Source organism: Phascolarctos cinereus, unplaced genomic scaffold, assembly GCF_003287225.1.
Source record: "Phascolarctos cinereus isolate Bilbo 61053 unplaced genomic scaffold, phaCin_HiC Scaffold_4;HRSCAF=312, whole genome shotgun sequence".
In the NCBI taxonomy this organism is placed as follows: Eukaryota; Metazoa; Chordata; class Mammalia; order Diprotodontia; family Phascolarctidae; genus Phascolarctos; species Phascolarctos cinereus.
Window position 1 is genome coordinate 524072920 of NW_027555847.1, and position 144179 is coordinate 524217098.

Below are 144179 nucleotides of genomic sequence, written 5' to 3' on the forward strand. Positions count from 1 at the left end.
TGCTAGACTTGGAGGCAGGAAGACCCAAATTCAAATTCTACCTCAATCCACCTTAGTCACTAACTAGCTCTGTGACCGTGGGCAAATCACGTAAAATCTCACACTCAGTTTCCTCATATAGATAAGGAGCATAACATCAGAACCTACCTAAGACAATTCTTGTGAGGCTCAAATGAGATAATGTCTAAAGTGCTTTGCAACCCTTTAAGTGCTGTCTAAGCTTCTTTAGCACTTCTGTATTCTGGTTCCTCCTCCTTACCTCTCTGCTCCTTCTCAGTCTCCTTTGCTGGGTCTTCATTTTGGTCACACTTGTTAAAGAAGAGTGCCCCCCCATGGACCTTTCCTATTCTTTCTCTATACTAATCCCCTAAGTAATCTCAGCAGGTTCTGAAATCAATTTTATATCTATGCAGATGATTCTCAGAGCTGTTTGTCCAGCTCTAACCTCTCTCTGAGTATTGGATATCTCAAAGTGGGTATCTCATAGATATCTTAAGATCAACATGTCCAAAACTGAACTCATTATATTTTCCCCTAACTCTCCATGCTATTGAAATTCCCTACTACGGTTGAGGGCACTATCATCTTCCCAGTCATTCAGCCTAGTTGTCAACCCCTATTCCTTGTTCTCTCATCACCCATTCTTTGCCTCCATATCCAATCTCTTGCTATATCCCATAGATTTTACCTTTTTAAACAGCTATTGAATATTCCCCTTTCTCCCCTTCAACAATGCCAGTGCCCTACTGTAGCCCTTTCTTACTTCAAGCCTAGACTATTGCAATAGTCTACTTCAAATCTCTCTACTTCAAATCTTTCCTCATTCCAGTCTATCCTTTATTCAGCTGTGAAATTAATCTTCCTAAAAAGCAGGTCTGAAAATGTCATTCCCCTCTCAATAAACTCTAGCAACTCCCTAACATTTCTATGATTAAATATAAATTCCTCTGATTTTCAAAGCTCTTAACAACCTGACCTCCAACCCTACATTTCCAAATTTCTTCAACCTTACACTCCCCCACATTTTTGGAGATTCAATGAAGTGACTTCTTTATTGTTCCTTCCACAAGACATTCCATCTACTGATTGTTCATTCTCAGAAGCTGAATCCAACTTTGGGAAGCAGAAAGATTGAGCCAAGAAAGGTAGATTTAAGAATCATCAGCACAGAGATGGTATTTAAATTCATGGCAGATGATGAGGTCACCAAGTAAAGTAGTATAGAGGGAGAAGAGGGCCAAACCCTGAGGGACATCTGTAGTTAGAGAGATTGATCAGAAGGAGGATCCAGCAAAGGAGACAGAAAAGGAAAGATCAGAGAGGTAGGAAGAAACCAGGAGGGAGAAGGATCCCACAAACTAGAGAAGAAATTATCAAGGAGATGTTTCAAAGGCGGGAGAAAGGTTAAGGAGGAGAAGTCAAGAGAGGTCCAGTGAACTTGGAAGGGCTTTTAAAGTCAGAGGATATAAAAATGAAATTATATACAGTCCTTATCTTGAAAGAATTAGCATCTATAATCTTGAGAAGCAATTTGTATGAATAACTACTATAAAAATTACAAAATAATAAGTGCCTATGAAAAGTATAAAACAAAAAGTATAAAAAACAGTATAAAAAATGAAAAAAAAGAATGCACAATTAATTAAGCCAAGGAAGTTTCTAAGTGCTGGAGATACAAGTACAAATGCAAAGACAGTCTCTGCAACACTGAGAGCTTACATTCTTTTTTTTTTTTTTTAACTGGGGATTTCTTTTTATTGATGTCTTATCTTTCACCATTACATCATCAGATGATTCAGTCAACAAGAATTTACTAAGCACTTACTATATCCTCTGCTGTGCTGGATATTGGGGACAAAATGCAATAAATGAAACACAGTAATGCTCATAGGAAAATAGATACCATCTTATTGAGAAATAAGGTCTCCTTTTATACTCCAGTTTCATGTCATTTCCCATTACAAACTCTGGATTTAAAAATCTTTGTCCTTTTCCCTCTGACACTCAGGACGGGTGTTCTCTACAGAAGAGGACATTCTCTTCTAGCCCAGGAGGCTAAATATTACCTTAATTGCTCCTCAGTGAGCTCTCATTAAATTACTGTCATGGGAGTTATTTTTTCTTTTGTAAATAGTCTTCTATTTTTTTCCAATTACATGTAAAAATCATTTTCAACATCCATTTTTATAAGATTTTGAGTTCCAAATTTTTCTACTTCCCTTCCTTCCCTTTCTCCTCCCCAAGACAGAAAGCACTCTGATAAAGGTTATACATGTCCAATCATGGAAATATATTTCCACATTAGTCATTTTGTGAAAGAGGGAACAGAACAAAAGGGAAAAGCAAATACAAATAACAAAAAAGTGAAAACAATATGCTTTGATCTGCATTCAGTTCCTTCTCTGGATGTGGATAGCATTTTCTATCATGATTCCTTTGGAAGTATCTTGGATCGTTGTATTGCTGAGAAGAGCCAAGTCTATCATAGTGTGTCATCACACAGTGTTGCTGTTACTGTGTACATTATTCTCTTGATTCTGCTGACTTCATTCAGTACCAGTTCATGTCAGTCTTTTTAGGTTTTTATGAAGTCTGCCTGCTCATCATTTCTTATGGAACAATAGTATTCCATTACATTCATATACCACAACTTGTTCAGCCAGTCATTCCCAATTGATGGGCAACAAATTCCAATTCTTCACCAACACAAAAAGAGCTGCTACAAATATTTTTGTACATGTAGGTTCTCCTCTGCCCTCATCTCTTTGGGATACAGACCTAGTAGTGATAATGCTGGATCAAAGAGTGTGAACGTTTTCATAGCCCTTTGGGCATACTTCCAAATTTCTCTCCAGAATGGTTGGATCGGTTAACAACTCCACCAACAATACATTAGTGCCTAAATTTTTCCAAATCTTCTCCAACATTTATCACTTTCCTTTTCTCTCATGATAGGTGTGTGGTGGTTTGAGAGCTTACATTCTAAGAAGGAAAGAAAACACATATAAGGCAATAGTGACGGAGAAATATTTTGAAGTTAAAATTATAGGAATGATGAGTGGAGTCATACGGGAATAAAATGATGCATGCTTTCTAGGAATAATGACAAGTTTTACAGGCAGTTCTCACTTTATGAAGTGGACCATTCCACAGACCTCTATATAAAACATTTTTGCATAATTCAAATTTGCCCATGGACATGGGGAAGGGAGGGAGGAACCTTATTCCTGTGGAGAAAGGGGAGCAGTACAAGGATCTGACACAGAGAAGGGAGAGTTGAGGGAGGAACATGTGGGGCCAGGGCTGGCTAAGTCAGGACCTGGTGGGAACTGATAGGAAGCATAAGGGGAGGGAGGCTGACACATGGGGCCTATATATAAACACAGACTTGAAAGCAGGTATGACACATGGGTTGGGGACAGATATGCATTTCCTGAGCACATGTGGAAGGAAGATAGATACATAGGGCCACCCAGAGTGGGGTATTAAGTAGGGCAAAGGTCACCTCTCTTCATGGCCTGGAGGTCTCAAGCCAAGCTCTTGTGGCAAATGTTGTGGTGTCAATCTCTCCTTCATTTTTCTAATTTCCCTTGGAAGGTTTTTTTTTAATTTTTAATTTTAGTTTTTGTTGGGGGTGGTGGTGGGAGGCTGGGGAACACTTATTGGAAGGGCAGTGGCAGAGCAAGAAAGCAAAGTACTGTACAGTAAAGTTAACAGAAGTTTTTTTTAATGCAGATTTCTTTCAGAATTCTTTACATAAAGTCTAATTTGCTTAGTGTGAATTTACACAGAGGGAACTGTCTGTATTTGCTTATGGTTGCAGAACTGAAGAAGGAAAGGGGGAGGGGACACCCTAAGATGACCTGGTGGTTGGTAAGGGGATGGGGTAGGAGCGAAGTGAAGCATGACTGAATCCAAACTTAGAGGTAGTTGGTATCTGAGGCAACCACTCAGAACAGCAGGGTCTCAGGGAGGCAAGGAGTTCCAGATATGGAAGATTTGTCTTCCATTGCTTGGTTTCTAGTCCCTGTGGCAAGGGAAATGGGAAGAGGGCAAATGTATACCATCTACCTTCTATGTACACTGCCTTCCTTATTAGAAAAAAAAATAGATGAGGAAATGTGAAAAAAGCTTTTGTAACCATATAGTCTCTAAACAGGTTATCTACTATTAATTTATTATTAATGTGATAATGAAAGATAAAACCCATTGATTTTGCTTTACCTATCACTTGAATATTTATAAGTTAGATGAGTAATCTTTGAGTAAAAATGATCTGATCCAAAGAATATATCTCATGTATTGAAATTTCAATCACTGTGACAAAGTAGTCAAATCACAAATAGCTATAACAATAACAAATAACAAGATAACTATCACTTAGGTAACTGCCACCTCTCCTCATATACAAGGCTGACCTAACTGGTTATACCTAACAGGTGGGAATCCCACAAGGTCACCTATAGATATCAACTCATGTACTCTACCAAAGTCTGAGATGGGGATAGTGCAGGTGCTCACTTTGAAACTGATTGGAATTGGGGAATTTTTCTGGTTTTGGTCTTCATATATCTAAAGCTTTTCTTTTTTTTCCTGTGGGAGGAAATAGCAATGACTCTAGTTAATAGTTGGAGTCTGTCCACTACCTCAAGTTTATATATTTCTTATGTTAAAGTAGCAAAACTGGTGGTTGGTAGCAAATAGGTCTAGGGAAAAAAAAGATATGGTAGGAACGACATATCACCATCTGTCTATTCCTTAAAATCTTCTATCCTTGTCTATTATGCCTCTTTTTTCCACTTTCTGGTAGAAGAAAGCAACAACGTACATAAGAACTCTCAACATGTTCAAAAGCAACAACTGAAATTTAAATAGATTTTTGCTACTTGGAAGAAGACCTAACAGTAAAGTAAGTGAAATGTATCAGGAACTGTACTAGGCACTAGAAATATGAACACACAGATTCCAATATTTCTTTCCTCTAGGAGCTTACATTCTACTTGGGGAAAACAGCATGTACATATATAGTCACACAAACACAAAATATTTGCAAAGTATATTTATAGTAACTTTTTTCATAATGACAAACTAAGGTGGTGCACATAAATTGGAAAATAGTTGAGCAAATTACAATCTCTAAATATAATGGCACTTTATTGGGTCCTAAGAACTGATGAAAAGAATGGTTTCAGAGAAACCTGGCAAGACCTTCATGAACTGATGCAGAACAAGAACAATTTCTATCCTAAAGACAACATTGTAAAGAAACATACTTTGGAACACTTAAGAACTCTTATCAAGACAAAATAATCAAACACATTTCCAGAGAACTGATACACTGTCCACCTCCTGACAGAAAAGTGATAGACTTAAGATGAAGAATGAGGCACAAGTATTAGGACATGGCCAATGAAGGGATTTGTTTTTCTTGATCATGCGTATTTAGTATGAAGTTTTGCCTTTGTTCCTTTCCCCCCCCTCTCTTAAAGGTTATGTATGAAGTGGAATGGAGGTAAAATAAATGTTTATTAATTAAGAAAAAATTTTATTAAACATGAAGTATTAATGGCATGTAAAAATATTTTTTGAGGAGTTTCATAGGCAGCACTAACAATTGAGGGAATACAAAAAGGTACCTTATACTAAATGGGCTTGTAGCCTTATTGGAATTCTATCTAGTAGAAGTGAGGAGTGAAAGCATCCCAGGCTGTCACATCAGAGGATTTTATAATAGTTATATTGATATTTGCTTTTATCTGCTCTTTCCTGGTTCAACTCAGTTCAACATATGCAAGGACTCAAAAGGATGCCTAAGGCATCATGTATTAAAGCAACAGCTCACTCCACCCCCACACCCACCATTAAGAGGCTAATCAGGTCTTACATAACTTTTTTTTTTTTAAGTCATGGATTTAAGTTCCAAGTTGAGAGGTAGGGATCACTCAACATTTCTCCCCATCTTTAATATCTGACTTTAGTTCATCACACCCTTAACTGCAGCCACACTTCTAGAAATATCAATTTTTTCCTATGGTACCAGATCCAATTACTATAAGCTGATAGCTTCCTTCTGTTTGCAATAAGATAGACAGAAGATGTATCTGAGTAAGTCTACGTATTGGGTCAGTATAAGGAGTAATAATAGGTGGGGAATCAGCGCCTTATCACCCTTAAATAGCAATGGTATTAGATGCAAAAGGGAAAATGATGAAACCATCAGAAAAAGGTTACTCTTGTGGTATTGTTCTCACTGGGGATTAAGAGAAAATATCTCATTTTTGACACATGGGCGAAGGTGATGAATAAAATAGCTTTCTTTTTACCTTGTTTCCCAAGATAATGAGCAAGTGAAGTTTTTTTTTTCTTTCTGCTGTCTGTGTGTGAAAATCTAGAGCAGACCTAATAAGACAATATATTAGACTGAAGGTCAACACACCCTCTTGGATGTAGATATTTCCTTAAGGGATTGGCAGCTAAATGACCCACATCCTTTTGAATCAACAACAAACAACTTGTCAGTGTTGCCAATTGTGAGACTGGAACATGCTGATTTAAAAGGCTGACCTTTCCCCAATGCTATTCAATACTGAAAGGAAGGAGGAGAGACAGCTTAAAGTTTTACCTTGTGAATGTGATTTGGCAAATTCTTATTACATCATATTGATTATCTACAGAAGACTGGGAAAAGACTATGAAGAGATTGCTTCAAGTGCCTACACAATGCATTTTCTGACACATGAGTCAACAAATGCAATAATTGCTACTTAAGAAAGAGCACTGAGTAAAACTTTAAATCTGCCTATTTGAAATGACCATTAATTATGCTGGTATTACATGGCTGACTGAACACAATGTTGCACTGTTGCTGAAATATACCCCAATCAGCAGCAGAGCCTAAGTACCTGAAGAGAATAGTTGAAGTTTTTGGTGTATATTTTTTAACACAAGGGTTCTTAGTCTTTGTGTGTGTGTGTGTGTGTGTGTGTGTGTGTGTGTGTGTGTGTGTGTGTATGTGTGTGTGTGTGTGTATGTGTGATGGACCCCTTTGGCACTCTGGTGAAGCTTATGAACCCTTTCTCAGAATGTTTTTACATACCTAATATAAAATACATATGTTCCAAAGGAGAACAATTATATTGCAAATTTATTTATAATCTATTTCGTTATCTATCTTATCTACATATCAAACAAATTTAGGCACCCCAGGTTAAGAACTCTAACTTTAAGGGCCATTTCCTGAAGAGTAATTCTCTTGTTTGTTTGTTTTTAGAAGGCGACTGCTTTAATGGGTTTACTTAGTCCAGTTCAAAATCCAAAGGAACAGAAAACTAGCTTCACATGCCTAAATAGATTCAAATGGCCTCTATGGTTAGGGGAAGCACTGTTTTCATTTGAGGAGGAGAATGAAAGTTGAAGTATTTTTCAAATGCACCAATCTAGACCATATAGACCCCAAGCACCTCTGAATAAATCTACCATGAATACTCTAGATAAGGAGACACATTTACATTCTGAAAATCCCATTGCTTTTAGGTGCTGAACTCAAGGACTTAGTATGAATTCTAAATATTTCTGCTTATTTTTCCATACTCTTCCCAGCCTATCCATACAGTCTCACAAATGATCTATTTTAACATGGCCATTTGGTGTTTTGAGCTATGTCTTCTTCTATCAAACAAGACTGCCATCATAACTTTTAATGAGTGAAGTAATGAAAGTGGTTGTTATGCCTGCTTTTGCATGTCATACTGGTAGTCCTAAGAGGCGCAGGATAACAAAAAGGTTTTTAAAAAGACCTGGCTTGTTTTTCCCTGCCATGCCAGTGAGTAGGATCTGCCATGGGAGCTTTCAGATGTAGACTAAAATTTCTCCAACTGTGCATCAGAGAAAAACTACAGATGAAAAGTTCTTCTAGAGAGGGGACAGAAGTGCCTGGTTAGTCCTATAGTTTAGTGGTTTTCCAACTACTCAATATTCAGATCATTTAGCAATGAGCCCAGAGTCAGTGTATATGATTTTGATGATGATGGTAAAGAAGGAAAAGGGGATAATAAATCAAAGTGCTTTATGTGCATTATTTCATTCATTTAATAAAAAATCATGAGTTGGGATCAGAGTTTTCAAAGACTAAGAAACATTGCCTAAGAGTGAATCAGTAGATTTAGATACCAAGAGAATAAGAAAGCCTTGAATTTCACAAAGATATTGAGATAATTTGTTACACTTAAAATCTCGAAAACTTGTACATCTTTTTCATATGACTGTGTGAATCAAGCCCTGCCTTCCAGACCTCTCAGTTATGTTTAGCTGGTTAGCTCCCCACTGCCACTGGTGAAAGTCTTCTCTTAATAGTAGCAGACAGACCTGTGGCCATTAATACTGGGATAAGATGAAGTTATGTATGATCTATTTTGTAGTTTGTCTATTTTGTATCAGATTCTTTCAATACTTCATTCAAACAAAATTTTCCTTAAATCTCACCTTCTTTATTCATTGTAAAACAGACAAATTTTCTCAGTGTTAAACAGGTATACTCTTAAGCCTCCTTTTCCACAAAATGCCAAGGAAATATGAGTTCATGTGTTTAAATATGATAGAACCCATTCTCCCCTTTACATCAAGGGTATTACTGGCTGTGCTAACACTTTAGCGTTCACCCAGATTAACTTTTTTCTCATTTACATAGCTTTTCTGTTGCACTGTGAACCTAAGCCTATGATGACTGTGCAGCTCTGCCTCACTTAAAACTAATTCATGCCCAAGTCAAGACATTACCCTTGTGATGTGATTGGTCCTGTTGGAGAAGGAAGGATCAACAACAACTGTACCAGATAACCTCTTATCTGAATTGTAGAATTCTGCATTGTAGGAGTTGTCTTTTCATTCCCTAGAAAATCATTGCCCGGCAGGAATTCTCTGCTTCCCAGGTCCAGTGAGGGGTAATGTATAAACACATCCATTTTAAGAACTGAAGAAGTTTGGCTTCTGGTAATTATATATCCTGCCATGTGACTGAAGGTGGTAGGCTCAGTAACAAGGGATAAAGACTTTATCAGTTAGCTTTGTGTTTTAGGTAAAGCTAGTCAATATAACATATTGGCACTGTACACAAAAAAAAGAAATGAGGTAGAAGGAGATGATGATGAGTCTAAGGGTTTAAACTGCCCTTTTATTCCTTGAATAAAGGCATTGAATAACCCTGATGATGACTTTTGTGCATTGACCCAAGGAAACTTTGCTGTATGTTCATTTTGTCATTACTGAGGCATAAGAAATATTGGCCAGGGTCCCCTGTCATGTATATATATATACATATATATACACACACATACATACATATATATGTATGTATGTGTATATATGTATGTATGTGTATATATGTACATTATATGTATATATGTATGTATGTATGTATATGTATATGTATATATGTATATTTTTGTGTATATATATATATATATATATATATATATATATATATATATATATATATTTCCTTAAAAGGTAAGAAAATTATCCTTAAGGCTTGATTGATTCAGGGGCTGCCTAAGACTTAGGCCATTGGCAAAGTTTCTTTGTTACTTTGGTACTAAAAAAACCCCAAAATAAACCCTAACGTTAAAAGTTCCATCTGGGTCCTTAAGTTGGGCTAGCAGACAACCATAGGCAAAATGGAATCAGGGAAACAGAATTCAATTAAATAAATGTCATATGCAAGGCTTTATATATTCTTTTTCTTGTCTGAATGCCATTCTCCTGCTATGATTAAGTCAACTATTGATTAACTATTGGATGGGTATGTGAGTGCCTTATTTTCTTCCAATATCGAAATTCAGCTACTGGCCTGAAGCAGTGAGCTCTAACTTTTGCAGTTACTTTGCATTGCCACATTTATATGCCTTCATACCACTTTCATTGGGTATAGTGTCATTTTAAGTCAACTCATTATACACACATATTAATAGGAGTAAAAGTAGAAAAGCAAAGCTCTGCAAGAACTATCAGTATTAGAGTGAAAGAAAAATTCAGTGGAGAAATAGAAAATGAGATAATGAACTAGGACAGAATGGATAATTATTATTCATTGTAACTTTATGGTTAGTATGACGAACACTATGAGTCAGCCCCATGGAAAGATTTCTTTTTTTCTATCACAGGGGGCGGGGTGGATGGATCATGGTCAGAATAAAACTTATTTATTTATTTTTGGTGTAAGGAAGACAATGCAATTTGAAGGAAGTGGGGAGAGGATACTGCCACTACAGGAGTAGAAATAATTATTCAAACATGATAATAATAGCATTTCTAAATCAGTAACTTTGAAATAAAAATCCAATGATCTTCCTATGATGTCATGAGGCTACTTTAATCTCAGTAGGAATGTATTCTTCATCTCCTTAATTTATATTAGACTAAGGTGACTACACCTTCTTAACCAGAATATATGAAAGAAATTTTTTTTTAAATATGGATAGAAATTTAATTTAAATTATTTCTAGCTAAATTTACAGCAAATCAAGTCAAATCACCTTTTATCCCCTGGAGTCTAGATATTTAGTAATTTCATGAGATAACCAGTAACTGCAAATGTCACATATATACTACAGAAGAGAAATGTAAGATATTTCTATTACATACTTAAAGTAAGTTAATATTGCCTTACAGATTTTGAAAGATCTCAAGAGGCTATTTCAATCCATCAGAAAGCAATTTTCACTATAATATACTTATCAAATAGCTATCCAGCTTCTGCACGAAGACCACCAAGGTTTTCCATCATTCTTTGAGCCACCCCACCACCACCACCACCACTTTTGGATATCGTTAATTAATAGGAAGTATTTTGGATAAAACATTAGCCTACATTTGTTTCTCTGTAATTTCCATCCATTGCTACTAGTTTTGCTTGCTGGGATAAAAAAGAACAAGCTAAATTCTTCTTCCATATGACAGTTGTTCAAAAGCTTAAACACAGATATTATTCATAACAGCTTTTGATTTCAAAGCTAGCTAAATTGGGAGTATTGGGCCTGGAGTTAGGAAGACTTGCATTCAAATCCTGCCTCAGACATTTAACACCTGTGTGACCTTGGGCAAATCACTTAACCTCTAGTTGTCTCAGTTTCCTCATTAGTAAAATTGGGATAATAATAACACCTACATTGCAAGGCTGTCATGAGGATAAAATTAGATAGTATTCATAAAGTGCTTAGCACAGTGCCCGGTACAAAGTCATTATATAAATGCTTATTCCTCTCCCCCCCCCCCCCCCGTCTCTGTCTCTGTCTCTCTCTGTCTCTCTCTCTGTCTCTCTCTCTGTCTCTCTCTCTCTCTCTCTCATTCTTTTCATACAGAAAGAATTCCAATAGACCTCTACATAATTGATGTCTTCTATCACTTAATAGTAACTTTGTCATGCCTACATTTTGCAACAGGGTGTTCATAGTATTAACCTAGGTACCCACAGCCATAATTGTCATCCACACCCATAAGAATATTAGACAAATTATTCCTGCTGTTATGACTTTTATTAAGGACTGGTTCTGAAAACTACCTTGGAATTTTGTTAAATGCTAAAGAACCCTATTTTCCTTCAGAATACAGGGTGGGCACAGCATTTGAGGGTTTATTCTGGTTCATGATACAAAATTAGATTCAGTGGGTCATCAGTCACACTGGTTTTCTAAGAAAGAGTCTGCTTTCTCTGAGAAAATATTTTGGAGCAGTTTGTTAAAATCTATAAATGAACACGGCATGGTTTTCTCTATTTGTGTGTCAGTGAGAATGCCTTCTTCCTATATATAGTTATCTTCTATTCACAGGAAAAAAATGTTCAATGGTAATGTAGGGAAGTAAACAATCATTTTTTTCATTTCTACTTCTTAAGTTACTCAACACTATATTTTCATTTTAAAAGAGAGAAATTATTTTTGACACAATTTAAACTGAGGGAAAAAAAACCTCTTTTCCCTATGAATCTTCTCTTAGCTATGCCTCTGAGATAAATAATCAATTTTATAATCAAGATTTTGGTTACCTGATCCACCTTTATTTCATGAATATTAATCAAAGGCAGAAAGCTATCACCTAGGTCACCACAGTGAACATTTGCCCTTCTAAGCCCAATCTCACAGTGTTATAGGTGTGACTGACACCAGTGACACCAATGATACTATTCTTATCATCTACCTCACATGGGTGACTGAAGAGAATGTGTAAACTTTCCTGAACAGGCAGATTCAAAAGAAAAATCTAGTTCTCACTACTTTCTCTGAAGAAAAAGACAAATAGTTCACCAACTCCTACAAATTACTAAGCAATTTTTGTGGTTTGCCAGGGCCCTAGATTTGTGTAGAAAATGAATCATCTTTGTTGTTGAATATATAATGGAATTTTTTGCTCATTTTCACAGTTCTTTCTCTGTCATGATGGGAAAAATTTTGAGAAAAAAATCTGGTATTAAAAAAGTATTATAGGACATAAAATATCATTATCTATTTATTTTCTTTTTTTGGAAAAGCATAAGCATGTTGTGATTTTATAAATATGCGGTCTCTTGTAAAGAAGCTTAGCTATATATCCCATTTAGTAAAATATATCCTTTTCCTGAAGAAAGAGCTGTTTCATTGCTATAAATAGCGCTACATTTCATACACCACAATTTGGAGTTGGCAGTTATAAATACTGAAGAGAAGTGTTTTGCCATGTGAAAAAATTACAAGAGTTTGAGGAAAGTCACATTTAAATTAATGCTATTTTAAAATACTGAACTTTCCTACTCTGGAATAATGCATGATTTTTGTCATGGTTTATTTTAATGCCTTTTTAATTACTATGATTTTCAAATGAAGATATCATGTTGATTTTGGTACTCTGTGTTATTTATGTTGCTAGGGATAGATGTTTGCAAGGCGGAAATGCAAAGAGTGTATTATTTAAAAAGTGGAAATCTGGCTAGGAGAGTAAGGAGAGAGAGAGGGAGAGAGAGAAGATTAACATCTGATTTGAGAACAATATTTCTTACCATACAATTTCCTTTCATTAAATTCTGGAGGCATTATTCTTTAATTTCACAGAGTGCCCTTGTTCTTATACTGGGACAAGGTGAATAGGATGGACTAATCGCTTTCTTCATATTCTTTAATAATCTTGAATACCTTAATCAAGTGCTGTAAATTCTCTAGGATAAATAATCTCTTATTTAGCAATCTGTCCTCAGGCAGGCCTGAGTATAGAGAATACATATTATTTAAATAACTTCAATTATTTAATGACCCATTTGCATTTTAATACAGATTTAGACTAGAGCACCTGAGACTTCCAATAAGCTTAGGATTTAAATTTTAAGGTAATTAAGTCTTGAGCATATTGTGAAATTTCTCTTTGATCAATTTAATAAACTTGTTTACTGTCATCTACTCAGCTGTTGATGACCCTAACTTGTTCTGTGCTATAAAAGAAAAAGGGAACTTCCCTTTATTTCATCAGCTATTCAAAAATTCATAGTATACCCCTGTTCATGAATATATTTTCATAGACATAATATAAATCTCTCAGATGTGGATCACATGCGAGGGAAAGAAAAAAAGAGGGTGTCAAATCCATTAGTACTGATCCAATTTTATCTTTTTCTATTTTTCAAGGGAAAGAGATTTAGAGAATTTGAGGTAGGAAACAATTGGGTAGAAATCATCACTTCAAAAAAAATAAACACTAGTCTTGAATTTTTCCAGGGCCCCATTATGTATATTTTAGCTTAATATATTGATTTGATTTCCATTAGCTTGGTTATCTGAATCACTACTGTTGCCACACTAACATACTTATAAATGAACATTAGTCAAAACATTTCCAATGTGTCCTATGGCCAGAATCCAATCCCATCCCACTCTCTGGGGATTCCATAAAATGTGAATTAGGGCCAACATTTTGTTTTAGTCAACTTAATATCTGCATTTCACAGCACGAGGTAAAAATGAATGCCTCACATTATAAATTGCTTAATCACAAGGATCCTGACATCAAATTTAACCCCAAATTCAAGACTGTGGAGAATTATTTCCAAATTTATGTAACTGACTCTTTAAAATGGAATTTTAAGAGAGATTGGTTTGCTCTTTCCCTCTAGACAAAAACAAACAAACAATGTAGAGTGTCCAGATTTAGTGATGTAATTTGGGTCCTTTGTGAGAAGTCACATGGTTATGGTCACAGGTGCTTTGGTCTCTGAATTGGCAGATCATCCTTCTCTTGATGGAAAGAATAAACTTTAATACCACCTGAGGCTTAGAATTTGCAGAGATTCATGGTGATTTAGGTGAGTTCTGTTTTCCAGAAGTCAAAAAGGAATAGAAATGTTCCTTTATTTCAGGTGACAAAACCCAAATTTTGACAGAAAGAAGTAATGAAGTAAAAACCTTGTCACCTAAATATGAAAGTGAAAAATAATAAGTAAAAAAAAACCTCATTCAAATTAATACTGTTCTTGAAAGTATAAATTATTTAATCAATAAGTTTATTAAATAGCAACTCTCTTTAGAGCTCTATTTTAGGTGTTGAGGTATATATGGAGTTCCGTGAAGACATGGTCCCTACCTTCATGGGCTATATGACAAATATAGACAACTACAATTCACGATAATCAAAACTAAGTGCTACATGAGCTCTAAGGAGCAACATCATTAATGATAGGAAGATCCAGGAAAGACATTATAGAAATGGAACTTGAACTGGGAATGAAATGTGCAGATGGAAGGGGAAAGCATGTTGTAAACATGAAGAAAAATGCAGAACCTGGGAAATCTGGTCAGTTCAAAGGACACAGCTTTACTAGAATTTAGGTTATAGAGGGTATTGGTGAGACATAAGACTGAAAAGGTTGAGTGTTTCCAAATTATGGGGGATTTTGAATTTGTTCTTTTTCCTCAGATACCTCTATAACTTTTTTTCTGGTGTCCCTTGTCTATTCCCTTTTTAATATTATGACCTCCCTACTCCAAACTATGTGATCTGGGTCATTGTTTAACAATCAATATAAAGTAAACTCATTGAGGTCAGGGCCTCTTTCATTTTGTTCTTTTTATCTCAGAATCCAGAACAATACTTTGTATATTTGGAATATTTAATTTAACTTTTTGTGGTAGTCAATAGAGACAACACTTAAAGCTGTTGAAGATGTTGAACAGAGGAATAAATGATGATGATGAAAACTCCTATTGCACTTATCTTCAGATGATTTAACACTCAGCTGTTCTCTTAATTGTTTCATGGTAATGAATTATTTTCCTTCAACTAGATGATATTAGGGACAAGGACAAATGTCTTTATATGTCTTTGTTTCCATTCTAGCACCTGGCAAGTGGTGAGCTAGGAACATATTCATTATTTGATGAACGCTTATTGATTGCAAGGAAAGAAAGAAATGTAAATTTTTTTAATATTTTGTTTTTTCCAAATACATGTAAAAACAAATTTTACATTAATTAAAAAAAAAGCATTCTGAGTTCTAAATTATCTCCCTCCTTCCCTCCTTCTCTTAGTCCCTCCCTCTTCTTCCCCCTCATTGAGAAGTCAAACAATTTGATATAGCTTCCATAAGTTTAGTTGTAGAAAATGCAATTCCATATTATGTGTACTATAACCAAAATTACCCATTTTATATTCTATAATGCTCTCTTGTTTGGTCATAATTTTTTCCCCTTATCCAAAGATCTGAAAGGTAAACTATTTTGTGCTCCCCTAATTTGCTTATGGTATAACCCATTATGTCTAAATAATGTAGCCTACCTTGGTCCTCACTTCCATTTTATGGGTGAGTTTATCCTGTTCATATCCACAGTTATGATTACTGGGATTTTCCTCCATCCTATGTTTTCCCCCTGTTTATTCATCTCTCTCTTTCCTTTCACTCTGTCCCTCTTCCAATCTGCCTTTCCTTCTTTCATCCCATTCCTTCCCTTATCCCTCTCCCCTTTCACTTCTCTGTAGGATAAGATAGGTTTATAGACCAAACTGAGCATGTGTATTATTCCTTCTTTGAGCCAAATCTCATGAAAGTAATTTTCAAGTGTTGCCCATTACTCCCTTCATCTCCCCCTCTACTTAAAAGCTCTTTTGCATCTCTTTTTATGAGTAATTTACCCCATTCTACCTCTCCCTTTCCCTTTCTTTCAGTGCATTCCTCTTTCTTATCCTTTAGTTTTATTTATTTAATTTGTTTTAGATATCATCCCATTATATTCAACTCACACCTGTACCATCTGGCTGTATATACTCACTTTAACTGTACTAATAATGAGAAAGTTCTTAGGAGTTACAAATATCATTTTCCTATGTAGGAATGTAAACAGTTTAACCTTATTACATCCCTTACTATTTCTCTTTCCTGTTTACCTTTTTATGCTTCTCTTGAGGCATATTTAAAAGTCAAAATTTCTATTTAGCTCTGATTTTTTCATCAGGAACACTTGAAAGCTCTCTATTTCATCATATATCTTTTTTTTTCCTCCTGAAGGATTGTACTCAGTTTTTTGGGATGATATGTGATTCTTAGTTGTAAACCTATTTCCTTTTCCCTCCAGAATATCATATTCTAAGCCCTCTAATTCTTTAATATAGAAGCTTCTAAATCTCGTATTATCATGACTATGGCTTCATGATATTTGAATTGTTTCTTTCAGCTATTTGAAATATTTTCTCCTTGACCTATAAGATCTGGAATTCAGCTATTATGAGAAATAATTCATTTGAACTCCTACTCTATTCCGATCAGTACTGGTCAGTTTTATATGATTCCATAGGGGTAATGATCATATGTTGTGAGCTGCAGATGGAAAGTTTACTTGCTTAATTATAGGAAGCTCAATAGAGGCCCTCCACCCTTGTTTTTCCTTGTTATGGTGACCAAGCCCAACATGGCAGAGGTGACTCAATTACATGGAAAAGTCCCCCAACTTGTTTTTGTATATCCAAACCACTCTCTCATCCAGCATGAGCAAGTGACCATCTTATGACCATTTAGTCAGTGGAGATGCCCCATGCTTCACCCAATTCAACACCCCTCTGTTGATATAGCATTTCTAGCTGATGCATCATTTTTGGCTCATGGAGCAAGGCCTCTCAACAAGGGGATTTTGTATAGCCCTTTAAGATTGTCCAGGTATCAAATCTGATATCAAGCATTATGAAAAATAAGGCCCTGGAAGGAGGGTGCTTCTCATATCATGAGGAAGATCTGAGGTCCACTTCATTAAAGGAGATCATGGATCCTTTAATAAAATGCCACTCACTTAAAGCCCTGCCTTAGTCTCTTTTATTGCAGGTTGGATAATTATAATCCCCACACTATGATATTCCTGGGAGTTTTTATTTTGGAACCTTTTCCAGGAGATGATTGGTAGATTCTTGGAATTTTTATTTTACTCTCTTCTTCTAAGATATCAGGGGAGTTTTCCTTGATAATTTCTTGAAATATGAGGTGTAAGCTGTTTTTGATCTTATTAAGTCAGAGCAATAAACTATTTTTGGTAGCAAGATACTGCAACATTTTTTTCCATTCTGCTTTAGCAGTGTGGTTCAGTGTCTGAATTTTAATTCAACATTAACACTCCTGAACCACAATGAAAATAAATGTAGTTTATCATAGTGTAAATATAATTTGGAGAGTTTTATTTTTGCTTTATTCTTTCTTAATAATTCATTTGTCACTACCTCTACTACCTTTCCCAGTTGTGCTGCCATCCCCTCCAGCCCTCTAAACCTGAAAAATAAAGCCTTCAATCAATAACTGCATTCTCTGGCAAAACAAATCCCCAAATTCACCAGTCTGTAAATATAAGTATCTTTCTGCATGTTAAGTTAAATGTTCCTCTGTCAGGAGGTAATTGTCATGTTTCATCTTTGTTTTTTTGGACTCATGGTTTCTTATTGTGTTGTTCAGAGTTCTGAATCCGTTTAGAGTCTTTTTTTCCTCACCTATAATGTTGTTATCATAGTTTATATTGTTCCCCTAGTCTCGCTCCCTTCACTCTACATCAGGGACTTGAGCCTGTCTAAATCACCCCTGTACTTGAAGACTCACTGGAATCTATATAACCTTTTCCAAAGTATGGCTTTCCCATAAAAAAATATTGACAAGTGGTCATCCAGACTATGCCTTACAACCCCATTTCAGAGGAAATCAGGAGGCAGCCAACTACATTTCCAGATAGTTTAAATTGTTAGACACGTCTTCCTCACACTGAGCCAAAATCTTCCTCCTATTAACTTCTACCTATTGGTTCTTTTTTTTAAAAAATAAGATTTTATTGGTATTTACTGTTTCTTTTATCACCATAGTTATCTTCCCCCCCTCCACAAAACCATCCCATATGACAAATAGTATTTTTAGAGAAAAAAATTAGTACAACTGATTCATGCATTGAAAAAGTCTGAAAACATATGCGAAGTGTAGTAACACCTATATCCAAGGCCACACATCTAACTGATACAGGTAAGACTAAACCTAGATATCTTGCTTCCCTATTCAATGTTCTTTCTGCAGCACCCTAATGAGACTGAATTTCACTAGCTGCATATTTGATGTTAAGCCTGAGGATGCTGGATCTTGATAGTCTCAGAAACAGGAGCTGAATGATGAGTTGTTTCTTATTTGTTCTTCTGAGTGAATGATGGCAAAGAAATCAATTGATATTCCCCAGAAAGATCTGTACCTGACTCTTTTGAAGACTCATTTCTGTATCGTTTTGCTTTGGAGCTTTAATCAACCATTGTGCCTTGGTTTTCTAGAAAGCACTTTAGTCTGGTATGAGATTTCTATGGGTTATTCTTTTTTTTAGATCTTTCTAAAATTTATACTATTTTATTTTTTTCAATTACATGCCAAGAAAGTTTTTAGATTTCATTTTTATAAGAAAGTTATCATGGGAATAAAGAAGACCAAGGTTCATCTTCAGAGGAGGATATTGAAGCAAAGAAACCCTCTTCTACCCCAAAGAGTGACATCAAATGGTCACCCGCCGAAAAATAATTCATAGAAGAGCTTTAAAAATACCTTAAAATCAAATGAGAGAGAGGCAGCTAGGTGACGCAATGGATAGAGCACCGACCCTGAAGTCTGGAGGACCTGGCCTCAGACCAAACACTTGACACTAACTAGATGTGTGACCCTGGGCAGGTTACTTAACCCCAATTGCCTAAAAAAACAAAAACAAAAAGACAAAAAAAAATGAAATGAGAGAGATTGAGGAAAAAAACTAAAAGAAAATAAGAACAATCCACAAAAACCAAGAAGATTATGAAAAGAAAATCAACCAATTAGAAAAGGGAAGGGAAGTGAAGGGAATATGAGGGTGTTGTCTTTTGTTTGTTTTACAAATAGATTCAAAACTTCTTGTCTCCTCATAAAAGCAATTACCCAACATGCCTTATTATATGATATTTAATAAAAAGGTGCTTCTCTTGAAAATAAGAGTCAAGGGACCTATGGCTTGGTAGAAACAATTTCAGCTATTTACAACATACTGCAGTGTCTCTCCCTTTTTTCTGCTGTTGCTGTTGCTATTGCTGCCTGTATGCCTCTTTGGGATGGGCAATTTTAATTTCACAGTTCCCAGAACCAATCTGATGATATCTGTTTTCTAATAATTTCTTTACTGGTTCTTCATCTGTATATGTGATAAAACAAAATCCTCTTCTTTCATTTGTTTTTGTGTCCATAGGAAGTTCAATATTCTCAATCTCTCCAAATGCTCCAAAATATCTTTTGATTTGTTATTCAGCTTTATCAGGGCTTAGTCTACTGACAAATACTTTTTTTTGGGGGGGGTCCTTTCCCTTTAATGTTTTAGTTCTTTAGGGGTCTATCAACTTGCCATCCAGCTTGTGTTCTCTAAGTTCCAAGACCTTATTGACACTGACAGCATCTTAGAAAAGCACAAATACAAATCCCCTCAATATTCCCATAATGGGATCTGTTTTAACTGTGTAATCTACAACCTCTCCAAAATGGGATAAGTATTCAGTCAGATTTTTCTTGCTTGTGTCCCAGCTCAGCCCTCCAATAAACATTTTACTATCATCCTGCTGGTTCTTTCTCATGCTGATTTTGCATCCCCCAGCAAACTCTTCCATGTTGTTTTACTCATTCACATTCTCCATGGAGGTGGGGCTGTCAGACAGGGGCAGGTGGCATGGAGAGGGAGTTGCAGCCACAATTTGAAGGTTTTAAAGAAGCCTTTGTGCATTCTGCATTTCTACCTGCATGCCATACTGCTGCAGATGATAAAAGTGAAGACGAGCAATTGTGATAGTAGTGGTAAAAGCAATTGTAACATTGCTCTGAAAATATTGACAACCAATATGTGGATGCTATTGATAATCCAGGACAATTGTAAGTACAGTTATAAGGATGGAAATAGTTAACAGATGTAATGATAATTATGATGATGGTGATGGCCATGATGACAACACCCAAGAGACTGGTGATGGTAATGGCCAAGATGACAAGAGCCCTAATACTGACAATGATGATCATTATATTGATGAAAGCAGAGATGCTAAGAACAATGATGCCAAAGGTTCCAGGAATCATGACAGGAACGTTGATGATTAGAACCATGATGTTAACCCAACAGTGATGAGGACAGGACTGAAGACAATGGTAAAGACAAAAACAATAATGGTGACAGCCTTTTTGATAAAAGTGATGAAGGTGGATACAGCAATGAGGATAAAGACAATGACAAGTGCAGTAATAGTGATAGCTATGATTTTGATGATGATATTAAAAGTTAGATGACAGTGATAAATATTTGGATGCTGATAATATTGATAGTGATAGCAATGATGGTGCTGGTGATTGTGATAAACCACAATGAAAATGTAATAACACTAATGCTAGTGATAGTGAAAATATTGATAACAATGTTAATGCCACTGACAATGGTGATATCCATGATGTGGATACTGTTGATGATGACAACAGGGAGATGATAGTGATAACATAAATGAAATAAAAACTCAATAAAATATTTTGTATGACATTTTTATTTAGCTATGACCTGATTAGAGACATTTATGTAAATATGGGCATATTTCTTTATCTTGAATTTTGTTGGGAGCACATGCCTAGTGTTGGGGCAACTATTAAACTTTATTTGGCAAGAAAGCACAAATGGGAAGACTGACTTCAATATAATCAAAAATGAATGTAGCACAATAAGAAATAATAAATGTATCTCCAAAGTAGAGAAAAGAGAAGACATCCCAACCTCACTCCTTTGCTGGGAGGTTTATGGGTGGGGTACATTGCATTTGCAGATGTTTACAATGAACTGATCATCCTTGCTGATTTTTTTACCTCTTCTCATTTTTTTTTCCCTGTGTAACAAGTAATACTTGTTGTATAGCATGGCTCTCTTGTAGAAGATAGGGAGGAACACTGGGGGAAATTCTAGGAAAAAAAAAACACCAAAAAATCAAATTAAGTTAAAAAAGAAAAAAATATCACCCCATTGCAGATGCATAACAGACTAGCCATTCTCTCTCTCTCTCTCTCTCTCTCTCTCTCTCTCTCTCTCTCACACACACACACACACACACACACACACACACACACACACACACCCTTCTACTTCAGAGCAGGTATTGATATCATCTGACTGCTTCTTGTTACAAACAAGGACACTTTTAATTGGCTTCTGAGATTTCCATGGATATACTACTACCTAAGTTTGTCTCTCCTTACTGTAGACTTCAAAGTGTAACAAGACTCTGCGGTCAAAAATTAGAAGGTGAGAGGAAATAACTTTCACAACTATGGATAGGACAAGAGTTCTTAACCAAACAGGGGATATACAAATTCACAGGAGGAATGGACAATTTTGACAAAAAAAAAAAACAGTTTTAACAAAACATTATGAATGCAGTTAGAATCAAAAGGAAAATACCAAAAACACATAGAAAATAGATATAAATATATAAGAACAAGAGTCATAACCCAATAGATAAATAGACAAAAGATATGAACAGATAATACTCTAACAAAGAAAGGCAAATTATCCACCACCACATAAAATTCTCTAAATCATACACATAAAAGAATAAAAGTAATGCATATTAAAAGTAGCTCTGTGGTACCACCTCAGGCCCATCAAAGAGACAAAAGATGACAAAGAAGGAAAATTACAATTGTTGGAGGGGCTGTCACAGGACAGGCCAGTAATATATTGTTGTTACAGCTGTGAATTGCTCTAGCCATTCTGTAAATCAATATCTAACTGTAATTAGAGAGTCTCTATATTGTGCTTATCCTTTAACTCAGTGATGCCACTACTATGGGATACCAGTAAGATAAAAAATTTTAAAAATAAGGAAAGGATGCATATGTACAAGGATGTTTGTGTCATCTGCTTTGTTGCAGCAAATAACTACACAAAGTAAGTGCCCATCAATTTATAATGGGAACAAATTATGGTATATGAATATAATGGAAATTTATTGTGTTGTAGGAAATGATAAAAGGGATGGATTCAGAGAAAACTGGAAGGTCTTTTATGAACTGAGTGAAGTATATACAATCAAGAGGAGAAATAATTTATATTATGACTACATTATAAAACAACTGTAAAAGACTTTTAAAAAATCAATGCAATGTTCATGATTCCAAAAAGACTGATGATGAATCATGTTTCCAAGCTCTCTAGCCTAGAGGTGATACATTAGAGAGTCAGACTTCTCAGAGCCAATATATGGATTTGTTTTGCTTGATTATATTCATTTATCACATGGGAGAGGTTCTTTTCCTGGAGAGGGGGAGTTGTAAAGTAGTGGGATGATACAAAAAAAGAGAAAAGATTATAAAGGGGAGATTAAAAATATTTAAAATACACAAAAGTAAGTAGAAGGAAATTTGGCAGGGGTGAAGTTGGTACACAGACCTATGGGCAATATTGAAACTGTGATGTTAAATTTAATATATACTTAATAATTTGTTCTTAATAAAATTTCCTGGTATCATATGCAGTCCTTAATTTTGGTTCCTTTTATGAGGAAAGCTTTGTACATGTTTAGTATTTGTCAAATTCATAGTATTAAAAATTGAAATCAAAATAGTTCATCAGTTTAGCATTTTCCTTTCTCTAATCCAATGCTCCCTCTCCCATTTATTCTGATTTTCCAAATATACATAAAAGAGATTCAATAATTTCAGTCATCAAGTGATTCTGCTCATGAAGATGTAGTTTACTTCACCAGGTAAATTGAATTCATCAAGCAGTTTACCCTCGTGCTTTCCTATTGACACCTTATTTTAATCATGTAAGCCCCATATTAGTCATTTTTTTTCCTCTCATTTTCAATTCAAAGGTCAATCTTCCAGGAAGAAGAAAAAAATAGAACTGTGCAATTTAATCATCTCTTTACTTTCAGTTAACATTATGTCATACTCCATCGAGTCTCTGCTTTTCATGAATACTGCATGTGTCCTTTCTTCTAATCCTTCTCTTCTCCTCCATCAGACTACCTTCAATATCACTCCTTACTTTCCGCCTAATCTTTAACCATACTCTATCTACTGATTCTTTCCCTATTGCCTAAAAAATTCTGATCCTTAAAAGTCCTCATTTGATGCTATTGTACTTGAAAGCTATCATTCCAAAATTTTCTCTATCAACTATACTCCTTGAAAAAGCCAGCTCTACTTGGTGCTTCCATTTCCTCTGCTTTTACTCTCCTCTGCCATCTGGCTTCTGTCTTAATCATTTAATTAAAACTTTTCCCCAGAAAAACTTACTTTTGATTTCTTAGTAGCTAAAATATAATGGTCATATACCACATATTTTTTGAACTCTTCAACATTTGACACTCCTTGTCATTTCTCTTCTTTGATATTCTTTCCTTTCTGGGTTTTTATGACCCTGTTCTCTCTTGGTTCTCCTACCTGTATGATTTTACCTTCTCAGCTCAATTGCTGGATCTTCATGCAAAACTCTTGCTTTAACCCTGAATTCCCCAAGACTCTATTATGAATCCTCTACTCTTTTATTTCTATACTATCTCACTTGATGATCTCATCACCCAGAGATACAATTATTGTCTTTGTCCACCTTGTGCTTGAGCATAGCCGTAGGCAAACAGACAGCTGCCATGAGCCAGATTGGCAAATGCTTCAGTGTAAGACTATAAAAATGTTACACCCCATTCACCTAAGCACACACCAGACACTAGCACTAGGACCCCAGTTCAGCACCAGGTAAGCAGCCAGACTCTTAGGCCCTGCAGCAGTGCACCACCGGGTCCACCGCACTCCCTCAATGAAACACCAGACACTAAGTACCCCCAATGGGCCTCAGGGCAACATCAGCGTAGCACCAGGTAAACAGCCAGGACCTGTAGCCCCCGTACAAGAAGACTGAGACAGTACACCTTCCACCGGAGGAGGAGAGCTCAAATTTAAAAGAAAGGGAAAAGGCCAAAAATGATTAGCAAAAAACAAAACAAAACAACAAAAATAAATAATATGATCATTGAAAATTATAATGGTGACAGGGAAAACAAACTCAGAAGAGGACAACAATGTCAAAACACCTATGGGCTAAACTGCAAAGGAAAATGGGAAGTAGTCTCCAGCCCAGAAAGAACTCATAGAAGAACCCAAAAAGGAGCTAAAAAATCATATAAGAGAGGTAGAAGCAAAATTGGGAAAAGGAATATGAGTGATGCGAGAGAATTATAAAAAAAATCAACAGTTTGGAAAAAGAAAGCAACTGCTTAAAAAGTACAATTGGCCAAATGGAAAAGAAACTATGAAAGCTAAATGAGGATAACAAGTCCTTAATATTTAAATTTAGGTAAGTGGAAGCTAATGACTCTTTGAAATATCAAGAATCAATCAAACAAATTCAAAAGAATGAAAAAAAATGAAGAAAATATAAAATACCTCATTGGAAAAACAACTGACCTAGAAAACAGATCCAAAGAGACAGTGTCAAAACTGTCAAGTGGACCAGAATTGGCTTCTAGTCTGGGGGGTGCCTAGGGCCAAACAAAGGAGGCTAAAGATAGGAGAGTCAGGACACAAGAAAATAAGTTAAACTAATTTCAGAGTGAAGAAGGTGATGTATGCAAGCGGAAGCCCCCTCCCCCCCCAAGTAGAGCTTAACATGCTGAACTAAAGGCAGTCATTATATACATACTGGGCTGGACCATGACATAATAATTTTTAGATCTTGAGTTACTGTTCCTACAAACTCTGTGGGAACAGTATTGTCTCAAGTTTTGGGGGTCATGTCCATTACGTGGGGCACAGAATTAGAGTTCTGTTATGAGAACAGGAGTGCAGTACCTGTGAGTGACAAGGAAGATGGATTATGAATATTTGAGGAATAGCACTGGGAAATAGGGGGATCTAAATCCCTCAGTAAACACATGTTGCTGGTCCAAGCAATACATTTTGCCAGAGGGTGGTATCATCCTGAGCACAAGGATTATTGTTATGCCAAATTTAGGATAAAACCTGTTTGCTGGGCCTTAGCTCTGGGAAACAGGGTATCCCTAAAATATTTTGACAGAATCATTGGACTACCTGATAGCTGTAATCAAAAGGAGGACCTAGACAGCATCTTTCATTTCAAAATTTGATCTCCAATATCAAGACTCAAGAGAAGCCTAAAAAGGTAAGCCCTCCCCCAACTGATAAATGGTCAAAGGATATGAACAGTTTTCAGATGAAGTAATCAAAGCCAGGGAGAAAATTCTGGGAAGATGGGGGAGTAGGTCAGAAAATTCCAAGCTTTCAAGAAGTTCCCCCATAAAAGAGATAAAATACCACCTTGGGGTGAACAAAGTTCAGGTAAAAATAAATAAGAATAGGGGTACAACTGGGGTCCTCTTTGGACAATCCTGGAAGATCTGAAGGAAAATCCCAGCATGAGGTTTGATCCCTGTGAAAAGTAAATACCTCCAGGCTAGGGTCTGCTTAAACAATAGACAAGCCCTGGGGTTAGCTGGGTTGGGAGGCTGCCTCAGTCACAGCCACAGGAATTTTACCCCTGGGACAGTGAGGGGAGTTGGGCTTCTGAGTTTGAGCCAGGGAAGATGAAAAGAACCTTTGCTGATAAGGAAAGGCAGACTCAGCTGTGCTGTGGAGAGTAGCAGGTGTAAGAAGGAACCAGTACACACCAGGTGAGTGCAGAAGCAGTGAGGCAGGATGCCCCTGGCTGTGGGCACTTACAGGAAGCTAGAGGTTTGCTTTGGTTCCAGGCTAGAGGGAGGAATTGAAGTTCTGAGGCCAGAGGCACCATCCCCCATACCCCATACCCCGAGAGTAGAGGTGAGTATAAAAATTAAGCTATTACTAAAAAAATGCATGGGGAAAGAAGAATGAATCCACCCATAGAAAGTCATGGGAATAGAGAAGACTAGAAGTCATCTTCAGAGGAGAATACTGAAGCAAAGAAATCCTCATCTACCTTAAAGAGTAATGTCAAATGGTCACCTGCCCAAAAAGAATTCATTGAAGAACTTAAAAATGACTTGAAAAATCAAATGAAAGAGATTGAGAAAAAAAAAACTTAAAAAAGAACAATCCAAGAAAAACAAGATGATTATGAAAAGAAAGTCAGCCAATTAGAAAAGGAGATCCAGAATCTTAAGGAAGAAAATGACACCTTGAAAATTAGAATTAGGCAAGGTGAAGCCACCAAAGTCATAAGAAATAGAGAAATAATTAAGCAAAATATCAAGAATGAAAAAAATAAAAGAGAAAGTGAAACATCTTATTTAAAAAAACATACTGATCTGGAGAACAGATAAAGAAGAGAAAACATTAGAATAATCAGACTACTTGAAAGCTATGATAAAAAAAGAATCTTGATATAACAATACAATAAATAATTAAAGAAAATTGTTCTGAAGCATTAGAACAAGGGGGAAAGTAGAAATAGAAAAAAAATCCATTGATCACTATTTGAAAGAGATCCTATGAAGAAAACTCATAGGAATATCATAGTCAAATTCCAAAATATGCAGCTCAAGGATACAATATTAAGAACAACAACAACAAAAACAATTTACCTATGACAGTGCCATGAGTATGACCTGCATAGGAGACACTAAAGAACTGTAGGTCTTGGAACACTATATATCAAAGAGCAAAAGAACTGGGGTTTTGGCCAAAAATATTATACCCAGAAACATTAAGCATAATCTTAATTTTAAAAAAATGGATATTTCATCAACTGTCAGACTTCCAGCACTTTGTTTAAAAACAAACAAACAAACAAACTGATCTTGACAGAATGTCTGACATACAAGAGCCCAAAGAGTGTAGTGACTAGCTTTGATAGACTTATCTCTCAGAAATGCAAGGATAAGCCAACTCGAAAAGACTCATGATGGAAAATGCTGTCCACATCCAGGAAAAGAACTATGGAGTCTGAAAGCAGATCAAAGCATTTTATTTTCTCTCTCTCTCTCTCTCTCTGGTTTCTTCTTTCTTGTGGTTTCTCCCATTGGTTCTAATTCTTCTTCACAACATGAATAATGTGAAAATCGGTTTAATATGAATGTAGAAGTTGATCTATATCAATTTAAATTCTGTCTTGGGGTGTGGGGAGGGGAGAGATGGGGAGAATATTTGGAACTCAAAATCTTATGGAAGTGAATATTGAAAACTAAAAAATAAACAAGTAAATAAAAAGTTAAATACTTCAGTGAAGTAATGTCTATATATGTACATATGCATGTATGTGTAAACATGTTTATATATGTGTATCTATACGTCTATGTCTATATCTATATATCTGCACTTAATTGTAACCTTTGGCTGGGGGGGCAGAAAAAGGAGGGAAAAGAGCAAAGTAAAAAGTCCACAGCAGAGAGCAAAAGACTTACAAAGAAGCAAAGATGGACAGCTCTCTACACAATGTGTGGTATTTATCATACAGGCTTTCTTGAAATGAAAATTTGTTGCTATGTGTTTTGAATCTTCTCTTATGTTCTGCCAAGCACATGACATGCTTTTTTCCCCCTCTTCTTGCTTTGTATTTAAGTTGCAATAATTAAGTTCATGATATGTTTCTTTTTCTTTTCTCTATTCCTATATTTGAGTTCTGGTATTTGAGTCTAAAATTTAAAAAAAAGAAGAAAAGTAATCCAAACTATCTATAGGCATATGAAGAAATGCTCTAAATCACTTCTAATGAGAGAAATGCAAATTAAAACAACTCTGAGGTACCACCTCACACCTATCAGATTGGCTAATAAGACAAAAAAGAAAAATGATAAATGGTGGAGAGGATGTGGGAAAATAGGGACACTAATGCACTGTTGGTGGAGTTGTGAACTGATCCAACCATTCTGGAAAGTAATGTGGAACTATGCCCAAAGGGCAACCAAACTCTGCATAGTTTTTTTTTTTTGGCAAGGCAATTAGAGTTAAATGACTTGCCCAGGGTCACACAGCTAGTAAGTGTCAAGTGTTAAGTGTCTAGTCTAAGACCAGATTTGAACTCAGGTCCTCCTGATTCCAGGGCTGGTGCTCTATCTACTGCACTACCTACCTGCCCATCTGCATACCTTTTGATCCAGCAATATTACTACTAGGTCTGTATCCCAAAGAGATCATAAAAAAGGAAACTTACTTGTGCAGAAATATTTACAGCAATCCTTTTTGTGGTGGCAAAATATTAGAAACTATGGGGATGCCCATAAATTGGGGAATGGCTGAACAAGCTATAGTATATGAATATAATTCAATACTATTGTGCAATAAGAAATGATGAAGAGGCAAATTTCAGAAAAAAAACACATGGAAAGACTTGCACAAACTGATACAAAGTGAAATGAACAGAAGCAGGAGAACATTGTACACAGTATAAGCAACATCAGGTGATGATCAAACTATGAATGACTCAACTCTTCTCAGCAATACAAGGTACCAAAACAAATACAAAGGACTCATAAAGGAAAATGCTTTTCACATCCAGTTGCAGAATTGATGGACTCTGAATGCAGATTGAACATACTTTTTTTTTTAAACTTACTTTATTCTTTTATGAGTTTTTTTCCCTTTTGATCTGTTTCTTCTTTCACAACTATAAATAATATGGAAATGTTTTATTAAACACTATATAATAAGGCATAGTTAGTAACTGTGTTTATGAGTTGACAAGATGTTTTGAGTTTATTTGTAAAACAAACAAAAACCAACCCACTCATCTATTATGATTACTTGACACCTGCATTGAATGTAATTCTTGCATATTTCTATATCATTGAAACTGGATCCAAGATCAACATGGGCAAAATTTTCACTATAGAATTGTAAGTAAATGAATTGTACTCTGAAGTAGTGTGTTATGTTATTGCCACTGCCAAACCATAAGTAGTATTTCCTATTGGAATACATACTTGGAAAGCTTTAGTAGAGTTACAGCTTTTGTTGTGGAGGTTTTTAGAAAAAGTTATGATAGTAAATCACATAAACTCATGTATTTTTTGTACTCTAAATAAAGGTTATTTTTCCATTCTTAAATGATATTAAAATAAAATCTTCAAATTGTGCTTGAATAATTTGGGCTGGCAAAGGAAACTTAATTAATTGTTCATCAGTACTACATTGATAGGCACTGTTATCAGTGTTGCTTGAAGATGAGATGGCAAGACCTTGGGCCAGAATGGAGTCTGAAGGCAATTTCCAAAACTTGTTCACTTTTTTCTACAGATATTCTTGGTGTTAGCTGGAATATAGTTTCCAGATTGAGAAAATGGACACAAACACTGAATATTCCCTGCCACCCACCCCAGGAACTGGACTTTGATGTGCTGCTTAGAGGCTTCTCGATAAGGAACACAGCCCAAGCTATAATCTAAATTCTGAGCAGTGACTTCTCAAAGTGATGGGATGGTACATATACTTTTGAGGTCAGGTAGCTGGACCCATAGTTCAGAAGGAGGTTTTTTTTTGTTTTGTTTTGTTTTTTTACTGTGTGGTGGAGCTTAGAAAGACTAAATTAATAGATGTATTTCCTCATACAAATATGGAATACATATTTTCTGGGATAAGAAAGCAAATAAAAGAAAGTAAAATAAAGTTGTTTCTTTTTCCTCTCATTTAAAATTATTAAGGTAACACTTGTTTCTTGCCCTCAATTCTGTGCTATACTTTCTTCAAATATATTTACAAACATGAGCTTGTCAATTCTTTATTATTGATTTGCCAAGCTTTAATTTAGAAAGAGCAGTAAACATCTACTGGCTAAAATCACAGATGAGAAGAATCTTTGTTCCCAATGCTTTGGGTGCATCCCTAGCTTGTCTTGGGGTCTTCAGGTGTTCTCCAGAAGAAAAAAAAAGGAAACAAAACCAAAACAGCAGTTACATTTCAGAAGGACAAGGTTTGAGGTTGTTAGGCAAAGCAAAGCATCAAATCAAACATTTCTTAATCCTGGAAGACAGTCAGAATATTTGCAACTAAGCTCTTGGCTCTCCTCACATCAAAATGGAATAAAGACTTCTTGAGCTGATATTTTGGGTAACGCATTTGTTCTTTCTGCTCCTTTCTTTCTTCTTACCTTCAAAAATTTGACAAAAAAATTTGTGTTTTCTAGGCCAAAGCCTTAATCTATTTTTAAAAGTGTTGCTTGTCAGAATGCAGTTTACTATAGCATTATAAATCTGAGCAGTTGAGAAAGGATAGCATGGATGTGGAGTTTTCTTTTCTTGTATAGATAGTGTTGGCCCTTTGCTCTGGCATGGGCACTGAGGGTTCAGGGATTTGGCTAGAGACTGCTTGATCAATACATAAAACTAGTCTGCAATTTTCAGAAAATAAGTTTTTGGAAAACTTGGGAAAATATATTCTGAGAGCATGACATTTTGGCTGTCGTCTGACGCTACTGATAAACCAAAGCTAAGCTAGCCATTGACTTTCAAGTCTTTCATGGCATCACCATGAGGTCTATACTTGTCTTTAAATTTCTCAAACTCCTTTTTGCCTATGACTTTCCAGAATGGTAGGCAACACAATTATTTGTTCAAAGCACAGTAACTAAAAGTTTCACAACAGAATCACAGAATTTAAGAGTTTTGCAGGGACTTTAGATAGCATTTATTTCTGCCAAAATCTATAACCTCTATCCCATTAAAAAAAATCTTTACTCTAACACCTAATATATGGTCTTCCAAATGTTACATAAAGATAGCTAATGTAAAGAAAGCTATAAAGTCATAGAGATAACATTCAACTTTCTGGTAACTCTGATTGTTAGAAGTTTCTTTTTCTCCTCTGATAATCAAGATTGTATTTATCTCTTTACAACTTCTACCCGTATTTCCTGTTTTTAGGTAAAATAGAACCAGTATGATTTGAGCTTATTTTATAAAAGATATTCCTTCAAATACTCAAAAATGACCTATCCTCACCCCCCCAAAAAAAAATTCTCATCCAGCTTAAAAATTCATCATTTATATCATCAGTTCTTGGCTTCTTGCCATCCTCATTCTTTCCTTCTCTGCAAACTCCAGACTATCATTGAATGTCCTGTAAATCTCAGAAACAAAAAAATGTGATATGACTACAATAGAATATGACAGGGCCATTGTTTCTGCATTCTGGAAATCTACTGCCTTCTTTTATTTCAGTACAAGATGGCTGCTGTATCATACTCTACTCATATCAAGGTTATAGTTTGCTAAAATTTCCAGATAATTTTTAGTAAACAAACAAATTGTCTAAACATGCTATCCTTATCTTGTGAAGTTGACATTTTGAACTCAGACAAAAAATTTTACATTAAATTTCATCTTGTATTTGGTCCAACACTCTAACTCAAGAAGATTATATGAGATTCTGATTGTGTCAACCTGGCCACTAGCTATCTCCAAGATTGCTCACATCTACAAACTTAATAAAAAATATCATACATGCTTTTTATTCATATCATTGCTAGAAATGTTAAGCAACACAAGGCCAAACATAGATGGCTCAGGTCCTCAACTGGAAACCCCCTTTCAAATTGGCCTTGACCTATTAATCATTACCTTTCTTTGTTTCCAGTCATCCAATGAGCTCTAAATCCACCTAATCATCCTATTATCTAGCCCATATATATTTATTTCTTCCATAGGAAAAAAAATCCTTTATCAAATGCTTTATTAAATTAAAAAAACCTGTAATTTTAAGTCTTAGTGAATTGCCTAGAAAAAGTGGTACCAAATTCAAATAGAAACAAAGACGATTAAATCTTATATAAGGATCCCTCAGCATTTTAAATTAACTTATTATTACCTATTAATGTTAATAGATTAATATGTTGACATTTATGTTCTGTTATGTTTTTATTTATTGTATTAAATATTGCCCAATTACAATGTATTCTGGTTCCAGCCACACTGGAGCATGTTCTGGGCTGCATGTTTGATACCTCTGGCCTAGAGCACTATGAAATTAATTGACTTGTCCAAGGTCACAAAGCCAATAAGTAGCAGATGGAATATGTGAACATAGATCTTCTTTGTTTTAAAGGTAACACTCTATCCATTTCACAGTCTTTCCTTCACCAAGCTGATAATCCTAACAAAAAGGAAAATACAATTATTCTGTCATGACCTATTCTTATAGAAACTAGGTTGGTTCTTTATATCCTTTTTCTTTTCTAGGTATGTGTCCACTAACCAACTACTTAAAAACACATTTTGGAATTTTGAACAGTATCAAAATCAAATTCACTTTCTATAGTGTATAGATTTCAATTCTCTTCATTGAAAATGAACATAATATTTGCTCTTCTCTAGTCTCATTGTATGTCTGTTTCTTCTCTATGTTCTTCCTTTTTAAAAAGAATCTTTTAATTCTGAACTCAACAAATCCTTATAAAATAAGCACTTACATAATAATAAATAGAATACTACATATACATAGTAGAATAGGAAAATGACAGTTGTACTTGAAATTGCAAAGCTCTATTATACAGTTTTCCTCTTAATTACATAATAAATGTATAATAAATTCTACATGTTAATTTCAAAGCTGTCTTACATTTCTGCAATACTTTCTGACATTCTATTTTCTAATTTTAAAAATGATTCAGCTACCCTCTTTTTACCATATTAGTCATGTTGTGAATGAGGACACAGACTCAAAGGAGAAAAAACAACAAAACAAAACAAAACAAAACACAGAAAGTGAAAATTTGTGTGCTTAAATGTATATTTAGACACTTTCAGTTCTTTGTCTGGAAATGGACAGCATTTTCATCATGAGTCCTTTGAAATTGTCTTGGATCAACCTATTGCTGAGAATAGCTAAGCGATTCACAGTTGATCATCATACAATTTTGCGACTACTATGTGCTATGTACTATGGTTTTTCTCATTTCACTTTGCATCAATTCATATAAGACTCCAGATTTTTTTCCAAAATCAGCCTGCTCATCATTTCTATAGCACAGTCATATTCCATTACAATCATATACTACAACTTGTTCAACCATTCTCCAATTGATTGATGGGCATCCTCTCAATTTCCAATTCTTTGCCACTACAAAAAGAGCTGCTATAAATATTTTTGTACAGATAGATCCTTTCCCCTTCAGGGTACTTTATTCTTAATATCCCTATCCTATTCATGTACCTCAAAAACTGGAAAAAATGGAAAAAAATAAAACACATAATAAATATGCATTATTAATCAAAACAAATTATCACATTGATTTCTTCGGAAAATAAGTCTTATTTTGTGTCTGCATCTACACAGGTCCACTATTTCTCTTCATCATTGGTTTCCTGTCTTTATCATTTTTCAGATAGCAATGATAGCTGCTCCCCAACTTCTGGATGGACTTCTTGATTCCATTCTATTGTTTTCTTCTCTCTTGATCTTTATCTCCTCCAACATACACATACATATAGACATAGAAAGACTTTTTTCCCCTTACTTTTGCAGCATATTTTTCTTTTGATAAAGCTTATATGACAGGAAATGAATAATCTACTACTCTGAAAAATCAACAATTGAAACACTCTTGGGGACCCTCCAAACCTGTCAACTCTCAACATTGGAGATGTTTATGTATTCACATTTGATGAGACAAACTGTTATTTGCTCAGAGAAAAGAAGATGCCATATGATAGTGGAAGAACCTTTGCAGATTCAGAGAAGCTTTTAGCACAAATGAACTTCTCCAGGGCCAGCTTTGAAAAAAAAGAAGGACAATAGACACCTGGGGAATAAATTACACACCTTTGCACAATTCCACATCTCCTCAACATCCATCACTTTTCTAAATACCTATGTATTTTTAAAACTACATTAAAAGAGTGGATAATTATGACTCTATTCACAAAATAGGAATGACCTGATATCTTAAATAGAACAAACTCAACATCTCTACTTTGAGCCAATTTTTGCAAGAAACTCTCACATTTGAAGGTGTTAGTCTCCTAAAGATTTTTGACAGCAATGAGCTCACACAATATTCCTACTGTATTAGAAATATAGTTTTAAAAACTATATTTGCTTGTAATAGGATTTATCAGCTAATTTTTGAGTCATTTCCTTGTCTTATAAGTGAGACTAGTTCCTAATGCAGGGCAAGACTTTGTTTTTATGACATAATTGGAGCTCCTGGAAAAATATTTCCTCCTCTGGCCAATCAGAGCAGTGTTCTCCTCCCTTCCTTGCTGTTTCTTTTCCCAGTACTAGAAGCACACCTTGAGTCTGCAAAGGCTATTATCTCCAAAAGGCTTCTCTTCAAATTGTAACTATTTAGTCGCAAAGGGAAAGAATGGACCCTGATTTTTTTTTCTCTCCAGTCTTTACTTATTAATTCATTAGTACATATTTCTTAGCTAAATTTCACCTTTATAGGCACAGCTACTCTGCCTTGAGGGGGTGAGATAGAAGACTTAGATGTTTTAAGGTTAAGAAGTGAAGGTATCAAATGAACAACAAGCTCATTTCTATCATGTAAGAGCAGCAATTACAGAGGGTGGAACTGAGTGGACCATCTCTCTATACCCTTTGACTACTTGGGCATGAGTTGCATGAGTAAGAGAAAGTGCCATAAAATCATCTGTGTAGCATGATATATTTGGTTAGGGACATCCTATTAAAGTGCTGTAGTTGGTTCTGGCATGACTTTATTTTGCATGGGATATACATGCCCAGACACAGTTAAAGTATAAGAATAGGTAGGTAGACATAACAAATTTCTTCATTCTTTATTATTTGCTTAAAAGTGGGTTGACCTGGAAGATATACAAGTATTGAAAGTTACATTTGACCCCATTTAAAGCTGGACTGAGTGTTGGACTTGAAGTCAAGGAAGGCATTAGTTTACATCCTACCTAAATCGCTAACTAACTAATTAACTGTATGATCATAGGCAAGTTCTTTATACACTTTATACTTCATTTTTCTCATCTAGAAAATGAGGATAATAATATCTACCTTCCCACCTTACATCGTTGTTGTGATGATCAAATGAGAAAATATATACAAAGTGTTCTGCAAATCTTAAAGCATGCTATAAACATTGAGTACTACTACTATCACTACTACTTCTGTTTCTGCTGCTGCTGTCCTACGGCTACCACCACCACCTCCACCATTACACCACTACTAGCACTACTGTTAATACTACTACTACTACTACTACTACTACTACTACTGCTACTACTACTACAATTGAGTTCTCCTCTTGATGTGTAATTGTGACTTGAATTGAAATTCCAGATTGAAATCAGTTAAAGATAGCACATACAGTAAAATTCATACAGTATTTTAAGATTTGCAAGCAATATGAAATCTTATTTTTTTCTGATTATTCTTTGGTCATACAAAATAATAAGGATGATGCTTATAGAAATCATAGTTACCTCTTTGACAAATCTTGTCTGGTTAGCAGTGAGTTGAACAGTACAGACAACTGATCTTTAGCAGCTTAGAATGAAAATACCACTGCTATAGACTGCTTAAGTATGAACATATTACATTTACCTGTCAGCAATGCCCTTTGCAATTCTGAAAAGCCCTTTTCTATGCTGTGAGCTATCTAGCTTTGACAGTGAAAAAACTGTACTGGATGGAACAAGAGTAGCCGGCACTGTTACTACAGATACCAACCCATCCTTTACCTTTTTATTACTTAAATGCAGAAAGAAAATAATAAAGGAGGAGGAGTTTTGTAAGTAATACTGTAAATTATGTATTAACCTGTGCATTCAATGGTGAGTATGTAATTAATGGGGATTTAAAAATCAACCACACAATTATAAGATACAGGTGGCATATTTTGCCAGTAGCTAATATAGAAAATATTATAATAAAAATAATATGATAAAATAATTACATTCTAATAAGCTATTTGCATAATATTTGCATTTAATCAATATTTACATAAATCATATAAGACTTATAATAACTAACTAAAATGAAATAATAAAAATAATATAGCAAACATCTGGGGATTTTAGTGTAAACAGAGCTCAATATAAGTCAATAGTGTGATTATGGCTGATAAGAAAGCTCATTCAATTTTGGGCTCCATTTATGAGAGACCTGGTATCCAGGAGTAAGGTGGGATAGATCCACGCATGAGCAGCCCTCAAAATGGGCTCAGCAAGCCATCATAACAGAAGTACTAGTATTCCTAAATACCCCATACACTTCAAAAATCCACTGGGGAAAAATGGCAAACCATTCCAGTATCTTTGCCAGGAAAATCCCATAGACAGCATTGGTGTGCTATGGTCCATGGAGTCACAAAGAGTTGGACATGACTGAATGACTGAAGAACAAACAACAATTTAGAAGAAGACAATTAGCATCAGTGAAAGGATTCAAGGACGTACTATGTTTGGGTCATTTAAAAGAACTGAGAAGAGAAGATAAGAGAGTCAGAATAGCTATATTTAAGTATTTAAGGTATGTCAAATGAAAGAGATTTTAAACTTGTTCTGCTTTGTCCCTGTGAAGACAAGGAGTAATAGACAGATGAAAGTTACAAAGAGGAAAAATTTAGGCTTAATGTGAGAAAAAAATTGTCAGCAATTTCAGCTAGATAAAATGAAAATCAGCTGCCTCATGATGTACTTGACTCTCTTCTTTGGGGTCTTCCAAGAAAAGCTGAATGATGACTTGTAGAGAAGATTGTCATTCAGGTATGCGCTAGACAATACTGAGGTCCTTTCTAATTCTGAGATGTTGTGAATGTGTGACCATGAGCTAGAGAACCAAATGGACTGAGAGTGTTTTATTGAGGAGTGTAATATTGAAAGGAAAAGAGAAAAAAATAAACAAAACAGCACAATGGATTTTGAAAACCCAAACTAAAAATTGAGACCGAACAAAGAATCCATCTTGAAGGCTAAATTATCCTGCTTAGTTTTCTACTTCAAAAATTGAGTAACTGGATAATGATCAGAATTCTACTCTGTGCTAGCTCACTCTTAGGACCTTATTTTTATTATGTCTCTTTACGCTCAGGATTTTTTTCCTCTTAAAGAATTTTTTATTTACTCTCTCTGCTCATCTTGTGTAATTGCTATACACAAGAGTTCTGTATCAAAGACAGGCTTAGCATCCAATTCCCTGGATGCATTTCTGTTCATTCCACCAAAAAAGCTAAGAAAAACCTGTTGCCCTTTGATTTTCAGGGTATTGTTACTCATATGCAGAAGTAGTCTCTATTTTCAGAATGAAATTATGGCAAACCTTCACATATCATAGGGTGAGGGACTTCTTTGAACAAAACAAATGGAACAAAAAAAAATAATTGGGAGGTAGTTAAAAAATAAACTTTCAAGAAAAGGACTGTATTTAATATTTCTGAAGTTTGCTGATAAAAGATATTCTTTACCTGACAGCAAGCATTGTTTAAGCTGTCATCAACCAAGTCTGCAATTTCATCACTTCACAGCACATGCACCATGGCAGGGGGTATGGATGTGGGGAACCACAGCTAAAGCCAAAAACCAAAGACAAACTGCACTAAGAAAAACAGTCTGCCAAGGTGCAACCGAGCTTGTGTAATATATTTTAGGATAGCTTTATTTTTGCAAAATATGTGAAGATTTCATTTTAACTTGAGAAATGAACTAAATCCAGATTATTTAATTAATTTTCACCATTTAAAATTGTGGTGTGGAAAACAACTTTCCAATTTCAAAATAAGTATATTATTAATTTATCCAAGGTACTTTCCAAGATGGTCTCCTTGACCTACATTTTTAGCCATTCTTAAGTAATCACAATCTGAAATAGCATAATGATTTCTATTGTACTACTTGCATATGATTTAAAAATGTACCATACTAAGATATTCAAAAGAGGTAGATGATAGATATAGTATAACAAAATAAGTTAGAATGGTAGCTTTGTATTTAGAAAAACCCACATTTAAATCCCATTTCAGATTACCTGTGTGACCCTTGGCAAGCCATTTAACCTAGCTGAGTCTCAGTTTCTTTACTCTAAAGTGAGGATAATAATATTACTTTCCTCAAGGGCTATTATGGACATCCAATGAAGCCCTTAAAATTGCTTTACATATCTTAAAGTCCTATATAAATGTCATTTCTATTGAAGAGAGTCCCAAAAGTTAGACTCATGTTAGTTAATTCACTGTTTAAGAGATCAGAACAAAATGGAATTTGAATATCCATCACTTGGCACAAGATGCAAATTATTAATTTTTTTTTACATTCAGAATGAAGTTCCTTGTAGCAATAAAGACCTTCTGGTGACATCTGGTAAAGAGAAAAATTTCTGCCATCTGTTAATAGCACTTTAAACAAAACAGGATTAGCAAGTTCATTAAAGTAGAGAGTTCTAAGTAACTTGTCTCCGGTCACAAAGTCATTATGTGTCAGAGTTGGAACTTGAAACTAGCTTTTCTTGATTCCTACATTGGTTCTGTCATGCTGTCTCTCAAAGGCACACTCAGACTTTTTATTTTTTCAACAATGACATTAGGATTGAAATCAATGGTTTACCTGGCAAATCACTGAGCACACCTTAAATCCATGTAGCACATATCAACAACAGCAAGGTTGTTCAACAAAAGAATATATCGTTATCTATTTTTTTAAAAAAAGTACTTTTCTAGATAACTGAAGCAAGCGTGGAATTCCTTTTGCTTGAATTAATTTCTTTACTTTTTTAATTTCAAGCTATCTCCACATAACCATAAAATTGAGGCCAATAACCACAAGTTTTTAGAAAGTCATCATGAGAAAGTCAGCTACAAGGTGATTGTATTTTCATGCCACAGATGGTCATGGAACTAACTCCTAAGGTGGGGAGATTTAAATATAATCTATGTGATTGAACAACATGGTACTAGCAAAATAATAATAGAATATCTACTTTAGGCTCAAGGATTCCCATTTGGTTACCTACACTAAACAAATGTATTAGATACAGGTCAAATCTGGACTCTACATTGACTGTGTTAGTTATTTATTCAAGAGGGCAAGGTCTACTTGAGGTCGATATATTGAATAATCACTAGCAAACCTGATAAATGTACTGAAATATTAAAATGAACTTGGCCAAAATGAGACCTCTAGATAAAGAAAATAATGTTATACTCTTAAAAAACACACCAGATAATTTTTAAAAATAAAATTTTACATGGGGCAGCTAGGTGGCGCAGTGGATAGAGCATCGGCCCTGAAGTCAGGAGGACCTGAGTTCAAATCTGGCCTCAGACCAAACACTTGATACTTGCTAGCTGTGTGACCCTGGGCAAGTCACTTAACCCCAATTGCCTAAAAGCAAAATAAAATAAAATAAAATTTTACAACTATATTCATCATATTTTTAAATTTGTTGTTCAGTCATTTCAGATGTGTTTGACTTTATGATCCCATGTGGGCTTTTTTTCTTTTTGGAAAAGAGACTGGAGAAGTTTGTTATTTCCTTCTCCTCGTTTTACAGACGAAGAAGCTGAAGTAAACAGGGTTAAGTGACTTACGCAGGGTCACATGGCTAGTAAGTGTCTAAGGCCAGATTTGAATTCAGGAAGTTGCATCTTCCTGACTCCATGCTGGGTACTCAATACATTGCACCACCTAGCTGTCCCTACTTTTTAATATATGACGTTTAAAAACAGTTATTAAAAATCAAGCTAAATATGATGAGTAGCCTTTTTATGATTGGAAGAAAAAACATTAATTTTATAATTTATTACTATGTAAGGCATTATTTTTATAAATTATAAGAAATACAGGTTTTTTGAAATTAAAAGTGATTTAACATAAAAATTTCATGGATATATGTTTTGATTGCATTTAGAATCTTCCCTAAATCTTAATAGTAGATAATAGTGAAGTTAATAAAATTTTATCCTATAGGTTCATTTCTATTTTAGTGGGAAAGGATTGCAATTGAAAAATGGTAATGAGAATAGTTTCATGTAAGAGACAGTAGATTGTAATGGTAACATTCAACATCCCAATACCATAAAATAAATATTCAACAACAAACTTCTATATCCTCTTCTTTATTTCTTACTGCATTTTTTTTCACTAAGATTCTGTCCTGGACATACCTTTTTTTTTTTCCCTATATTCACTCTCTACCTTGAGATTCTCATTCCCACAGCTTTAACAACCCTCTCTATTCAAATTATATGCTAGGCCACAAGGATGATGACTTTTCCAGTCATGACAACTCTCAAAGTTCACCTACTAAGTAAAGGGACAGGGAAGTGAGGAAGTACTCTTGTCTGAGGAAGAAATATGTCTTTAAAATACTGAGTTAAATGATAAAATCTCACAGTTGGAAGGCACCTGATATCATATCTAGTTCAATCCATAAATGACTAAAATTTATTCTACCCCATAGATTGCCACTCAGCATTTGCATTATGATATCCAGTGAAGGGATATGTTTTCCTTCTTAAGGCAGCTTATTACACATTCAGATAATTTTAATTGTTATTAAGTTGTTCTTATTTCAATATGCCATGGACCTGTATTCTCTTTGGTTTGGGTATTTTTTTCAGTTACTCACATCACAAACCATTCATGACAGTTTTCCACAGTCTCATGTTGGCCATATATCCAACCTAAAAGGGATGATCTTTTCATTTTCTCAATATTCACCAATAACAATAAAGCATGGATAATATCCATTACTTATCCCTCATTCTTGCAACATAAAATGCTATATCAAACTATTTATGATAATGAAGTCAAAGTTCACTAACATTTCCAAATAATTTCCAATTAAACTGCTATATAGATATACTTTCCCTGTCTTTTCATTATAAGAATAGTTTTTAAACCTAAATGTAAGATTTTATGTCTATTCTTATTAAATTTTATTGTATTAGATTCAGACTAATATTCTAATCTGTCAAGATTATTTTTGAATACAAATTTTGTCATCTCACATATTAGCTATCTCTATAATTTTTGTGGTATACACATTCTGGTATCTGGAGATTTAAAGAATATGTCACCATTCCTTTACCCAAGTCAATAATGAATATGTTAAGTAGCAAGTTACCAAGCACATATTGCTGGGACACTCTATTGGAGTACTACTTTTAAACTGACACAGAATCTTAATCAAATTATTGCTTGCTTCTTTCCATCCAATTAAGTAAAAGTATACAAATAACCTACCCACCCATTTCTACTCTCAGCGAACCCACATTAATCCATTGTGTGTGCATTTTGTATGGGTGTGACTGCAGTATGAATGTCTTTGCTAAATTCTAGATAAACTCTATTTTTCTGATTGATCTACTGGTCAACTAACCCTGACAAAAACTAGGAAATTGCATTTGTTTGGCATGTGCTATCTTTGATGATTTCATCAAGGATTGACTCCTTCTGAGCATTCTTCTTTTTCCCATTACCCCACCCTTTCCCAAAACCTAGGGTAGTTCCCTCTAAAGATTTCTTTCATAGTGGACTTAATCAGCATTTGGATGAATGACTGTTTTATAAATGGCTTTCTGTTTTATAAATGGGTGAAAAATATGTCTTATTCTTTCAGCCAATAAGAAGAGGTCTCCTGCTTTTAGCCAACGATCAAAGCACTTTCTTTCTCTCAAATTGATTAAAGCTTTATCTTCATAAGTTTACATATTTTTATTTATTCAGTCAAAATATCTGAGCCTTCTGTGATTAATTGGGATAGGAAGGGTCCCCAGTTATCATTTTGGTAATATTTTCTTGAATTTTGCCAAGGATTCAAGTCCAGCTCACATTTGAATACTTTAATCTCTTCACATTAATAACAAGTAGGACATTTGCTGTTCTCTAGTCCTGATATATTCTTTCTTTATCTCATGCCACTTGAATTAACACTATTTTCGCATCATGTGCCTTTGTGAAGGTTGTCTTTCTTTGCAGAAATACTCTCTGTATCTTTGTATGCTGAATTCCAACACATCACTTAAAGCTCAATTGATTAGCCCACCATTGATCAAATCTCCCTGATTTTCCTGATTGGTCAGCAATTTTCCCTTCTGACTTCACACAGTAATGTGTTCTGTAATTCTCTGATTTATTTATTATGTAATGTTATATTATATGTTACATATGTTCTCTGTGTTAGTTTGACACTGCAATTCTTCTTTGTTCAAAGAGCACAGCATCTTCTCTGATGAGGGTGCCCCATGCTGGCTAGTCTATGTCAGTGTCTCCCATGTCTCACAATCAATTCCAAAGTTTCATGAGAGACCTTGAGAGTGTCCTTGTCATGTCTTCTGAGCTCCATGGAAGTGTTTGCATTGTATGAGTTTTCTGTAAAATAGTCATTTAGACAAATGTACATTTAGAGTACAAAAAATTGTGTCCAGCCCATTGGAGTTATGCTCTGTGCAGTAGGGTTTGAATGCTTGGCAGTTCAACTCAAGAAAGGACTTAAGTGTCCAGTACCTTATCTTGCCATGTGATCTTCAGAATCTTCTTAAGACAATTCAAATAGAAATGATTCAGTTTCCTGACACAGCTATGGTAGACTGTCCAGGTTTCACAGGCACACAATAATAAGGTCAAAACAATGGCTCTGTAGACCTTCAATTTGGTAGGCAATCTAATACTTCTCTCCCACACTTTCCTTTGGATCCTTCCAAGCAGTGAGCTTGTTATGGTGATATGTGTATTCACCTCATCATTTATGTTTACATTCCTGGAAAGTATATTGCCAAGGTAAGTGAAGTTATCCAAAAAATATCCTTTTGCTGTAACCAGTTGTTCTTCATAGGGATGACGTGGTGCTGGCTTCTGGAAAACCTCTATTTTCTTGGTGTGTTCAGGCCAAAATGAGCACAAGTCACAGAGAATCATTCTGTTGCATCTTAGCCTCAGAGGATGCATTGTGTGCATGATCATCTGCAAACAAATAGTTGATTACAAGTAATTAAAAAGTTTTGCACGAAGACAAATGCAGCCAAAATTAGAAGGAAAGCAGGAAACTGATGGAAAAAAAAGATTTCACACCAAGTTTTGCACACCTCGTCAAATTTATAAAAGTAAATCCCATTCCCCAAATGATAAATAATAAAAGGTATGAACAGGACATTTTCAGAAGAAGAAATCAAAGCTATTAATGATCACATGAAAAATACTTAATCATTAATAGAGAAGTACAGATTAAAAGAACTTCATGGTACCATCTCACACTTAACAGATTGGGTAACATGACAAAAAATGGAAATTACGGTGTCAGAGAACTGGAAATTGAGGAGATGCCTATCAATTTGGGGATGACCAAATGAGTTGTGGCATACGATTGTGATGGAATTCTATTGTACCATAAGAAATGATGAGGGAAATAGTTTTGGAAAACATGAGAAGAGTTATATGAACTGATGAAAAGTGCAGTGAGCAGAAAGAGAAGAATGTTATACATGGTAACAACAATTTCATGATAATATCAACCATGAAAAACTTAGCAACTCCAATTAATACAATGATCTAAGACAATTCCAAAGGACTCATAATGAAAAATGCTATCCATTTCCTAAGAGAGAACTGATGGAATCTGAGTGTATGTTGAAACATACTTTTTTCACTTTATTTTTCTTGCTTTTTTAAAAAATATAGTTAATATCTGAATGTTTTACATGACCTGACCTTATATTTCCTGTCTTCTAATTAATGTTGGAGGCACTGGAGAGAGGGAGAGAATTTGGAATTCTAAATTTTAAAAATATAAAAATATTACATATATATATACACATATATATACACATACACATACATACATACATATATACATACACACACACATATATATGTCTATGCACATACATATATACATATATATATATATATATATATATATGTCTATGCACATACATATACGTATATTTATTTATTTTAACAAACAAGAGGTCAAGAAGGATGAGGATCAAGAAAAGACCATTACAGTTATCATTTAGTATATGACTATCTTTGGAAAGGTGTTTGCCATTGTTGTTATTGTTGATGTTGTTTGTCCTTCATTCTTGAAGAGGGCCATGACATCAGAAAGATGATACCATTACTTGCAAGTGAATTGGATTTAAGTGAGGGTGGGCTGTGCAAGGTTACCAACTCATTTTCTCCTCTGGAGCCATCTAAGTCCAGTGGCACAATATAAATCAGGAAAGATTAGTTTTGATTAAATGATAGGATGAGGAGCCAGATTGTAGAGAGATAAGAGAATGAGAGGAAAGGAAAAGGAAGCACATTTGTTATATAGTGTTCTGAGAGAGTTTAGCAACATAAAGGAGGAGTGATATGAAATTATAACTATTGAAGGTGGTTAGAGGAAGTAATCTTTCTGTGATGATAGGGGAGATATGGTCATTTTTTTTTAGGCAGTAGGGAAACAGTAGATAAGGAGAAATTGAAGATAATTGAGATGAGAGAAGGAGCAATCAGCTAAAGAAGACTTAATGGAAATGTGCATGCAGAGAAGTTTACCTTAGCAAAGAGAAGGGCTACCTTATTATATGAAACAGGGGTGAATGCAAAGATACTAGCAAAAACACATTTGGAAGAAGAGAGAAAGAGTAGACATGAGGAAGTTCTCAGTAAACAGCCTATTTCTTTTTTCAGTAAAATATTAAGCGAGGTTCTCAGCTGAGAAATTGTGGGTAGGGGAAGAAGAGCTATGGGAGTTCTGAGGAGGTATGAAAAGTTTCGCCTAAGTTGCTATGGTGAGTGGGATAGTGAATACATTAGGGAAGTATAAAATAATTTGCTTGCTATAGTGATGCCTTGTTGAGATTATATAACAAATTTGTTGTGGGTTTATTCAACATGATTTAATGGACTTATCCACCTTTGTTTTGTGACTTGTGAGAAGTGAAGGCACAGACAATGAGAACAATCCAGGGATAAGGCTTGGATGTGGGAAGGGAAGAAAGTACAACCATTGCAAGAGTGTATTCCCCAGGAAAGAACTAAAAGATGGAAAACTGGAGTTCACAGTGAAGATTAAGAACAATGTTTGGGGTACCAACACACACACACACACACACACACACACACACACACACACAGAGTTACAGTGACAACAGGTTGTGATCAGATAAGTCAGTTTCAGAGTTCTTAAACATAAAAGTGAAAATTTGTGGTTGATGGCAAAATCAAGGTTATGGTCTTCTCTGTAGCTGAGCTGGGGCGGAGGAATATATTGTCAGAAATTAGTAAGATCTGTAACTATTAGGTAAGTGTAGGGAGTATCAATATACATGTTGAAATCACTTTGAAAGACTTTAAGCCAAGCACTGAACTCATTGAGGAAAGAAAGGGGACATCCTAGAGGTCAGTAGACAATACCTACTAAAGTTTTGGTTTTATTGTAGATATAGTTTGACTGAATCTTAAAGGAGTAGAGGTTACGGAATGCTGGACATGGAGTGTGAGCCTCCAACCAGTGTTTGGAGGAATATGTAAAAATACAACACATGTTGGAAAGGGTGGCCAGGTAGGCTATGTCATTAAGATAGATCCAAGTCTCATTGAAAAATGGGAAAACAAAAAGATTTAAGATGAACAACTTTGTTATCTATGGAGAAAGCATTCCAGAGAGCATAGTGGAAGAAGCAGGTAGGTTAAGAGCTGGTATTAGTGGATGAAAAATGGGGTTTGAATAATGACAATTGGGAGTTTACTAGAATTACTGGTGTAACCAGGTGAGAGTTTGTTAATCATGACAAATGCATTAAGGTGGATCACTAAGCATCCATCTTCAAGGTGGACTCCTCTCTTGTTGGTAGACAGTTCAGGAGAGGTGACCAGTGAGGAAAGCTGATGCAATCGTGTTTCTTTTCTATTCTTGCAGTCAGGCCAGGAGAGGAGAAAGATGGAGAGAGGAAAAAGGAATGTTGTCTCTTTCCCTTGCAGGTAGGAATGGTCCCTTGCAAGAAAACCAGAAGTCCCAGAAGACTAGAATGTGATGGAATGGTGTCTCTGGTTCCCTGATCAGAGAGGCCAGTCCAGGAGATTGGAAATTGATGAGATGTCATATTATTGCAAACAAGAAGGGTCCCCTGAAAGCTCAAAGACCATAAAGGAGATTGGCATGCTGTAGTTTGACATTAATAAACAAAATTCCATCTTGTAGCAATCAAGATAGTTTTTTTTTCATTTTTCCTGTTTGTTAGATTATAATTTTACCTTTAAATACTCTTGGGGTCATCTGATTTACTGAGTGGCACACTCAACTTCATGCAAACAAATGTTTTATTCCATTGTTCCTTGATATTCTGAAAGAAAACTAACAATTCTCCATGATCTTCCTCCGCATGATTTTGTAAATGTTTTATTTTGTTGTTGTTATAAATGGATGTTGTATTGGTGCTATGTCTTCCACCTCAGCAAATAAATCAGATATTTTTGAATGAGGTAGCATCTTGGTTCATTTTGGCCTCCTTGTCATGGTGATTTCTTTTCATGTCCTTTTAGAATAAGTTGTCTATATGGTGATAGACCCAGCCAATTTCCATTTCCCATTTTTCAGAGTGAATGACTTTTTTAATCACAGGTAATAATTATTAGAATTGAATGTGATTTTGTCTTATAATCATTATCATAGAATTATAATATGATATACTTAGAGCTATATTGTTCTTTAGTGGTCTTTTAATCCAATCCTTTCATTTTACAGATTGAGGAAACTGAGATTCAGGAACATGAAATGAGATAACTGTAGTCACAAAGTAGTTAGTTGTGAAAGGGGAGATTGGAACCCAAGTCTTCCTGACTTTATATCCAACACTCTACTCATTACATCACTTATGCCTCTAATGTTGGTTTGAACTTTGATCTCACTGCACTGATTAAAAATGATATATATTTTTTTTCTGAAAGCAGTTATCTACTATGTGTTAAGATATAATACTTTAATGTGACAGTGATAATTTGTCACTTCTCAAGGAGAAACTGTGAGACATCTTTTCACTTGCCTTAAATTTATCTATTTGTCTATCTATTTATCTATCTATCCATCCATCCATTTATCTATCTCATCTGGTTTCACTTACAGTAAAAATTAACATGGTCCACTTTCTCCAGAAGTATGTCAAGAATGGCATAAGTAACTAATGCAGTTTAATAATTCAATGAGGTTCTCCAAACCAAATCAACATTTACCTTAAATTTTTGGTGACTTTCTAATAGTGATATTTATTTGATTTCAGTGAATATTCTCAGAATTTTAGGTCTATTAAGGACATTGTCTTCTGGTTGTTCAGTCATTTTTAGTTATGTCCTATCATACATGACCCCAATTGAGGTTTCTTGAAAAAGATACTGGAGTGGCTTGTCATTTCCTCCTCCAGTTCATTTTACTGAAGAGGAAACTGAGGCAAATAGCATTAAGTGACTTGCCCAGGATCACACAGCTGGTAAGTGTCTGAAGCCAGATTTGAACTCAGATTTTCCTTACTCCATGCTCAGCACTTTATCCAATGTGCTAACTAGCTCCCCTAAGAAAGTTACCCATTTAGTATAATCTGACTATTTGAGTAGACAATTTCCTGTGTTCTAAATAGTCATTTGGAATACCAGTTAGCCTTTATTTAAGAGAAGTAATGATTATTTAAGAACTGAGAGCATTAGGTAGGAAAGGTAGGACCTTATTTTGCTTTTATTTCACTATTAATAAATAAATATTCTTTGACTAGCAATATTTTCATAATTTCATACTGAAATAAAATTGTTTATTCTAAAAATGAAAGAAACCTCTGAAATGCTTTCCTTTAATTCATTTCTGGAGTATTGTTTTGATTGGCAAACCAATTTGCCAACTTCCATTGTTGTTGTTGTTGTTGTTTTTCCTTTGTTCTCATGAGATCAGGGAGATGATGCCATGACTTGCAAGTGAACTGGATTTAAGTGAGGATGGGCTGTGCAAGGTCTCCAGCCTCACTTTCTCCTTTGGAGTCATCTGGGTCCAGTGGCAAGATATAGATCAGGATGACTGGAGATGGCCCCCCACAAACTATCAATACTGATAACATCAAAGAGGGTTCTTTGCCTGTAACCCACTAGTATGATCATAGAACAATGAATAGATGTTATTACCTGTGGTTTTTCTCAGTATGTTTTTTTTGCCTTTTACAGATATCTGTAATGTAACATTACGTTTAAATAATGATCTTTTATAGCTTATGCAATCAGAAATATGAATGACAGTTATTTGTCTAATTAGTGTCCTTTCTCTTTCAAATCAATTATGTGTAAGGTTATAATGCTCCTTCCACAGATTTTTCAAATTTGCATATGTTGACCGTTTATTTGAAAATAAATTAAACCTCCAAATCCAGTTTTAAAAAATCCTCTGAAAATCCTTAGTAATTGGCAGGTATGAGGAAAATGCCCTTTCCATTGGCTAAGGTCTTGTTTACAAGTATCCTTCTGGTTGCTGTTATTGGAAGTGAAATATCACTGAGATCAGTAACAACCCCCACAGCGAGTCAAAGGTCATTTATCAAAGAAACTACATCGTTCCAATTGTTAGCTATTTGGGATTAAATAACTCAGAAAACAAAGTTTCATATACCAAAAAGAAAAGAAAACACAAAGAACAGTGCTAAAAACAATGACATTTTGTAACTGACTACTGTGTAGCCTTCAACAAGATTCTTAACTTTTTATTTCTTTTCTGTAAAATAAGAGGATTGAATTACGTGACCTCTAAGTACCTTCTAGTTCTAAAATACTATGTGTAATGTATGCCAGTTACTTCTGGGTACTTTTTCCAGGTAATGGAAGATTGAGTTCAGTTACATTAAGAAGAGCTATGTGACTCTTAGGCCAAATTTCCAGAATATGTCAGACATATTCAGATACACTTCTTGTGGTACTCTAAGGGTTATCTCCAGTAGCATAGGCTACTAAAATGCCTCAGATATAAAAATATATGCAGAGCATAATTCTTGATGGACTTCTTCAAAGGGTCAGAAAAGAAGCAAAGGGTTATTACACAAAGGTAATAGAAAGAAAAGCCTAGACCGCAATGGCAGAGGCCATGAATGCTTACAAAATATTTATCCTGTTGTTTACTCTTGAATCCTACCACATAGTACACTATGATCCTCACAACTCAAGGGTCAATTTGGCAATTGTCCAATAAGCCTGAATGAAGGATAAAACTAGCAATTGAGTAGCTTATCTTTTCTTGAATTGCTTTGATGATATTTTCATCCATCAAAAGTTGGGGAAATCAGGAGGGCAAAGTTTATTTAAGATATTATTCTCATCATCAAAGAGGGATAAATCTCTGGGATGTAAGCTATGGATACAGTGGCCGATAGTGGTTGTATGTGGACAGAGTATTATTGAACTTGGAGTCAGAAAGACTTGCCTAGGTATCCTGCCTCAGACACTTGCTGCATGACTTTAGGCAAGTCACAACTTCTCTAATCCTTAGTTTCCTTAACTGAAATATAAAGATAACAACACTGATATGAATGTTTTTTTTCTTAGGATCAAAGGAGATAAACAGTTTGTAAACTTTAAAGTGATATGGTATCTATTAAAATTATTTTATGAAGATTATGTATTACTTTGGGAGGAAGTTTCTGTTCCATCTAAGTATTTGATTGAGAAGGAAAGGAAACTCAAACATATATTCTTAATTTGGGGAGAATTTCTTCAAAGGGCTTATGAAAAAGGAGTTAAAGATTACATAGAATAAAATGCTACAGGAAAACACAGCCTGGGAAAAATGGGAAGCTCTGGAGAATGAAATTTGAAAGACACAGATAAATAATTCTAATGTGAAGGAAATAGATGAGGTGCTTAAGGATAATGATGTCTATATGCACAAGGAACTAACCAAGTTTGCTGGACTAAAAAAGATAAGTATACTGTACTCTGTCAGTGATCTCTCTATGTTCCATGGATATAGTTATCATCTTTCTCTTTTTTATTACTAAAATGTAATACACAATAAGAGAAAAAGAAACATATTATAAACTTAAATGTTGAAACCTAAATACAAAATAAGAGAAGGAAAAAAAATTGCATGTCATGTGCACAGCAGAATTTGAGAGGATTCAAAAAATATAGCAATAAATTTTCAAGAAAGCCTACATAATAAATGCTACCCATTCTGTTGAGAGCTGTGTATCTTTGCTTACTTGGAAGTTTTCTTTTTTCTCTGCTGTGCACTTTTTGTTTTTTTTTTTTTCCCTTTCCACTGCCCAGAAGGTTACAATTAAGTACAGATATATTTATATATAGATATATACACACACCTATACATATATACACATGCATGCATACATACTTACATACATATATAGACATATAATTCTCCTAACAAATTCTACACCTGATCTCTGTTTTTGTTTGTGCATATCTCTTATTTCCTAATCCTCCTAAGTCTTCTACATTACTTCTACCCATTACCTTTCCCTCCTATTACTTAATCTACCCACCCAAAAATACCTCCCTTATCCTCCCATTCCCACCTCCTTTGACCTATCCCCTCATGCTCCTTCTAAAGATACCTCCCTTATTCTTCCATTCCCATTAATCTAAGTATAATTCTATAATTCCCCCTTAACCTATTTCCTCACCTTCCCCTCTAGAGATCCCTCCCTTATCTTCTCCCTCATCCCTATCACCTTAGCATTTTAATTCTTTCTGAATTCAAAAAACTTTTATATTCTTCTAATGTATATGTATTTCTCCCTCTTGAACCCATTTCTGATTAAAACAGTTTTCCAACACTTACAGCTCTCCTTCCCCATATAATTCCTCTGTGTTGGTTCTTCTTCTCACACCTCATTTGTATAAAATAATTGCTCTTTTTAGCTGTTCCCAAATGGTTTTACTTTTTAGAGTGATATCATATTCAGATCTACTCTTATGAACTACCCAATTGCTAATTACAATCTTAGACATGTTTTACATTTTACATACATAAAAGGTAAACAGTCTGTCCATATTGAGTCCCTTATAATTAGTCTATAGTTATCATCTTTATCTGGATGACTCCCTAAATTATATCTATAATCCTAGTCTTTCCCTTGAGTTTTACTTATGCTTAGCTCTTCATAGACTTCTGCAAAAGGTTAGCAGTTAAAGCCACAAAAATCAAATACTAAAGGAAAAAGTAAGCTGAAACCAAGAATGCTTCTTACAATTTTATCCTACCGTTTGCTCTTGAAATCTATCAGATGCTGCACTGTAAACTTCAAAAATCACAGACCAATTTGACAATTTTACATTAGCATTGAATGAAGTGAAAATCTAGCAATTGAGCAGCTAATAATTTCTGGTCATTGGGTATTTCAAGCTGAATGTCATGTAGACATTTAAAACTCAACATGTCCAATAATAAATTCATTATCTTCCCCACCCCAAATCCCATCCGTTGTCTAAACTATCCTGTTACTATTAGAAGCACCACCATTTTTCCAGTCACTTAGAACCCTAAACTAAATGTTATTCTATATTCTTCACTCTTACTTAACCCTATGTACCCAAAAAGTTGTCAAACTTTCTTGTTTCTCTCGAGACAATATTTTTCCTATCCATGATCTTCTTTATACTCACTTAGTCACTACTCTAGTTTAAGCTGTTATCACGCATCATTTTATTTTAGTAGACTATTTTTTTCAGAAGTTCTGATTCTTATTGTTTTATTTTGGCCTCCTTCCTCTCATTTCTTTTTTTTTAATTAATTCATTTTGAATTATCAACAATCACTTCCATAAGCTTTTGAGTTTTAAATTTTTCTTCCCCTCCTTCCCCATGCAATCTGATATAGGCGATACATATATATTCCTATTAAACATATTTTCTCTTAATGGACTATTTTAATAGCTTACCAATTACTCTCCCCACCCCAAGTGTATCTTTAGAATTCTAATATTTTAAACATTCATAGAGGTAGTGAAATAATATGAACATGGGACTATGGTTTATTATTGTTGTATTTTGTTGGTTTTAGTAAAAAAAAAAGGAATGCACTAAGGAAGAAATGAGGAAGGAGAGAGAAGAACTTATGATTTCTTCTAAATAAGGGTATAGGAAAAAGAGCACATAAACGTGAATGGACAGAGATCTGCATAGTGTGGATTGTACACATTCACACTCACACACACACACACACACACACACACACACACACACACACACACAGAGTTTGCTGTAGAAGTACAGTAAACTCAAGAAGGAACCTGGCAGAGGCAGTGAAAAGCTAGAGGAATATATTATAGTGAATAAAGTTCCGGGGGGGAAAGAGATAGTCACAAGCAAAACAAACTTCAAAACTTCAGGTTCAGAGGATTGATCATAAACTGGGGATAAAGACAGAGAGAGAGAGAGAGACAGAGAGAGAGAGAGAGAGAGAGAGAGAGAGAGAGAGAGAGAGAGAGAGAGAGAGAGAGAGAGAGAGAAAGTATAAGAGCCAAAGATTGAGGTGTGGACTTGAAGAGTGGAGAGGCAAAGGTAGGTATAAAACAATTTGATCAAGTTACTATTTTTTAAAAAAAATCAGATCCATGCTCTTTCTCTACCCTCTTCTTTATTGTTAAAATGGGGGGGGGGATAAGAAGAAATCTAAGGGGAAAGCCACATTTAAAAATTACCACAGTGAAAGATATTAAGTCACCTATAACATGAAAGAACATAGAAGAATGGATTAGAAAACAGAAGACAACCAGAAATTTTTGAGAAGAAACACACATGAAACTTAAAGATTATCACAGAGTTAAACTGAATGGCTAGAACATATTTATTATCCTAAGGCAAATTAATAAGAACAATAGTAGGAAGCATAATCTCAGACAAGGAAATAGTAAAAATAGACATGATTTCAAAAGATAAGCAGGGAAACTATATTATGATTAAAAGACCATAAATAATGAAATATTATCAACATAAATATGAATATCAAATATTGATATATTCATTGAATGGCATATTGCCTAAGAATTTGGAGGAAATGTTAATGGAAATATAGAGATAAATAATTACCAAAATTAGAATAGTTGATGACCTCAGTATGTACATTTCAGATCTAGAAAAAAAATTAGCAAGTAGATAAATAAGAAATTTGTTAAATAAGTATAGAATGTTAGGGAAAAAATAAGATAGCCAGCTCACAACTTCTGAATTCAAGCAGAAAAAAATATACATATCTCTTAGTAGTACATGAAATCTTTACAAAATTTGATCAAATGCTAGGGCATAAAAAAATTCATAAATGAGTGCAGGAACTAGAGATATTAAGCATATCCTTTATTGACCACAATACAATACAAATACAATACAAATTGCAACCTATTAAGGGCTTTTGAAGAAAGGATTCCAATTTAAGTGGCAATTAATTAAGTTTAAAAGGAATTAGTTTAATGGAGTGACCTACCAGAACTTTTGGGATAGAGCCTAAGCAGTCCATAGGGGAAATGCACATCTTTAAGCATTTTCATCAACAAAAATGTAGAAAAGCAACATTTTTTTAAAAATCCCAATACAAAGACAATATTGTAAGGATAATAAGCTGTAAAAGATTTAGCAATTTATATCAATATAATAGTTCACAAGATTCCAAAGAAAAGAAAAATTTCCAAAAACCTCATGATAAAAAAGTGTTATCCACCTAATTAGAACTAATTAGGACTCAGTGTAGATTTGTCTTTTTCCTTCTTTATTTTCCTTTCTTCTTTTTCCTTTCCTTCCTTCCTTCCTTTTTTCCTTTTCTTTCTTTTTCTTTCTCTCTCTCTCTCTTTCTTTTTTTAATACAAATTTATTTATTTGTAGTTTTCAACATTCATTTCCACAAGTTTTTGAGTTTCAAATTTTCACCCCATCTCACCCTCCCCCACCCCAAGATGGCATGCATTCTGAATATCCCTTCCCCTAGTCTGTCCTCTTTTCTTCTCTCCCCCCTTCTCTTATCCCCTTCCCCTTCTATTTTCCTGTAGGCAGGATAGATTCTGTACCCCATTTCCTGTATTTCTTATTTTCCGATAGCACATGAAAACTTTTTTTTTAAACATATGTTTTTAAACTTTAGGTTTCAAATTTCCTCTCTTCCTCCCTCCCCACCCACCCTCATTGAAAAGGCAAGCAACTCAATATAGGTTGTACATGTGCAGTTATGCAAAACACTTCCATAGTAGACATGTTGTGAAAAACTAACTCTATTTCCCTTAATCTATTCTGCCCTCCCATTTATTCTATTCTTTCTTTTGACCCTGTTCCTCCTCAGAAGTATTTACTTCTGATTACACACTTTTCCAATCTGCCCTCCTCTCTATCATCCCCCTCTCTCTTGTCCCCTTCTCCTCCTATTTTCTTGTAGGGTAAGACAAACTTCCATGCCCAATTGAATGTGTATGTTATTCCCTCCTTAAGCCAAATCCTATGAGAATAAGATTTACTCATTCCCTCTCACCTTCCCCTGCTTCCCCTCCACTGTAAGAGACTTTTCTTTTCTGTTTTTTTTGTGAGATAATTTACCCCATTCTACCTCTCCCTTTCTTCTTCTCTGAGTATAATCCTCCCTCATCCCTTAATTTTATTCTCCAGATATGACCCCTTAATCTTCAACTCACCCTGTGCCCTCTATCTATCTATCTATCTATCTATCTATCTATCTATCTATCTATCTATATACATACATATAATTTTTTTCCTCCAACTACCCTAATACTGACAAAGGTCTAATGAGTTATAAATATCATATTTCCATGCAGGAATGTAAACAGTTCAAATCTTAATAAGTCTCTTATGATTTCTCTTTCCTGTTTACCTCTTCATGTTCCACTTGAGTCCTGTATTTGAAAGTCAAATTTTCTATTCAGCTCTGGTCTTTTCATCAGGAATGCTTGAAAGTCCTCTATTTCACTGAATGACCATTTTTTCCCCTGAAGGATTATACTCAGTTTTGCTGGGTAGGTGATTCTTGGTTGTAATCCTATCTCCTTTGCCCTCTGGAATATTATATTCCATGCCCGGTGCTGCTAAATCTTGTGTTATCCTGATTGTGTTTCCACAGTACTTGAATTGTTTCCTTCTGGCAGCTTGTAATATTTTCTCCTTGACCTGGGAACTCTGGAATTTGGCTACAATATTCCTAGGAGTTTTCCTTTGGGGATCTCTTTCAGGAGGAGATCTGGATTCTTTCAATTTCTATTTTGCCCTCTGGTTCTAAATATCAGGGCAGTTTTCCTTGATAATTTCTTGAAAGATGATGTCTAGGCTCTTTTTTTGATCATGGCTTTCAGATAGTCCAATAATTTTTAAATTCTCTCTCCTGGATCTATTTTCCAGGTCAGTTGTTTTTCCAATGAGATATTTCACATTGTTTTCTAATTTTTCATTCTTTTGGATTTGTTTTACAGTGTCTTGATTTCTCATAAAGTCACTAGCTTCCAATTGCTCTATTCTAATTTTTAAGGAAGTATTTTCTTCAGTGTCTTTTGGACTTCCTTTTCCATTTGGCCAATTTTTCTTTTTAGGGCATTTTTCTCCTCATTGGCTTTTTGGACCTCTTTTGCCATTTGGGTTAGGCTATTTTTTAAGGTGTTAATTTCTTCAGTATTTTGGGGGGTCTCCTTTAGCAAGCTGTTGACTTGTTTTTCATGATTTTCTTGCATCACTCTCATTTCTCTTTCCAGTTTTTCCTCTGCTTCCCTTACTTGCTTCTCAAAATCCCTTTTGAGCTCTTCCAAGGCCTGGGACTGATTCATATTTTTCTTGGAGGCTTTGGATGTAGGAGCTTTGACTTTGTTGTCTTCTTCTGGTTGTATATTTTGATCTTTTTTGTCACCAAAGTAAGATAATATAGTCTGACTCTTTTTGTGCTGCTTGCTCATGATCCCAGCCAATTACTTGAGTTTTAAACTCTTTGTTAAGGTAAGAGTCTGCTTCCAATGTGGAGAATGTACTGTCCCAAGCTTCAGGGGTTTGTACAGCTGTTTTCAGAGATACTTGTAGGGACCTGTAAATTTTCAGTTCTTGCAAGGTGGTATGATAAGGGGTGAGGTGTTTACTCCTTCCCTGGCCTGTGACCACAAGTATTCCTTTCTGTCCTGTAACTGTGAGGAGGGGTTTCTCTCCACAGCCACTACAAGCTCCACCAAGCCAGTGTTCCTCCTCACCCCAGCGCCGCCACCCAGAACTGTGACCCAGATCCAAACACGGGGAAAGCAAGAGATTCCTGCCTTAGCACTGACAAAGAGATCCCTGCAGTCCCTCTCTGATCAGCCACTGGATTCCCCCTCAGTCTGTGGGCCGGAAGCAGCTGCCCCCCTCACCACACTCTTGGGGAATGAAGCTGAGACCCCGCCTTCCCTTCTTATCACAGACAGAAACAGACTTTTCCCACTGACCTTCTAAGTTGTCTTTGGCATTAGTGGGTTGAGGAGTCTGGAAACCTCCACAGCTGCCCGAGATTCAGTCCTCTGAGGCCTGCTGCAGGTTCGTTGTGGCCTGTGCTCCCATGCTGAGCTGCGCTGAGTGCCCACGCTGAGCTGTGCTGCGCTCCCAGCCCCTTGCGATACACCTTTCTGATCAATCATCCAGGTTGTCTTGGGCTGGAAATTTGTTTCACTCTGCCTTTTTGTGGGTTCTGCTGCTTCAGAATTTGTTTAAAGCCATTTTTTATGAGTATATGGAGGGGTTTGGGGGAGAGCTAAAGCAAGTCACTGCTTTCACTCCGCCATCTTGGCTCCACCCCCCCTTCTTTCTTTCTTTCTGCCTGCAACTTGTCTGATGTGGAAATATGTTTTGCATTACTTTATATGTACAATGAATATCACATTTTTTGCCTTCTTATGGGGTGGGGGAGGGAGTTGAGGGAGAGAAAGAATTTGGAACTGAAAATAAACAAAAAAATTAAAAAGCCCTTCCAATAAAATATCAGTACAAAAATGATAAATTCTGAAAATCAAATAAAATGCAAGCAAAATCAAAAAGAACTCATTTAATTATGAATGACAATAGGTAGAATTTATAGGGTACTATAAGGTTTAAATTCCTTTATAAATATTATCTTATTTTTAACAACAATTCTGTGAGATATGTGCTATTATTAACTCCATTTTTTAGTTTAAAAATCTAAGACTCAGATTGGTTAAATGACTTGCCCACCTTCACATGGATACTCACACAGTGTTTTGCACTGTGACCACAGTGTCAATCATTGATCTAATTGCACTCATATATACCAAGACTTTATGTCCATCCATCCACTGCTCCAAAAAAGAATTGGTTTTTGAAAGTAAAGACTGGTAAAATAGATGAACCGTTAGTTAAGCTGATTGATGAAACTGTTTATTAAGCTGAAACTCAGTGATACCCTTTTTTCATCTGATTAGAAGGAACAATTAAACTTTCTCATATATTATATTGTACTCCACTAAAACATAATCCTCTACCTCTAAAAATATTCAATATTTTGACATTCAATATTTTCTTATTTTATTTCAACATAATATTAATTACATATCTAGAAATGAAATCTTAATGTTTAAAATTTAACATTATAATGATTACTATATTTTATACTCAATCTTTACCTATCAATGGCCAGTTATTTTCTGAACTCAATGTAGTGGATAATTATTTTTTCCTCCATGGACAGCATAATTTTCTTTTCCCAAAGCTAAAATTATTTAATTGGGTTCTTGTTTGGTCTGTGCTATTAAGTATAGTAGCAGTGTGGCCTTGGTCAAATCTTTAACATATTTAAGTCTTAGTCGTCAAATACAGTGATATAATCTTAGATTTGAAAGATACTTAAGATGTAAATGTAATCTTATTCAACCTATAGTTAGGCAACATCCCTAACATGACATCAGGCATATTCATCACATTTCTATATTTTTGTTGTTATTATTATTCAGTTGTGTTCAGTAGTTTTCGGTCATGTCTGATTCTTCATGACCCAATTGGGGTTTTCTTGGCAGAGATATTAGAGTGCCTTGTCATTTCCTTCTTCAGGTCATTTTGCAGATGTAGAAACTGAGGCAAACAGGGTTAAATGAGTTACCCAGGGTCACACAGCTAGTAATGTCTGAGGCCAGATTTGAACTCAGGAAGACTAGTTTCCTAACTCCAGGCCCCAGACCACTATCCACTGTACCATGTAGCTGCCTTGTTTCTACATAATGATATCCATTTGGAAAAAGATCTCACTACCTCTAAAATGCAACCCCTTGCACTTTTGGAAATCTTTAATTTCTAGGAAGTGTTGGTTTTCCTTAAATCAAACCATAATTAGTTTCTCATAACTTCTATCCCTTTCTTCATTCTATACACCACCTCAATGATGTAGTCAAATAAAAGAAATTGAATTACTTTTTTTACATGAAATTCTTACCAATACTTGAAGCTAGTCAACACGATTCCCTTCAGACTTTATATTTCTAGACTAAATATTCCCAGTGACTTTACCAATCTATCTTTCTTTGGCATGGTTTTGAACTTTTATACCACTTTGGTTACTCTAGATGTACTTTGGTTTGTCATTTAATTTCATATTTATGCAGAGTCAATAAATATTTATTAAACACCTACTATGTGCAAGGCACTGTGCTAAACACTGGGAATACAAAGAAGGACGTAAGACTGTTCTTACCCTCAAAGATCTCATAGTGTAAATGGGGGAAGAAAAATAATAAAAAGTTAAAAGGACTAGGGGAGTCCCTAGAATGGGGGCCTGATGAAGTCTTGTCAATAAGTAGAAAATGTTGAGTTATAGAGTTTATTTAATCTTGCAGAATTATGAGTTTCTGAGGATCATAAAATCCATGATTTCAGCAGATATCATTATACCATGATAGCCCCTTTTCTTGTTCTGGACACTATGAGTGAGTTAATTCTGACCAAGATCATGTCAACTTCTCTGATTGTTTTGTTAAGTTTTAACTTTAAGACCAATGGCATCCCTCTGTTGATTATTTCTAATTTATTTTGCATGTAACTTGGTTGTACACAGTTGTCTGCTTGTCTTACCTGTCCAATTGAGTATGAGTTCCTTGGTGGCAAGGACATTTTTCTGTCTCTTTTTGAATCACCAGTGCTTAGAAGGGACTAGTATATAGTACATACTTAATAAATGCTTTTAGACTGACTCATATTTATCTTAACCTAAGTATGATATTTTATACATTTTTTATTAAATTTCACTAATTAGAATTATCCCTTTGGTCTATCCTATTATGAATTCCTGGATCCTGATTTTATTACATGAAGTATTACCAATACCTACCATTTTGCATGCTCAATTTCTTCACATGTATCATAATTTATTACAAGATAGTCTAGATCTTTTTGTGATCTAAAATTGTATCCAGTTCTTTAAAAAAAGGACAATTAGATAATGAAATTTCAAGAAAACTAGTAAAAAACCCCTTTAAGCAGAATTAATTTCTTTTTGACATTATTCTTATATCCCTGTTGCCTTTCCTTCCTCCATTCCCTCCCCAACCCATCCATTATACTTTCTGTTATTTAGATCTGCTGCTTTTAGGATTTTTGCTATTTCTTTTCATAGTTTTCATACTTAGTGTCCACAAAAGGATGCCATAACTATTTGCATGTGTCTATAGCTTTTACTTAAGACTGTTTTTTCACCCAACTAGTTGGCAATATCAGCTTCTGGAAGATTAAGTCCTAGGTCAGGAAACCTTTCAGGTCAGTGTAGAGGTGGGAATAGCAAAGAAGCTAGAAAATATTGGGGATATGACACGGAAATATCTTTCTGGTTATGTTCATCTAGGCCGTAGCTTGAAACTGGGAATGTAAGAGGGCAGACAGATGTCAGGAATGCAGCAGATCATTATATTTGGAGTGGCCACATTCTTTCCTAGGGGTTGCTCTGCTCAGCTCTTTTCCTGCCCACTCCTGTGATTAGCAGAAGAGCTCTCTTGCTTCCCCATGTTTATTGTACAGTCTTTTCCCACAGGCAGGAGTTAAGAAGGAAACAGTGAGACTCATCCTGGATTCCAAATAGCTTGGCAACCTTTCATAGTCTCACTATATACAATACTGGCACAAATCCACATTGATAAGGAGGCATTTCCTCAGGCTTAGGTGCAAAACCCCATGAGATTTCATATTAAATCAAAGATGATGCTGAAAGCTGCTGTCCTCAGTCACCCTTTGAAGTGTGAACATATCCAAGGCCAGGGGAGTGCTGAAATTTCTCCCCAGAAAACCCTACTCATCTAGTAGCTTTCCTTTCCATGTCCTTGGCATAGTGCTGCCCTGATAATCTGCCTCGGATATAAGAAGAGATAAACAGATAATGCACAAAGAACTTGGAATGCCACAAAGCCACTCTATATACTGAAGACATTGTCATTATATCAAAATGTTGGGGAAGATTTTTACAACATTTTTTCAAAAAAAAATAATAGGACTATCTAACAACTATCACCCAAAATTTTATTACATATCATGATAAGTTGTCTGACTCTGGGAATTGCTTCTATTCCTAAAGCTCTCACGTAAAGCTACTTATTAAAAATAGAGATATCTTGTATATCTGTGGCTATTCCTTTTTTTCCATACTGTTTTTACACTTGTTATGTAATTTTAATCTTACAACCCTGATAAAGAAGGAGGAGTTAGCATCTCCTTTTTTTCAGATGGGGATTTGGAAATACTTGAGGCCTAACAAGCTCTCTTGTTACCTTAATTTCTCAAGGGGCTCAAACAATTTATCTGATTCTTATCACCCAGAAAAATCCTGTACTTACTTCTTCCAAACATTATAAGAAACTACTCTCCTTTGACCACTCTAAATATATGCTTGGTTGTCCAATATTTATCCTATGTAATTACTTTGACTAATTCATTGAAGAAATTAGCAACTTCATTAACATTGGGTAACATGTGGATCAGACTTACTGAGAGAGAAGAATTAATATTATTTGATCTTATTAGCTACTTCAATTACATTTCCACCATGACAAACTGAAAACAAAATCTTGCACTAAATGTTCATCATGCACAGAACTTTCCAGATGTCATTGTTTTGTAAAATTCTGTAGTGAATCCCACCCATATTCTTCATTTTTATACTATTGTTATCTATTCATCTATCAACCAATAAACGAGTCCATTTGTGATCAACAAGAGGTGGGAGTGATGTATGGATTTGGCTCACCCCCCCCATTCTTTTTAAAAGTTAATTATGTAACAAGTAAAATCACTCTTGGCTGGAAAAGCGGCCTTTTCTTCTAGTATGATATTATGCAGCAGAAGAAATAATAGACTTGCAAATGTAAAGTGTCGTCAGGATAACAAGTCCACATACAAAATAGCTTCTAGTTCAAAGGACAAAAAGACAATTAGGAAAGATAATGATGGGGAGTAACTTTAGATGTCTCAGTATTAAAAAAATATCTTGTGAAAATTAACTGCCTCTCTTGAATCCTTTAAAATAGATAGCTAAATGGCATGTGCTTTAATTTCATTCATAGAAATGTATCTCAGAAAGTAGAGATCGTATAATATAGGATTTTTTGTCATATTTATTTCTAACAGATTATAATTTTTGAGCCCGTGCTGTTTCCTTAAGCTTGTAAGAACAAAGATACAACATAAATAAGAGTTGCACCAAAGAACTTTCAATTTACACGTATACTTATACTTTTATATATATAACCCCTTTCTGAAAAATAAGTATGGGCCTGACCAGATAGACCTAGTTAGCAATTTTTAAACTACGTGATTAGATCTATGTAAATCATGTAGTCATTGGTAGTCTTCAAAGGATATATAGCAAATATGAAATGTGATTTCATAATGAAATACCATGAAACATTGTTTGATATCTACATTTAAAAAGAAGAAACAAATCCCCTCAGATACATTTAAATCGTATCCATTAATTCCTTGACATTTCAGCACTTTATGACCTACCACTGCCAAGTTTGTGGCAAATCTTTGGTCTATGGAGAAACTGCCCAACCCAATGTTTGCTCCATCCAGGGCCCTGCTAGGCTACAACATTTTCATACCCTGTTTTCCAATGTGATATAATCTTTTAATTCCTGGTCACTTGTTTTTGTTTTTTCTTTTCCACTTTATCTCTGTTCAATAGTGACATAATTGTTTAAGACAAACAATACCAGTTTCTTAATTTCTTTCATGTTTGCAGACAAATGTAACACCAAAATGGCATAGTGAATAGAGGACTGGCTTCTGAGTCTGCAAGATCTGGGTTCAAATCCTCCCTCTGATACAAACTAGATGGCACCCTAGGCAAGTCATTAAACTTTTCAGTGCCCAGGCAAGTGTCTAAGACTATAAGTTATGGAATTCAACTTATACTTGTCATGTACATGTCAATTATCATCAGTAAACTAAGTTTTTTCCTCATATGTTCATTATTCTAATGGAATCATGGAGTCAAGACCATTCTACTGCCACAGAAAAAAAGAAGAAGAGAAAGAGAATATCATGGTAATTATGTTGACTCTATTAGATTGAAAAAAATCATGCATTACATGCCCTCTCCTTAATTTGTAAATCTTTAGGTTTTTTATTTCTTTGTGGCCATAAATTTAACACTGGGAAAACCTATGATAGGATTCAAGTATTATGGTCAAAATAGCATGATTAATTCAAATCCAACAAATAACCAGAAAAAAAAAATTAGCTCAGTTAAATATGAACCCCCCTCTCTCTCTCTCTCTTTCTCTCTCTCTCTTCCTCTCTCTCTCTTTCACACACACACACACACACATTCATCATGTGCTCTAATGATCTGTTCATTTATTTTTGTGTTGTTCCATGTAGGGCTGTCAGGCTGAATTTAGGGAGTGGTTGAAGACAATCTTATTATGTGTTTATAGACAACATAGCTCATGTGGATAGAAAAATTATTTTACTAGCAGTTCATCTGAGGCAGCTAGATGGCTCATTGGATAGAGCACTGGGCATGGAGTCAGAAAGACCTGAGTTCAAATCTGGCCTCAGAGACTTGCTAGCTGTGTGATCCTGGGCAAGTCACTAAACCTCTGTTTGCCTTAATTCACTGGAAAAGGACATGGCAAATGACTCCAGTGTCCATAGACAGTTATGGTCCACAGGCTCACAAAGAGTTGATCAACAGTATTTGTTAAACAACAGTAGTTGATTATTTTGACACAACAGTAACTTTTAAATTTCATGGAAAATTTCACAGCCAAGAACAAGCAATGTTATTGGTTAGAATGTAGTTTAAGATGGCAGACAGGATGATGATGCAACATGCCATTTAAATATTTTATATTTAAAATTTACAAGTTGCTAAGTGCTTTTGAATTATCAGAAGATGTTTCTGAGGGCTTATGTAGTAGATGTTTAAAAGTCAAGTTGTGGTGCTTTAAAAGATAAACTTTAAAGGAGATCATCAACATAGCAAACAAACTGAATACAACTAAATCAGATGCTTTGTGTAATTAGTAAACTAGGCAGAATGATGAGGGAAGTATGGTCCAATAACACTTATAATAAGTATTGGATCAACAAAATTATTGGACCAACAAGTGGAGAGAATGGTTCCAAAGGCTATCATTTCTCTATTTAAAATTTTTTTATTAATTTATTTTGATTTATCAATAATCACTTCCATATGCTTTAAAGTTTAAAATTTTTCTCCCCCTTCCTCCCCCCCCCACCATCCCCAAGACAGTGCACAATCTAATATAGGCTATACATTTACATTCCTATTAAACATATTTTCACATTAGTGATGATGTAAGTAAAAATTAAAACCAATAGGAGGAACCATCAAAAAGAGGAAGCAAAACTCAACAGAAGAGAAAAAAAAATTGCAATTCAACTTCCATAGTTCTTTCTTAGATGTGGATAGCATTTTCCATCATGAAGCCTCTGGAGATGTCTTAGATCCTTGTATTGCTGGGAAAGGTTAAGTTTATCAATATTAGTCATCCCACAACATGGCTGTTATTGTGTACAACGTTCTCTTGGTTCTGCTCACTTTACTCAGCATCAGACCATGTAAGTCTTTCCAGGTTTTTCTGAAGTCTGCCTGTTTATCATTTCTTATAGCATAAGAGTATTCCATTACATTCATGTACCACAACTTGCTCAGCCATTCCCAATTGATGGGGATCCTCTCAATTTCCAATTCTTTGCCACCACAAAAAGAGCTGCTATGAATATTTCTGTACATGTGGGTCCTTTTCCCAGTAGTATGATCTCTTTGGGATATAGCCCTAGAAGTGCTAGTGTTGGGTCAAAGGGTATGCACATTCTTATAGCCCTTTGGGCATTGTTCCAAATTGCTCTCCAAAATGATTAGATCATTTCACAACTCCACCAACAAACACGTTAGTATTCCAATTTTTCTATAGCTTCTCCAAAATTTATCATTTTCCTGTTTTGTCATGTTGGCCAATCTGATAGGTGTGATGTGGTACCTCAGTGCTGTTTTGATTTGCATTTCTCTAATCAATAGTGATTTAGAGCATTTTTTCATATGACTATAGATGGCTTTAATCTCTTCATCTGAGAACTGTCTGTTCATATCCTTTGACCATTTATCAATTGGAGAATGGCTTGTATTCTTATAAATTTGACTTAATTCTCTCTATATTTTAGAAATGAGGCCTTTATCAGAGAGACTGGTTGTAAAAATTCTTTCCCAATTTTCTACCTTCCTTCTAATCTTCGTTGCATTGGCTTTGTTTGTGCAAAAGCATAACAATTTAATGTAATCAAAATTATCCATTTTGCTTTTCTTAATGTTCTCTGTCTCCTGTTTGGTCATAAATTCTTCTGTTCTCCACAGATCTGATAGGTAAACTATTCCTTGTTCTCCCAGTTTAGTGATGGTATCAGCCTTTATATCTAAGTCATGAACCCATTTTGACTTTATTTTGGTATATGGTGTGAGATTTGGGTCCATGCCTAGTTTCTGCCATACTCTTTTCCAGTTTTCCCAGAAGTTTTTTTCAAAGAGTGGGTTCTTATCCCAGAAGCTAGGGTCTTTGGGTTTATCAAATAATAGATTAATATGGTCATTGACTACTGTGATTTATGTGGGTTTATTTTATAGCCTGCAACTTTGCTAAAGTTGTTTATTATTCCAAGTAGTTTTTTACTTGATTCTCTAGGATTCTCTAAGTATATCATCATGCCATCTGAAAAGAGTCATAGCTTTGTTTCTTCTTTGCCTATTTTAATACCTTCAATTTCACTTCCTTTTCCTTATTGCTAAAGCTAAAGTTTCCAGTACAATATTGAATAACAGTGGTGATAATGGACAACCTCGTTTCACCCCCGATCTTATTGGAAATGCTTCTAGCCTGTCCCCATTATGTATGATGCTTGCTGAATGTTTTAGATAGATGTTATTTATTATTTTAAGGAAGACTCCATTTATACCTATGCTTTCTAGTGTTTTTAATAGGAATGGGTGTTGTATTTTGTCAAAAGCTTTTTCTGTATCTATTGAGATCATCATGTGCTTTCTGTTAGTTTTGGTGTTGATATGCTCAATTATGCTGATAGCTTTCCTATTATTGAACCAGCCCTGCATTCCTGTTATGAATCCTACCTGGTCATAGTCTATTATTCTTGTGATAAGTTGGTGTAATCTATTTGCTAATATTTTGTTTAAAATTTTTACATCTATATTCTTTAGAGAAATTAGTCTATAATTTTCTTTCTCTGTTTTTACTCTTCCTGGTTTAGGTATCAACACCATATTTGTATCATAAAAAGAATTTGGTAAGACTCCTTCTTCACTAATTTTCCCAAATAGTCTATATAGTATTATAATTAATTGTTCTTAAATGTTTGATAGAATTCACATGTAAATCCATCTGGCCCAGGAGATTTTTTCCTAGGGAGTTCATCAATGGCTTGTTCAATTTCTTTTTCTGAGATGGGGATATTTAAGTATTTTACTTCCTTTTAGGTTAATCTGGGCAATTTATATTTTTGTAAATATGTATCCATTTCACTAAGATTGTCAAATTTGTTGGCATATAATTGGGCAAAACAATTCCTAATTATTGTTTTAATTTCCTCTTCCTTTGTGGTAGCTTCGCCCTTTTCATTCTTGATGCTAGTAATTTGGTTTTCTTCTTTATTTTTTGTAAATTAAATTAACCAAAAGTTTGTCTATTTTATTGTTTTTTTTTCTTCATAAACCAGCTCTTAATTTTATTTATTAGTCCAATAGTTTTCTTAATTTCAATTTTCTTAATTTTTCCTTTGGTTTTCAATATTTCTAATTTGGTGTTTAATTGAGGATTTTTAATTTGTTCTTTTTCTAATTTTTTTTTAGTTGTATGCCCAATTCGTTGGCTTCTTTCTATCCTAACCTCTCTCTCTCACTGGTATTCTACGGCTCTGCTGATAGTCCAACTCTCTTTGTTGAAAACCAGTGTGGCTGTCTCCTGTTCACTAACTATCATAATCCACCTTTCCATTGTGACTGGGGCATGCCTGCTTCCTCTTTTATAACAAGAGATGGCATAAGCTTTCAGGAAAATGGATCTTAGAGTGAATACAATAGGTGCCTAATCAACACTAAAGCTCTGTTGTAATAAAAGCCAGGTCTGAAGTGATTGGGGGATATTGTATTGTTTCTGCTTTTTTAAGTCTAGAGTCATATTGCTTCTGGTAGATTTAAGACTTTATGCTCTTGCACTCGGTGTCTGTGTTCCTGCCCTCCACATACAGTGTGTGCTTTGATGTCTATTAGAATCTTCTACTTTCATTGATCCTCTGGGGTTCCAATTTTCTGATTGAGGTTGAGCCCTCCCATGTGTTTCTTTTTTCCCAAATTCCATGTGCTTCTTATTTTTTCCATATCCTTTGTGTTCCCTTTGTTATTGCAAGATGTTCTTCACTCCCTTTCCACACTTGTTTTCTCATTTTCCATTTTCACCTGTGAAAGCAGGACCGCGCATACTAGTTAGCCAATAGATGCTTCAAAAAGGAAACTGAAATAAAGTGATGGAGAGACAAAGCTGGTGACTGCTCACACATAGGGTAAATAGTAAATGTATAAATATTCCCATTTTACAGATGAGGAAACTAGGCTCAGAGAGGTTAAATGACTTGGCTAGGACAAACAGTAAATGGATGAATCTAGGTACTAATATATGCCATCTAACCACGAATTCATAGCTCTTTCTACATTGCTATGGCTTTCAGTTAGATTTCCTAAAGTCCAAAATAAGGTATTTACACATACCTGAAATTTGTTATTCAATCTCCACTTTTTCTAGACTGTGCTAACGAACTGAAAAATTGTACTTATGTCTTCAAAATTAGGGTAATTTGTAGCTCAGGGCCCCCTCTTACCTTCCTCTAGTATTTAGGTACATGATATTATTTGAATTGCTTTCTACCTTCTCCATCCAGGAAAGCATTGTATTTTTTTTCAGTCAGTAAACTACTATTTATTTAGTGATTACTATGTGTTCATTATCAGATAATATGATAGTTATAGAAGGCTTATGATCTACTTAGGAACTTACCAGCAAATGCCTCACCAGAGTGAAGAAGTTAGTTTTTCTCCATAGTATTTGTTCATAATCTCGAATTGAAGACTGATTCTTCACTTTAAATTCAGCCTTTTTTCCTCTAGGGAAAGAAACCAAAAGTATGTCCTTTGGGGAACATTGACCTATAACAGACATAGCTAGATAGAGTTACATATAGAGATATAGATAGATAGAGATACAGATATACTTAGTTACAGATACAGATATAGATACACACATACATGCGTACACACATATATTTGAAATTTATATGGTAATTTTTGTCAAGGTTAGGCAAACAAAAAGATAGCAGTGTAGTATAATGAAAAAATCTAGATTTGATTTCTATATTAATTTAATTTCTATGTTAAAATTTAGGTTCCCTAATACTGGCTTGATTAATCAATGATTATGTGAGTTTGGGCAAGTCCCTCAATCTTTTCTTGAGTTCTTTCATTTATAAAATGTAGCTAAGATATTGAGGTTTATAGTTAATGATATTGAGGATTGGCAGAGTTTGCTAGAGTATGACACTTGGAAAGGTGGGAGGCATACTAGAAGGGAGCTACTGTTAGTGTTAGGAAGATCTGGTTTCAAGTTCTGCCTCTGATTTACACTGATAGAAGTGTGACTCTGAGAAAGTCACTTAATTTCTGAATTATCTAATACAAGCAACTCACCAAGATTATAAATTGCTGTGAAGTTGCTGATCTGCATTATTATAGATAATTTCCTGATTAGACATTCCCTAGCCTAGACCAAGGCAATAGCAATCCTGGTCCAGTGGGATCTTACATAAATAGAAACATTTATGAATACTTTAAAAAATGACTTATAAAACAGGTACACATCTCTCCCTTCCCTCTATCTCTTGTACAGGTCTTTCTCCTTTAAGAGACACTGGGGCAGATTTAACACTGTTAGAGAAGATTAAAATAAGGCATGAAGTCTCCCACTGGTTGCTATGGCCACTCTTGCAACTTGAGAACCATTACATTATTTCTTAGTCTGCTAAATGGTAGTATTGAGTAATATTTTACGAACTCAACTTAATTTTGCAATATGTTAATTAAACCTTGCTCAGGAATTTATAAATCCCAAAGAACCAATGTACATAAATTTATCTTAGGCTTAGAACACTCTACAATTTTATACTCATTTTAAAATCATTGTAACCATGTGTAAACCAATGAGTCAGCATGATGTTTAAAACATTTTGAAGTCAGAATTTATGCAATGGAATAGTAGTCTAATTTCACAGAAATCTCTCCCCCTACTCTTCATAAGTACAAGTTAATTAAGGTTTCTGGCTTCTTAAGTATATTCCAAAAGCAGCTTGGATACTAAATGACTGATCCAGGCATATACCTCTACCTTCCTTCAGCTCAGCAAGGAGAAGCTTCTCTTTGCCTAATAAAAATCTACAAGGTGGAGTAGACTCACCTCTAATCAGCAGGACTTCATGACAAATACTGGGTGCTGGAGTTCACAGTCACAGAGTTCAGTAAAGAACAGCAAAGGTGAGGAAGTGCAGTAAATACCTTCAGTCATTCTACAAACAAATGAAGGGAAAGGAAAAGTTAATATAATTCTCAGCTCAGAGAAATTTTTTTTCTGGTATGAAGGTGAGGGTGAGGCTGGGGTGGAGAATCTATTTCCACAAAGAAAGTCTCATGACTCTCACACAATATATCTGTTTGAGATGATTTTCTGTGCACATGGTGGGTACTATGTTTCAGTTTGTTAAAGTTGCACAGACCAGGATTTCACATCTCTAGAATCAGTTTAGGAATAATTTCTTCTTGAGTTAGCCATAGCATATGCTACTTTAAAATATCCAAGTAGAAGAGAGGGAAAACAGTAGTTGATTAAAATGGAAACTCACTCTGTAGATGCTAAAAGCATGTTCTAACTACACTGGAAGAAGCCCTGCTGGTTCAGATGTGAGTGAAGGGATTGTTTTGAGAATATTTGAGAGTTTCTGTTAACTTCCTTTATCTTATCACTGTTGAGACTAAAGAAATAATTGCTCTACATGTCTAGGTAAAAACCATAAGTCTTAGGAGACTAATAGAATCACTTTTGAAAGAGGCTTCTCTGATCACTGTATGTAATTTATCTCAGTAAATTCTGAATGTTATTTCTCCTTACAATTTGGTTACATTTTGCTTTTGTCTGAAATCAAGGCATTAAATTTTGTGTACAAAGTACCCTAAGAAGAACAAATTCTCCAGGCTCAGCTAATGGAAAACAACAATAATAATAACAAAAGCAACAAACAAACAAACAAAGCTTTAAGGAAAGAACTTGCCTCTGTCTTCATAGATTTGGGGAAAATATCTTGAGTTCTCTTGTTATATTACTCCTGTGATTAGGAAAGGAATGTTAGAATACATATTGAAAATGTCAGCATTTCATAGTGGGATTAAAATCAGGAGGTGACAGCAGCTCAGCCTTAAGTGGAAGAAGGCAATAGCTATTGTCAATAGCTTACTCTATGACTTCCAGTCTGGATATTAGAATATTAGTGTTCAATTCAGTTGAAGAGACTCTTAAAAAATGGTCTTATATTGCAGTTGCAGAGCTTATTGCTTTTTTTTTTTTGGAGGGAGAAAATAGTCAGAGACAGTTAGAGAGACATTAGACAGAGAGAGAGACAGAAGTAGAGACATATAGAATTAAAGAGATGTAGAGCATTATAGAGTATTATTATGTAACAGCTAAGTGGTGAAGTGGGTGGAGTACCAGATCTGGAATCAGGAAGACTCATCTTACTGAGTTCAAATCTAGCTTCAGAGCTAGCTATGTGACCATGGGTAAGTCATTTAACCCTGTTTGCCTCAGTTTCCTCATTTGTAAAATAATCTCGAGAATGAAATGACAAACCACTCCAGCACATTTGCCAAGAAAACATCAAATGGGGTCATAAAGAATTGGACACAACTGAAAAATGAGTGAACAACAACAAAAACAAAAACAACAATAACTGCCTTTTCATAATAGAACAGTACAGCCTTGTTACCTGACTGGGGTGGAGGTGGGGGTCTATGTGGGAATTTTAGTGTCTTTCAAAATGTATTATATGTTGAATGCCTGAATATAAGACTGCTTTGTGAAAGAGAATCTTTAGGGTCACATTTTGCTCTATTGAATCAAATGCTTTTTAACAGTCAAAAAGCAATTATGTGAGTTAAGATGTTGTATTTGTATTTCACATTGCTGAAGACATAACCACAAAATTCAGTTTTATAAGTATTACATCCAACACCAAATGGGAAATCTGTTCAATAATTAATAGCTAATAATGAATAACTAATTAGCAATAATAAGTAAACATCAAAGTATTCAGAATTATACTTCAAATGTCATAGCCCAAATTCAAATTCATTATCAAAAATTGTATTTGCCCCCCTTGAAAATTCACCTTTTTCTTTATTTATTCCTTCTTCAATTTCTCTATCTTCTATCATTGCGTCCCTCAGGTACTAACTATTACATGAGTTCTTTTCTGATTCTTCCTTAGGACTCTCTGCTTCTTGATGTGTTATTTTGCATGTGCTTCATATGTATTTACATTTCTATACTCCAACTCCAGCGTATGATAGTTCATGGCAGATACTCTTCTGTTTTTTCTTTGTGTGCCTGGAGGCTAGCACAATCCTTTGCACACTGAAAGTTCTTAATGAATGTGAATGGGATTAGATTCCAGTATTGTCTTTATCTTTATTAAAATTCCTATTTCTAATCTGAACTTCACATTTCCTTTACCTTTAACCTAGATATTGATTAAACTTTTCTACCTCACACTTCATTTAGCTTATCCCTTTCCCTCAAATTGCCCTTTCTATACTATTTTCTCTTCCCTGCATAGCCTATTTGTTTACCCTTTGGAACCACAATTACCAAATTCCTTTGCTAATATTCCCATTTTAAGATCTGATTGTCATGGTTTATATGTCCTAGCAGGCATCATATGTTCAATTAATCTTAGAGATTTGATAATGAAATGAGTGGAAAAAAAAAGTAGGAAGTTTGGCAGGTATCTGTTATGATGCTAACTTTAGTTTCCAATACAGGAAGAATTAGCAGTGCTGCTAAAGATTAAGGAGTGTGATGTGAGCTTATGAACTAGCACTTAAAAGAGTGAGGGCAAGGTCATTGAAAAAAAAGTCAGATTGAAAGTACAATTTCAGGATGACTACAACCACCTTTTGAATATCTAGATCTCTGAATGTCTGCCAATGCTGCCTATTTGTATACTAATTCTATATTAATTCTTTATCCTGGACTCATATGCCTCTGACCTGTAATGACTACCTGTCTGTGGTTAATGAGAATTGACCATTGGCCTCATAAAATCCCACCTCCCCTTGTTTTTGGACCTTTGTTACTGAAAAATGATCATTTTCGCGGAATCACAGAATGTCAGAGTTGGTAGGGAGCTCAGAGGCAATTTCTAGCTCAGGCCATAACTGAGAAAGAATTTGCTCCATAACAACCTGACAAATGATCACCCATCATTGTTCAGAGATCTGAGAGAGAATCTATACCTTCCGAGGCAGCTAATTCTGATTTTAAATAGTCTAATTCTGAAGGAGACTTCCCCCCCCAATGAATCTGGATAGGTTGTTTTACAACCTATGTTCTGTGTGCTGGATGCAAACAGTACCAATTTTTCCTCTTGAATAAGACATTACTTAAAATATCTGAAAATAGCTATCATGTTTTACCTGCATCTTTTCTTTTCCAAGCTTCATCATCCAAATGATTCTCATATGTGATGAACTCTAAGAAAGTTTGTCAGCATCTTTGCTCTCATTCCTTAGATACTTTTGAGATTATTAATGTGTTTCTTAAAATCTGGATCCTAGAACTGTAATAATGTGATCTGGCCTGGACAGAGTATAATAGGATTACCAAATAATTTTTGTATATGTTATGCCACTATTAATAAACCATAAGATTCTATTAGATATTATGGCTGCCATATCCTAATGCTGATCCCTGTTGAGCTTGTATTCACTCTCATATCTTCTGGTATATGGGGGAATGGGAGAAATGCCATTCCATGTATCATCTACTGCTTTGACAATCCATCTCATGCCTTGCCAGTCTATCATATGTCTTGCCAGTCCATCACATTCAGTTCTCCTTCCTTGGCAGGAAAGGAGAAATATCATTCCATCTTGGGGTCCAGTCTCCTTATCTGGTCTCTCATTTCTTGTCTTGGGGGAAGGGTAGGAATTTCATTCCAGGGCCTGAGCTTCCTAATGCCCTATGAAGATTACAATCTGAGCTCAGATTTCTAGGGTATTAATAACCAATATTAATTTATGCCTCAACAATCATCCACTTTTCAACTGGTCATGGCCTCCTCAACCCACTCAAACATGTTTGTCATCATTTAAACTCTTTTCTCCATCCTCTGCTGCCTCATTCCTTATTCCTATTTCCCTCATCCCAACCCACCAAATGTCACAGTCTACACTATTTACTCTTTCCACTGTGTTTTCTGAAATTCTTTCTCTGTTGGCAAACCCCCCCCCAAAACCTGAAACCAAAAAAAAAAAAACCCAACCCCCAAAAAACTTATTTAATCCTAAATCTTTTCTATTCTCATTTCTTATAACTTCTGATTCAGTCTGAGACCTGGATCCTTGCTGAAGGCACAGCTGGCCTGGCCAACTTTTCCAGCACTGATTGTATTTTTACTTACTCCCCCTGCCCAACCTATAACTACTCAATGGTCTTAATGGGGGAGTTGGAATACTCCTTGCTCTCTATTGCCATTTCTTGGCTGTCTCTCTACCATAATCATTAAGTTATCTCTCCTCGTTTGAGGTTTACTCAACCCATGTCTAATACCCAATAAAAACTCTTGTAGCTACTGTCTCTAGGATGCTCCTTTCATAAATGAGTTCATTGCTTGGGTCACATTATTTTTCTTTACCCCAATTCTTTCCCTCATAATAGGTGGCTTGAAAATTCACATTGACACTCCCTTAAGCATCCTAACCTTCAATTTCCTCAACTGTTTCTTTTCCCATGATGTATTCCTTTACCCCGATTCAGCTACACAAAGAGATGGTCATAACCTTGATGTTACTATTATCAACAAATTTACCACTTCCATTTTCATGAATTCTGAAGTTTCTTTATTGGAATACAATCTGCTGTTATTCCATATCTCTTTATAGCCCTGCTATTCCAAACCCCATTCTTTGTCTTATCAAGAATGCTAATTACTTCACCCCTCAGGTCTTTCCCAGGCCATCATACTCACAGTGACTATACTTTCCTCCTTTCATCATTTTGATCTCTTAGTGGAAAAGTTCAACTTACAGTGTTTTCTTCTCTTCGGTTCATTGCCCATTTATCCAATCACCAAGCTTGCCATGCCAAGTCTTATTCTGGAATTATTCCTACTGTCCATTGACTTTGTTCATAATCTGGAGAAAAAAGTATACATTTGTATTGATTGGGTCTCCTACAAATTTACATTACATAACCTCAGATGGCAGGGATATAGCAGGCAGAAGAGATTAAGAAGAGGTATCAAGAATATACAAAATAACTATACAAGAAAGATCTTAACATCATTAATGACCATGAAGGTATGGTTGCTGATGTAGAGTCAGACTTCCTAGAGAATGAAGTCAAGTGAGTCTTAGGCAGCATTGCTCACAATAAAGCGAATGGAAGAGATTGAATTTCAGCTGAGCTATTTAAAATCCTAAAAAATGATTCTATTAAAGTGTTGTACTCAATATGGATTGGAAAAGGTCACTTTACAACCTAATCCAAAGAAGGGCAATGACAAAGAATGTTCAAATTACCAAACAATTGCACTCATTTCACATGCAATCAAGGTTATGCTTAAGATATTGCAAGCTAGGGTTCAGTAATATGTGAACTGATAATTATGAGAAGAGCAGGATGGTTTTTGAAGAGGCAGAGGTACTAGAGACCAAATTGCCAATATTCACTGCATTACAGAAAAAAGCAAGGGAGTTCCAAGAAAAACAACAACAACAACTGCTACTACTACTTCTGCTTAATTGACTACTAAAGCCTTTAACTGTGTGCATCATAACAAAATGTGGTAAGCACCTCAAAGAAATGGGAGTACAAGGTCATCTTACTTGTCTCCTGAGGAACCTGTATGAAGACCAAGAAGCAACAGTTATAATTAAACATGGGATAACTTATTGGTTTAAGATTGGAAAAGTACATAGGGACAGCTAGGTGGCGCAGTGGATAGAGCACCGGCCCTGAAGTCAGGAGGACCTGAGTTCAAATCCGGCCTCAGACCAAACACTTGACACTTACTTGCTGTGTGACCCTGGGCAAGTCACTTAACCCCAATTGCCTAAAAAAAAGAAAGATTGGAAAAGTACAACAAAACTGTATATTGTCACCTTATTTATTTAACTTATATGCAGAGTACTTCATGTGAAATGCCAGGCTGGATAAATCAAAACCTGGAATTAAGATTGTTAGAAAAATATCAATATTCTCAGATATTCAAATGACACTACTGTAACGGCATTAGGAAGTAGGATTACGAAGACTTTTGATGAGGGTGAAAGAGGAGAATGTAAAAGCTGGCTTGAAATAAAAAAAAAAAACAAGCAAACAACTAAGATCTTGACAACTGGTCCCATCATTTCCTGGCAAATAGAGGGGGAAAAAAAGTTGAAGCAGTATCAATTTTATATTCTTGGGCCCAAAGATCACTGTAGAAAGCAACTATAGCTGTGAAATTAAAAGACACTTGCTCCTTGGAAAGGTATGGCAAATATGAACAGAATACTAAAAAGCAGAGACATCATCTTGCCAACAAAGATCTGTATACTCAAAACTATGTTTTTTTTGTTTTTTTTCCAGTAGCATTGTATGTCTATGGGAGTCAGAATATAAGGAAAACTGAACACTGCAGAGCTGATGCTTTCAAATTGTGGTGCTGTAGACAACTTTTGAGAGTCCCCTGGTTAGTAAGGAGATGAAATTAGTCCAGGCCATTTACTGGAAGGTCAAATACTGAAGGTGAAGTTTAAATACTTTGGCAAAATAGTAAGAAGACAAGACACATTGAAAAAGAACATCATGTTGGGAAAGATTGAAGGAAGAAGGAAAATGTGATGGCAAAGGCTGAAATGGATAGATAATGTCATGGAAACAATGAACATGAACTTGGACAGACCTTGAGAGATAGTGGAGGATAGACGGATTGGAGTACTATGGTTCATAGGGTCATGAAGGGTTGAAAATGATTGTACTGCTGAACAACTACAATCTTGACAGGGACCATATTATGCCAAGGCAACTGTTTTGTACCTTAATTCACTTAATATCCTATTCATCACAGTGACTTTTCTAAACTCTTTTTATCCCTCTCATGTCTCACTCTCAAACTTTCTCAGCTAAGAACCTTGCCTCATATTTCACTGAATATAATGAGGCCATCCATTAAAAGCTTCACCTTCTCTCCTCCTCAACTCATATCTCCCAAATGCCTTCTGCCACTATTTCCTTATTCAACCCTGTGTCCCATAAAGAAGTAATCCTTAAGAAGGCAAACCCCATTTACATGCTCAAGTGATCCTATTCCATTCTGTCTTCTATAGCAGATTGTACCTTTATCAGCCTACTCTCTCACAAAAATTTAATTTCTTCCTGTCAACTATTTGTTTCCCTTTGCCTACAAACAGGCCCATGCCTCTTCCATCCTCTAAAAACTCATGTGTTCCATCAAACCCTGTTAACTATCATTCTATCTCTCTTCTCCATTTTGCCACTGAACTTCTTGAGAAAGCTATAGAAAACTAATGTCCACTTTCTTCTCACTCCTTAATTCTCTCCTGTCTGGCTTCTAATTTCATCATTAAATGATTCTGCTCTCTCTAAGGTTACCAATGATCTTTTGATTACCAGATCTAATGGCCTTTTTTCAATTCTCATTCTTCTTGATCTATTTTCAGCTTTTGACATTGTTGACTATTCTTTTCTCCTTGATACTATCTTCTCTTCATGTTTCTGTAACACTGCTCTATCCTGGTTGTCATTCTGCCTCTTTTCCTTCTATCTCTGCTTCTTTTTACTACATATTAGTCTTCTTTAATGGAATAAGTCCTGTAACTGAGTATCTCAAAGGGTTCTGTCCTTGTTTCTCTCCTTTCTTCCCTCTGTACGATTTTATCTGGTCATCTCATCAGCACGTCTGGTTTCATTATCATTTCTATGCAGGTGACTCTCAGATCTATGTGTCTAGGCTTCATCTATTCTAGTCTTGCATCACCAGTGACCTATGGGATTTCCTCAAACTGGATGTCCTGTAGACATCATAAACTCAACACGTCCTAAACACTTAATTATCTTTCTCTCCCAAACACTCCCCCTTTTTTTAACTTCTCTATTATTATTGAGGGCACCACCTACTTGTTAATTACCCGAGATAATGACCTAGGTCTCATCCTTGAATCCCTATAAAACCAATGCTCAATTCTTATCTTTTCTGCCTTCATAACATCTCTTTTATATTCCCCTTCTATTCTCAGAAATGGCCACCACTGTCATGTGGGTTCTCATTATCTCATGCTTATAATATTGTAATAAGTTGCTGGTGGTTCTCCTTGGCTCAAGTCTCTGCCCACCTCCCTACCTGCAATCCATTTTCCACTCATCTGTCAAATTAATCTTCCAAACACATAGGTTGGACCACATTACAACACTTTAGAATAAACTCCTCTGCCTCCCTATCACCTTCAGGATAAAGTATAAAGTACTGTAGTAGCAATTCAAAGCCATTCACAGCCTGGCGACCTCCTACCTCCTAGCTTCCTTGATTTCCTTCAAATATCAAAAAATCTCAGTTTCTGCAAGGAGTCTGTCCTGATTCCTAATAATACTAGTCCCTTGATTCTGTTGATTATCTCTAAATTATCCTTTCTATATCATTTGACAAAACTGTATTTGCATTGCTTCCAACAGTAGAATATGAGGTTCTTGAGAGCAAGGACTGCCTTTTTGTCTTGCTTTATGACTCCAGTGCTCAATATAGAGCTCAACACGTAGCAGGTCCTCAATAAATGCTTGTTGACTTGGATTGACCTAACCTAAATCTGACCTAGAGTAGATTTTTTTTCAATATTCTATTTTGCATTTGTGAAATTGGCTTTCTAATCCAGGTGTAAGAGTTTATATTTATATACATTAAAATTATTTTAATTTTTCTCACAAATCTTCTAGTATGTCAAGATTGTTTTAAAGTCTGACCTTGTCTTCCACGGCCATCTCTTCTAACTTTTCGTCATATTAAAATTTGATGAGAATACATCTATACCTTTATCCAAGCCATTGATGAAAAACTGCTAACACATGGCAAAACATGATATGGCACTTCAATGGCGGCCTAACTTATTGACATAAAATCACTCAGAATTTTTGGTTGCTTGCAGACATTTCTCTTTATCTAGTTTGTGGGTAGTCTGTAGATAGTTCTAAAGATAATTGGAGATTTGTAACAAGGGTCACTAGATGTAAAAATTATTATTTGAGAAACTTTGTTTTCTACATATGAAAATTTACTTATCTCATGGAATCTTTTAGTCACTTTGAGTTTTAATTAAATGAATGAGACAGAAAAAAAATGCACTTAGAAGGAATAATACCCTAAAAGACATCACTTGTCAAGTGGTTCCCTCATAAGGTACTAGGGATGACCCAAATCGTTTTGCTTGCTTATAGCATGAAAAAGTCCTCTCCCATCCCAAATAATTCATACTATCACCAGGTATTTTCTTGTTCCATGGAATGCTTCTGGTTAAATCTCCTGATTTGCCTTACTGCAATCTCAGTCCTGGAAAGGGGCCAATTCTATCGTTGGAGAAAACGACTTTTTAATTAATCATTTATTTTCCTCATTCCAAAACTGTTGCAAAATGCATCAGATTTTTTGGAAACTGTTTTTTAGTTTTTTCTAATTAAAAACGTTATCTATGATTCAGAGTTTTAGAAAGTTATTTATGTAATATCCTGAAAAATGCCCCATGTCTTCCCCTCTTGCCAACCTATCCCTTCTCTGCTACCACTACTGCCTACCCAGACTATTGCAATAGTTTCTTCTCCGGTCCTTGCCCCTCCATTCTTTCCAGCCTTTGTTCATTCCCTCATAAAGATGTAATTTTATTTTGTCTGCCCAAGGTAAAATATACTTTTTTTTTGCATTCATTCTTCACAATCTGGCATCTCTTTACATTCCTAGCATTACTATTATGTTATGTAGTCTATTATCCAGTCAAACTCGATTATTTGCCTCATCCCAGGCATGTAAATCTCTGAGAGGCATCCAGCTGCCTGGCATAGTGGATACAAGCCACTTGGCATCAAGAAGATTTAATAGCAAGTCCTAATTATTAGCTATGTGACCATGGATGATTCACTTAGCCTCTTAATATCCCAAACTTTAAATATAAAAGAATAATTGTAGGGTAGTATCTTGTCCACAACCATATCAATCTGAATTCTAACTCATATAAAATGAGAAAGAATGTCATTATAGATAACATTTTAAATACTTTAATGTTGGTAATGTACTTCATCTACATAATCTCATTTGGTCCTTACAAGCACCTGTGAAATAGATGCTGTTATTGTCCCTCATTACACATGAGGAAACAGGCTGAGAGAGGTTATATGGCTTGCCCAGAGTCATAGAGCCAGTAACTCTCAGAAGAAGAATTTGTACCAGGTATTCCTGACTCAGAACTCTATAGCCTAACTTCTTTTATATCATATTAAAATAAGCAAATGAACAAAACATAATTAATGGTATGATATGTAAAACTTACTGCATTACCAGTGTCAAAATCAGCTGTCAGTAAATGGTATTAGATAGAATTGAATTTCTGGGTAGGGCAATTAAATTTGTTATTAGTGATTTAAGCTGTTTCTAAGTATGCCAGGTGAAATAGATAATTAAAATTTAAAGATATCATATTTGGGGGGATGAATTGTATAATTAATTGCTTTAATTTCCTACTTTCCCTGGAGACTATAGGAACAGCTCATGTATTGTTTTTACTGACATACCATCAAAATGTACAGTTTTAGTTATGACCACCTATGGCATGTTTTCCTCTTGTTTCCCCATTAAGGTTAGATGGATTTCAAGATAAATGGTTATGTTTAGGACCGAGATTTGAAAAGTGTATAGATGTATCAAAGGAAAATGTCTAATAAAAATCCTCAGATATCCCTTGAAAGGACAAAGCTGAGACCAAGGTAGAGTTTGCATTTTACTCATTCTTGACTGAAAACTTTGTCAGTGTTTGCTAGACAAAGTCTTTATGAGGGAATAAGGGGTTCTACCTACCTTTCCACTCCAAATCTGAATGTGTCAATAATCATGACAACTTAGTGACATCAAAAAAGAGAATCAGGAACTGATAAAATAAGCTAGTAAATGATCTGTTTTTAATGGATAAGTGTGATTTTGTTTAGCTGTATTTTCTATATTTATTTGCAATTACAAATACTCTGCCCTCTTTTGGCTCTATGGCAAAAAAATCAATAGCCAATAAAAAATATTGTTCATTCACTTGCCAATTTATTGTTCATTTGTCCTAAATTATTCAATATACTTGTAGTATATAAGAGAAGTATAAAGCACAACTGCTGCCAGCACTGTGATTCCATGTTTAAGGCATTATAAAATTATACCCATTTATTTTAATGATGTAGCATGTTTGGGATGGTAGATTTGTAATTTACATAATTTTCTGTGCAGTTCAGCTTCATGAACCCTAGATGTCTGCTTCACTTATGTCATCCTTGTTATTGTCTGATCCTTACCCTGGAGAATCTTGCAAAACAACTGAAGAAGGATGTATCAAAGTGATGAAGGCACAATAATGGCAGTATGTAATCAAATAATAAATTGTATGTTTGGACTAATTTGCTATAGAGGTTCAAAGGGGGAAGAGATGGATAAGGAATATGCCAATGGAGGAAAAATTTTAGAGGAGGAAAGAGGAGCAAAAAATCATTGGTATGAGTTAAATCAGTAGAGAAGAGGAGAGAGGGCTTTAAGTAGTGGGGAAAATTAATAAATATATGGAAAGACGCCTAGGCAATGCATACAGGACTGACTAATTCAAATTCACGTTCTAGCATTGACTTTTTTTTCTGTATTAGTGGTGACGTGAGGTCATAGCTATTGTACATGATGGCTGTGACTAAACTGGCAACATGAAAGTAAACATTTTAGAAATTATCAAAGAATGTAAATCAACATAATTAATTAATTTTGATTATTCAGAGTGAAGGGTTTTTTTTTCCCTTTCCCTTTTAATAGCAAATCTGGTTGTTCAGATCAATATTTATTTCATGCTGCCTCTCTAGTCATAGTACAAAGGAACTATTTCTTATAGTTCAGAGTAATACTAGTGGATGACATCATGAAAAGTCTGATAGAGAAAGGGAAAAGAAACCATTGCTTAGCATGTTCCCTTCAGTATGAACCCTCCTGTGTTCCCTTCAGACATTGGTAAACTGGTAAACATTTAGCGACTGGCTCTCCCTCTCAAAAAAATCCATGAATGGCACATTTTTAAATTTAATTTGCATTTATACCTTTTCTCTATCACTTTCTCAAGTGTAGACAATCAACAAAATAACAAAGTAAGTCCTGTATCTGTGGTGCTTGCTGATTTCCAATACAGAGTTGTTCACACTGAAAATAGAACAAGCAACTCTCGTATGCCAGCATGTGTTGACTCTGATGGGGTGCTTGGGTGCTTATATTTGGGTGCTTGTACTTGGACCCCAATTTCTCCCTAGCCTCAGAAACACTGTCTCTGAGAATTTCTCCCCAGCCCAAGGACACTGTGCCTAGTAATTACTCATGAGTGGGCCCCAGCAAGACCCTTATCTCTTTCCCTGGTGCAGTTACAAACAGCACCTGAAGGAATTATCAGTTTAAACTGGCTTTGCACTGGGTCATAAAGCATTCTTACCCACTGGACTATTTATACTACCACCCTATCTCATTATCTACATCCTGGACTCCTCATTAACTGTATTCTAGACTTAAGACATATGTGTACTCCCTACATCTATCTTGTCAAACAAGACATTGATTGCTGGCAGACTGGAGAAGTCTCAGTTACCCCTGAACTCTAGTTAACTTTGTGACATAGCAGGCCTAAAACCACACCTCCGTGTGTTCCCCCTTGTGGGCTTTTCCTAGTGAACTCTGGGTAAAACACCTGAGCAGTAGGTACAAGAAGTGCATGTTCTTTTAAGAACTGACCACTCCTTAACCACTCCCTAATCCCACCCTGAATCACTTAGTTAGCATATTTGGCACATGTTTTATTGTATTTTATCCTGTATAAACTTTAACTGTACCGCTCTAAGATTGCAGGATCCTTAAGAATCCTTGCCTGCTGAAAAGAGTAACAATAAACTTTTCCTCTGGCTGGAAGAAGATTTGAATTGAATTCATTCAGGCAGGGTCTGGTGTCACAATCTTGGGGGTTCCCAGTAACACCCCCAAACCTCTAGACCTCTTCAATTCCACCAAAACTATGTTTCAGATAGGTACTGGACTACACTGCTGCTGAGGTGCCTTCCAAATCTCAAATTTTGTGATTCTGTGAAGCTTTCATTATCTCTTTTACAAGTATGGTTTAACAGAATGGGGCTGCAGAGCTGGAGTCAGAGGGTTTAGGTTGGAATCCCTGATCTGCTATTTTATTGCCTGTGTGACTTTGGGCAAATCATTTAAACTTTAGGGGTCTACTTTTCTCATTTGTAGAATAAAGGCATTGGACTAGTTGACTTCTGATGGATTTTTGAACCATAAATCAATAATCCATGAAAATTTGAATTGTCAAAATATCAATAAATTTAGTTGTACCTATAGAATTGTGAGGAGGGAAAAAAATGAAGCAAGTGTGGGTATTGAAAAGCCAGAACCCATTTTTTATTTTTTTATTTTGGTAGACCAATGGATGCCTTCAATCCATTTAGTTGCTGCCATAAAATTGCCATTGAGGCTTTATTAACTAGGATGCTAGTAAATGCCAGCTTTGACAGAAGCCATTCTTCTCAGGATTTTTCCTCAGGCTGTTCCCAGTTTTCTAGATGTGCCTGCATGTTTTCATGCATCTTTTTATGCCCTTTCCACTTCTAAAATATAATTTAGTGAGTATACAGTATAGTGTGAGAACAATTAGGTATTGTCCAATTGTTGTGTGACATTCAGCATGAAGAGAAAATAGTTAATTAAGTCACTTTGGCAAAAGAAACACAGTATATTGTCAGTCTTTAGAATCATTATATGTAAACCAAAGGATTTTATTTTTTAAAATGAAAGCTTTAAGAGTATTTGTGAAATATTATTCATGTTGCAGGTAATTTTATTATTTTATTATAGCAATAATAATAACAATAGTTGCCAGTAAGGAAGCACTCTTTTCATATACATTACCTTATTCAGTTCTCTTAGTAACCCAATAAAGTAGATAGTACAAATATTTTGATCCTCATTTTACACATGGGGAAAGGACACAGCAAGGTTACATAGTCTGTCAAAAGTCACAGGACCAGAATTAGAACTCAACCATCTTCCTTCTTACACAAAATTGTAGGCTCTTTTCATGCTGCCCCATAGGTTGCTACTAACAATAGAACAAAAGCAGAACTTATGGTTCAGGAAATCAATTGCTCTAAGTCAAACACTCAAGACACAGAATGATATAATGCAGAGAGTGGTGGCCTGGGAGTCATGAAGAAAAGCCTGTCTTGGAATCATATAGATTGTGTGACCTTGGCCTTCTTACTTAACCTCCCAATGCTTTAAACAGTTCTGTAAGACAGTAATTTATGGAATAGGTTCAGGTCTTCATTGGGAAAAAGTTTCCTTATGGGGAGTGCCTTACAACAATTATATCACAGATAGGGCAAAAGAAAAAAAATAAAAACAGTCATCACTGTTGCCCAGAGCAGGCAGGAGTAATACATATTTGTTAGGTTGACATAGCCAATAAATGATACAAGCATCTAAGTTCATACTAATAAAAGTGAGGAGTAAAATCTAATTTTTAAAAGAATTTAATTTTATTTTTAATTGCAAATATTTTGTGATGCACAAATATGTACCACTTGATTTCTTTTTTGAGGGACAAAGGTAATGAGACCGTTATTTTCAGGATCTTAGGGAACTCTCAGTGTAAATTTCTTTCTATCTACTTAGATATATAATACCACTATGACCACAGGCTTAGAAAGTTGCCTAGGGCAGTGTTGTCAAACTCAAATAGAAAGATGGCCACTAATCCATATGTAAGCATCCCTGTAGGCTGCATATTGACTGAGTTTTAAAATGTAATATTATCAATGTTTTATTGTATTTTTATTTTGTAAATATTTCCCAATTAAATTTTAATCTTGTTAGGCCACCCCTCTGGAGTATTGTGGGCTTATTTTGACACCTCTATCAGGTTCCTCTCACTTTAAGTGATTTGCTGAAATTCTGACAGCCAGTATATGTTAAAGGTAGGGCTTCAACCCAGATCTTTCTGACACTAAAATCCATACTTTATGCACTATTCCACAGTTGCTTCTCACTGCTTTGCTGCATTACGTAAATTTTCTGTATACATAGTCACTCTTCCTAGAAAATCATAGGGATACTATATGAACATTCATGGAAAACCATTCATAACCTTGTCAAATTTTACCAAAATCACTAAATGAAGACAAAAAGTCTTGCTACTATTGCATTTGTTCATCAATGTATCTTTCATGTCTGAATAGGCATAATATTTTTAGGAAATTAGAAGACAGATGGTATTATTATTATTACCCAAGATATGCAACAGAGTTTAATTGTAATTGAGGCACTGTTGTTGTTGTTAGTCCTTTGTTCTAGAAAAAGAACAATGACTTAATGATTGTTATGTCTTGATTTGCTTGCAAATTGAATTTATTTGAGGCAGAGCTGTACAATCAACAGCCTTACTGTCTTCTCCAGAGTCATCAGAGTCCAGTGGCAAGACAAAAGTCAAGACAACTGGCAATGGCCCAGGATGCAGTGGATGACCAGGGCCTTTTTAAACTCAGGTCTTTCCCAAGTCTCAGTTTGCCTAAGGCAATGCCCATTCAATGATTAATGGCTAGGTAAGAATTGAGACAAAAGATGGCCTAGTTTGTCATCACAAAAGAATCATTTTGGTAGGGGAAGACCCTCTGTTTTTTCTGTCTAGAACAGAAAACAATTGCTATTTACATATGCTCTGAGACATTAAAACCCAAAGAATAAGCAAAAGAAGCTTGGGCTGGGTCCTATTATTGGCCATTCAATGAAAGCTACAGTAATTTTGGTTTAAAGACATAGTCAAGTAGTTCAGTTTGAATAATAATGGGCTTTTTCAAAGCCTGTTTTTTTTTCAGGCTATATTTCAAAAAATAATAAATGAAAACTGTGCAAGACAAAGAGTTAACTGTCTCAGCTTTTTTGGAAAAAAAAAGCCCAAATAAACAGGAAATTTAAACAAAATCTAGCCCCTACACCCCAAGATGTCTTACAAAATATAAGCAACTGAGAAGGAGGAGGAGAAGAGAAGGAGGAGGATGAGGAGGAGGATTCACAGATTGTTATTCTCTCTTTGTTCTCAAAGAGGATCAATAATATCACAAGATGTCTTGACTTGACTGTGAATTGGATTTAAATGAGACAGCTATACAGAATCATCAGCCTTACTCTCCTCCAGGGTCATCAGAATACAGTGGCAAGATAAAAGTCAAGACTGGCAATGGACAAGAAGAGGCACTGTAATGATAGTTAGGGTAGTTGGGTGGTAGAATGGATAGAATGATGGGCCTGGAGTCAGGAAGATGAGTTCAAATTTGGACTCAGACACTTACTAGCTCTGTGACCTTGGGCAAATCACTTAAGCCTGTTTGTCTCAGTTCCTCATCTGTAAAATGAGCTGGAGAAGGAAATGGAAAATCACTCTAGTATCTTTGCCAAGGTAACCCCAAAAAAGGAGTCGTGAAGAGTAGACATGACTGAAATAACTGAATAGCAACCGCAACAGCAAAGATATTTAAACCAATCCATATTTGTTAAATGTCTGATATTTAGAAGGGAAAAAATAGATCCATTTGCCAAGAAATAAAAACATCATATGAATATTTATAGTTTGAATATATAGCTCTCTTGCTCCTGCTTATTATGATGCCATTGTTTCAAAATATAGTCTTTCATGCAATAATTATATAGATTTGTTTCTCATAATTACACCATGTTCCTTGTTGACTTGAATGCTAGAATTAGTAATCTTATACTGTAAATAGAATTGTAAATATTAATACTTTGGTATTGTCCAACAGAATGTAAATAGCAATTATTTTTGCTTAGTAATATAAATGGATTTTTTTTTTAAAATCACATACCACTACCTGGAAATCTAAATGTAAACCTTTATTACATTAAATTTTCATCTACAGAGGCAATGTTTATACAAAAATACTGTCTGTTTGGGAATTTCTTGATTAAGGCTGGCAACATCTATAATAGGGCTTGAAGGGGGAAAAGTGAGGAACAGCTGTAGTAAAGGGTAGAGCCATGTAATACTCCTAAAAGGTGTCAGTATGACCTGGTCTCATCATTTGGAAGGCAGAAGGAGGATCCAGGAAAATACAAAAACAGAGTCAAAAGAAAAGACTTAAGCTGAAGCCATAAATGGATCAAATTAATCTGAGCAGAATACCAAGAACCTCCAGATGTCCAAGCCAAGAATTTCAGACAGCAAGGAAAAATTATTTGCATTTATCCTGGTCTAAGCCTCAATAAAGCTGAACAGCAAAAGGCAAAGTTAGGATGCTATTGAGACAAATTGTTAAGAAACAAAGTTACTGTCTGGTTTAATTTTAGAAGGAAGCAGTGGTGTGTACACAACCTGGACAAGACATCCTGCATCCCCTTGGCCATGAGTATTACCTCTGTCTCAGGAGAGAACAAATGGCAATTCTCAACCCAGGGCATGCTGGCAGACATAGACACATGCTGTCAATGTTCAATGCATGCCTATAGTCAGTCAGGCAAATGATCTAACATGTGTCTAAATTCAGGACATATATGTTAGAGGTAAGGCTTTTGCAAAAGCCAGAAGTCATATCTACCATGACATCAAAATTCTGGTAGCTGTGGTCTACAGATTCCCAGGTCACTCTTTCTTTCCTCAATAAATTTGGTATATGGCTCACAATTTTTCTCTCGTCAACTCTTTCCCTCATACTAAAAAACTTCAACAAACATTACCTCTCCCTTAAACACTGTGCCCTCCAATCATTTGATCCTTCAATGCTTTCCTAGGCTATCTCCTTTGACTTAGCTTTTCTGTCCTCTTTTTACACACATTGAACTCTTGGTGAATTAATTCAACTCTCATTTTTCAGCTCTTTTGAATCCCTTACCTCCTTATCATTTCTTTCATTACACTCTGCCAAGCCTCAGTCTTGGATCACTTCTACAAATCACTGCCTTTCCTCATACACAATAAATAAAGGTGGAGAAAGTCATACAACTGTTCTAAGTACACTAAAAATCTATGTTGCACTGCTGCAACTAGGCCTTCCCTGCTAGAGGATCATTCTGTTCCTTACCCATCAACTCACTATTATACCCTCCATAGTGGCTCTAACAAACCTTTTCATTGTTCTTCAAATTTTCTGTAGTACCCTTTCCTCCTACCTTTTCAATTAAGAACTTTGCTTCATATTTCACAGGAAAAAAAGAGAACATTCCACTATGAGCTTCTTCTTCAACCCTCTTCCCCACCTCATACTACTTAAACATCTTACTGCCAATATTTCCTCCATTCCTCCCTTACATGATGAGGTAGTCTTTTCACCAAGCCTAACCTCTCTACCTGCTCAAGTGATCCCATTCCATCTTGTCTCTTCCAAAAGATATTCCCCTCTGTCATCCCTGTTCTGTCACTTATTTTCTCTCTCCCCTTTTCTACTGGCTTGTTCTCTACTGCCTATTTCTCTCCCATCTTGAAAAACATCTCACTTCATCCATCTATCCCTACTGTTATTTTCTATCTCTTCTCTCCTTTGTGCCTGAACTCTTTGAAAGGGCCTTCTACAAGAGGCACCTCCCCTTCCTCTTTTCTTACTTTTCTTATTTCTTTACAAACTGGCTTCTGACCTTACAGAAACTTCTTTCTCCAATGTTACCAATGATATCTTAGTTGCCAAATCCAGTGTCCTCTTCTCAGTCCTCATTCTCCTTAGTACCTCTCTGCTGTCTTTGACACTGTTGATCACCCTCACCTCCTTTATAGTATCTTCTCATAAATATTCAGGATGCTACTCTCTCCTGGCTTTCCTCCTATGTAGCTGACCTTTCCTCTATTTCCTTTGATGGATCTCCATTCAGATAATGCCCTTTAATAAGCAGCTGTCCCATGGGATCTTTCTTGAGCTTTTTTCTCTTTTTCCTCTGTACTACTTTGATTACTGATCCCATCAACTGTAATGGATTTACTTACCATCTTTATGCTGAAGATTCTCAATCTACCTGTTCTGCCTATTTATGCTATACATACCTCTCTGCAGACTTCTAATCCCATATCTTCAACTTCCTTCTAGACATTACAAATTAAATGTCCAGTAGACATCTTAAATTCAATACATCCAAAATGGAACTCATCATCTTTCCTTGTAAATTCCCTCTGCTCCAACCTTCCTTGTTACTATAAAGGGCAAAACCATCCTCCCATTCTTTCAGGCTCACAATCTGGGAGTCATCATTGACCCTTCACTATTTCTAACCCTTACCCCACATATATCAAATTTATTGCTAAGGTCTGTCGATCTCAGATTTGTTACAGCTCTAGAATATATTCCTTTCTCTCCTCTGTCACTGCCATTGCTGTAGTGCAGTCCCTTATCACTTCATGTCTGGACTATTTCAATAGCCTTCTGGTAGGTCTGCCTGCCTCAAGTCTCCCCCAACTCCAATCCACCCTCCTTCAGGCCACTAAAGTCATTTTCATAATGTGTAGATCTGACCATGTCACCTCCTCCCTCACCATTTAATAAACTCCAGTAGTTCTAAATTATCTTATACATGAAAGACAAAATCTTTTCTTTGGCCTTCAAAGTGCTTCATAACTTTTCTGCTTTCTTACACAACAGTCTTCTCACACTTTAAACCCCACATATACTCTCTGATGCATTGACACTTTCCTCCTTGCTGTTCCATAATGAAGATTGCATCTTTTAGCCCTAGGCATTTTCTCTGGCTGTCCACATGCCTGGGATGCTCTCCCAGGTCTCTGCCTACTTGGTTCCCTGGCTTCCTTTAAGTTCCAACTAAAATCCCATTGTCCATAGCAATCCTTTGCTAAACTCTGTTAATTTTAGGGCCTTCTCTTTGGTATTCTCTATTCATCTTGTATATAACTAGTGTGTGTATGTTTGTTTGTTGTCTCCTTCATTAGGTTGTGATTGACTTCGTGGCAGATAATGTCATTTGCCTCTTTTTGTATCTCCTGTGCTTGGCACAATGCCCATCACATAGTAGACATCTAATGTATGTTGATTGACTGACTGAAGTCAAGGCAAAAAAATGAACATGAAGATTGATACAAAATTAGGAGTCATGTGGTACACAGGTACGTATCAGCAGTCAAGATAGATCACTATTTGTCATTGTCGAGACAAATATCCAGGTTAACATATATGATATTCTAGAAAAGTGGGTATTGAAACTGGCAACATTTTTTACTGCAATAGTAGAAGCCATTCCAATAAACATTAATGAGTACTTGGTACATTCAAGGCTTTGAAAAAGAAACAATGGTTGATAACATATGAACTAGGTTCTGGACTAACTTTTAATGAAGTGGGAGTTCTTATGCACGAAAAAATATAATACAAAAGCAAATATAAAGACACATAAGATACACTCAGTGCTATAAGAATTTTAAGGAAAGAAAAATCTTTTCTTATTGGGGAAATAAGTGATGTCTTCATGGATGAGGTGGTATATTAATTAGGCTTTGGGGAGGAGTTCTGGCGAAGAAATGTTCTGAGGCAAGGATCAGAGAAGTATAGTTATAAAATCTATCTTTAATTTTTCTATTCATTTTTTAAAAATATTCACTTAAAAATTAAGTTCCTAATTCTTTCCCTCTTCATGACCATCTTTTACTTCTTGAGAAAACAAGCAATTTGATATTGGTTGTATATATGAAGTTATGCAAAACATATGTCCATATTAGCCATGTTGTAAAAGAAAACATGCACACACAAAACAAGAAACATAAAGTAAACCAAATATGCTTCAACATATACTCAGAGATCATCAATTCTTTCTTTGGAGGTGGATATCATTTTTCATCACAGGTTCTTTGGAGTTGTCTTGGATAATTGCCTGTGTCAAACTAGTTAATCTTTCACAGTTGATCCTCCTTACAATATTGCTGTTACTTTACACAGTGCTCTCCTGGTGCTGCTCACTTCATTTTCATAAGTTCATATGACGCTCCCTAGGTTTTTCTGAAACCATCCTGCTTGTTATTTCTTATAGCACAATAGTATTCCATCAGAATCATATACCACAACTTGTTCAACCATTCTGCAATTGATGGACATCCCCTTAATTTCCAATTTATTGACACAAAAAAAGGCTGCTATAAATATATATATTTTTTCATAAATAGGTCCTTTTCCCTTCTCTTTGATCTCTTTGGCATACAGATCAAGTAGTGATATTGCTGAGTCAGAGTTATGAACAGTTTTGTAGCCCTTTGGGCAGAATTCTAAATTGTTCTCAAGAATGGTTGGACTATCTCATAACTTCATTGATAGTGTATTAGTGTCCCAATTTTTTCACATTCCCTCCAGCATTTGTCACTTTCATTTTCTTTCATGTTAGCCATTCTGAAAGATGTGAGGTTATATGTCAGAGTTGTTTTAATTTGCAGTTCCTCTAATCAGTTTCATATGCCTATTGATAGATTTGATTTTTTCTTTTAAAAACTACCTGTTCATGTCCTTTTACTATCAATTGTGGAATGGCACATTTAAAAGAAATGGCTCAGTTTTCTGTAAATTTGAGAAATGAGGACTTCATCAAAGAAGCAAGCTGCAAAATTGTTTCCCCATTTTCCTGCTCTCCTAATATTGGCTGCATTAGTTTTGCTTGTGAAACAATGTTTTAACTTTATGTAATCCAAATTATCCATTTACTTCCTGTGATCCTCTCCATCTCTTGTTTGGTCATAAACCCTTCCCTTATCCATATATCTGACAGGTACATTTTTCATTCTCCCCTAATTTCCTTGTAACATCACCCTTTATTTCTCAATCATTTATCCATTTTCACCTTATCTTGGTATTCAATGTGAGATGTTGGTCTATAGTTTCTGCAAAATTATTTTTCAGTTTTCCCAGCAATTTTTCTCAAATGGTGAGTTCTTGCACCAAAAGCTTCAATCTTGAGGTTTGTCAAACATTTGATTACTATGGTCATTTATTGCTATTTATTGTATACATAATTTATTCCACTGATCCACCACTCTACTTCTTAGCCAATATGAGATTATTTTTATGATTACTGCTTTGTAATATAGTTTTAAGTCTGGTACTGATAGGTCACCTTCTTTCACTTTTTCCCCATTGATTCTCTTGTTATCTTTGAACTTTTTACTTCCAGATGAATGTTGTGATTATTTTTTCTAACTCTATAAATTAATCCTTTATTAATTTGATTGGTATGGCACTGAATTAGCAAATTAATTTAGGTAGAATTGTCAATTTATTTTATTTGCTCAGCCTACCCATGAGCAATTAAAATTTTTTCATTTGTTTAGATCTATCTCTATTTCTCTGAAAAGTGTTTTGTTCTTATAGTGCTTGGATTTATCGTGGGTAGAATCCCGACTATTTTATATTGCCTGCAATTAATTTAAGTGAAATTTCTCTTTCTTTTTCTGCTGGTAGTAGATAGTAGATTTTTGTTGTTAGTAGATAAAATGCTGATTATTTATTTGGGTTTATTTTATATCCTGCAATTTTGCTAAAGTTTTTAATTGTTTCAACTAGTTTTTGGTTGCTGTCATTTCTAGTATAGTATTGAATACTAATTGTAAAAATAAATGTCTTTGCTTCACCCTTGATTTTATTGAGAAGGCTTCTAGTTTATTCCCATTACAAGTGATGCTTGCTATTGTTTTAGATAAATACTACATATCCTTTAAAGAAAAAATCTCCATTGATCTCCATGCTTTCTAATGTTTTTTTTTTCTTAAATAGTAAAGCATGTTGTATTTTGTCAAAAGGAATATTTCCATCTTTAAAGAGGGACACAAATAACACCTACATACCAGAGTTGTTTTAAGGAACAAATGGGATAATATTTATAAAGCACTTGGCAAAATGCCTGATATACTGTAGGCAGGATATAAATGCGATCTGCTATAACTGGAAGGAACTTTGGAATCAGAATCTTGCACTCTTCTACCTCAAAATGAGGCTAGTCTTTAATAAATCCATGCTTTTGGAGCTTCTTGGTATACAACTACCATTGTAATAGAGTATGTGATTAGTGTTAACAATAACTGGTCACCAACTCATTTTGAATTTGTTAGTAATAATTCTAGTTATAGGTGCTATCAATAGTGAAGTAGAGGGCAGCTAGTGCTCCAAGCCAGGTTGTATTTGCCAATGTGACAGGAAATGATACAGGAGGTACTTTGATATTGAGGGTATGAGGAGAACCCTAAGGTCATAGTGGATGTGAGCTAAACTGAAACTAAGAGATAAAGAGTGAGAGTGATGGTCATATAGGGTAAATAGACCCCAAATTGTGGTCAGAATACCTACTCAATATTTTAGCTGTTACTTATGTCTTTAATTGTTACTTATGTCTTGCTCCTTATCTCCTGGTCTTAGTCTCTTCCTCTGTAAAATGAGAATAATAATATCTATATCTCATAGTTGTTGCATGGAATAAATGAGATAATACATACAAATTGCAATGCAAATTTAAAGTGCTATATAATTGCAAGCTATTAAGTAATTTTCATCAGCAAAATTGGGGGATTGTGTTGAATAATGTCCAATGTCTTTTCCACTTATGAATCATAATATTTACAGAAATTTTAAAATGAAAACATAAAAAAAAATTAAAGAGAAAATCATTTTGTCCGGTTAGATAGCCACAGATAATGTCCTTTGGAAATCAAACTATGTGTTCAGCAAGTATAGAGTTGAAGACATCAAAATAAGCTGTTGATGGGATTACTTTTTATTAGCCTTATCAAGAATATTTCAAGAGAATATGAAGATTCTTTCAAGTTATATTCAGGTGGAAATTTATTTCAACATTTTAAAGATTAAAAATGTTTAAAACATGCCTCTGTAAATCCTGATTTATTTTTATTTCCCATAGTTTTATTAAGCGTTCATTATCTGTGATGTGTAAAAAAGATCTTTTTTATACTTAGAAATTTCTATAGAAAAAATAGCAGAAAATAGAATTATTTACAGTATTATAGTTACTAAATTATTAATGACATCTATTTAGAAATATAATTGCAATTTCTGGAGGAGCTAAGCACCTGTTACTGTGAATAATGAACCCCATGATATGGTCACATTATTACAATTTCCATTAAATATTTCTATTGTTTTAGAAACAATGACCATATCTTATATAACTTCAAATACTGTGAATTTAGATTTAGGTGGACCTTCACAGGATTCATCTTTTGTGCTGACTGGGACCTATCAGTATACCCAATAACAATAGCCAGGGATTAAGTACTTGATTATGCAGAGAACTGAGCAAAGCTTTGTAGAAGTACAAAGTTTAGATAAGAAATAGAAGAAGAAAATACCACCACTACAGATGACTACAATGAATAGAGAGGTACAAAACAGAGTGTGAGGTCTGATGAGCAACATCATCAGCAATTATAAGGAGCAAAGGAGATTTCAACAAAGAGGTAGCAATCAGTTGGGTTTTAATTCTCTTGAAGTAAAGGTTTGCAGGGAGAGCAGTCAGGCATAAAGGATGTGAACAAGGAGAACCAAGAAAGCTCAGAGTATGTTCAGAAGACACATACTAGTACAGTTTGACTGGAATGTAGAATGTGTGGAGATACAAAATAAGGAAATAAGAATGGAAAGACAAGGTAACACCAGATTGTACACGGTTTTAATTGCCATACCTAAAAGCCACTAATTTTTTTTTCAGTGTGAGGTGACATTCTTACCTATGCACATGGAAGATCAATCTGGATTATTCCATAAATTCTATGGAGAATAAAGAGACAGAACCAACATCAAACAATTCAGGCAGGTACCAAGACATAATGTACAGGTAAGTCCAATGAGTGACACTTTTCAGCATTACTTTTTTACTAATATACATTTATTTTTAATTCTAGAAAAATTCTAGTCTCATTGCCACATAAGTATTAATTGTATGATGTTCTAGGAAAACTCCAGTGTGTGAGATCAACAATAATACAAACCCATTATGTAGACCAGAATTTGGGGAAGGTAGGTGGAGCAGTGGATAGAGTACTGGACTTAGAATCAGGAAAACCTGAGTTCAAATTTGATCTCAGACACTTACCAGCGGTGTGACCCCGGGCTGTCACTTCACCCTCTTTACTCCAGTTTCCTTATCTCTAAAATGAGCTGGAGAAGGAAATGACAAACAACTCCAGTATTTTCACCAAGAAAGCTCCAAATGAGGCTACACACAGTCAGACATGACAGAAAAGACTGAACAACAATCCAAATAGAATAGAAATTATCAAAGATTATTTGTCTTTCATGGAGGGAGTAGAAAAGGATGGGAAGGGAGAATAGAATTTCCAAAACTGGCCTAGAATACACAAATGTCACTTCTAAGCTCTATCTTTATCATCCTTTTCCATCTTTCTGGCAGGGGAGAAGAATTTCCTTTCATCTTCCTTTTTCATTTTAAACTTTAAAAATATTTCTTAAAATGAAACGTATTTTATGTCCGAGATTTAGCCATTAGTGTATAAACAAATGGTGTACCCTGGGGTACTTTTATAGTAGTAGAGTCATTGAGTCAATAGTTATGAACAATTTAATGACTTTTATTGTATAATACCAAATAGTTTTCACATTGATTAGGCTAATTCATAAGAACAGCAAAAGTGTTTTAATCTATCTGCCTTACTGCAATCCCCCAAACATTTACTATTTTCATATATTAAAATGAACAGTCACTAGTTGATATTTTAGTGGAATATAAGAAAAAATGGTAATTACTTAATGTACTAAGGAGATATCACTAAGTCCTTTTTGTGAGCTGAACATTGTACTCTGGGATGTGGGGAAATGGGGAAAAACTGATATACCTTTACTCTTAAAGAATTTTCAAGGTTCCTGAAGAGACTCAACATATACACATGAGACAACTAAAGAAAGCAATACATTTGATTCAACTTAACAACCGAAAAATGTGTTGTGTACCTACTATATATACTTGGGATCCAAACTAAAAAGAAATAAATATATAAATAAATAATTGTTATTGTGCTCAAACAGTGTATATGCTACTATGATAGCAAACATTTGATACGGCAAACATTTTGGTTTTAAAATAAATCTACAAAATATCCAAATCATTGTAAATCAACTTGGAAGTTAATGAAAAGAAGAAAGATAATCAACTCATATACAGTAAAGTAGAACTAATCTACATGTCAATCTATTCATAAACCCAAATAATCAAATATTAAATTGTAGGTCACATAGTATTTAAAGGTCACATAAGAAAAAGAAAATAATTTATGGTCTGGAATAATCAGGAAAGTATTATTGAAGAAATGTAGGGTGAGGTACCAACTCCTTGCAATGCCTTCCTTTATAGAGGATAAAAACTGGATTTTGGCTCAATTCACCCTGTATCTGCTTCTCTATCTGGTTTTAACTTCACACAACAAGGTACCTTTGCAAGGGGTAAACTCTGGTTTCCCTTCTCTTCCACTTTGGCTTTCCTGCCTCCTATTGTTTTTTTTTTCTCTAGTTGGATTGTAAGCTCTTTGAGGGCAACAGACATCTTTCTTTTATTAGTTATATCCCTTATACTTAACACCATTTCTGGCACATGGTAGGTGGTTAATACATTTTTATTGGAAATTGTTGGATTAGATAGGGTGAATAAAGATTATTCCAGGGCACAGAATACAAAAGAATAAATATGTAATGGCCAAAGGGAAATTATAGTCTCTTGAACAGAGAGATATTAATATCTCAGCAGATTGCCTTATGGCTATAAGCAGGGTAGATTAAACAGGGGAGAAATAATTTAAGAGGCTTTTTTAATAACCCACTTGTGAAACGATAAGTGCCTGGATTGCTATGATAGAAGTGAGAATGGAGTGTACTGAGTACTTCTGCTAGGATGTACATACACACACACACACACATACACACACACAAATACATATGTATGTATATAAAATATATCCATGTACACATATATACATATATATTGTGTATGCATATAAATATATACACACATACATATACTTATATATGTATGAATATATGTATGTATATGTGTATATGTATATACGCATATATGTATATATGTATGTGTATGTATATGTATATGTGTATGTGTGTATGTATATGTGTGTGTATGTGTGTGTATATATGTATGTATATATATATATATATATATATATATATATATAGGTTATATGGGTATGACCTATCAGCCAACTCTGTAACCATCTAAACTTTAGAATGCATCGAATATATACATGCTGAATAAAGAACCAGACATTCTATTACAGCTTTGCTATTGGTATGACACAGTATGCAAGCATTCTCAGAATTAATATTGTAGTTTCAATATTTGGTTCAGGGAACAATTTTTTATGCCTGTCCTCATTTTTTTGTAACTTGGATTTCAGATTTTCTGACAGGCTGCCACATATTGTGAGCTGAACTGTGACATCTCTTCTCTCCTCTGCAAGTTTTATAGCGGTTTTCTGTCTCATTTTTCAGTAGCAAAAAATGCTTTCTATTTTTGATAGTTAGAGAATGTTTCTTTCCCAAATTATGGATTTGGTGTCCTTAAGTAGAATCTCACAATTTCAATTCCTCTCCTGTCACTTGATTAGAAAGTTAGTTCTCCTTATCTTACTAGAAGGTCCACATTTCCTGGTCTCCATTTTTAGCATTTGGAGAGGCATTTTATTCCTTTTAATATTGTCTGCATTTCAATTCCACAAATGAAGAATTTGTATTATTGGGAAGTGGACCCAATGTGTAACTATTAAACAATAAATACCTCCTTTCAGTTTCAAATTGAACTAATCAAGTTTTCAATACATTATCAAGTATTGAGTTTATCAAGGTAAACATAAAAAAGAAACTGATTAGAAGGGAGACAATCAGCAAATTCTGTGATATATAATGGCATCTGATTTTATACAAAAACTCAAAGGGGATGTACAAAATATTATTTAAACATAAACATTTTAGACTCTCTCCACCCATACACACATGCAGTCACATATACTTCTGAATTAAGTGAGGCATCAATAACCTACCTACCTATGTAAGGTAATGGATCATCTATCTTACTTTCCCCAAAATTTTTGGTTTGGGTTAGTCATAACTTTGGTCTCTGGAAAGAATTAACCAAATTCAGTAATAACTGTATTATTGGGACTTGTGAGGCAATTAATATATGAACAAATATATCAAACAAATTCTAAAACAAATTTCATGTACTTAGAAATTCAATATTGGGAAAAGGATAACAGAATCACAAATTTTGGGGTTTAAAGGGACTCAAATAGCTGTCTAATACACATATAATTGACTTTAAGCCTCCTTTATACCATCCTCAACAGGTGATTACCAAGATTTTGCTAGAAGAATATGTAAAGGAAGAGCCCAGTACCTTCTGGGGAAGCCCATTCTGGATTTGGATAGTTCTAATTGGCAGAAAGCTTCTCTGTACATTGACTTGAAACCTACTTTACGATGTCCATTTATTGCTTTTGGTTGTTCTTTCTGGACCAAAGTAGAATAATTAAATCCTTCTTCCATGTGGCAGCCCCTAAAATCCTTGAAGACATCTATTATTGTCTGCACTGAACTCTTCTTTAGGCTAAAAGCATTATGAATTTCTTTTTCTTGGTGTATAATTTTGATGACATTCACCATTTTAGCCAATCTTCTCTGGGTGCTTTCCTGCTTATTAATATTCTTAATAACATATGTGTCTCAGTAATGAATTTAATTCTTCAGATGTAAGTTGTTTAGCAGAGAGTAATGGGATTATAACTCCTCTAATTCTCAATGTGTATGTTTTTTAACTTTTACTGGTTTCTTATTTTTTCCTTAATTTATTATTTATTTATTTTGACATCATCTTCTTTTTAAATTTTGATTTCCAGATACCCTCTCTCCCTTCCACTGGAAAAGGCAAACAATATATCAACTATACATGGGAAATCATGCAAAACATATTTCCATATTGGCTAAATTGTAAAAAAAAAGAAAGAAAGAAAATAATGTGAGAAAATTATATTTCAATTTGTACTGAAAACTTATTAGTTCTCTCTCTGCAGGTAGACAGCATTTTTTTCATGATGAGTCCTTTGGGCTTCTCTTGGATGATTGTGTTGATCAGAATAGTCAAGTCTTTCACTGGTGATAATCATTAGAACATTGCTGTTACTGTGCACAATGATCTCCCAGCTCTTCTCACTTCACTTTGCATCAATTCATAGATTTAATGTTTGTTTTTTTTAAAAAAAAAACACCTACATTATTTCTTATAGTACAGCAGTACTACATCACAGTGATATGCACAACTTATTCATCCATTCACCAAATAATGAGCATCCCCTCCATTTCCAAGTCTTTACCAAAGCAAAAAGAGCTGTTACAATGTTTTTTTACATGTAGGTCCTTTTCCTTTTCCTTTGATTTCTTTGGAGCATAGACCTAGTAGTGATATTGATTGATCACAGGATATTCACAATTGTATAGATCTCCGGGCATAATTGCAAATTGTTTTTGAGAATGGTTGGAGCAGTTCACTACTCTGTCAACAATTCATTAATATACCTATTTTCCCCTCATCTCTTCCAATATTTGTCATTTCTGATATGTGCGAGGTGGCATCTCAGAGTTGTTTTAATTTGCATTTCTTTATTCAATAGTAATTTAGAACATTTTTTCATGTGACTGTTAATAGTTTTTATTTCTTCTTCTGAAAATTGTTTATATGCTTTGACTATTAATCAGTGAATTGGTCTTTTTTTTTTATAAATTTGACTCAGTTCCCTATACATTTGAGAAATGAGTCCTTTTATCAGAGAAACAGCACATTTTTTATATTACTTCATCATCTATGGTACCTTTTAGCAAAATGCAGTTTCCCTGATTCTCTCTTTAATTGGGTCCATTTTTGCTTTTGTTCTCTCTTTTTATCCTGTCCCTTCTCAAAAGTCAGTTTTGCATCCAACAATTGCCTTTCTTAATCTGTACTCTCTTTTATCATCTCTACTAACAATATCTCAATATCTTCCCTTCCTATTTTCCTATTAGGTAAGATAGATTTCTGTACTCAAATGAGTGTGTTTATTAAATATATTGGAATATGTGTGTATAAAATAATATATATTTATATTTATAATATATGTAAATAATATATATATATATATATAAAGAAAATGTATTCTTTACATGCACACGCACATACACACATACACACATATTCGTATCTCTTTAAACCAATTCCGATTAGATTGACATTGGCCCCCCCATTTCCCCTCCATTATAAAATCTCTTCCTTGCATGTCGCTTTTATGTTAAAAAAAATTCCCCATTCTACTTCTCCATTTCCCCTTCTCTCAGTGGATTCCTCTTTCTCACTGCTACATGCCACCCCCCACTCAGCCATTGTAGACTTCTTCTAACTGCCCTAATAATGATAGTTCTTAGAAGTTACATGTATTGTAAACAGTTTAACTTTATTGAGTGCCTTATGTTTACTCTTTTATGCTTACCTTTTTATGCTTCTCTTGAGTCTTGTATTTCAATGTCAAATTTTCTATTCAGCTCTGCTCTTTTCATGAATAATGTTTGGAAGTTTTCTATGTCATTAAATATCTATTTTTTTCCCTCTGAAGGATTATACACATTTTTTTCAGGGTTATGTGATTCTTGGTTATAATCCCAGCTCTTTTGCCTCTCAGAATATCATATTCCTAGCCTGCTGCTCCTTTAACATAAAAGATGCTAAATATTGTGTGATACTGAATATGGCTTATCAATATTTGAATTGTCTCTTTCTAGTTCCTTGCAGTATTTTCTCTGTCAGCTGGGAGTTCTGGAATTTGGCTATAGTATTTCTGAGAATTTTCATTTTGGGATCTCTTTCAGGACGTGATTCATGGATTCTTTTAATTTCTATTTTGCTCTGTTTTATCAGGGCAGTTTTCCTGAATAATTACTTGAAATATGATGTCTAGGCTTTTTTTCCCCTTGATCATGGTTTTCAAGTAGTCCTATAATTCTTAAATTATCTTTCCTACATCAATTTTCTAGGTCAATTGATTTTTCAATGTGATATTTCACATTTTCTTCTATTTTTTCATTCTTTTGACTTTGTTTTATTTTTTTAGTCTCATATAATCATTATCTTCCACTTACCCAATTCTAATTTTTAAGTAATTATTTTCTTCAGTGAATTTTTGGTCCTTTTTTTTTTAACCATTAGGCCAATTCTGTTTTTAAGGTGTTATTTTATTCAAGGTTTTGTGTGTGTGTGTGTGTGTGTGTGTATGTATGTATGTGTGCCTCTTTTGTCAAGGTGCTAATTCCTTTTCCACAATTTTCTTGCATCATTCATTTCTTTTCTCATTTTTCCTCTACCACTCTTAACCCTTTCTTTAACTCTTCCAGGAATTCTTGTTGGATTTGTGTCCTATTAGCATTTTTCTTTGATGCTTTTTTTTATAGCTTTTTAAATATTGCTGTCATCTTCTGAATTACCTTTTTCTTCCCAGCCACTTTATGAGCTTTTTTATGGTCAAGTTCTCTTTTTGCTGTTTCCAGCCCATTTTTTGGAACTTTTTGTTAAATTTTGGCTCTTCTCACCTATGAGTGGGGTGGCATTGTCTCAATCTACAGGCTTTTTTTTTTTTTGCTCCTATTTTGTACTTTCAAGGTGATACTATACTGGGAAAGTTATGGCCACTCCTTTCCTGGGCTGTGATCTGCTCTTTACTTAGGGCACCCCCTACCCTGCAAGTAATAATGCTCCTCTTGTCTTTGAAACTGTTACAAGTTTCTTTGCTCTCCTTCAGCCACAAGCACTATTACTCCTCTTGACTGTAATTGTAAGTGTGGCCCCTTCTCCCTTATGACTGATGACAAGCTGTCCTCTCCACCTTGGAATTGTGATCCAGAATTACTTATCGGCAATAGAGTTATCACTTGGCACGATCTGCACCCAGTGCCAGCAAAGGGTCTCCTGTAATCTCTTTTTGACCAGTTATTGAACATCTTTACTATGTCTAGGTTAACAGCTCTGATAGCTGCTGTTGCGGCTGCTGTAATTGCAGTCATAGCCACCTCCAAGGTCCATCCCTTGGGCTCCTGAAAATTTCTGGGCCTGTACCCACCCTACTGTCACAGACCTCTGCTGATGACCTCCTAAATAGTCTCAGCTTAGAAAAAGTGTCTCCCTTAAACCTTTTGTTGGCTCTGTTGTTCCAAAATCAATTAAGGTGTTTAATTTTAAAGTTGTTTAAAGGTGAATGTGGGGGGAATTCAGCTGGATCCAGGCCTATACTCTGCCATTTTGACTCTGACAAACATCTCTTTAATGTTGCTTAGAATAACTTTTATTATGAATTTAATGTGAAGATTTTAACTTATATTTAACTTAAGATCATGCAAATCTCTGTTGTTGTTATTTTAATATGAACTGATACCTAGCACCACACTTCCCTAACCTTCTACCTAGGAAGTTAATTTTTGAAACTAATACTTTTTCTTTACATTTTATCTTTTTTTAAAAAATAATACATTGCATTGATATATTTTGCTCTAATGTTCTAGTCTTGTCTAAATATACTCCTACTTTCCCCTGCCCAAGAGGTCTTTCCTTTCCAATGAAAAACTTTGTTTTGGCTGAATCTGACAGTATTTATATTATTCTGCATCTGCATTTTCATAGCTTTACCATAAAAGGGAGATGTTGCTTCATCTCTTCTATGGGGCTAAAATTGCTCACTATTAAAACTCACTGTTTTACAATGTTTTCATGTTCATTTCATTTACATTATTACAATAATTGTGCATTTAATTCTCATCTTTTTTACTTCACTTTTCATCAGTTAATGGTGGCTTTTGCTGTTTCTCTGAGTATATCATATACATAGTTCTTAAAGCATAATAATATTATGTAACATTGATGTGAAATAATTTTTTCAGTCATTTCCCAATAGACAGAAAACCAATTTTCCTACATTTTCACTACTATAAAAGTTATGCCATTAATTGATGTGTATGTGCATACATATAAGCTGTTAGATAAAACCATAGAGCTGTCTTAATTTTAATTTTCTTCTTATTATTAATTTAGGTCATTATCTCATAGAGTTGCTAATTTGAAAATCTTCATTTGAACACTTCTTATATTTTTACCACTTTATTATGGGGAAATGGTACTTTTTCAACATGTGTTTTATTAATTAATTAATCAAATAAATTAATAACTTAAAAAGCATTTATTAGCCTGTCATTGCTATTGTAGACATAGTGCTAAGTGCTGGGGATACGAAGATACAAAGAAAGGGGGAAAAAAAACAGCCCCTGCTCTCAGGGAGTTCACATTCTATAGAGGGAGACAAAATTTAAATAATTAGTTAAATACAAGATAAATATGAAATAGATGAAAAATAATTTCAAATAGGAAGTCACTAGCTAGTGAATAACCTAGAAAAGGCTGCCTTCAGAAAGAGAGATTCAAGCTGTGCCTTGAAGCAAGCTAAAGAAGTTAAACAATGGAAGTGAGAAAGGACAAAACATTCTGTGCAATAAGCCAATACAAAAGCAAGAATACATGATATGAAGTATCTTATCCATGTAATATAGTGTAGAACAGTATAGAAGGATATTAGAATACTTGGAGGGAAATAAAAGTGCAAGGAAATTAGAAAGGTAGGAAGCAGCCAGGTCTTAAAGGACTTTCAGTGCTTAACAGATAATTTTATATTTGAAACTCAGGTAACAAGCAACCACTGGAATTTACTGATTGATGGGGTGAAGTAAAGAGGGAGATGATCAGTGACACGGTCACTTACATTAAAAATTAGAACTTGAAAAAAAAACACCCTGTTATCTGAATAGGGGATGGGTAAGAGTGAAACAAAACTTTATTTGAAAATGAGAAACTATTCTTACCTCTTGGGAAGATTAGAGAGCATTCTGGCAAAAATAGGCCTAGACCAGGTATTGGCAAATTATAGTCTGAAGGTCAAATTCAATATGCTGCTTATTTTTTGTAGAGCCCAAGAGCTAAGAATAGTTTTATGTTTTTAAATAAAGTTTTATTGAACTTAAAAAGGCAAAAGAAAATCTGTAATACTCTACAAAAACAGGCTAGGTAGATAGGATTTGGCTGTGGGGCCATAGTTCACTGACCCCTGGCTTAGACCAACACCTTATTCCATATCCCATAATATATTGTAAATGAATACATGACATTAGTATTAAGGAATCACACCACAAATAATTAGGAGAGAGACATATCTTATATATTTCACAGCTATAAATATAAGATGAATTCTTGGCCAAATGGATTACAGAAACAACAACAAATGATAAAATGCCTAGCTTTGACTGCATGAAATTGAAAAGCTTCTGCACAAAGAAAATTAATGCATCTTGGATAAGAAAGGAAATAATCAACTTGGATAAAATATTTTTATCATATTTCTCTGACAAGGGCTTATTGTCCAAGATACATAAACAGTTATTACATACAACTTATTTTACGTGTACATTAAACATTAGCTATACAGTGATTATATACACTTGTTTATATACTAATATAAGTGTAAACACACACATGCATATTCAAATATACATATATGTATATATGTGTACATTGTATATGAATGCACATTTCCATATCTACTATGTTCATGAATATATTCATATTTATAGAAGCTTTTTTTTGAAGTAGCAAATAATTGGAAACAAAATAGATACCCCTAAATTGTAGAATGGCTAAATAAGTAGTGGCACAAGCATTTAATAGAATATTATTGCATTGTAAGAAATGTTGAATATGAGAAATATAGAGACAAATGGGAAGATCTACATGAACTGATACAGATTAAAGTAACCAGAAACAGGAAAATAATGTACCTTGTTACTAAAGCAATGTAAACCAAAGCATGCATGCACACAAATAATAAATGAATATAGTAAAATTAAAAATAATTCATGGCTCCAAAGAAGAGATATGAGAAGACACTCTAACATCATTTGCAGGGTGAGGTCCACAATGGGGGTATATTAAACATATTTTCAGATTCTTTTCATGGATTTGTCAGTTATGCGAAATTTTTTGTCTTTCTTTTCTTTTTCTTTTTTGGCATTAACAATAATATTTGTTATACGGAATGGCTCTCCAGAAGGCAGAAGGGAATTGATAGTGGGAGAAATACGGTGATAATTTTTTTTAAATCAAATATATTTTTTAAAAAAGAAAAGAAATAATAAGGAGATTCACCCCAGATGTATAATAAGAATTTGGGGTAATAATGATACAAAATACATATGATACATTGATGTAAGAAATCAGTCTTTAATGTCTCTTGATAAAACTAGAGCCACCAAATTCTTATGCCTGCATCATGCTAATGAAAGACATTTATATGTGTTAACTTTTATTTAAAAACAATCGTGCTATGTCAATACCTTCTTATAGTAAAGCCACGACCTCTGTTACTTATTTGTTTGCTAAAGTTATGATATATATATTTCCAAGTATAAAGATGATACCCATCCCTGAAATAGTATTAATAAACATTATATGGATTTTGCTTTTCTTTTCCTTTCTATTTTTAAGACTCCTTTTCCCCCTCCTTTCTTGGGCTCATCAGCATTTCCCATGAGGCCTCATACTTCCTCTATGTCAGTTAAAATGTGCCATTAATAATAATAAAAAAGAACTGGGTTTTTTTTATCATTAGCCAGTCTGTTTCCTCAGTAAAAGCCTCAAAGTTGCAAGAGCAGCTGAAATGGATTGACGTCAATAAGACGTATTTCGAGAAAACAGTGTAAGAATCTTGGAAATTTCATATAATTCCCATAATTTTATGCTTGTACATTCCTGTCTCTCTGTCTCTCTCTCTTTCTCTCTCTTTTCTTCCCACCCCCATTCTTCCCCCAACTCTCTATAGTGACAATTATGTTGGATAATACTCTATTAAAATAAATTCAAAGTTATTTGAATATAGACACAGTCACCTGCAGCAACTGTTGAAATTGTGCAGAAGGACTACAGGTGTTTTCAAATAATTTATGGAGAAGTAATAAGAATTTGAAAGCACTGAGATCCCTACAGCTCAGGTTCATGGATGCATGACAAAATTGGACTATGAAGCTGAGAACACACTCAAACAAAAACATTTTAGAGGATATTTAAAGATTATTTTCATTGCTCCAGAAAAGAAAAAAAAAATATTTCAGAGATTCATCTGGTCTCTTGGGAATACTAGCAATACTTTTATTATGATTAAGGATCTCACTTCTAAAAAACACGAAAATGTAGTGGGATTCCTTCAAGTGTACTCTGGTAATGTATTCAACACAACAGTATAGCAAATATTCCTATTTTATGCTTATGACTGTCTAACCATTGTCTTACCATTGTCACAAGTATATGAGCTCCTTGTGGCTTCCTTATCCTTTAATGTCCCCTGAAGTAAGAGAGCAAGTGGCCAAGCCAGTTTCCCTCTGCATAGATAATTTACCACTAAATGCTGCCACCTCATGCTAGTCTCTTGAAGTTAAAATTTTCTATTTGTGGGGGGTCAGAGTCAAGATCTTGGAGTAAAAGCAGTGATTTGCTTGAGCTCTCCCCCAAACCCCTCCAAATACCTATACAAATGGCTCTAAACAAATTCTAAAGCAGCATAACCCACAAAAAGACAGAACGAAACAAATCTACAGCCCAAGACAGCCTGGATGTTTGATCTGAAATGTATATCGTGATGAGTGGGAGAGGAGTGCAGTTCGGCATGGGCGCACAGGCAAGGTAGGCGTCAGCAAACCCAGAGCAGGCCTCAAAGGACTGAATCTTAGGTATCTGTGGTAGTTTCCAGACTTCTCAACCCAAGAACGCCAAAGACAACTTAGAAGGACAGTGGGAAAAGTTTGTGTCTGCGGTATAAGAGAGAAATGAGGTTCTAGCCTTACTCCCCAAGTTTGGCCCCCAGGGGGGCAGCTGCTTCTGGAGCTACTGACCCACAGACTGAGGGAGAATCAAGTGGTTGATCAAAGGGGCATTGCAGGGATCTCTTTGCTGGTGTAGGATTCTCTTGCTTTGCCCATGCTTGGATGTGGGTCACAGTTCTAGGTGGCAGACCTGGGGTGAGGAGGATCTCTGGCATAGTGGAGCTTGTGGTGGTGGTGGAGGAATCCTCACAGTTCCAAGAGAGAAAAGAGTGCTTGTGGTTGTTCATAGACTAGAGCACAGGCCAGGAAAGGAGGAAACACCTCACCCTTGATGACAGCACCTTGAAAGAACTGAAAATTTACAGGTCCTTACAAGTATCTCTGAAAACAGCTGCGCAAAATCCCCAAAGCTTGGGACAGTACATTCTCCACACTGGAAGCAAACCCCTACCTTTATAACTCCAGTAATTGGCTGGGATCATGAGCAAGCAGAGCAAAAAGAGTCAAACCATAGAATCTTACTTTGGTGACAAAGAATATCAAAACATACAACCAGAAGAATACAACAAAATCAAAGCTCCTATATCCAAAGCCTCCAAGAAAAATATGGATTGGTCCCAGGCCATGGAAGAGCTCAAAAAGGACTTTGAGAAGCAAGTAAGAGAAGTAAAGGAAAAACTGGGAAGAGAAATGAGAGTGATGCAAGAAAATCATGAAAAACAAATCAACAGCTTGCTAAAGGAGACCCCAAAAAATACTAAAGAAAAAAACACCTTAAAAAAATGGCAAAAGAGGTCCAAAAAGCCAATGAGGAGAATGCCCTAAAAGGAAAAATTGGCAAAATGAAAAAGGAAGTCCAAAAGCTTACTGAAGAAAATACTTCCTTAAAAATTAGAATGGAAGCTAGTGACTTCATGAGAAATCAAGACACTGTAAAACAAATCCAAAAGAATGAAAAAAATAGAACACAATGTGAAACATCTCATTGGAAAAACAACTGACCTGGAAAATAGATCCAGGAGAAGAATTTAAAATTATTGGACTATCTAAAAACCATGATAAAAAAAAAAGCCTAGACATCATCTTTCAAGAAATTATCAAGGAAAACTGCCCTGATATTTTAGAACCAGAGGGCAAAATCGAAGTGGAAAAAATCCACCAATCACCTCCTGAAAGAGATCCCCGAAGGAAAACTCCTAGGAATATTGTAGTCAATTTCTAGAGTTCCCAGGTCAAGAAGAAAATATTGCAAGCAGTCAGAAAGAAACAATTCAAGTACTGTGGAAACACAATCAGAATAACACAAGATTTAGCAGCTTCTACATTAAGGGACTGCAGGGCATGGAGTATGATATTTTGGAGGCAAAGGAGATAGGATTTTTTTTTCCAATCCAGTAAACATTTATTAAGGGCCTACTATATGCCAGGCACTGTGTAAAGCACTAGAGATAGAATTAATAAAAAGAAAGACAGTCTCTGCCCTCAAGAAGCTTACAATCTAAAGTAGGAGACAACACACAAAAGGAGACAGGAAAGAAGAGTGGGAGGGGTACCTGCAGGCCTATTGTTCCTGGGAGTTGAAACCAGATAGTACAGCAGGTGCAAAGTGGAATAGCAGATAGGATCACAACCAAGAATCACCTACCCAGCAAAACTGAGTATAATCCTTCAGGGGAAAAAATGGTCATTCAGTGAAATAGAGGACTTTCAGGTGTTCTTGATGAAAAGATGAGAGCTGAATAAAAAAATATGAATTTCAAATACAAGACTTAAGTGAAACATGAAAAGGTAAACAGGAAAGAGAAATCATAAGAGATTTATTAAGGTTGAACTGTTTACATTCCTGCATGGGCATATAATATTTGTAACTCATGAGAGCTTTGTCAGTATTAGGGTAGTTGGAGGGAAAAAATATACACATATACATACACATAATTTTTTCCCTCCAACTAGATAGGTAGATAGGTAGATAGATAGATAGATAGATAGATAGATAGATAGATAGATAGATAGATGATAGATAGATGGATGGCACAGGGTGAGGTGAAGATGAAGCAGTGATATCTGTAGAATAAAATTAAGGGTTGAGAAAGGATTATACTGGGAGACAGAGAAAGGGAGAGGTAGAGTAGGTAAGTTCTCTCACATGAAACAGACAGGACAAGGCTTTTACAGTGAAGGGGAAATGGGGGAAGGTGAGAGGGAATGAGTGATTCTTATTCTCATAGAATTTGGCTTAAGGAGGGAATAACATACACACTCAATTGGGTATGTAAATCTATCTTACCCTACAGAAAAATAGGGGGGAAGGTGGCAAGAGAGCAGGAGGATGATAGAGGGGAGGGCAGATTGGTGGAGGGGGTAATCAGAAGCAAACACTTCTGAGGAGGGATGAGATGAAAAGAGAATAGAACAAATGAGGGGCAGGATAGGATGAATGGAAATATACTTAGTTTTTCACAACATGACTACTATGGAAGTGTTTTGCATGACTATACATGTATAACCTGTACTGAGTTGCTTTCCTTTTCAATGAGGGTGGGTGGGGAAGGAGGAAAGGAGAAAATTTGGAACCCAAAGTTTTAAAAACACATGTTAAAAAAAATTGTTTTTCACATGCAACTGGGAAATAAGAAATACAGGAAATGGGGAATAGAAATCTATGCTGCTATACAGGAAAATAGAAGGGGAAGGGGATAAGGGGGGGGAAGAGACAGAAGGGAGGGCAGATTAGAAGAAGGGGTATACAGAATGCATGCCATCTTGGGGCTGGGGGAAGGATGAGATAGGGAGAAAATGTGGAACTCAAAATCTTGTGGCCGTGAATGTTGAAAACTAAAAATAAATAAATAAATAAAATAATAATAATAATAATAATAATAATAATAATAAAATTTCTATTTATCTATACCCCTTTTCTGTCTAATCTCTAGCCTTTTGAGTGAAAATAGTTGTGAAGTGGGGCCTAGCATCTGACCATGCATACCCCCATCTCATATTGCACTTACCTTTAGCCCAATCTCCAGTTTCTATTAGGAAATGTAGGATCCTCCACTCAATGATGAGCATTCTCTCATCTGCTCATACCCTTCATGATTCTTTATTTCTGTAATTCATCATTCAAACCCAATTTCTCACCTCCCATCATTTTATTTCATATTCATATCCCCATCAACCTTATCATCCCAAACTTTTGACAAAACACTACCTAGACCTTCCACTGTGCCCTTTCAAATATTTGTTCCATAGGAAAAAAAAAACCTCTCCTTCATCTTAAATACTTTCCTCTCCTAATCCTTCCATCTTCTATCTATTAATGAAACCTAAATCCCTTCTGATGACATAGCTTCCCTGATCAACATTCCTCATCCTGGCTGTATTTTCATTCATTCACTGTGGTTAACCATTTGAGGTAAGGGAGTTGAAATACTTCTTGCTCCTCATTGTCTTTTCCAGGTTTCCCTCTCTCTGCCTCCGTCATTCTGCAACCTCTCTTCCTTTGAAGTCTATGTTATTCATATCTACCATCTAATCAAAATCCCAATTGCTATTGTTTAAAGACACTTAGGTCATTAATTTTTTTTTCCTTAATGAGTTCAATGCCTGGCTCACAATTGTTCTCTCCCCCTCAATGCCTCTCCTATAGTAGGAAACTTGAACATGTATATTAACTTTCCTTCCCTGTAACACTCATTTCTTCAACCTACCTATTACCCAAGAGCTACTCCACCCTACCTCAGCCATATAAACTGATGGTCATATCTTAATCATGCCATTACCCACAAATGTACCATCTCTATATTCAAGAATTCTGAACTCTCTTTTTCTGACCATAATCTGTGAGCTTTTCACTTCTCCTTCTGCCTTCCAACACATAGAACCTAGTTGTTGTCCACGCCATGACTCAATTCTCTTCCAGGTTATATTTTGTGTGCTAACCATATTTTCCTCTTTTCCCCATCTTGACCCCTTTGTGAGCTAATCAAACTCTACAATGTTTTCCTCTCTTGAATCACTATAACCTTTATTATATTATCAATTACTCCTAGCCAAACTTTAGCCTCAGATTACTCCAACCATTTGCCACCTTCACTCCTACACTCATGCTGTGGAACAAAGATAGGAAAATCATGCAAGGTCTCTGACTGGGTCTAGTACATATTTGTTATGCAGCTAAAGACCAGGAGATGAAATTTTTCATTATTGTAGTTAATGTTCTTTTTCTGGGAGGAAGGTGTAGTCTTTCATGTACAAGTGGTGATGCCATTAGCAAAGAAGCCACAGACTAGGTCAAACTCCTCAGAGCCATTGAGCAGAAGGTCCTTAATATATTTGTATTCAGAATATAACGGGTCATTGCTATTATCCTCTGAAATTACTTTCACCCATTCCTAGGTGTATTTTTTTATCATTTTTTAAACTTGGATGGGTGTGAGTTGGCATGAATTTTGGGCATAACTGCCTCCAAATCCAGCTCTCTATCTTAAATAACTTGATTCAGTAAAATATTTCTAGTTAGGGTGTGGTTAGTTAGTAAGACATGTCGTTGAGAAGATGACATGTCACTGTTCTTCTCATACTACTTTTTTTTTGGTATGAAGGCAACCTAAAACTCCCTATCTTGTGTTTTAGATATTGTCATTTTTAGGAAAGACTCTCATAAAGGATATAAATCAAAATATTTTCCCTAATAGCTTTTTACTGAATTATTGCTCAGTGTTAAAAATAAATCAATTTTCTCTTCACATAAAGGTTCTAGAGATGCCACTGTTTTAGAAGACATTGTTTAGATTGTAATTATCACAGAACACTAAAGGACTTCCTCAATGAGCTCTGCAGTTATGCAATAAGGATTTGTCTTGACATATACACTGAAAAAACAAGTTGAAGAATGTATATTGCTGTTACAATGTTCTATTACATGGCAAGCAATGGAATTACTTTATAATAATATAAAAATCTGTGATGGGCCTTGGATGGGCTTTATGCTAGGACAAAGACTTGGGCCCTTATTTAAACAGGACATTATTGACATAGCTCCATGGGTATTTGTACAGTATTTTTCATAATTACAAGTTGTTCTGTACTGCAAAAACTCTTTTTAAATAACAGATTTCCTTGATGATGCTTTATGGTGTATAGTGGAAAAACATGTTCACTTCTAAGTAAGAAAATCTGAGTTTGAGTGCCAACTATGCCACGTGCTCTCTTTGTTACCTGGGTCAAGTAGCTTCACCTCTCTGGGCTTCATTTGAAAATGAAAGAGTTAGACTAAATTGTATGTACTGTCCTTTCTAGCTCTACATTCATGGTCCTATAGCCATAATCTTGGAGTAATATAATTTGGAGGTGACCCAGAAGGCACCTCAGGAAGCTGGCATTTTACTAAAAATAATAAATACAAATAAATATACACAAAATGCATACTGAAAAAATAAAAATTTGGTTTTGCCAGGAAAGAGGTGGATACAAAATATTCTGGAGCTTTATCTGAGCTATGAAGGAAACTAGGGTTTCCAAAATGTAGAGGTGAATAATGAAAGCATTCCAGAGATAATAAAGATCTGGTGAAAAGTCCAGGAGATAAGAGTTGGAATGTTGTGTATGGGGAATTGAAATAGTCAAGTCTTGGTGCTATACTGAGTGTGTGATGAGGAAGTGAGATGTAGTAAGAATGGAAGGAAAAGTTGGAGCCAGATTGCTCAATATATGACCAAAAAAAAAATAAGAAGAAAATTGGTCATATATTGAAGCCTAATAGATGGACAACATGATTATTTCTTTCATATCCATGTACTATTTTAAGAACTATAGAAAAGTCTGAAGCATGATAATCTTTGGAAGATTTGTAGAAAAATAGAGACAGGAAAGGAAAAACATGAAAAGGATAGATAGGTTACATTTACCTCAGTGAAGACAGAATCCACACCAAAGTAATTAATAATCTATTAAAGTGTTCTGCCTTCAAGCATTTACATTTCTGATATCTTAAAAAGCTGAAAAAAGTTGATTCTTGTCAATTCTGAATATATTGATGATTTCACTCTCTAATGTATTTATCATTATTATCTTAAAAAGAGTTGTCTATGTCAATTTCTTATTTTCCTGTAATCTTCCACAATAAGATTTCTGCCTTCTTGAAGGCAGAAACAATGTATTATTTAAGCTTCATTTTTCATAGCATTCAGTATAGGACTCTGTGTATAGTAGGTGTTTCTTTTAATTTGAATCTATAGGATTCAAATTAAGTATCTAGTGTAGAATGTCTTTTTTATTAACTAAAAAACAATGTTATTTTTTTCAGTGACATAAATACTTTGAGGCTTAGGTTGTCCCACTCTCTCTCATATCTTGAAGTGGAAGCAAAGATTAATGTCAAAAATCAAATCTGTGCATTAAGCAAAAATAATGTTTCCAGGATGATTCCATTAAGCTGTCTTGTGCTACATTATTTTCTTTTGGATTACTGACTGATATTTTCAGCAACTAATCTTGGGAAAAATAAGCATAAATATAGAACTGGAAATTTTATATGTAAGTCTATGTGAAAGATTTATCAACATAAATTGAAATGAAAGATAATCCATAGTATGTAGGAATGTCTTCAGACCAAGATCTCAATTTAAGCAATTCCAATATTTCTCAATGAAAACTTGGAGCATTGAAGGCATCACCATTTTTGTTTCCTATTTATAGAACCTGAAAATTAGGTGCAGTATGGATTACAGCTTTATTTCAGGCATAAATATCAAGAAGTGAGAGGAATTAAACTTGCTATTAATAATTTAAAGATTGCCATCATCTTATTTTTGTGCCTGGATTGATATTATATAGGCTGGACCATCAAGGCTAAAGAATATGAAAGAGAGAGAAAAGATTTTTTGAAAAATACTAGTGTAAGGTACCCCAAAAGAAGAAGCAATTCTTCTATATGCTGCTGTTGTCTCTCCAGAGGCTGCAGACTATTAAACTGCACTGATTATACCTGTTACCCTCATGCATTATTCATGAAATTGTGGCTAGAGCATCTTCAAACAGCCTGTCATTTTCCATTACTTTCCATCAAAGAAACCATATGCTGTTCTACCAGGGCATATATAAAGCAGGCCGACAGGCACATAGAGGCATTATCTGTTTTCTGATGAGCTTTTCAAATAGTTATTATTAAACAGTAGTTGTAATGGCTTGTTTGATTATTAGATTCTTGGGCTTGGAAGCTTTAATGTAAGAAGCAATTCGTGTTCACTTCCTCTCCCACTAAATTGACCGCAGTCCTTGCCAGACATATGAATAACTTCCTACGCAGTAGGACATGACAGAAACCACTTCTAAGAAAGAGGACAAATCAAGGATTATGGTTTTTGAAAGATATATTTTTTAAAAACTTCTGAAAATCATTCTCTCTCACTGTTTTAAATCCTGAGTGATAATGCTGTGGGTTAATCTACATGGTATCTGTGTGGTTTTAAGGAGATTTTGATAAGTTCCTGAACCTAACACAAATTAGCATGACTGGAGGAATTCCTTCAGGTTTCCTAAAGCCATGTGCTAATGAATGATGATATTTCTTTCCACATTCCCAAAGCTAGATGCTTTGAACTTCAGTCATATGATAAATCTTTATAAGCTGTAAGCAGTCTAGTCAAAAATGAGTTTTATTTATTGAAGAGGCAAAATTCTCCTATTCCTTCATCCTTCTCCTGCTGATGAGTAACTTAACAATTGTTAAAAAAAAAAAAAAGAAATCTCATGTGAACTATTCCCATACCTAAGCACATTAAGGATTTACTGGTTTAAGATTAAGGGAAGCATCACGTTTTGTCAGACATGCAATTCTTTTTAAAACCTAATAGAGTTATCTCAGTTCTTCATTTGGAGATTATTCTTCTTATTTCATTAATACTCATAAGCCATGTGGGGACAGAATTGAATATCATCTCACCAAAAAGAGATAGAGAAAATGTAAAAGTAGATTGAAAAAATCCTTTTGCAATAGAGATTTGGCAAGAGAATTTTCCTATCAATAATACAGAGCACAACGATATGTCTGCTGAGGTAATATAAGCTAAAATATAGGCAAGGGTATTTGATTATTGGAAAAAAGTGTTATAATGTATATTCTTTGAGTACAGTGAGTTTTTATTTGGTTTGGTTTGGTTTAGAAAGTATTTTTTTGCTTGTTTGAGAAAAGCTTGGAAAGATGATGCCTCATAGGACAAAAAATGCTGGACTGGGAGGCAAGAGAGCTCTTGATTCAATTTTCATATCCAATGCTTACTGTTTGTGTGACCACTAGTAAGTCATTTAATCTCCCTGAAACTTCAATTTCTCATCTGTAAAAGGGAATGATTATAAATCAGAGGGCTATTGTGAGGACAAAAGGAGATAATGCATGCAATGCATTTCAAAAATTTTAATTCTAATAACAATTAGGAAGTTTGCATGAGGCAAAAGATGAAGAAATTGAAAAGCGAGTTCATCAGCTTGAAGTATTAGTACATAGTAATATTTATTTACCTATTTATCCATTTAATTTTTTATCATGATAATCCTATTCTAAACATGAACAATTCTATGGGTTTGAGAAAAACATAAATATTAATAAGACCAGGTCCTTGTCCTCATTTACTAATGTTAGCATCATGATTCACTTTTAGTTACATAATTTTTAGGAAAAACAGTATGATATAATGGAAAGCAGGGAGGTGGTACATTGTACAGCTGTCTCTGACATATTTTAGCTATTTGACCACAGGAAACTTACTAAAACTCTCACTGTGGCTTGTGGCTCCTCAAGAATATAACAAGTTGCTGATCTTTATTGGTGGAAGGAGTTTCTAAAGTATTCACTCCACTAAAGGAATAATAGAAGTATAGATTTAGAGCAGAAAAAGAAACTTGGAGGCCATCTAAACTAACTCCCTAATATTATGGATAAGAAACTGAAGCCACAACTTGTATCTTAATATACATATAGTACTAACAAGCAGAAATAAAACTTGAAACTCATTGCAGAGACTACATATCCTTTGTGCTGACCTCATTCTAGGTTTGAGGTTAATACAAACAAATGAATGAATGAATAGATGGATGAATGAATGAAATGAATAGGCAAACAGGCAAATAAAGAATTAAATAGAGAAATGAACAGCTATGTAGATGAATAAAATATGTTAGTTGGACAGTTATGTGATCTTAGAGTAATTCTTTAAAAGAACAAAAACTCTGTATCCTTTGAATGCTTATCTGTTGGAGAATGACTTTTCATCATCTCTGTCTGTTGTCTATCTATCTATCTATCTATCTATCTATCTATCTATCTATCCCATTAATTGTGTACTTACTGGGGATACCAAACTTTTATTAGAGAAATTTCATATTTAATTTTAATTTTTACTTTTCGATGGCTTCACTTCTTTTCCAAGGTACGTTAATTTTGTTTGTGTGGAAGCTTCTCAGTTTCATCTTCTGTAATCTCCTCTATCTCTTGTTTGGTCAAGAAAGTATATGATGTGATTCTCTTCTAATTATTTTTATGGTATGTTATTTAATATTAATATCATGTTAGAATGTATTGTGGAATATATTTATAAAGTATTGGTCCTAAACTAATTTTTTCCATACTTTCCAGATTCCCAATAGTTCTTTCTTTTAATCAAAGAAGGAGAACATTCCTATTTTATATTTTCTAGTTTATCAAACATGGTCAGTGCATTTTATTGTTTCTGACTCACCCTTATTTTGTTTCTTCAATTTACTTACCTCCTTATTTTTTAACTAATACCTGACAGGTTTGATGACTACTGCTTTGTGATCCTTACGTCTGTCCATAATTTCCATTAACATTCCATTTTTTAATTTTTCCAAGTGAAACTTGCTTCATTGAGTTCTGTAAGTATCATTTTGATAATATAATTGACATAGATTAAATGTTTAAATTAATTTTGTAGCTCTGTCATTTAAAAATAAATTATATTGACATATAAACACAAAACCAAAAAAATCCTATCATTATTTCAACAGTTGTGTAACAAGCTTTTGACAAAATGCAGTACTCATTCTTATCAAAAACACTAGAAAGTATAGTAATAAATGGAGCTTTCCTTAAAATAATAAGTAGTATCTATCTAAAACCATCATTAAGCATTATCTGTAATAAGGATAAGCTAGAAGTCTTCTCAATAACATCAGGGGTAAAGAAAGGATGACCATTATTGCTACTCTTATTCAATATTTTTCTAGAAATGCTAGCTATAGTAGGAAGACAAGAAAAAAAATTTGAAGGAACACGAAAAGGCACTGAAGAAACAAAATCATTACCCCTTGCAGATGATATGATGGTATACTTAGGGATCCTAGAAAATTAACTAAAAAAAAATTAGTTGAAACAACATCTTCAGTAAATTGCATGATATAAAATAAACCTACTCAAATCTTCAGTATTTCTACATGTTATTAACAAAATCCAGCAGTAAGAAATAGAAAAAAACCCCTCTATTTTAAGTAACTGCTAACAATGCAAAATACTTGGGAATTTATGTGCCAGGAACTATGTGAACACAATTACAAAACACTTTTCACACAAAGTCAGATTCAAACAACTGGTGAAACATTAATTGCTCATGGCTAGGCCAAGCCAATATAATCAAAATTATAATTCTACCTAAATTAATTTACTTATTTAGTGTCATGCTAATCAAATTATCAGGAAAATATTTTATAGCACTACAAAAAAATAACAAAATTCATGTGGAAGAAAAAAAGGTCAATAATATCAAGGTAAAAAATGTGAAGGAAGGTAGCTTAGCAGTATCAGATCTCAAACTGTATTACAAAGTGGTAGTTAAAACAATCTGGTACTGGCTAAGAAATAGAGTAGCTGGTAAGTGGTATAGATTAGCTATATTATACACAGCTGTAAATGACCATAGTAATCTAGGGCTTGAGAAACTCAAGTGAACAAGAATTCACTATTTGTCAAAAATTACTGGGAAAACTGGAGAACAGTTTGACAGAAACTTGTTGTTCAGTCATTTCAGTCATGTCTGACTCTTTGTGACTCCCTTTTGAGTTTTCTTTGCAAAGATACTGGCGTGGTTTGTCATTTCCTTCTCCAGCTCATTTTACAGATGAAGAACTAGGGCAAACAGGATTAAGTGACTTACCCAAGGTCACATAGCTAATAAGTGTCTAAGGCCAGATTTGAACTTAGGAAGATTTCTTCCTTACTCCAGGCCCAGCATTCTATCCATTGCACTAATACTCTTTAAGGCAAAAGATAGTGATTAACAACTAAGAATGTTAAGATAAAGAGATGTTTTCTTAACCAAACAAGAGATAGAGGCAATTATAAAAGGTGAAATTGAAAAACTTTTGCACAAACAAAACTAATGCACCCTGAATAAGAAGTGGAACCATAAAATGACGAAAAATAAAATTAAATATGAAATTTCCTTGATAAAAGTTTGGTATCCCCACCTAAGGTGTTTTTTGTTTATTTGTTTGCTTTTGGTTTTATTTCATTTTTGCAATGTGGCCAGTATGGAAAAGTTAAAAAAACAAAATTATATTGGCATAGCCTGGCCATGAACACTAAGCATTCTTCCAGCTATTTAAGTTCATTATTTATTATGGAATACTTGGTAATTAATTATATGCAAATAGTTTGTGTGTTTTGGTATAGTGATTCCCAGATATTTTATATATTTTATAGTTATTTAATATGTTTTTTTTTCCTTTTCACTATTGCCTTTTGGATGTTACTTTGTCTACATGTGTTGTTGATTTTTGAGTGGTTGTATTGTAGCTATAACTTTCCCAAACCTATTAATTACCTCAATTACTATCTTTGCTAATTCTCTAGAGTTTTATAAGCAATCGTACCATCATCAAATAGGGGTAGTTTTATCTCCTCTTTACCTATTTACACTTTTAATTTCTCTCTCTTTACTTGTTACCATTTCAAGTAATAAAAGTTTTAGTGTCAATCAATTAATAACCATTAATTAAATACCTGGTATGGTTTTTTTTTGGGGGGGGCAAGGCATTTAGGTTGATTTGCCCAAAGTCATACAACTAGTGAGTGTTATGTGTCTGAGGCTTCTAGATTTGAACTCAGGTCCTCCTGACTCCAGGACCTGTGCTCTTTTTACTGTGCCACCTAGTTGCCCCCTTAACTGTCTCTTAACTTGGTTATTAAATGTTACCATTTAATGCAGTAACTACTTCAAAAACAATACAAAGGGAAGCATTACTGGGTCAACTGTTTCAAGGACTTCATGTTCACTCTATGTGCAATGTATTCCCATTTTGTCCTATACTCTATTTTCTGGATAATAGATTTAAAGGTCATAGGGAATTTAGAGGTTAGCTAGTTAGTCCAATCCAATCATTTTACAGGTGACAGAATTGACACTTACATAAGTTAGGTGAATCATTCTGTGTCCTATATATCCTTACATGAGTTAAATGAATTATCCAGTCTTGAGCAGTCCAAGAACTGGAATCAGAATAGCTTGAGTTTGAGTTCCCTGTGCCAACTTAGTAGTAATGTGACCATGGATGTGTCATCTAACATCTTTGATTCTATTTACTCATTTCTACACTAAAGATACCATTTTCAGTACTTGAAAATATTTTGAGTAAATGACAATATGCACATATAGAATTTTTGAAAACTCAATTTAAAATGTAACCTTGTCACTACTACTACTACTACTACTACTACTACTACTACTACTACTACTACTACTACTATTACTACTACTACTACTACTTTAATTTACTAATAGAATTTACAACCTCACAATGTGCCTGAAAACATATTGAAACTTGGACATGAATTCCGCTTCCAGGAGCCAAGATGGCAGAGTAAAAAGTTAGTCACTCTCACTCCCCCCTATCAACCTCTGAAAACTCAGAAAATATCACCCCAGAAAAAAACCGTGGAACAACTGAAGCAGAGAAAGACAGGGAGCAGCAGTGCAGCAGCCTGTCAACTGGTTTCCCAGTATCTCAGCAAAAGTAAGGGAAGCAGCACTACAAAAGACCCTAGGCAGACAAGCAAAGGGCAGCATTCATCTGAAAGGAGCTGAAGAAAGCAACCTGAAGCCTTTCTAAAGTCCCAGCCTTGCTGATTCCAACCCAACACCAGGTAAGCTGTCAGAACCCTACAGTCTCCAACTGTCAACCAACCTGAAGCCCAGGTGTTAGAGCAGGCAAACACCAACACCTGGACCTTCAAATGCCTAAGTGAGGGAGGGGGGAACCTGTGGAAACCAGCTCAGAAAACCACCAGGTGCCTCGGCACTCTACCACAAAGGAATCTCTCGGTGCATTTGCAGAAACAAGAGAGGCAGCACTGCAGGGAGACCCAGGCAGATAAACACCCTGCAGCACCCATCTAAAAGGAGCTGAAGAAAGCTAAAGGAAAGGAAAAGCAGGCACCCTAGAATTGCCTGAAAGTTCCAGCCTTGCTGATTCCAGCTCAACACCAGGTAAGGTGCCAGAGCCCTATAGCCTCCAATTGCCAACATAAGAGGCCCCAGCACACAAAGCCAGTGACCAAGACCAAGGCTCCCAACACAAGAAGTTTGAGTCAGTGCCCTCTGTTCCCCAGCAGGAGAGCTCAATCTCTTTAAAGGCCAGGGAATAAAGAAATGCCAGGAGTAAAAAGAAATGCACCATAGATTCATATTATGAGAAAGTGAAGATCAAGACAGAAATTCTGAAGGGGACAACATTGTCAACAAACCCGCATCTGCAACAACAAAAGGGACTATGAACTGGTCTGAAGCCCAGAAAGCCTTCTTAGAAGAGCTCAAGAAGGATTTTAAAGTCAAATGAGAGAGGTAGAAGAGTCCTTTAAAAATACAATTGGCCAATTGGAAAAAAAGTACACTGAAGAAAACAAGTCCCTGAAAAACACAATTGGCCAATTGAAGAAGGAAGTACAAAAACTAACAGAAGAAAAAATCTGTTAAAAAGTAGAATTGGACAAATGGAAACTAATGTCTCTATGAGAGAGCAAGAATCAGTCAAACAGAAACAAAAAAATGAAAAAAAGATGAAAATAAAATACCTCATTGTAAAACAACCGACCTGGAAAATCGATTCAGGAGACACAATTTAAAAATTATTGGACTACCTGAAAATCATGATGAAAAAAAGAGCCTGGACAGTATCTTTCAGGAAATCATAAAGGAAAACTGCCTGAAGTCCTAGAACCAGAAGGGAAAATAACCATAGAAAGAATACATCACCACCTGAAAGAGATCCCAAATTGACAACACCAAGGAATATAATAGCAAAATTCCAAAATTACCAGATGAAAGAGAAGGTGCTGCAAGCAGCCAGAAAGAAACAATTTAAATATCATGGAACCACAGTCAGGATTACACAGGACCTTGCAGCTTCTACATTAAAAGACCGCAGGGCATGGAACATGATATTCCTAAGGCAAAGGAGCTTGGAAAAGGATCAACTACCCAGCAAAAATGAGCATCATTTTTCAAGGGAGGAGATGGATATTCAATGAAATAGGGACTTCCAAACTTTCCTGATAAAAAGACCAGAGCTCAACAAAAAATTTGATCTTCAAGTACAGACTCAAGAAGACATAAAAAGGTAAATGGGACAGAAAGATACAATATGTTGTTAATAAGGGGGTGTTTAAACCCCTACAAGGGAATATGACACTTGCAACCTTGAGAACTGTATTGTTATTACACCATGTTAAAGGAGTATACATAAAGAGGGTGGATATTAGTTGACTTTGATGTAATGATAAAAAAAATCTAAGTGGGTTAAATGGATCCAAATAAGTGGATCAGTCTGATCTTAGAAAATGTACTGAGAAAGGAGGAGGCAGACAAGGGTAAATTACATTACAGGAAAAGACACAAAATCCTATTACAGCAGAGGGAAAGAGGGGGGTGAGCATTGTTTGAACCTTACTCTCATCAGATTTGGCTCAAGAAGGGAAATACATAATCAGTTAGGTATAGAAATCTAACTTGCCCTATAGGCAGTAGGAGGGAAAAGGGGAAAGAAAAGGGAGGGGGAAGAAGGGAGGGAAGAAGCAGTAAGTAAAGGGGAAGAAAAGGGAAAGGGATAATAAAAGGGAGGAGGGACTGAAGGAGGTGGGTCAAAAGCAAAACACTAGTGAAGGGGGGAAAGGAAAAGGAGAAAGAAAAGCATAAGGGGGAAAAGGATGGAGAAAAAGACACAGATAGTAATCATAACTGTGAATGTGAATGGGATGAACTCTCCCATAAAATGGAAATGGATTGCAGAATGGATTAAAAACCATAATCCTACAATATGTTGTTTACAGGAAACACATTTGAAAAAGTGACACATACAGGGTAAAGGTAAAAGGCTGGAGCAGAATATATTATGCTCAGCTGAAGTAAAAAAGCAGGTAGCAATCCTGATCTCAGACAAAGCAAAAGCAAAAATAGATCTAATCAAAAGAGATAAGGAAGGAAACTACATCCTGCTAAAAGGCACCATAGACAATGAAGTAATATCATTACTAAACATATATGCACCAAATGGTATAGCATCCAAATTCTTAGAGGAGAAGTTCAGGGAGTTACAGGAAGAAATAGACAGCAAAACTATACTAGTGGGGGACCTGAACCTCCCCTCTCTGCACTAGATAAATCTAACCACAAAATAAACAAGAAAGAAGTTAAGGAGGTGAATAGAACATTAGAAAAGTTAGGTATGATAGACCTCTGGAGAAAACTGAATGGGATAGAAAGGAATATACTTTTTCTTGGCAGTACATGGCACATACACAAAAATTGACCATGTACTAGGGCATAAAAACCTCACAATCCAATGCAGAAAGGCAGAAATATTAAATGCATCCTTTTCAGATCATGATGCAATAAAATTAATGTAATAAAGGGCCATGGAAAGATAGACTAAAAATACTTGGGAACTAAATAATCTAATCCTAAAAAATGATTGGGTCAAACAACAAATCATAGAAACAATCAATAATTTCATTCAAGAGAATGACAATAATGAGACAACATACCAAAACTTATGGGATGCAGTGAAAGCAGTTCTTAGGGGAAGTTTTATATCTCTAAATGCTTACATAAATAAAATAGAAAAAGAGGAGATTAATGAATTGGGCATACAACTAAAAAATAGAAAAAGAACAACTTAAAAATCCTCAACTAAACACTAAATTAGAAATATTGAAAACCAAAGGAAAAATTAATAAAATTGAAATTAAGAAAACTATTGAACTAATAAATAAAACTAAGAGCTGGTTTTATGAAAAAAAATAAAAATAGATAAACCTTTGGTTAATTTAATTTAAAAAAAGAAAGAAGAAAACCAAATTACTAGTATCAAGAATGAAAAGGGTGAAGCTACCACCAAGGAAGAGGAAATTAAAACAATAATTAGGAATTATTTTGCCCAACTATATGCCAACAATTAGACAATCTTAGTGAAATGGATACATATTTACAAAAATATAAATTGCCCAGATTAACAGAAGAGGAAGTAAAATACTTAAATAACCCCATCTCAGAAAAAGAAATTGAACAAGCCATTGATGAACTCCCTAGGAAAAAATCTCCAGGGCCAGGTGGATTTACATGCAATTCTATCAAACATTTAAAGAACAATTAATTCCAATACTATATAGACTATTTGGGAAAATAGGTGAAGAAGGAGTCTTACCAAATTCTTTTTATGATACAAATATGGTGTGATACCTAAACCAGGAAGAGTCAAAAGAGAAAGAAAATTATAGACCAATTTCTCTAATGAATACAGATGCAAATAATTTAAACAAAATATTAGAAAATAGATTGCAGCAACTTATCACAAGAATAATACACTATGACCAGGTAGGATTTATACCAGGAATGCAGGGCTGGTTCAATATTAGGAAAACTATCAGCATATTGAGCATATCAACACCAAAACCAACAGAAACCACATGATCATCTCAATAGATGCAGAAAAAGCTTTTGATAAAATACAACACCCATTCCTATTAAAAACACTAGAAAGCATAGGTATAAATGGAGTCTTCCTTAAAATAATAAATAGCATCTATCTAAAACCTTCAGCAAGCATTATATGTAATGGGGACAAGCTAGAAGCATTTCCAATAAGATCGGGGTGAAACAAGGATGTCCATTATCACCACTGTTATTCAATATTGTACTGGAAACCTTAGCAGCAATAAGAAAGAAAAAGAAATTGAAGGCATTAGAATAGGCAAAGAAGAAACAAAGCTATCACTCTTTGCAGATGACATGATGATATACTTAGAGAATCCTAGAGAATCAAGTAAAAAACTACTTGAAATAATAAACAACTTTAGCAAAGTTGCAGGCTATAAAATAAACCCACATAAATCATCAACATTTATATATATTACCAACAAAGCCCAACAGCAAGAGATAGAAAGAGAAATCCATTTAAACTTACTGTAGACATTATAAAATATTTAGGAGTCTACCTCCTGAAACAAACCCAGGAACTCTATGAACACAATTACAAAACACTTTTCACACAAATAAAATCAGATCTAAATAATTGGAAAAACATCAGTTGCTCATGGGTAGGCCAGCTAATATAAAAAAATGACAATCCTACCTAAGCTAATTTACTTATTCAGTGCCATACCAATCAAACTACCAAAAATTATTTTATAGAGTTAGAAAAAATAATAAGATTCATTTGGAAAAAAAAATCCAGAATATCAAAGGAACTAATGAAAAGAAATGCAGGGGAAGGTGGCCTAGCAATTCCAGATCTTAAATTGTATTATAAAGCAGCAATCATCAAAACTGCTTGGTACTGGCTAAGAAATAGAGGTGGATCAGTGGAATAGGTTAAATATGCAAGACACAGTAGTCAATGACTATAGTAATCTATTATTTGATAAACCCAAAGACCCCAGCTTCTGGGATAAGAACCCACTCTTTGAAAAAAACTGCTGGGAAAACTGGAAAAGAGTATGGCAGAAACTAGGCATAGACCCAAATCTCACACCATATACCAAAATAAAGTCAAAATGGGTTCATGACTTAGATATAAAGGCTGATACCATAAGTAAACTGGGAGAACAAGGAATAGTTTACCTATCAGATCTATGGAGAACAGAAGAATTCATGACCAAACAGGAGATAGAGAACATTATGAAAAGCAAAATGGATAATTTTGATTACATTAAATTGAAAAGTTTTTGCACAAACAAAGCCAATGCAACTAAGATTAGAAGGAAGGTAGAAAATTGGGAAAGAATTTTTACAACCAGTCTCTCTGATAAAGGCCTCATTTCTAAAATATAAGAGAATTAAGACAAATTTATAAGAACAAGCCATTCCCCAATTGATAAATGGTCAAAGGATATGAACAGACAGTTCTCAGATGAAGAAATTAAAGCCATCTATAGTCATATGAAAAAATGCTCTAAATCATTATTGATTAGAGAAATGCAAATCAAAACAACTCTGAGGTACCACATCACACCTATCAGATTGGCCAACATGACAAAACAGGAAAATGATAAATGTTGGAGAAGATGTGGGAAAATTGGAACACTAATACATTGTTGGTGGAGTTGTGAAATGATCCAACCATTTTGGAGAACAATTTGGAACTATGCCCAAAGGGCTAAAAAATGTGCATACCCTTTGATCCAGCAATAGCACTTCTAGGGCTATATCCCAAAGAGATCAAACAAATGGGAAAAGGACCCACATGTACAAAAAATATTCATGGCAGCTCTTTTTGTGGTGGCAAAGAATTGGAAATTGAGAGGATGCCCATCAATTGGGGAATGGCTGAGCAAGTTGTGGTATATGAATGTAATGTAATGCTATTGTGGTATAAGAAATGATGAACAGGCTGACTTCAGAAAAACCCGGAAAGACCTTTGTGTTCTGATACTGAGTGAAGTGAGCAGAGCCAAGAGAACTTTGTACACAAGAACAGCCATGTTGTGAATGACTAATATTGTAAACTGAACCCTTCTCAGCATACAAGGATCTAAGACATCTCCAGAGGCCTCGGATGGAAAATGCTGTCCACATCCAAAGAAAGAACTATGGAAGTTGAATGCTATCATTTTTTTCTTCTGTTGAGTTTTGTTTCCTCTTTCTGATGGTTCCTCTTATTGGTTTTAATTTTTACTTACAACTTCACTAATGTGAAAATATGTTTAATAGGAATGTAAATGTATAGCCTATATCAGATTGTGCACCGTTTTGAGGAGGTTGGTGGGGAGGAAGGGGGAGAAAAATTTTCAACTCAAAAGCATATGGAAGTGATTGTTAATAAATCAAAATAAATTTAAAAAATTTTTAAAAAAAAGAAAGTTTTAGATGAGTAAGAAAATTTGTTTTGGGTGTAGGTGATCCCATAAAATGAAAATGGTAGATTCACCTGTAATATAATGGGATTGGTCAGGGTTAGAGTAGAAAAAGAGTCTGAACAATTGTAACTAGTAGAAAAGGTTTATCATGAGAGTGGTAGAAGGGAATAGAGAAGAAAGGAAGGTTGCCACGAGAAGTGTCAAGAGAAGTGGTATAATAGAAGTTGGCACCAAAAGTCATCTTTTTCATTCAGGACATATTGTTAGACATGCTTTCCTAAGTTCCATATTGTGGGATGTATACAGTGATACGTGATGAAGAAGGTGCAGAACTATTTAACTGTTAGTTTTCATATGTTTTATTTACCAAGCAGGATAAGTTTAGACTGGAAAAGATAGAACAAAAATGACTAATAGGAATTTGCAACTCATAAGTAGAAAAAGATTAAGAGAACACTTAGCTGACTTTGATAACAGCTAGATGGCACAGTGGGTGTAGCACAAGCCTGGAGTCAGGAAGATCTGAGTTCAAATCCAGCCTCAGCTGTTTACTGATATGCCCTAGGCTAAGTCACTTTTCTTCAGTTTCCTCATCTGCAAAATGGGTGTCATAATATCTCCTACCTCCAAGGATTATTATGAAGATGATATGACATAATAATTTTTGGCACATAGTAGGTTCTATATAAATGTTAGCTAAAACAATTAGTGAATGAATGTCACTAGCCACAGATGAAGCATATTCCAGACTATTCAAAAAACTGGTGATTATAATTGTTGAGAAATCTTTGGGAGATCATTGAAAAATGGAAAGATGCTTTGAGAATGGAAAAGGGCAAATGTTTGAGTTTTCAAATCCATGGCAGAATAGCAGCTTCAAATAGGTTGAAACAGGACATTGAGATTGATGATGATTCAAGGAAAGATTCTAGAATGTATTACTTGAGGGGTTGTTGAAAAAAAAATTATATAGGAAGGAGTAATCATAAAGAACCAACACGATTTAATCAAGAGCAGATTATAGGTGATTGTCATTTTCTTTGTTAGAAGGGTAGGTCAGGGAAATGCCATAGCTAAGTGCACCTGTATTTTAGGAAAGTATTTGGAAAAGCTTCCTTTATTATTCTAATGATCAAGATAAAGAAATTTGCTTAAGCGGTTGTACTATTAAAAGGATTTGGAATGGTTTGAATGTTGAGAACTAAAAAATAGTTATTGAGAGTTTGATGAACACTCAGTGGTTTCCAAATTTTATGCAGCAATCTCCAATTTATTATTTTTTTCATGAGACTGGGTCTCCTTATCTTATCCAGGCTTGACTTCTAGTAGCCACTCATGGGCATTATTCCATTTTTCTATCCGGAACTGTTTTGCCCCTCCTTAGGAAATCTGGTGGCCCCTTGCTCCTGGACAGTACTTCACTATATTATTGTCAGATCCAGTATGGACACTGTATGGGCTTAGCACACTGAAATTTAGAACTTATCAACTCAAGTGGTCCAACAGTCGCAGGCTCCACTCTAAAGAGATTACAAGTATGTACCATCATTCCCAGATGACTACCTTAAAAAAAGATCACATCTCACATATCCCTCGTACTATATCTATGTACCTAATTTTCTTATCTCATATTTGTTCAAATAAATGATAAATTATATTATCTAGTCATGGCAAATAAATTTGTTTTTATACTCTCATATACAAAAAAAATCTACTTCTTTAAAATAAAATTAAAATCTATATAGATGTGTCAAGTCATTCATAATATGATCTTTACTTTTTTATTTCATTTGTAGATGATCTTGTTTTTAATGGGGGACCTATTAAACTATTATTTTGCAAATTGATTATTAATAGATTTAACTGAAAAATAAATTCAGTCATTTTATCAGAGGCAGCTAATTGGCACTATGGATAGTGTACTGAACTTAGAATACCTGGCCTAAGACAATAACTTGTTGTGGAATTCTGGGCATATTACTTAATCTGTCAGTCTCATGTCTCATCTGTAAAATCAGAATAATAATAACACCTGTCTGTGTTTTTGGGAGGATAAAATGAGATAATATTTATGAAGTTCTTTGTATACTTTAACATCCTCCCTTTCTTCCTCCTCCTCCTCCTCTTCCTCCTCCTCTTCCTCCTCCTCTTCCTCCTCCTCCTCTTTCTTCTTCTTCTTCTTCTTCTTCTTCTTCTTCTTCTTCTTCTTCTTCTTCTTCTTCTTCTTCTTCATCTCCTCCTCCTCCTTGTCCTCTTTTTCCTCCTTTTCTTCCTCATCCTCAAGTGATTTTCCCAAGGTCACACACAGCTAGTAATGCTTGAAACTATATTTGAATTTAGGAATTCTTAACTCCAAGCAAAATATTCTATTTTCTATTGCCTATTCTATAGGGACAGCCAAGGGGCACAACAGGTAGAGCCCTAGGTTTGGAGCCAGGAAGACCTGAATTCATATCTGACCTCAGTAACAGTTGTATGAATCTGAGAAAATTACTTAATCCCTATTTGCCCCAGTTTCCCTCTCTGTAAAAAGGGGGGTAATAATAGCACCTACCTCCAAGAGTTGCTGTGAGGATCAAATGAGATAATAATCATAAAAAATACTTGGCACAGTTTTTGGCACATAATAAGTCTTATGCAGATGTTATTGTTATTATTATTTACTATGGTACAGGTCTTCTTGGTTCTAAGAAAGGTTCATTATCCTCTATGTTATAGAAAATCTTTAATAATTGAAGCTATTCCAAAATGGAATAAGTTGCCTCAGGAGAGACTGAATTCTTTTTCACTGAAGGTCCCCACACAAAGTGTGGACCACTCACCATATATACATATTGAAGAGGTGATTCTTATTCAGGTACAAGTTGGACTAGATGGCTTGTGAGGTTCCTTTTAACTCTGAAATCCAGTTATTCTGTGATTGATATTGTAACCATCTTTCTAATCTCTCAGAACCATGGCTTTATTTGTTTACTTTGTTCTTGTACTTTTTTTGATAATCCAACTTGTTGCTATAGCTAGTTCCTTAACTAAATCCTTTCTCTGGTATCTGAAGTACCACTATCTCAGGCTTTCCTTATATCGCCCTTGGATTATGGAAATAGTTTCCTAGTTTACGATGTTTAATACCTACTACTATAATTCATCTTGTAAATAGCTATTAGAATGTTTTAAAACACTATTTTTACCATATTATTTTCTAGCTTAAAAATTTGCCATGACCCTGTATTATTGAACTTCACCTTTGCAATCTTTTTTTTTTTTAAACTGATTTATTTTTGGCATTCTGTTTGTAAAAAAGAACCAAATAACAAACAAGACTATGTCTGAAGAGGCAACTGGGGTTAAGTAACTTAACTAAGGTCACACAGCTAGTAAGCACGTTAGGACAGATTTGAACTCAGGTCTTCCTGACTCCAGGGCTGGTGCTCTATCCACTGTGCCACAGAGTTGCCCCCCTGAAATCTTATTACATGTATTTCCCAGATGTTAGAGAGGTAGAGGACTTTGGAAATCATGTAGTTCAAAGCCATTATTTTATAGATGAATAGACTGAGGCCCTGAGAAAGAAAATGTCTGGTTCCAAGTCAGAGGTCTTGTAAATGCCAGAGTCAAGATGGGAACTTGAGTGTTCTCATTCCAATTTCATTGAACTCAGTCCTTCTGTTTTATCAAAATTAATCATCCCTGAATAACTTACTTGTTTCTCACCACAACCTTGTTTTTAGATAGTCTACTCATATCTCCTTGTTCTCACCATCTTGGATCTCTTTTCCCATTCCAATCTATGCATGTACATCTTTCAAAATTTGATTATGAGAGCACGACTCCTTTAAGAAATGTTCCATGATTAGCTCCTGCATCTGTAATCACATCTGTGATAGATTTACTCTTAACTGCTTTAGCATTTTCTCATTCTGTATTGTTCTTTCATACTTACTACACTGAGAGGGAAATTTTAAAGCTGAGCATTTTTTTTCCTGCTTCTTTGTAACAAAAGCCATGTTGCTTTATTTTTTTGTACTCCTCCAACACTGCACTAGGAATAGTATACATAGTCCACTGATGCCTATCAAGTGTCTGATCAAACTATTGGTGAGCCCATTGTTTCTAAATGGATTTGAATTCTATATAGCACTCCAATTGCTGGTTTCCTTCCACAATCTTTTATTGTCTATATTGTGGCAGATGGGTGGTATAGTTAATAGAGATATGCCCCTGGAGTCAGGAAGGACTCAGTCCAAATCGAGCTTCACACACATACTAATTATGTAGCCTTGGACATATCAATTAATCACTGTTTGTCTCATTTGCAAAATTTGGACAGTGATACCACCCACCTCCCAGGGTTGTTGTGAGGTTTAAATTGGCTAATACTTATAAAGTGCTTTGCAAATTGTAAAGCACTAATCAGTTAATAAACATTTATTTAGTGCCTACTATGTGCCATATACTATGCTAATTGCTGTGGATAAAATAGAGACAAAAAAGAGTCATTGCTCCTAAGGGGCTAATAATCTAATGAGGGATACAAGCAAATACACACACATATACACACATACATACATATATACACACACACATATGCTTCATATAAACTAAATAGAAAATAATTAACATAGGAAATGGATAAGAATTAAGAGGAATTGGGAAAAGCTTCCTATAGAAGATGGGAAATTTTATGTGTCTCTGTGTGTATACACATATACATACATGTATGTATGTGTGTGCACACATATGCATGTGTGTATGTACCTATGCCATTTAATGAGGGGGAAATAGAGTAGCATAATCATAGAGTATTAGTGTATTTTTTCAAAAACACCCAGGCAACCTTCAAAATGATAGAGCATGATGGTAATGATGATGATGATGATGATGAATGATAGCTAGTTTACACTTATACATAATTGTGTATATATACACACATACATACACATATGTGTTGAGGGCCGATCTTAAGAGTCTGATAAGGGTTTAAGATCCAAGGCAGAGTTTGACCTTTGCTCAGGCTTTCACCCCAAAGGGCTCAAAGGATTAAGTGGTATGGCTCCCCAAATTCCTTCTTGATAAAGTGGTCACTGAGACATCCCTTCTCTCTCTTTGAACCTTAGATTTATGTATTTACTCCTCTATGCAGGTGGCGCCTAGGCGCCTGGGAAAACCTTGGAATCTACAGCCCAATCTAGGAACCCTAATAAGGAGGAAATTCATGATTGTTACATCCTCAGCAGATGTTCTGGGGAGTATCTCACGGGAGGACTCTTTGAAGTTAGGCTAGATCTTCCCTATATATTCTGTGCCCTCAGATGAATAAACTGAGTCAGTAATTCTACTCCGCCTGGCCCATGTCATAAGTTATTTCACGCCTCTCTGTTCGGTGTACAATCTGGTTGCGGGCAACACATATGTACATATAAACACATTCATAAATACATATGTGTATGTATTTGTGTATACTAGCTGTCATTCATCATTATCATCATCATCATTAGATTCTGACATTGTGAAGGTTGCCTAGGTGGTTTTAAATAAATAAACTAACATTCTATGATTACACTACTCTATTTACCCCCTCATTTAATGGCATCAAGAGAAATCATTGAAGTGGTGGCTGTTTATATTTAGCAGCAGCTAATTATCTTTAGTCTTTAGACCATTATCTTATGATTATGTTATAATTGCAATATTATTAAGGAAATAGATGACAACGTATCAATACGCCTTCCAGAAAGGCATTGAAATATGTTCCATTTTAAAAGCAGCTGGAAAAAGAAAATTTTTATGCTTTTATTTTTATTTTGGTTTGGGGACTGAAATACCTTAGACAGTAAAGTTGTCAGCCTCGTGGTAGATAATGTACTGACGTGCATGAAATGTAATAGTAGAAAGATGTTTCCTGAGCTTTTTATTATAAATACTGTATAAACATTGACCTCCACCAGCCTCTTGGAGATTTAGGTGTAAGTTTAATGTCCTAGACAGAGATTTTGTCATATCACTATATTCTCATATAGGCCTTTTGAAATGTGCTCTTTAAAAATGACACCATTTATGAGACTCATATGGAAAATGATTTCTGTGGAGTTTGAGGTTGATACAGGTGAAATGTTTAATATCATGAAATATTAAATATACTTGCATTAGAACCGTCTTCTGGGCTGGTAAAAAAAAAGGAAGGTAAGAATTAAATGGGGAACAGATATGTTGCTCCTTTAAGAGAAAAAGTATATTGTGAAAAATGAAAACATTTAAAAAACATTTAAATGTTGAAATTCCTTGTTTCATTTCAAAAGTGCCTTAGATCTCCCTCCTTTTAAGAAACATTTCTAAAATGGCCATAATGCACATCACAAAATCAAAATGGGTTTTGTTTCTTTGACTTTTTTAGCATTTTGATTCTGTTGTCACTTGCCTTTACTCTAAATATGCTTCCCTCCTCCACTGGTTCTTAAACTGTGTTTATTTAGAACATAACACACATTGACCAAGGCAAGTGAAAAACTGAAGATAGATATTTTGTGTTGACTTCATGCTAAACTTTACTCAAATGATAGAGATTCTTTATTCTTTCCTTTAAATTTTGTTTTACTTTTGGTTTGTGAAACCATTTTTTTTTATATTTAAGGCTCAAAATCATGTTTTTACCTCAAGTTAACCCTTTTCTTATCCAGAATTGAACTTGTGATGGCAACACTCTGAGTTATAGTGACAGAATGAAATTCTTGCTGCCACAAAAAATTGATGCTAAGGTTTTATTGTATTCAAATGATTCTTCTCAATCTTTATGATAATTTTTTTCATAGCCCAAATAAATGAGAAGGAAAATGGATATAGTAGTCTTTAAATTAATCCTAACTAGATCCTTTAAGACAATTCTACAATGTAAAAAATATCTCCTTGAAAGTCAAAAGTTTGGATATTTATCAAATTGGACTTCTTTTTGGTGAATAAGATTAGTGATTTGTATCTGGGATTTGTGTCTTGTCTCAGAACAGTAATTAAGCTAGAGAAGGATAAGGACATGTGATTCAAAAATGAAGAGTTGGAAAGGACCTTAAGATTAATGTATTCTAAACCACTATTTTGTACATAAGGAAACTGAAGGCCAGTGAGGACACACAACTAACATGTAGCAATTAGTATTTGAACCTAGGTCCTCAGATACCAAATCCTGACTTCTATCCACTTGTACTATCAAACATTCCTGGCTTCATCAAACAATTTGAAAAGTTTTGTGAGTGTGTGTGTTTATATGTGTGTACACATATATTTCAAAATCAATAATTCTGAAACAGAACTCATTTTTTCCCCTCCCAAACCTTCTCCTCTTTCTAATTTCCCTATTTCTATTGGTGGTACTATCATTTTGCCATTTTCAGAGAGTCACAACTTCAGAATCAATTTCAACTCTGCCCCCTCCCCATATACAATTACTTTAAAAATCATGTCCATTTTACTTCTGTAATATATCTTGCTTCCTTCCCATTCTCTTGACTCATAAAGCACCTATCTTAGTTCAGACTCTAATTACCTGTCACTTCAACTATGGCAATAGTCTTCTAATTGGTTTCCTTGATTTCAGTTTCTCTTCTTTTCAATACATCTTATACTCAATGATCAAACTAATATTTTTTTTGTTTTATTAAATTTTAATTTAGTACTTTATTTTTTCACCAGTTATGTGTAAAAACAATTTTTAACATTTGTTTTTAAAACTTTGAGTTCCAAATTCTCTCCTTTCCTCTCTACCAACCCCCTTCATTGAGAAGGCAAGCAATTTGATATAGGTTATACATGTGTAGCCATGCAAAATATATCCATAATGGTCATGTTGTGAAAGAAAAAAAGGCCAAAAAAAGCTCAAGAAAAATAGAGTTTTAAAAAAAGTATGCTTCTATCTGTATTCAAATACCATCCATTCTTTCTCTGAAGATGGATAGCATTTTTCATTGTAAGTCCTTCAGAATTGTCTTGGATCATTGTATTGCTGAGAATAGCTAAGTCATTCACAGCTGATTATCTTCTAATATTGCTGTTACTTTGTACACAATACATTTCACTTAGCATCAGCCCATACAAATCTTTCCCAGTTTCTCTGAGACCATCATTTATTATAGCAGCATGGTATTCCATCACATTCAAGTATCACCACTTGTTCAGCCATTCCCCAGTTGATGGACATCCCATTAATTTCTAATTCTTTGCCCACAGAAAAGAGCTGTTATCAATATTTTTATACATATATGTACTTTCCATTTTTGTTTTTATCTCTTTTGGGATAGAGACCTAGTAGCAGTATTGCTAGGTCAAAGGATACTCATGATTTTTGTAGACCTTTGGGAATAGTTCCAAATTGCTTTACAGAATGGTTGAATCAGTTTATAACTACACCAACAGTACATTAATGTTTCATTTTCCCCCCATCCACTCCAACATTTGTCATTTACGTTTCCTATTCTATTAGCTAATCTAATCGAATATGGTCAGCTTTGATTATATCATCTGAAAACTGATCATATTTTTTGATCATTTATCAATTGGAAAATGGTTCTTATTTTTATAAATTTGACTTAGTTCTCTATGTGTTTGAGAATGATGCCTTTATCAGAGAAACTTGCTTCAATTTTTTTCACAGTTATGACTGCTAACTATATTTCTCCCATCCTATTCCTCTCCGCCCCCCTTTTTTTTTTTATCATATTCTCTCTCTCCTTTCACCCTGTCCCCCCTCATAAGTATTTTGCTTCTGACTACCACTCCCCCAATCTTCTATTACCTTCTATCCTTCTATCACCTACTAACCCTCTTCTATTAACTTCCTATCACTCCCCCTTCTTTTATCCCTTTACCCTTCTACTTCCCTGAAGAGTAAGATATATTTCTATACTCAATTGAATGTGTATGTTATTAGCTCTTTGAGTCAATTCTGATGAGAGCAAGGTTCACTCATTCCCCTCACCTAGTCCCTTTTCCCATCTACTGTAAAAACTTTTCTTGTCTCTTTCATGTGAGATAATTCACTCCATTCTACCTTTCCTTTTCCCTTTCTGTTAGTACATTCCTCTCTCACTCCTTAATTTTATTTTTTTAGATATCTTCCCTTCATATTCAACTCACACCTGTGCCCTCTGTCTATATATACTCCTTCTAACTACCTTAATAATGAGAATAGTCTTATGAGTTACAAATATCATCTTCTCATTTAAAAATGTAAACATAACTGTATTAAGCACCTTATGGTTTCCCTTTCCTGTTTACCTTTTTTACGCTTCTTGAGTGTTGTATTTGAAAGCCAAATTTTCTATTCATCTCTGGTCTTTTCATTAAGAATGCTTGAAAGTCCTCTTTTATTGAATGTCTATTTTTCACCTGAAGGATTTTTCTCAGTTTTGCTAAGTGATTCTTGGTTGTAATCCCAGCTCCTTTGCCCTCTGGAAATCATATTCCAAGCCCACCAATCCTTTAAGGTAGCAGCTGCTAAATCTTGTGTTGTCCTGACTGTGGCTCCACCATACTTGAATTGTTTCTTTCTAGCTGCTTCTAATATTTTCTTATTGACCTGGGAACTCTGTGATTTGGCTATAATACTCCTGGCAGTTTTCATTTTGGGATCTTTTTGAGGAGGTAGATTCTTTCAATGATTATTTTACTCTGTGGTTCTAGAATATCAAGGCAGTTTTCCTTGATAATTTCTTGAAAGATGATGTTTAAGCTCTTTTTTTATCATGGATTTTAGGTTGTATAATAATTTTTAAGTTATCTCTTCTGGATTATTTTCTAGTTCAGTTGTATTTCTAATGAGATATTTCACATTGTCTTCTATTTTTTTCATTTTTAAATTTTGTGTATTGTTTATTTCTTATGAAGTCATTATCTTCCATTTGCTCCATTCTGATTTTTAAGGAATTATTTTCTTCAGTGAGCATTTGGACCTCCTTTTTTATCTGGCCGATTCTGCTTTTTAAGGCATTCCTCTCCTCATTGGCTTTTTGGACCTCTTTTGCCATTTTGCTGAGTCTTTTTTTTTAAGGTCTTACTTTCTTCATTATTTCTTTGTGTCTCCTTTACCAAGCTGTTGTCTCATTTTTCCTAATTTTCTTGTATCACTCTCATTTGTCTCCTCAATTTTTTCTCTACCTCTCTTACTTGATTTTCAAAATCTTTTTTGAGCTCTTCCATGGCCTGAGACAAATTTATATTTTTCTTGGAGGCTTTGGATGAAGGAACTTTGACTTTGTTATCTTCTTCTAAGTGTGTCTTTTGATCTTCCTTGATCGTAGTAATTTTCTATGGTTAGAATTTTTTCCATTGTTTGCTCACTTACCCTGCCTATTACTTGAGTTTTAAGTCTTTGTAAAAGTAGGGCTTTGTTCTAAGCTTCATGTGTTTTGTGCAGCTGCTTCCAGAGATACATCTAGACACCTATAAATTTTGATCTAAGGAGAGGTGTTTACTATTCTCCTGACCTGTGCTCTGGTCTGTATGGTTAAAAGCACTCTTTTTTTTTTTGCCCTGGAATTATAAGGAGGGTCCTCCTTCCTCTGTGGGCACAAGCTCTGCTATGCTAGTGCTCCTCCTCACCCTGGGACTGTCACTCAGACCCAGATCTGAGCATGGGCAGAGCACCAGAGTTCTGCTTCAGTTCCAGTAAAAAGATCTCTGTAATCTCCTTCTGACCAGTTGTTAGACCCCCTTACTCTCTGTGGACTGAGAGTTCCAGAAGCTGCTGGCTACTTATTTAGTCACTCCCAAGGTCTTCTCCTGGTTTGCTGTGACTGTGGCTGTGGCTGTGCTAGTGCAGCCTGCACTGGACTGCACTCTACTCTCACTCAGGTATGACAGACTTTCCTGCGGACCTTCTAAGTCGTCTTTGGTGACTGTGTCTGATAGTTCTGGAAACCACCACTGCTGCTAGTGATTCAGTAAGCTGGAGGCCTGCTCCAGGTTTGTTGGGGCCTGGTCTTTGCTGGTACAGCCTGTGCTCTGCTCCTCTCTCCCCCTGGTGCAATAGACCCTTCCAGCTGACTTTCCATGTTGTCTTGGGTTGGAAATTTGTTTTACTCCATCTTCTTGTGGGTTCTGCAGCTCTAGAATTTGTTTAGAGTCATTTTTAAAAGTATTTGAAAAGTTTTGGGGAGAGCCCAGATGAACCCTGCCTTTACTTCATCATCTTGGCTCTGCCTCCCTCAGACTGATATTGTTAAAGCAAAATCTGGATATGATAACCTGCCCCCTACTCAAGATGCTCCAGAGGTTGCATCTTGACTTGAAGATGAAAAATAAATGCCAATTTTGTTCTTAAAGTCCATCCTAACTTGGCTCTGGCCCACCTTTCCCATTGGTACATTACTCCTTTGTACACACTCTATCTTCCAGTCAAACTAGCCTATAGGTTGTTCCCTATAGAAGATATTTCATCCTCTATCTCTTCATATTTTCAGACAGGGAAATCAGAGGGCGATAAAGAAGGTTTCACTGAGGTGGCTTGCATGAGTTGTCCATGAAAGAAAGGATGTACTTAGGTGAGACAGAGAAGAAGATCCACATAGAGATCATATAGGGCAGTGTAAAAATAGGATATAGAAATGTGTCTATTTTGTTTGGACTCTAGAATGACTTAAGATGAATAATAATGTAAAATAAAACTGGAAAGTCAGGCTAAAACCACACTGAGAAAGAGTGAATATAAGAATTAGACTTTTATGCTTTATTTGGCAGCCAAAAGTGAGCACATGAAGTTTATTGATTAGGAGGGTGAAATGGTTAGACAAGGAAAGGAAAATGGGAAAGTTGTTCAAAGTATTATGCATATCTGTGTATGGTGTATAATGTTAGAACAATGCATGAATCCCTTATTTTCAACTACTTTCCCAAAAGAAGAGGGAAAGGGAGAAATATTTTTCCCCTACATATCTTTAAACTCTTCTCTCTTTTTTTTTTTAAGTTGGGGACTACATTCCAATGACTGAAAGATTTTAAATGGATTTTAAGAAAATATTTAAAACATCAATCACATATGATTTTTGCTTAAATGAATGGAAAAACATCTTCCAGTAAATATTTACCAGAAAGAAAAAAAAAGGTTAATTTTTTTCATATATTATATTTTAATTCAAAAGTATATGAATATAGATTATTTTATCCTTTATAAAGTTGATACCTTAATTTCATAATTTAAATAGTAATACCTTTGCCTTACTCTTTCCTTTTTTGTTATTTTTTCAGGAAATGAGTATAAATATATCCAAGAGCATTCTGTTAATCTGCAAGCCTTCAAAGCGCGATAAATTTAGTTTAGTTAAACTTGAGCATATGTGTATTATCATGGTTATACTTAAAAACACATTTACTTTTTTCGTTTTTAAGGTTAACAAAAAAAATTTTTTACAATGACGTTGAAAAGTGTGTAGTAATTATTATTAGCCACTATTTTACAGATGGGTACACTGAGGCCTAGAAATGTTACCTGACATATCTTGAATCACAGAGATAGCAAATATCAAAGGAAAAGCCACCATAAATCTTCAATGACAAATATTTATTAAGCCCATGTTATATGCTAGTCACTATGCTCTCTGTTGGCAATACGAAGGCATTTACAAAAACTTTTAAGTAAAAGTAACGGTATACATCTCATGAAATTTATATGCTGCTAAGTCCTCTGATGCTAAGTCCTGTGTTATTTTCTCTATGAAATGCTGCTTTTAAAAACACATGATAATAGGTTACATTTATGTAGCGTTTGTAGTTTGTAGAGTGTTTTACATACATTATTTTATTCGGTCCCCATTAAAAGAGAGAAAGAAAGAGAGAGAGAGAAGAGAAAGAGAGAGAGAGAGAGAGAGAGAGAGAGAGAGAGAGAGAGAGAGAGAGAGAGACAGAGCACCCAAGTATCATTACTCCTATTTTATGTCAACAAGAAAAGAATCGCTAATTTCTTCATTGTGGGTGCCCATTTCACTGCTGCATATCCCAAAACTTCTGGAAGTTAATACTCTTCAAATGTTACTGTCACCAAAAGAAAATCAATTTGTAAACAACCAAGACATAAAACTCCTTGAATGTCACTAGTCTGATCCTTTCACAATAGACATACTCTCAAATCACTAGAGCTGGGATTTGAACCCAGGTTCTCTGATGCCAAATCTAATGCACCTATTTTACACATCTTTTAAGAAAACAAAAACAAACAAAACTCAGAAAAGCCTATTCCAAATATTCCCTTGTCATTGATGCTAATTTACTTTGAGCTTTAAATGGGGACTTTCCCAGCTTTTACTTGGAGAAAATAATGCATTTTAGAATGTGTATAGTGATGATTTTTCATTTTTCAGTAATGTTTTATGATGTCTTTATAATGTAGTCCCCATGTTGCCAGGTTTCTCAGCAAAGTTTTAGACATAAAAGGGTCTATCTTTTCTTCTTCACTTGACCAGGCAAACGTAACATTATATCATAGTGTAATTATCCAAACTCCTTATAAGCTCATGGCAGGAATTTGCTTATACTCACTTCGAAATGGTCATATGGACATTAAATTTCTAGTATCAAAAAGACAGGGAGTAGTTCTCTGTTTTAGTACCATTTAAGTTCTAGGAATAATAATGAGAAGGAAAGAAGCTATTATTTCCTGAAAGACCCATTTCAGAAAAATCTGTCTCCTACAACTCTCCATTCTATGATATTTGTTATAAGCTGCTTAATGTACTTTTCTTAAGTCATTTAAAGAAGTTATCTTATAGGTGCAGGTGGGGACGAGATGGTGGAGTGAAAGCAGGGACTTGCCTGAGCTCTCCACAAAATCTCTTCAAATACCTCTATAAAGTGAATCTGAACAAATTCTGTAGTGCAGAACCCACAAAGAGAGAGAGTGATACAGATTTTCAGCCAAAGACAGCCTGGGAAAATTGACAGGAAAAGTCTGTTGCACTGGCCTGAGAGAGGAGTGTCCAGTGTGCAGAGTACAGTGGCATACCCAGCCTAAGCAAAACCTGAACAGGCTTCAGGGGAATGAAGCACAGCATCATTGGCCGGTTCCAGTGTTCTCAGCCCACAGACGGCACAGACAACTTAGAAGGTCAGCAAGAGGGGTCTGTCAGAATTGGGTGAGGGGAGGCAGCTAGGTGGTGCAGTGGATAGAGCACTGGCCCTGGATTCAGGAGGACCTGAGTTCAAATCCAGCCTCAGACACATAACACTTGCTAGCTGTGTGATCCTGAGCAAGTCACTTAACCCCATTGCCTAACCAAAAAAAAAAAAAATTGGGTGAGAGAGAAGCACAGTCCAGCACAGGGCTGCAGGGTGTGCCAATACAGCCCCTGCACCAGCAAACCAGGAACAGGCCTTGGGAGTGACTGAATCAGCAGTAGTAGCAGCAGCAGCACTGCTCTTAGAGCTATTAGCCCATAGACTGAAAGTTTGAAAGTCATCTATTTAGACTTCTGGGAGTCAAGACGGCAAAGTAAGAAGTAAGTTGCTACCACCATCCCTTATTGACCTTGGAAAACCCAGAGTATATTATTTGAAACAGTAGAATCAGCAGAAAAACTAGATACAGAAGAGTTCTGCTTCCAGGAGTCAAGATGGTGGAGTAAGAAGTAAGTCGCTTTCACCTTCCCTCATTAACCTCTGAAAGTCCAGAAAATATCACCCCAGGAAAAACACTGCAACAGCTGAACTAGCAGAAAGACAGGATGCAGCAGTTCTATAGCCCAGGAAGCTTGGGGAATTAATGGGAAAGGACCCTCTTGTCCTGGGGGAGGGGGAGCAGTACAGAATAGGAGAAATCCTAGCAAGCTAGTGGAAAGCCCCACATAAATATGCCAGGGGGAGAGCCTGAACCCCAGGTGGCAGAGCAGGCAAGCACCAACACCAGGACCCCCAAGTGTCTCAATATGGTCAGGGGAACCAGTGTAAACAGGCTCAGAAAAACACCATGCACCACAGCATTCTATGGCAGCCAAATCTCCTGGTGCCTCAGCAAAACTCTGGGAAGCACAACTCCAAGAGGGAAAGCCCCAGGTGGAGAAACATTGCAAATTTGAATCTGAGCTGGAATCCTGTTTGAATTCTTTTTGAGGGATGCCAATCTATTTAAGAGTTAATAGTAGCTCAAATATTTAAAATGTTCCCTTTTCATTGATGTATCCTTGGTCACATCTCCTCCCATCTCCTCTAATATGTTGCCCTGAAAATCATGTGGTTGTTCTCTCTAATCTTCAGTATCTCCCTATATACTTTGGGAATGCCTAAAAAGACAAAGGATTCACTAATCTTTCAAAAATCATCTATCTAGAGAAGATAACACTGATTATTGAAGCTGGACCTCAAAGAACAGGTGTCAAACCTGCAGCATGCAGGCCATATGCAGACCATAAAACCCCTGAGACCAACCTCCTCCAGACTGAAATGAAACCATAAATATTTACCAAAATGTATTAAAATACCATAAAAACATAGATAACTTTAGTATGTTGTTTTCTAAGGCAATATGTTGCCCTCAGGGATCTTTATGTTTGGTCGAATAGTCCTCTTTTCTATTTGAGTTTTGACAACATTGCTTAGAATGTAGTAATTATGACCTTTTTACCCCTTGGGGAGTTATTTTGATTCTGCTTCAGTTTATATGAAGCTTTCCACACTTCTCTCAGCTCTTGATAATCACTATTTTACTATAAAATTATATGGGAGCTTTGCCATGTTGTGATTGACTAGTTCTATAAATTATGAACTGGGTGATTTGGTTATTATAGCAATAAATTTGTAAATTAGCAATTTGCATCATTTTTATTATATTAGCATGACCCATCTATGTGCAATGATTACCTTTCTAATTATTTAATCATTCTTTTTCCAATTCCTTATAGTATTTTGTAGTTCTACCTTTATAAATCTTACATATGTCTTTCTAATTTAACTCCCATATATTTAATATATTTTGAAGTTATTTTGCAAGGAAATTTTCTTTTTGTCATTGTTTCCTTTAGGTGGGGCATGTTAATTCTATACACAAATGTGGATATTTTTGTACATTTATTTTGTATTATGCTATTGTGTGGAAAGTATTGCTTTTATTTACTTTTCTGACTGGGGTTTTCCCAGTACGTTATCATATCATGTTTTATGTGAAATAATTTTTTTTCTTAATTTTCAATATTTGTACATTTGGTTTCCCCCCCTCTTTTATTATTACTATTACTTGGAATTAAAAAAAAAACTCTGTAAAATAAGGAGATGAAGCCGTTTCTTCATTTTGCTTTTTTTTGTAATAGGGAATCTTTCTTTTTTTCCCCCCTCATTGCTAACAAAGGTACCACTAAAATTTTAAATTATAATTTTATATTTCTAATATGTCCGTAATATTAAATTATTTATTAATAAATTATTGCTTAACTTAATTTAATAATTAAATAAATATTAAATATAATATTTCAGATTTCATTATATAAATCAGTCTCTTTTTATCAAAGGTTTTTTCTGTATCTATTGAAATAATTTCACTTTTATGTACATAATTTAACTAATTGTTTAAGTCTACAACAACTTCGTATCCCTTTTATGTAGTCAACTTGGTTTTAGTTGCAGTTTTCTAGCTTTATTACCAAATTTTATTTGTAAATATTTTATGTTAAATATTTGTATCAGTAGTCATTAGTATGATTGATCCTCATTTTTCCTTCTTCTACCCCTTCATTTCCTCGTTTGGATATCAGAATCATATTCATTTCATAAAAAGAGGTGGTTAAAGTCCATATTATCTTTAATTTAATATTCAATAATTATATTATAATAATAATTTAAATAGATAACAATTTAAGTAAATAAAATTTTATATAGTTTTTGCTGACTATGTAGTGTTTACTCTTTAAATGTTTGATAAAATCCACTTATAAATACACCTAGCCCTCTATTCCTTTTAGTAGTTCATTTATTAATTATTAAATATACTTTTGAAATTAAATTATTTCTTATTTTACTAGTCTGTATATTTTATGTATTTGTAGATATATGCAAAACCATTGCTGGCAAATAGTTAAAAAACTATGCTTTTCAAAAAACCAATTCTGTATCTAATTCATTTACTGTCAAACTTTGCTTCATCATTCAAGATTATTTTGTCTATTTTTAGTCTTTTAAATATATACTGAGTTTTTTAGATGATCACTTTCTAATTTTATAGTATAATTTATTGGAGATACAAATTTTCCTTTAAACATAGCTTTAGCTTCAACCAGAAGTTTTGATAAATTGTGTCATGGTTAATATATTTAACATAATTGGTAGTTGTTTTCATTATTTGTCTTTGACACATTTGTTATTCTGTATGTCTTTACTTAATCATTAATTAGGCCTATATCTTTTGCTTATAATTTACTTTATCAATAATGATTTTGTGAGGTGGAGCCAAGATGCTGAAGTAGAGGAAGCATATTAGCTGAACTTTCCAAAAATTACCTCCAGAAACCTTGAAAGGAATGTGTCAAATTCAATTCCAGAGACCCCAGCATGCAGAGATGGCAATAATCATTATTTGGCAATTCCACTACCCTTTACCCAGTTCTAGGTTGCAGTCCCAGGTCACAGTTCCAAGGTGGGGAAAAATTATTGTAGTCACAGGGGAGAAAGGAAACTGTTCCTTATTGGAGTTCTAGGTCAGAGGGGAGTAATTAAGGTCAAAAGGGATTAGAGGCCATAGTCACTCTTGCAAGGTAGAAAGAGAGAAAGGGATATAATTCCTGGTCATAGTTCTAGGGTATACAAGAGTGCTAGCACTTTTAATTATAAAGGAGCAGGGGCTCTTCCCGTGTAAAGACCATAGCTCGGACCAAGAAAACAATGACCACACCTCTCCCCAGATTATAGTATCTTGGAAGCACAGAAAAATTTCAGGACCCCAGAAGTAAAAAAATACTGAAGCTTAAGACAGTGGTACCGCTACAAAACTGGGTAACTAAAGCTCAGTTCTAACATGAAGTCAAACATCATAAAATAGGCTGGGAAGATGAGCAAACAACAAAAAAGAACCTGACCATAAAACTGACAGTGAAACTTAAGATACAAACTCAGAAGAAGATAATGATATGATAACATCTACAAGCCTCAAAGAGGAAAATGAAAAGCATGCACAACATCAACAAAAATTACTAAAAGCTATAAAGAGATCAATAAGCAAACAAAAAAGTCAAGTAAGAGTGGTAGAGAAAAAATTCAGAAAAGAAATGAAAGCAATGCAAGAAAAGTGTAAATAGAGAAATAACAGGTTGGCATAAGAGGCACAAAAAATACTCCTTAAAAGGAGATTTGGCCAAATGGGAAAAAAGAGGTACAAAATTCACTGAAGAAATTAATTTCTGAAA

General features: G+C 34.9%; 1 pseudogene; it reads right to left on the reverse strand.

Moving 5' to 3' along the window:
- Positions 1 to 19557: 19557 nt before the first annotated feature.
- Positions 19558 to 20130, reverse strand: LOC110207844 (heterogeneous nuclear ribonucleoprotein D-like pseudogene; annotated as a pseudogene).
- Positions 20131 to 144179: the final 124049 nt, after the last annotated feature.